Below are 142,087 nucleotides of genomic sequence, written 5' to 3' on the forward strand. Positions count from 1 at the left end.
CACATGGCAGTTGCTTTAATGCATTTAGGGGTGTGGTCCTGGTCAAGACAATCTCCTGAACTCCAAACTGAATGTCAGAATGAAAATGAAAGGTGATTTAAGTGATTTGGTTGTTGGTGCCAGACGGGCCAGTCTGAGTATTTCACAATCTGCTTAGTTACTGGGATTTTCACGCACAACCATTTCTAGGGTTTACAAAGAATGGTGTGAAAAGGGAAAAACATCCAGTATGCGGCAGTCCTGTGGGTGAAAATGCCTTGTTGATGCTAGAGGTCAGAGGAGAATAGGCCGACTGCTTCAAGCTGATAGAAGAGCAACTTTGACTGAAATAACCACTACCGAGGTATGCAGCAAAGCATTTGTGAAGCCACAACACGCACAACCTTGAGGCAGATGGGCTACAACAGCAGAAGACCCCACCGGGTACCACTCATCTCCACCACAAATAGGAAAAAGAGGCTACAATTTGCACGAGCTCACCAAAATTGGACAGTTGAAGACTGGAAAAATGTTCCCTGGTCTGATGAGTCTCGATTTCTGTGGATCCATCATGCCTTGTTACCACTGTGCAGGCTGGTGGTGGTGTAATGGTGTGGGGGATGTTTACTTGGCACACTTTAGGCCACTTAGTGCCAATTGGGCATCGTATAAATGCCACAGCCTACCTGAGCATAGTTTCTGACCATGTCCATTCCTTTATGACCACCATGTACCCATGCTCTGATGGCTTCTTCCAGCAGGATAATGCACCATGTCACAAAGCTCGAATCATTTCAAATTGAATTCTTGAACATGACAATGAGTTCACTGTACTAAAATGGCCCCCACAGTCACCAGATCTCAACCCAATAGAGCATCTTTGGGATGTGGTGGAATGGGAGCTTCGTGCCCTGGATGTGCATCCCACAAATCTCCATCAACTGCAAGATGCTATCCTATCAATATGGGCCAACATTTCTAAAGAATGCTTTCAGCACCTTGTTGAATCAATGCCACGTAGAATTAAAGCAGTTCTGAAGGTGAAAGGGGGTCAAACACAGTATTAGTATGGTGTTCCTAATAATCCTTTAGGTGAGTGTATCCTGTAGTAAATGTATGGGTCCAGGTTAAATATCAGTATATGGGTATAATTGTTATACTGGTGGGTCAAGATGACATGAATGTTATATTTATAAAGGGAATATTTCTTACATTAAACATATAATGTTTAGGAAAATCATCTAATGAGCATACAGTACAAATCATAAAAAACATACCTGTTAGAGGAAGAAAATTATCTTTATTTTCAGTTTTCAGACAATAACAGTGTTAACAGTAAACACATTCATGATATGAGATGGATTGTGAATGACATCCAAAATGTTAATATTGTGCATGAACAGACAAAATATCTAAGATATGTGTAGACTTGCCATGGAAAGCTCAAAAAGCAGTGCCAAAGAAATTATGGCATATAAAACCAATGATTTATTCAGTGCCTCTGAAACTCTGTACAGCACATACTGGTTAAAGTCCACATGGTTGCACTGAACACATCAATAGCACTCTAGTGAATCAGGTGTCTGAAATGCCATACAAATTGAAGATAAAGTGTCTTTATAAAACACATCTATACATCTTTCCAAACACTGTCAGCAGCTGTTTTATCAAAAGTGAAAAGCACCATACGTAACAAAAGCTTTTTATGCCTTGCAATGAATTATGGAATATGTAACTGTTATGGAGTAACAGTGCAAAGTCTTAAAAGTCTCAAGCTCTCCCCTCTTATGTCAACTTTTATCAAAAATTCTGGAATCAACCAGGGGAGTAAAACATTGACATTACGAAAAATGTCATATGAAATTTCACATTAATCACAATAGAAAAACACAAAAGTGATCCTATAAATGAGACAGAATTAAAATAATTTTGTTTTGTACAAAAGTCATTTGAGGGATAAGTATTGCAATATTCAAGGCACATCACTCATTTCACATGAGTGACTCTTTTTAAACTATTTTAGTCTTGCACTTTAATCTGTGACAGATTCTGTAAGAAGTGCTTACTAAAATGAAAAACAAAAAAAACACAAATTCAATTTTTGTTTCTGTTCCAAATCATATTTTAGCTCTCTTCATTGCAAAATAAATATTTTCTCTTTTTAAATTCTAAAACTATCAATGTTTGCCTTCCTGTTATCCAGCAAACCTTGGACAAAATGGAAATGGTTTGGACAAATAAATGAAAAAGTTACAAAAGTAGCTAAAATTGGTTAACTATACCAATTAAGACATAATAAAATTGGAACAACACAGACAACTAACAATTCATATACAAAATTTGATATGGATACACTGCCTCACTTGGCCTCACTTCTCTGGTTTAACCCCCTGAAATTATGTGCCACTGCCCTGAGAAAGAGCAAAAACCTCCACGTTCAATCTGCCTCTTTGGCATGATGGTGAGGGAGAACTGACATGACTGGCAAATTCTTCTTAAGGCAGACCCAGTTCTTTAAAACATGTATTTTGTTATATTCTTTTCCGTTTGTAGATACAAGCATCTGTTTGGGGCAGATCAGAGCCTGTATAAGCAGATGTGTGGAGCGCAAAAACACATTTGGACGGCTTTATTTCTTGAACTGCGACATGTAGCTGTTCTCGATGCAGAGGACGATGTAGGAACTGGAACAGCTGCTGGGTGTCTGATGAAGGAGTTGACCCGTCTGCAGAGATGAGGACAAGCCTGTCACCGCTCGGTCTCCAGTCCTCCATGTCTCGCAGTAGTTATCCGTCTGCCGGTGACCCTTGCCATTAGACCCGTGCCAGATCATCTTCTCTGGCCTATAGGATGGGAAGTACAAAATTTACATCTACTGACACTTATATGTTATTTCATGGTTTTGAGGAACAGCTGATCACTGGATTTGCAAAAGTGTATGAGTTTCATGGCAATGAATTTGCAACTATTTGAAAATCTAGATTCTTAAGGTGCAAAATAAAATCGAAATAATGGGAAAATCACCTTAAAAATTGTCCAAATGAAGTCTTATGATAAATACATTTGGGTGATTCTCGTGAAATTAGACTCATGAGGTGTCATGAAACATTTTGATAAAAAAAGTAAATGCAAAGTAAGAGTATCTAAATAATAAACATACAGCTACAAACATCTCTTCATGTACTATTTTGCACACAATTTTGATGTTTTAAGGGGAAAATTTTGATTACCGCAACGTGTCCATGACTGGATTTGGGTTCTTTGACATGGAAATATTTATAATTTTAAAATTTAAAAAAATAAATAGCTTCGATGCATGTTATACTATAAACATTTACAGTAAAGAAACATGTGGTATTTGGTTATCATTGGTAAATGAAGAGACAATAATAAGGAATATAAATGTGTCCAAGACCAATTTTCTTATCCTCCGCAATAATTTTTAATCATTGTTTAAGCTCTCAAGAAACTAAAATTTAAAAAAATAATGTCGGAAGAGACATAACTGACTGTGACACTCAAGATGGCTACCAGGTAAACAGTTCTTATTTTTTCTCTCCAGATAAAAATTTACATTTTGTGTGTCATAGTACCTAGACAACTTTTTAGTTCTCATTGCCGAAACATGAGTTTGTAAATGCATATATTTAATGCAATATCATGTTGCAGTAATGATAATTTTTTATAATGATAATCAAAAAAATTTAGATCATTTTATAGGAAATATGTTTTAAATCATCTAAAAATAATGGTTATAGAAAGTTTTTTTTATTGTGATTCTGGACACGGATTACATGAGAATGGACACTGGATTTCATGAGAATAAACCATTTTTAATACATTTATTAAATATGAATATATGAATTTTACAAAATATCTTCATGGTACATGAGCTTTACTTAATATCCTAATGATTTTCGGTATTAAAAAAATCGATAATTTTGACACATAAAATGTATTGTTGGCTATTGCTACAAATATATCCGTGCGACTTATGACTGGTTAGTAGACTGTAGTTACGGGGTCACATATACATTAGCAAAAAATGTTTAAATCTGCAATCCATAATTTTTGGCTCTATATCGCCATCTCTGTTTGAAGCATAAAATTGCAGGTAACTTCACATACTTAGCTGTGCTACCCTATCTCACGGCAGGTCGTGTTATAGTCACAAAATATTTGATTAATTTATTTGTCTTATTGATTGGTTTTATGCTTTTTTCATGCCATGAGCACGAATGTCTTTTTCATGTCAAATTTCTATAAATAGTTTTTCGTGTCCGTGGCACGACTTTCTTGATCGTGTCATTTTATTTTTAGTGTTCTATAGTTTTTTCCTATTTTTAAATCATTGTCCCTTGGGGTTGGGGTTATATTTTGGGTTTGGATGTAATTTGATGTATCGGTTTCTATTTTTTTCTTTTGTTTTTAAACTATTTTAGAGTTGGGGTTTGGGTTGGGATCTCTAAAGTGTCACAGAAAGTCATTCTAACCCCAACCCCAATCGACAATGGTAAAAATAGGAAAAAACTATGAGAAAACTAAATATAAAATGACACAATAAAAAAAGTGGTGCCACGGACACGGAAAACTATTAATAGAAATTCATGCTGAGTGACACAAAAAAGATATTTGTGCCCATGGTACAAAAAAAGCAGAAAATCGTGTCAATAACATGAATAGATTAATCAAATATTTCGTGACTATAACACGACTTGCCGTAAAATTGATTGAGATTTACATTTGTTAAAATCAACATTTTTTTGCAAAATCCGACCCGACAGCTCAACTTATTAATCATTATTATAACCTTAATATTGTGAGTTTTGAATGCTGATCGATTATGTAGACTACTTGTTCAATATTGATTTTTGTTTATTTATAACTAAAAAGTTACAGATTGCAGCTTTATGTCCAATTATTATTCATTTGTATTATTATACATAGTTGGGTAGGGGCATAACGTAATGCATTTTGGTTTTGGATCAATTACTCAAACAAAAATATATTCGGGTAGAGCCAGTGGCACTTACCAGGCACTGTCCCTCAGGACATCTCTACCATCAAATGAGTAAATGGAAGCACCGTCCTTCATTCTGCTCTCTGAATCACTGAAGAGAGACTCCCAGCTTCTGAACAGCACTTGATCCTGCAGACAGACACAAGATGAGGACATTTGGCAGTTTTGGGATTAAAGAAATCTCGGATAGCGTAGCTGATTTCTTTAATAAACTTTAACAGAGCACTTTATGAATAAATGATGGAGCGCACACCTTAAGATTAACAATTGGTAGCGTGTCTCGGTCGGATCTGCGGACGATGCTGTAGAGATCTTGGAGTTTGGAGGAAAGGAATGCTCTGAATGTTCCTTTCAGCCCCACGGCCCGAGCCTGCTGGAAGCACATGAAATCCGCCCCACGAATGCCTCTCATGTTGCCCACTTGTGGAGAGTTTAGGGCAATAAGATGCAACTGCACAGTTAAACAAATTAAACATATTGTCATTAAAAAATAAACAAGCACAGAATATATTTAAAGTCGTGAATACGTTGAGTAAACTAACCCCAGGTCCAGATGTGTGCGTGTGGCCTTCCGGTTGATTGACGGGGGGGATGGGACGGCGAGGAGTCACTGGGTATCTTTCAGGGTACCTGATAGGTGATTGGCCGGAATCGTACCTGCTGTCGGTGTTGGGTGGGTATCTAGAGTCGGGCAGAGGGGGATATTGTGGTTCTGGGTAGAAGGTTTCAGGTGGACTCGGGTTTTCCCTCGGCAAATCAACAGGCTGGTGTGGTGGAGAAATCTGCTCTGCTCCGTTGTTCGCTGTGTGGTCCTGGGAGTACGGGACAACGGGGGGTGGCTCGACTGCTGCCACCTCATTATCCTGGAGGAAGAACAAGAAAACCGAAGTCTTGATATGTAGTGTATGTCCATAAATAGCAACTAACTTGATGGGTGGTGGGTGCATATTTGAATGTTAAAGCAAAAACTGAGATCTTACCAGATCTACATAGAAGGGTTTATAATCTCCAAGCTGCAAATCAAAGACAACTGTGTGAACTTGAGGAAATGCATTGTAATAGAAATAGGTTAATATAGCTATATAAGCAGTGGCGGCTCGTGACTGCTCATCCATTAAAAATATGTATTCGGGGTGTCATGTGTGTTGCTTCTGTTTTCAACATATGTGTTTGTTGCGTCATGTGAACCATGCTGCACACGCGTCAAAACCGTTTATGATAAAAGAGACACTCACATTCCCAAAATACACGCAAGACACTCCCTTAACAGTAAACTCTGATTACACATGAGATTATGTGAGTATCTGGCAAACGCGAGCGTCCCTTTTTTTCATAAACCCTTTAGACGCGTCTGCAGCAGGGACTTATTTTGACAAGACACGTGATGCATAGGATCACTCGACGCGCAGAACACATATTATTTAAAACCATATTATTACGAACCACACAAAATGACGGGTTACATACATATTGTGACAAATTTCACATCGAGCGCCCTCGAAAAATAAGTCACCGGCCACCACTGCTATTAAGGATTATAAAAAATCGTTAAAAAAAGGCCACTTTTAAGGTCTTAAAAAACGTAATATAAAATTTGTTTTCAGATATTTAAAAACTTTTTAACCAACAACTGATGAATTATAAAATATATAAACAATTACAATAATATGATATATAATAAAATAAACAAAATATATTTTATAATATAAATAATAACAAGACATTTCTTCGGTAGAATAATATTTGGAAAAAAATGCTTTGCTGGATTACAATTTTTTTTGTCTTCATTATGTGCTCAGTACAGCCACACATTTTTGACCACAGTAAATATAAAATTGCTATTTTTTATTTTTTGAAAATGCCAATTCAAGTTTTTTTTTAAAGAAGACTTTTTAAAAGAGACATTTCAAAAGACTTTTTTAAGATGTCAAATAAATTTTTGGCGTCCCCAGAGTACATATGTGAAGTTTTAGCTCAAAATACCATATAGATAATTTATTATAACATGTTAATATTGCCACTTTGAAGGTGTGTGCAAAAATGTGCTGTTTTGGTTGTGTCCTTTTAAATGCAAATGAGCTGATCTCTGCACTAAAAGGCAATGCTGTGGTTGGATAGTGCAGATTAAGAGGCGGTATTATCCCCTTCTGACATCACAAGGGGAGCCAAATTTCAATAACCTTTTGTTTTACATGCTTGCAGAGAATGGTTTACCAAAACTAAGTTACTGGGTTGTTCTTTTTCACATTTTATATCTTAATAGAAGCACTGGGGACCCAATTATAGCACTTAAACATATAAAAAGTCAGATATTCATAATATGTCCCCTTTAAATGTTTAAATGCGCCTCAAAGCATCATACCATCACTTGTCTGACTCCATTTTGAACTCTGAGGTAAAGGTCACTTCTGTCCATAATATATATGAGGGCTCCTTCTGTTTGTCTGCGTGCTGTCGCGAGCATTATGTCATAAGACCTGAGCACAGTCACCTGTCAACAGCAAAAACAGCATGTTACATTTTACTTTCATTTCACCAAGTATCTTTTTATCTCATCAATGATACAAACAAACTATAAAATGATTTAAGTTTCAAACTTTGTGTTTTATCTGTAAACATTATGGTCTTCTGAAACAAAGGTCCCACTCACCCCAGTTCCATGTCCGGGGATTCCAGGAGGGCCGGGCGGACCTGGGGGTCCGGGAATACTGAGTGCTGAAACATCAAAAATCATATACTGTACATATACAGGATTTATATAAAAAGTTTCCCTAAGGACATTGTAATGAAGAATGTTTCCTTACATGGTCTGTAGGGCCCTGGCAATGATGGCGACCCTGGAGGACCAGGGGGTCCTGGAGGTCCTGGGTTTCCTTGACGCCCATCATAACCAACCCCAGGTGGTCCAGGTGGGCCCTGAGGTCCAGGTGGGCCTGTGATAGAGTCTCCTTTAGGTCCCTAAAAAACAAGACCTTGATAAGAACTAAACATTCAGATTAAAATTAATTTTGCTTCTTACAATGTGAATCCTTACAGGAAGTCCAGGGATTCCTGGTGGCCCTGCTATAGCTCCAAACCGAGGGTCATAAAATCCACCGCCTGGTTCTCCTTTCTCTCCTCTTGGACCAGGCTCACCACGTTCTCCTTTCATCTCATTCTGATGACCCAGAGATCACATTTTACTTAAAGGAACAGTATGTAGGATTGTGGCCAAAACTGGTATTGCAATCACAAAACTTGTGGCTAAAACTGGTACTGCAATCACACAACTGGTGGCCAATACACAAAATGACAACATAAACATCAGTTGAGGGCTGCAACTCCACTTTTTAAATGACAATATCCTGGCCAGACCACTGTTGTCAGTAATATAAGTATTTGAAATGAAAATTATTTATTAATGTCTAGTGACATATCAAGGCCATTTTATGATTAACTGATATAAATTTCTTACATACTGTTCCTTTAAATATTGGAAAAACTGTTTTATCAGATACTTTAATTTATGCATTTGATAGTTTAATTCACATACCTTAAGAGTATAGATGTCAATATCAGGTGCAAAACCTGTGACAAATTATACATTAAATATTATAATGCCTTGTACAATGCAGATTAATACTGATGTCAAGCTGGTAATTCAGTGTGCTTTTGTATTCAAAACAGTCATTTACCTGGGGTCCCAGGTACGCCAGGATGTCCCTGTTCTCCTTTCTCTCCTTTCGTAGCTTAGGAAAACAAAAATTATTAGTGCATATTATAGATGATATGAAACATTACAACCAAGTTCATTTGGTTAAATTTGGATTACTGAGCTCCTACGAATTCTCCACAATAAAACGAAAGCGCAATAATATTATCATGCTGAGTTTAAGGTCTTTAACTATGTACATTTGATAAAATATCTTTTATTTGTTTGTTCAAAATTACTATAAAAACATACCTGAATACTGTCTCACAAAATCTTCATATCCCTGAAATGTAAGAAAAAAATTATAAAGATGAAGATGCTTATAAGGAGCCAAAAAGCAAATGATCAGCATATAGTATATGTAGCCATATTTAATGCCTGAATTACAGCTTATTTGACACAAAAAAGCACTTACGAATCTATCCAAAGGCGCAGCAGGTCCAGGGGGACCGGGAGGACCTGGAGGACCAGGTTGACCCTTAAAAAGTACCAAAAATGACTCATCAGGGCATAACGTCTACAGTATAACAAATACTGACAATTTCAACAGTGTGTGGTGTACTCACCGGATAGCCATATCCAGAACCTGAACCTGGATCTCCTTTTTCACCTTTATAACCATTCACACCTGGACGGCCCTACAGATATAGAATAAAAGGCATTTCCTATATGATGCAATGCACTAGACAACAATACAATACGTACTACGGTCATGTTGTTTTTTTAAAGTGAGACTTACGGGTCTGCCTGGCATTCCAAATTCACCCTTCGGACCTGGAGGTCCAGATGGTCCCTACACATGATGGATAGGTGTTTGTATACTGTACCCTTAAAATATGAATACATAATAAAATGTAAAAAAATAAACAAACTTACAGGAGGTCCAACCGGTCCAGGAATTCCTCTCTCGCCCTGCATCAAGTAATGTAATGGAGAAATTTAAAAAAGGGAACGGAACATCTGTATACAAACAAAATACCAACGATGGATGCTTACAATGCCTCCCAATCCACCAGGGTAAAGTGGGTTTCCATCAGGTCCGAGAACATATCCAGGTTCTCCTTTCTCTCCCTGCAAACAATGTCATTTTGCAAAAGTGAGGTTTATTGCGCTTCAAATTAAGCTTTGTTTATTAGCTGCTTCTCACAAACCTTAATGCCATAACCTGGTGCTCCAGGTTCACCTCTGTCACCTTTCGGTCCCATTGGGCCCTGATGTAATGAAGAGAAAAACTACTGTATAAGATGAACGATTACGACTCTAAATGTTCTTGCAGGTCAATTGGTAGAGCATTGCATTAGCAGTGCAAAGGTCATGGGTTCGATTTCCAGTACACACAAACTGTAATGCCTAAAGCCTGATCAAACTAGACTTTCACCATGCAAAAGGTCACGCTTTGACATACAGATTATCTGTGGGTCACACACTTTCACGTGATATGAATTTGCAGGTCAAATTTCACCAAACTTGAACTTTTCGCACAAGCTAGCATTTCTGGGATGACGCATTTGCATTCGTACACTGTAAAAAAATTCCGTAGAAATTGCAGCTGGGTTGCCGGTAATTTACCATAGATTTAAATTTATGTTTTTTACTGGCAACATTTTGTTCAAAGTTAAATGAAAATTAAACATTTACAAGTCTTTATCTTTACAGAGTAAAACTAAAAAACAGCATCAAGCAAAACATTCTGGGAAACAAAATCTGGACCAAAAAACAGAAAAAGGTTGATGATGATTTCTGGTTCCCAGAATGCTTTGCATGAGGCTGTTATTGTATAGTTTTATTCTGTAAAGATAAAGACTTGTTAATATTTGAAATTTATTTAACTTTGAACAAACTCTTGCCAGTAAATAACATAAATGTAAATCTACGGTAAATTACCGGCAACCCAGCTGCAATAACATTGAAATTTCTACGGAATTTTTTTACAGTGTATTAATGGAAGTCAATGGAACAATAAGTGTAGTCGACAAGTGCACCTTAATGGCATAGTTCGGGCCAAAAATTATATTAAATCCATTATTTACTCATCGTCAAGCCATTCGAGATGCATAGGCCTATGTCCATAATTTTTGAGACGAACACATTTTCAGTTATTTAAGAAAATGTCCTAGATCTTTCCGTTTACATAAAGTTATGGGGTCCACCTCCTTCAAGTCCAAAAAATGTGCATCCATCCTTCACAAAAGTAATCCAAATGGCTCCAGGGGGTTAAACAAAGGCCTTCTGATGGTAATCCCTGTGGGTTTGTTGTAGAGATACTTACTTTTGTGAAGGATGGATGCACATTTTTTGGACTTGAACTAGGTGGACCCCGAGGTGGACATTTTCTAAAACAACTGAAAATGTGTTCGTCTGCTGGAAATATGCATCTCGGACAGCTTGAGGGTGGGTAAATCATGGGTTTAATATCAATTTGGCGTAGCTATCACTTTAAGTCACTTAAATAATGCTAATGTTTCTTTCTTTTCTTCCCCTTACCCACACTTTGCACTTGCATTTTGTTACATGCAAAATTATTTGAAGTATCAATGTAAAAAAAATCAAAGCCAACAATAAACTTACAGGGAAACCTGCTTGACCTGGACGACCAGACCCTCCCTGAAAAGATTCAAAAACAAAGTAAAATATTGTAAAATGTAAAAAAGTAAATTATCTGGTATCTTAATCTAAATATATCCTCTTAAAGGGATAGTTCACCAAATGTAAAACTCTGCCATCATTTATTTTCCTTCAAATCAAACTTATGGATTTCTGCCCATGGACAAAATTTCAAAACCTGACAGACTTGGGCACAGGAATGTAAAGCATAAGAAAATTAATTTTTGAGTAAACTATCCCTTTAACAACATATTGTCTTTAGCAATAAAAGCAGGATGTTCATACCTGAGGCCCTGTTTCTTCAGTTGCATCATACTGTACAGAAAGAACAACAACTTAATAAAATCATGAACAATGATAGACAAAAAAGCAACAAATTTGAAGACTTACATGTTCACTATTCCGATAAACAATCTGGCCAGGTGGTCCTGGAGGACCAGGTGGACCAGGAAGACCATTCCCATCTCGACCAGGTTCACCCTAAAGATGATAACAATGATTATTAACAAAATGAAATGTTTCAGAGTACCAGGTATTACACAGATTGACTTCAGATCTGTAGAGTATACAATATGAACTTACTCTGTGGCCTTGGTCTCCTTTGGGCCCCTGTGGTCCCTGCAGACAGAAGCAAAACATTGTTATCAACCTGTTACTTTTTGGAATCTGGGCACAGAAGCCACATTACTGTATGTTAACATCTATCTTTCCAAAATGATTTAAAGTGGACAGCACTTAATAAAAATGTAAGCATTTTGTAATGGTATCCCCTAAGTTACCTGTCAATTAACCAGAGTGATACAAAATTTGGGAAGTTTTCACAGAACTTTTGAAACGTACCTGTGGTCCAGGAAAGCCATCCAACCCAGGCCGTCCATCAATTCCCTGAGGTCCTTCGCTGCCTTTCTCACCAGGAAGTCCTGGAAGACCAGGCTTACCCTTAGAAAGAAAATATTCATACCATAGATGACAAAATGTATATTAAAAATAATGGGCAATAAATGTGATTTGTATGAAAGTCTTACTGGTAGTCCTGGCACACCAGGAGGTCCCTGAAATGAAATAGGATTTAATTGGACAAAACATTAGAAAAATGTTAAATGCTCTCTCATTTGTAAGTTTTTTTTTTTTGATAAAAGTGTTATGCTTAATGAACAAATAAGAATAAATGTAACGGATAAACTATTAAAGGTGGAACTGGGTAAAAGGAAAACTAACCCGCACTCCTGTAGGTCCTCTTACGCCAGAAATTGAACCAAATTCAAAAGCAGAGCCTTCCATGTCATCCTGGGCACATAAAACAAAAAATGTAACTTGGATAACAACAAAATTAAGAAGAAAAAGTGTTCATTTTTAAAGAGTAATACTCACAAAACCAACACGATAACTTGGGCCAGGGGGACCAGGTGGTCCCGGTGGTCCAACGGGTCCCATTGGTCCTGGAAGCCCAGCAAGTCCACCCTCTCCTGGAAGACCAGGGGTACCAGGAACACCTGGGGCACCCTTTAAAACAGAAAATGTCTATTAGTTATAAGGTCATCATCTTTGTGCTAGTGTACAAATTAATTTTTAGCACAAAAAAATGCACATTTACAATCGATACTTTCTTCTAGAATAACAAATCCAAAAAAATAATAATGACTTGTACTCTACACAATAATATTCCAATTGTATTGTCTTATTGACATTAACATTGTTTATTTTGCTGTGAATACACAAGGCTATTGGCTATTTAATAGTAGCTGCGTTTCCATTCAAAAATTGTTCACAAATTTAACGCTATTTTAAAAAACTATTGCAAAATGACTGTGTTTACATTAAAGGGACACTCCACTTAAAAAAAAAGCTTATTTTCCAGCTCCCCTAGAGTTAAACATTTGATTTTTACCATTTTGGAATCCATTCAGCTGATCTCCGGGTCTGGTGGTACAACTTTTAGCATAGCTTAGCATAATCCATTGAATCTGATTAGACCATTAGCATCACGCTCAAAAATAACCAAAGAGTTTTGATATTTTTCCTATTTAAAACTTCTGTAGTTACATCGTGTACTAAGACCGACAGAAAATTAAAAGTTGCGATTTTAAAAGTGATATTACTTACTGCCCGAAAATTTACTGCCCGAAAATAGTCCCCTTGGTTACTTTCAATAGCAGGGGACTATTTTCCGGCGCTGCGTAATATCATTGCGGCTGCTGTGTTACGGCAGCAAAGTCCTTGATTATTATGCCAGAATGAGAGTATAGTTCCTAGCCATATCGTCCTAGAAAATCGCAACTTTTAATTTTCGAATTTTAAGAGTCAAGTTTTAAATAGGAAAATTATTAAAACTCTTTGGTTATTTTTTTGGAGCGATGCTAATGGTCTAATCAGATTCAATGGGTTATGCTAAGCTATGCTAAAAGTGGTAGAACCAGACAATGAAGACGAAGCACTGATGCTTTCGCTCAGAGTCACTCCGTCCAAGTAGCAGTGCTTCGTCTCCTGAGAATATAGTTCCCTGTATGTATATGGTTAAAAGATGGCTGTGTCTCTTATGACCTTGTTATTTGTTCACGTGTGATAGCAGTATGCTAGCTGGAGCCATTTACTTCCAGTCTTTATGCTAAGCTAAGCTAGCGGTGGATGCGTCAGACAGAGTTACAGCATGCACGGAGAAGAGAAAGGTATGCATGGACTTATCTAACTCTGAGGGATACGGTGAATAAGCTAAATTCCCAAAATGTGGGCGTGTTCCTTTAAAGGAAACTAGTGATTTGGCCGTTACTTTTCAAGCTAGTTAATGGTGATTTTAATTTAAGGGAGAAAGATTGCTACCATGCTTTCATGCAACATTATTAGTTATTAAAGGAAAGCTTAGTATTTTTAATCAACGCAACAAAAATCCACGTTTTATCACAGTTGCATATAGAATTAAACCGAGATCCTTGTGGTGGTGAGTGATGTAAATGCCTATGAAAGTCATTCGGCACGCTCAAGACCTGCAGCTTTAAAGAAGAAGGATGAGGTAACGTAGGAGAGGAGATCATAGAGATAGCTGGGCAAGTAGGAGTTTTGCTACAAAGAGGACAACATAAAAGACCCTGAGTGGGCTTGACTGCTTCACAAAATACTAAAAACTATTTTGCTCCATTTATTTTACTGAACACTTTTCAGTTCAGTTGCATGTAATATTTGTACTTAGAATACAAATAAGTTTAGGTGTGTGAGACAAGTAATGTAATGTACAGATATAGGTCTGTTTCAGAATCAAATGACCTGCCTTGCTGTCTGCAGCCTACATAGGTAACTGCAACCACATTAGTATTCGAGAACACCCTATTTAGATAGCAGTGTCATAGGAACATACTACAAACCCAAGTGAAATAAAAACGACGAGTCACTCATTCAAACTAATAATATTAATATGTTACTTGACTGATTTAATTATTTTGACATTCAATCCATTTTCGTTTTCTCGATTCATCCATCATCTTAGATGAATTTTTTCGGCAAGCTCATTGCTGGGATAACCATCTCCAGACTTCTTTAGATTTACCAAAGCATATTAATATCTTAAAGGAAAACACTACCATTTTTCAATATTTTACTATGTTCTTACCTCAACTTAGACAAATTAATACATGCCTTTTTTTAATGCGTGCACTTTTAATCTTTGTACAGCGCCTCGTGAATGTGTTAGCATTTAGCCTAGCCCAATTCATTCCTATGGCTCCAAACAGGGATGATTTTATAAAATATAGGTATGTATTAATATATCTAAGTTGAGGTAAGAACATAGTAGAATTTTGAAAATCTGTGGTGATTTCCTTTACAATGCAATATAATACAGTATGATGCCAACATTTGAAACAACCTTTGTGTTGGGAGTGTGTCAATGATGCTAGATTTTATAACAAAGCCTATACTTCTACTGTAAGAGTGTCCACATTTTGCAAATGTACCTTCTCTCCCAGAGGTCCAGGTAAGCCCAGATCACCGGCGTCACCCTGTGGAGCACATAATCAGTACAATGTCTAAAGATAGCAACTATTACAGAGATCTCAAAAGTACTGAATTATGCAAGTCCAAATCCATTAAAGGTCAAGCACGGATATGTAGACAGGGTTCTCATTGTTTTTGACAAGCGATGTTCACGATACAAATCTTTTAAATAAATACATTAAATTTTTACCCTTTCTCCTTTTGGTCCAGGTAAACCTGATTTTCCATCCGCACCTGGAGTACCTGGAAGTCCCTATTATAAACATAAGGATTTTTTTATTTATATATGGGAACATCATGGCTTTAGTGAGATGGAGCGACAACATGACCTGAGCCTGATATGTATGTACTCATGCATCATATCCTTACCGGTTGACCTGGAGCACCATTTTGACCGGGTGGACCAGGAGGCCCGAAACCACCAGACGCTGCAGATTCGGGGCCAGGGGGTCCGGGGATGCCGGGAGGACCAGGAGGACCTTGCAAACCTGGCGGTCCCTATGAAGAAACATCAAGAACCTAAATCATAGCCTGCTCACCTTTGTCACAGAAAACTGACAAAAATAAATGTTTACATTACTTGACATGCAAAAACTATAAAACATACAAGTCGCACACATGAGATAAAGAAAGAAATAAAGTTTAAAATATGACAAACAAACAATGTGACACTTCACAATTTAGAGCTAAACTAAGTTCATATATACTTACCCGCATAACCTCCGCATCAAAACCAGAACCCTCCATGTCCACAAATGTCTGTATACAGAGGAAACCATTTTAAACAAGGCTTTTTTTATTGATAAATGATCATTTGAAGAAAAGAAAGACCAATAAAACAGGTCCTTGAATGAACTCACGGGTCTGTCAGAGCGAGTTGGGGGTCCTGGAGGGCCAGGAGGCCCTGGAGGCCCACGGGGTCCTGGATTACCATCACCTCGGTCACCCTAAAGTGACACACGAAAGATATATGAATGATATATGGATGGTAAAACTGTCTGCTACTTATGAGCTCCCATTTCAGTTAGGACGCTGCCTTAATAGTTGACTGTCAACTTAAATACTTACTTTCTCTCCTTTAGGTCCTGTATTCCCCGGAGTTCCTGGAAAACCAGTAGGTCCAGCAGGGCCCTGTTACAAATACATCAACATTATAAATGCAAACAGCATATACACAGCAATACAGTCTCTAGTAATACTGTAATGTACCATGTGCATGTTTTTCTTTAGTAAATATGTTACAGTAAGAGTACTTACCGTCTTCCCATCTTCACCAGGGTCACCCTATAAAAGCAGACAGAACACAATCTAAGTTTTGTTCAGATATGTCTAATGCATTATGCATAGTCTTTAGGGCAGAAGCACAATGCGCCTTTGTGCTTGAAATGATGCATATCTCTAAACTGTATTAAAAACACCACGATAAACACCATGGAAACCAATTACTGTCCTAATACATCAAAAGCAACTGCAATACACAAATTTTCATTTTGTGTAAATGCACCTACTTAGAGATAAGACTCCAAAATGAAAGCGATAAATAATTTTCGTCATTCTGTGCTACTCACTGGTTCCCCATCAGTTCCAGTAGGTCCCGGGGGTCCTGGTGGCCCAGGTGGTCCTCTTGGTCCCGTCACCCTCTCCACTACTGATCCATCACCTCTCACCTCTAACTCTGCACTGGGCCCTGGTGGACCAGGTGGCCCTTGGGGTCCAGGGGGGCCACGGTCTCCCTTTGATCCAGGATAACCAAAACCAGGGTTGCCCTAAAATCAAAAGGCAGAAAACATTTAAGTTTAAGGAAACCTTGCACATAAAAAAAAAATAATCTCAGCAGCAGTAAATAGAAATAAAGTGAGGACATGTAACAGACATTTGCTCTCAAAGAAACTTATTTTTGTCACCATGCACCCTGTTTTGGTGATTCTTTTAATTCACATTTCACAGTTGCCGATATATTCTGTTTTTTATACAAGTATTTTAAATATAAATTAGTAGAGGTATTTAAGAAAGTATTTTTTAATCTTAATTTGTTAATCTTTCAAAGATTATCACAACCAACCTTCATTCCTTTTTCTCCTAATTCGCCCTGTAAATCCAGAGAAAAAAAGCAATGCAGTTTAATAGTAATACTAACAATTCAATTTAAAGAGACATTACATTTCTTTTGAAAATATGCTCATTTTCCAGCTCCCCTAGAGTTAAATATTAGATTTTTAGCCATTTAGCCGATCTCCGGGTCTGGTGGTACCGCTTGTAGCACAGCTTAGCATAATCCATTGAATCTGATTAGGCCATTAGCATCACGCTTAAAAATAACCAAAGAGTTATGATATTTTTCCTATTTAAAACTTGACTCTTCTGTATTTACATTGGGTACTTAGACCAACAGAAAATTAAAAGTTGTGATTCTCTAGGCAGATATGGTTAGGAACTATACTCTCATTCTGGCGTAATAATCAAGGACTATGCGGCCGTAACATGGCTGCAGCAGGCATACTGATATTACGCACTGCCCGAAAATAGTCCCATTGGTTACTTTCAATAGCAGGGGACTATTTTCAGGTGCTGCGTAATATCATTGCGCCTCCTGCAGCCATATTACAGCAGCAAAGTCCTTGATTATTACACCGGAATGAGAGTATAGTTCCTAGCCATATTGGCCTAGAAAATCGCAACTTGTAATTTTCCGTCGGTCTTAGTATACAATGTAACTACAGAAAAATACAGAAACTCTTTGGTGATTTTTTTGCGCAATGCTAATGGTCTAATCAGATTCAATGGATTATGCTAAGCTACGCTAAAAGTGGTAGCACTTGACCTGGAGATCGGCTGAATGGATTCCAAAACTGTAAAAATCAAATGTTTTACTCTAGGAGAGCTGAAAAATGAGCACATTTTCAAAAAAAGTGGAGGGTTCCTTTATTATAAATATGCCTAATGACAGTCAAATATACGAGATTCTATTTTCAAATGATTAAACCAATTTGCATGTTTCGACCCCCACAAAAAAATCATGACATAAATGAATCTAAAACTTTGTAGCCTTAGCTAGTTTAATTTTACATAATTTATGGTAAATTATAAATAAATAAATACAATTATTAAATAATGTATTTAATAAAACATGCAAATTATGCATCTTCACATGGGTGCGGACCCCAGTTTTGGAACCACTGATTCAGTAAGGTTCACACCTTCTCTCCTTTTGATCCTCCACCAGACACAGAGGCAGATCCCGAATCACCCTTTGGTCCCACAAGGCCCCGGTCACCTTTGGCCCCCTTCTCTCCTCTGTCACCTTTATCTCCTTTTGCACCAACAGATCCTGTAGATGTTAATATAAATGATTAAATAAGGATGAATCTTACAAAGCTTATCAAGAACATGTCTGGGCTATATTAAATCACAAAATCAAAAGAAATAAATAAATTATATTTTGTTTAAAGATAATAAATCCGGATTTTTGAACAGTCAAAATATGTACCCCAGTTGTCACTGGGGCAGTACCCTACAGTCCTGATAAAGATCCTAACATTTACAATTAAATATGTATTTATTTGATAAACTACATGCACCTTTGAGATACTGAACTCTCTCGGTATGAAGGTGTGCTTTTCAAAAGGGTACAGATTTAAAAAAGAAAAGATTAAATAATCAAATAAAATTGATTTTGAGGTAAAATATAACCTGGACATATTTCTTCATAAAGGTATACCATTAAATATTTCTTCCAATTGTATTTAAAACACCACACATTTGTATCATAAAATACCTGCAGAAGGCATATACCAGCAAAAGCAAAAGCAGTCTGTTTTGATAGCAATAAAATAATAGGATATAACATTTATGCTTGTCCAGTAAACACTGAACAATAAACATACATATGCATACAACATACATATGTGGCAACGCTAGCATTCGCTCCCATTTCGCTTGCATCCTGTTTGGCCATTCATATACATCGATGCATTTATGCATCTCATGCAAAGCATCACGTAGAAATTCTGCAGAGAATTTCTATCCATGTTGTATTCAAGAGATTTTCATCTCCTCACCGGCGACCCACCTGCTGTACCTGCAGGACCGATTCTGGACTCCACAGAATACCGCAGGCCATCATCAGCTGAGCCTGAAGCTCTCAGAGAGTGGTCAACTGTGCTTGAAGCTTGTCTAGAAACATCATGTGACACTAAAATTTGCTTGCTAATATCAACTAAGGTGTGGGTTTTTCCAGAATCACCAGATGTTTGTCGAGAATCACTGTGTGAGCCAGTTTGTCGGGAATCAGTGTATGAACCAGATGTTTGTCGAGAATCACTGTCTGAGCCAGTTTGTCGAGATCCACCATGTGAAACAGTTTGTCGAGAATCACCGTATGAACCAGACTTTTTTCGAGAACCACTGTGTGAAACAGTTTGTCGAGAATCACCGTATGAACCAGATGTTTGACGAGAATCACCATGTGAACCAGCTTGCCGAGAATCACCGTATGAACCAGATGTTTTTCGAGAACCACCGTGTAAACCAGTTTGTCGAGAATCACCATATGATCCAGACGTTTTTCGAGAATCACCATGTGAACCAGAAATTCGGCGAGATAATTCAACAGAGCCTAATGATCATTAAGACTTATTAACTGCTTGTTACCATATGAAAAATAATCACACAATTTATATTACACATGAGGATGGTTGTATAGATTTAATCCATCTATTACAAACTCTTAGGGGTGGTTTCCCGGACAAGGACTAGGCCTAAGTTTATTTAGGAAATATAACTAGTTTTAGCAAACATACCTTACTAAAAACAAAGGGCACTGAAGTATTTTAAGATATGTCAGTGCAAGTTGCTTTCAGTTTGGACAGCTCACATTTATTTTAGTCTAGGACCAATCTAATCCCTGTCCGGGAAACCGCCCCTAAATGTTACCCTGGGCCACAAAACCAGTCATAAGAGTCATTTTTCTGAAATTGGGATTCATGCATTCATATAAAAGCTGAATAAATAAGCCCTTCATTGATATATGGTTTAGGTTACACTGCAAAAAATTACTTTCTTACTTTTCAGTAAAAATATCAAAAAATTCTTAAATTAAGATGTATTATCTAGATGAACAAAATGACCTAGGAAAATAAGTCTAGTTTTTAGACCAAAAATATGAAATTTAAGTGATTTTGTGCATTAAACAAGCAAAACAAATCTGCCAATGGGGTAAAAAAATTGCTTACCCATTTGGCAGATTTTTTTGCTTGTTTTATGCACAAAATCACTTAAATTTGATATTTTTTATTATTTTCTTTGGGTTGTTTTGCTCAACAAGAAAAAGCAAACTTTTTTTCTTGAAAATCATTTTTTTGCAGTGTACTTGGCCAAATAGTTGGATATCTATTTGAAAATCTGGAATCTGAGGGTGCAAAAAATCAAAATATTGAGAAAATTGCCTTTAAAGTTGTCCAAATGAAGTCCTAAGTTTTGAAATATTTAGGAAATGTACAAAATCTATGGAACATAATAAAATCTGTAATTTTGACCAATACAATGTATTTCTGGGTATTGCTAAATTATGCATGTGCTACTTCAAACTGGTTTTGTGGTCGAGGGTAACAAATGTCTCACTTGAGTAATAATGCCCACATTTTGTTTGCCAGAAGAGGGAGCCAAATATCATAGTGGCTCCTTCAATAAACACAATTGGCTTCCATAACGCCAGTCAATTTCAACAGACAAGAATTTCAGAGAAATGTTTAAGAAACTTGTAGACAATTTCATGATAAGGCAATAGGACTGATGAATGTGAAAACCTTATAGGAGGAAATTTTTTGATGCATTGATTTTCTCCACAAAAGACATAAAATAACAAATAAAAACACAAAATCATGATAAAGATGTTTGCTTCAATCTATCCAAACAAAGAGTCACTTTAGGCCAAATAATTTCTCCATTACAGAGACATACTGCTTAAATATTATTTGGGATAAACGTATTTTAACATCCAAAATGTAATGTCAGACTAGGTGATGGTACCAATTCAGATGACAATGAACAGAGAGACACACTTACCTGTCTGCTGTATTACAGAGGTCACCGGTGGCTGCTGGATTGGTCGAGAGGATGGCGGTGTAACCTGCAAATGATATGATGTGTATAAATCACCTGTACCAAACTGACCGTGACCTTGCACTTAGGACAACATGTACTGCTGATACAGCAGAACCACAAACTTGATGACATACAGGTTCTTAAAACTCTCTGATCCTCATATTTCCTGCAGAAAATGGACACTTTGGCGAGAGAAGACACTGAGTGCTCTGATGGCAAATGGGCGTGTATTTTCGGACAAACGTCCGTGCTGGGGAATGGAGGCCGTGGGTCCCATGGACTAAAGATAGGGGTCGGGTGGGCAGGTGGGAGGCTGTGCGGCTAGACAAGGAGGGGTTGCTAAACATCTGCCAACACTTCTGCGAAGATGGAAGAATCTCTCCAGCCACTTGCTGATAGACGAACGTCTGAGCTTTTTTACTGACCTTGAACGGATTACTCAAGAGTTACGGTGAGGGAGGATCTTAAATCGCAAGAGGATATTTTTTACGTGCTGAAAAGAGGGCCATTCTTTGCCGACACATGCTTTTTGCATTCTGTTCTTCCTGAGAACAATTTGTATATTTAACTTGGATTGTAATGGCTTTATTTGGATATTTTCCAGAGCTGGTGCACATCATGAGTTTGGCATAGAAATATGAGAAGTCTTTAAAAATATAAAAAAATGCAAATGCATTGCAAATGGTAAAGTGTTGGCTAAATATAGAAGTTTAGAAATGTAAAACATCTTTTGTACAACAAATATAATATATTAAATTTATGCATTTGCATAGTTTGCATAAATGATGTCGTCTTTGTAGCTCAATTCATGGAGCATTGCATTAGCAAACCAAAACTCATGAGTTCAATCCCAGGAACAAATACGGATTAATAATTCTATAGATTTACTGCTTTATACAGAGCATTTAAACCAAAAATATCAAATTTTAGTGATTTTGTGCTTAAAACAAAAAACTGCCAATGGGGTAAGCAAATTTTTCTTGAATTTAGTGTTTCAGAAAAATGTTCACAATTTTTTTGCTTGTTTTATGCACAAAATTACAGAGCACCTTAGGTGACATTGGAGTAAAAAAATGTTAAGTTTAGTTTCACGTGCTCACGTGAAACTTTCATGTGCTCACGTGAAACTGTCATGTGTTCACGCGAAACCTTCATGTGCAGAAGTTTAGTTTTGTGTGCGCACGTGAAACTTTCGCGTGCGCACGTGAAACTTTTGCGTGTGCACATAAAACTTTCGCTTTCACGCGCACACGCGATAGTTTCACGTACGCAGGCGATAGTTTCACGTGCGCACGCCAAACTAAACATGCGAAACTTTCGTGTGCGCACATAAAACTTTTGCTTTCACGTGCGCACACTATAGTTTCACGTGCACATGCGATAGTTTCACGCGCGGGAAACTAAACTTTATTAAATTTTTTCTCCATATCCCCTTAGGGGCTCCGTACAAAATCACTTAAATTTTATATTTTTTGTCTAAAAACTAGACTAATTTTCTTGGGTGGTTTTGGTCATCAAGAAAAAGTTTTTTTATATATATTTTTACTGAAAACAAGACAAAAATTCTAATAACATTTTTTCTTGAAAATCCTTTTTTGCAGTATATAGATTCAAAGTCATTTTGGGAAAAAAACATCTGCCAAACTAATACATTTATGCATTCTGTGAAGAAAAAATGTTTTGTTTAAAGAACTTTGTGAAAGTCATGAGGTCGAATGTGTCCAGTCTATATATAGTTTCTCTGTGTAATGATCATAGACGACATGACATACAAACATTCATTTTTCTTTTTCAACATGTTATGATTCAGACTTGTGTTTTCCACTCTATCACAAGACTTTCCATTCCCGTTGATGTAATAATCTTACATAATTCGATTATACAAAGAAGCCTTCACATGAGGCATCATGAGTGAGTTTATGCCCACCAGGTGTCCTTGCCTCGGATGCCTTTAAAATCATCCATGCACAGTCGGACTGACTTTGAATTAAGGATGGAAAATGTCCTGGGGCGAAATTTGCCATCAATCAAAATGGATTGCACGGTAAGACAAAGGAAAGTTCACTTTATAGGACTTTGGAAAATGCCAGTCTACTTTCTCTGTCTGTCACGGCGTGTTAAAACGCATTGCACGTAAAATTTAAAATTACAAGGTAAGAAAACATAAATAGACACCTCTGTAGTGCAGGGGATGTTTAAATGTAAAACAGACAAGAAATTAAATAAATAAATAAATACAACATTAATCAAACTAAAGCATATTATTATTTATAAAGTGGCCAATGACTTTGGCATTAAAAAAATAATAATATTTTTTAAAGAAAAGACCCCTCAGTCCACACTTAAGACGCACCTGGTTTCTTCCCATTGTAATTAACTCTGGCATGCACAAGCCTGCATATCAGGAGCAAGGGTTCATTTCAATCTTCACATGGCCTATTTCTGGATTTGTAACACAAGGCATGGGAAGATGGGCTTTAACATCTGGGTTTAGTCTGGAGATTTGTGTTTATCCGGGACTTTCAACTCAAAGATGAGCGAGTGTACAGAAACAGAGCCACTAAAGCTTACAAACTGCTGCTTTTTTAAATAGCCCAGAACCTCCGGTTGTGGTTTTGAGAGGGAGGATTAAATGAGCTGCAGCAGTGAGAGGTCAAAAAAACAAGGAATATTCAAAACAATGATCTGATCTACATACCTGGACTGATGTTGTTTCGGTCTCCCCATAGCCACTTGGTCCATCACCTGATGCCTGTAGATTAGGAGGAAGATGAAAAAATGCATGAATTCCTTTTGGATTGTTAACAATGTTAACAGCGTTATCTAGACAGCTGGAGGGCATGTGTAGGTCGTGCATCATATTGATGGGCTTTATCCTGTTCAAAACCTACTGTAACTAGAGGCAACGCATTCCTCCTAGAAATGAATGGATGTAAATTCCAAGCGCTTCAGACATGGTGTGATAACAATCAGTCTATCACTCACAAAACACAACAGGTGTTCAGTGGACTATCTGACAAATAATCCCTGTTGGAGATGTAAATCTTAGTTTATCTTATTCTTTTGTTATATGGAATAAGCAAGACCTGAGGGTGAGTTTATGATATATGACAAAATTTCTCTTTAATACTTAAAAAAAATATATATAGAAAATCTAAATTAGCTGTAACCTAAAACACTAATGCAGGTTAATTATTATCAACTACATCTAAAACTATTAAAAACATGTCTGTATATTCAAATGAAATATAATGTAAACCTAAATATTACCGGAAAAACGTAAAGTAAATGAAAACTAAAAATATTTCATCAGAAATAAACTGAAAGATTAGGCTCTCAAATGATTAACAAAAATTTAAAAAGGCTTCTAAGAATAAACTTAAGCAAATTAGTTAAAAAATAAATACATTAATAATACTGTAACACTTTACAATAAGGTTACATTTGGTTACACGTTAGCTAACATAAACTAACAATGAGTGACCTTTCTAAAGTATTTACTTTAAAGGTGTAATGTGTAAATTTTTGTGGCATCTAGTGGTGAGGTTGTGCATTGCAACCAACAGCGTTGTTCACTGCTCACCCCTTGCTTTTGAAAAGCATTGAGAAGCTACGTTAGCCACCACCGGACAAACATGTCATCGTCAGAGACAACTTAGTAAAAAAGTTTGTCCATTAAGGGCTTCTGTAGCAACATAGTGGCACAAAATGGCGACTTTTATGTAAGGGGACCATCTGTGTATGTAGATAAAAACATCTCATTCTAAGGTAATAAAAACATAATGGTTCATTATGAAAGGTCTTTGTACACCCCTGATCATATAGTTTTGTATATTATTTTGCATTTCTGTCAAGGGATCCTTTTAAAAATCACACTGCACCTTTAAGTATTTATTTATATCTTACTTCATGTTAATTTCATTGTTTACGAATGCATTTTTAAAGTCAAAAGGGTTAGCTTTAGTTAACGCACAAACATGAACAATTGCAATGGCATTTAAGGAACATTATGTAGGATTGTGGCCAAAACTGGTATTGCAATCCCAAAACTTGTGGTTAAAACTGGCACTGCAATCACACACAGCTGGTGGCCAATACACAAAATGACAACATAAACATCAGTTGAGGGCTGCAACTCCACTTTTTAAATGATAATATCTTGGCCAGACCACTTTTGTCAGTGAGATAAGGGTTTGAAATGAAAATGATTTCTTAATGTCTAGTGACATATCAAGGCCATTTTATGATTCATTGATATAAATTTCTTACATACTGTTCCTTTAACTAACATTAGAGAAGATTAGCTTTAATATTGCATTTTAAATCATGTTAACAAATGCAACTTTATTGTAAAGTGTTCCAAAAACTTTTAAATGTTACAATTCTAAAACTAAAAATTCAACTAAAATTAACATGCAAACTAAAATATAAAAATAAGAGCTATTTAAAATATTAAAAATATTTTTAATATATATTTTTTAAATATTAAAAAAACACAGCCAAAATAAAAACTAAAATAATCCTGCTATTAACTCATTCCCTGCCAGCCTTTATGTTTTTAAAGTAGCCCCCCAGCATTTTTTTTGTGATTTTCATAAAAGTTTCACAAAGGAAACATTTCTTTTAAAAATATATAAAGTTACAAATATATCAAATGAAAGAACAGACCCTCTCAACAATAAACAAATAATCCTTTCAAACAAACAATAAACAAACAAACAAAACGGAAAAAAAAACATTTCATCCTTTCTATATCTTTTCTCTGCTTATAAACTTTTAAATATGGGTATTTTTCTTCAAAAATATTTTTTTAGCAAAAAGCTGTACTACAGATTACAGATTACAATATAAATTCATCACTTTTTTCATGCAAATGTGTTCTTTTAATTGATGAGATAACTCGTCAATGGCAGGGAAAGAGTTAAGTATAGTGTTTAGTTTCCTTGAAACTTCCTGTTACAGACTTTGTCACCTGGTGAATAAAAACTAAATCCAAACCTTCCACTGATCATCAAATAGCGCACACACTTTCTAATAACCTTTTAAAAACCCACATGCAAAAAAGTGGATTATTAAAAGACATCATTTTTCTCCCTGATCTACCCAAGCACAGTTTCAATACTTCTCGGCCCACTGCATTAGCCATTCTTTGAATTTAATCACCCATTTTACAAACCTCTTAAAACATAACAGCTAATAGCCTCCAGCTTACTTAAAAAAAGCAACTGCAATGTGAAACATTTATGTTGCAATTGCTCATTTCATAATTAACTGAGATCCAAAGCTGCTCTGGATAAAGCTGTTGAGATGCAAATCCGTGCCGTGACGCACAATGAGATGTAATTAAGACTTGAGTGAAAGTGATCATTTAACTGCGACGCTCTCGCTGGAGATTAAAGTCTTACCACATCATAGTCATCCTCATCTTCCTCGCAGTGACGCTGAGCCGCCCCGGGGTCTTTCAACACCCTGAGATCCCCGATTACACCCTGGAACACACACAAACACACACACACACATGGGTTGGTAAGCTTGTTTTGATGGGCATGACAGGTACTGTATGGTGACAGAGTTCATGTTCAAGATGTCTATGGCTCTTTTTCTGCCTTGGCAGATATGCTGGCAGACTGATATTATTGACGTGTGCATGATCTCACGTTTCAAACAAAAAAGTGTCTCCTTGTGGGATTTCCCTTTTATGGTTTCAGCACAATTACAGCTCTGATGGTGATAGCATTCAGTTTGTTATCTGCCAAGCAGCGCTGCCTTGTTACGCTTTCAATGGCTGACACACAAAGACCGACTGTTCTTTAATGTCTCATTAAGGGGGTAATTTAGGATAAATTACCCACCATTTATATTTTACACGCTGCCTGTGTTGTTTTAGCGTGTGATTCACTAAACCAAGGAGGTTAAAGAATGTACAAACTTTACAGTAAGGTTGTATTTGTTAACATTAGTAAATGCATTAGCTAACATTAAAGGGATAGTTTACCCATTTCATTAATGACCTACCCTCATGTCGTTCCAAACTCATAAGAGCTCTGTTCATCTTCAAAACACAGTTTAAGATGTTTTATATTTAGTCTGAGAGCTTGTTGACCCTTCATTGAAAATCTAGTAATGGTATACTGTTCATGTCCAGAAAGGAAATAAAAACATCATCAAGTAGTCCGTGTGACATTAGTGGGTCAGTTAGAATGTGTTGAAACATCGGAAAATAAATTTTTGTCCAAAAATGACGACTTTATTCAGCATTGTCTTCTCTCCCACGTCTGTTGTGAAGCGCATGCGTGAGACTAAAGTCATGTGACTGCAGTGACGCGGATGACGTGTTATCCTCAGACATGTTTGCAAAGTTTTTTTTTCAAACTTACAGCGTGCGTCTCCCTCAGACTGTAAACGAAGCCCAGGCGCACAAAAAAAAAACAGCTGGGGCGCACCAGATAACACGTCATCCATGTCACTGCAGTCACATGACTTTAGCGGAAGAGAAGACAATGCTGAATAAAGTCGTAATTTTTGTTATTTTTGGACCAAAATTTATTTTCGATGCTTCAACACATTCTAACCCACTGATGGACTACTTTGATGATGTTTTTATTGCCTTACTGCACATGGACAGTATACTGTATGTAGATTTTCAATGAAGGGTCAACAAGCTCTTGGACTAAATATAAAACATCTTCAAATGTGATCCGAAGATGAACGGAGGTCTTACGAGTTTGGAACGACATGAGGGTGAGTCATTAATGACATAATTTTCATTTTTGGGTGAACTATCCCTTAAACTAATAATGCACAATATAGTTTTTAGCATTTGATAGCCTTTGTTAATGCTTGTTAATGCCAATACAATTGTTATTGTTCATGTTAGCTTAACCAATGCTATAATTTCTGTATGTTTTAGTAAATGCTGAAATTAACATGAATTAAAATAAATAAATACTGTAGAAGTATTGTTAATTGTTAGTTCATGATAGCTAATGCATTAACTAATGTTACCAAAATATAACTTTACTGTAAAGTGTTACCAGTTTTTCTTTAACGCTTTATACTGTAGTAATTTTGCCAAAGATGTTCGACTGCACCATGGATCTGGATGTGCTGTGTGCCTGGATTTACTTCTCCATTGTTTATAATTATGAATAACTGATGTCATCATCTATAAAAATTTACCATAATAAGTTAAGGATTAGTCTATTTTCTTAAAAAAATAAATAATAACAATAATTTGCTCATCACCATATCATCCAAAATGTTGATGTCTTTCTTTGTTCAGTAGAGAAGAAATTATGTTTTTTGAGGAAAACATTCCAGGATTTTTCTAATTTTATTGGACTTTAATTGACCTCAACACTTAACAGTTTTAATGCAGTTTAAAATTGCAGTTTCAAAGGACTCTAAACGATCCCAAACGAGGCATAAGGGTCTTATCTAGCGAAACGATTGTCATTTTTGGCAATAATAATAAAAATATGCACTTTTAACCCACAACTTATCTTCTTCCTCCGGCTGTGTGACGTGCCAGCGCGACCTCACGTAATTGCAAAGTGACGTAGAAAGGTCACGTGTCACATATATGAAAAGCACATTTGCGGATCATTTTAAACAATAAACTGACACAAAAACATTAATTAGTATCATTCCACATACAACAACGTCGGAACGATCCTCTTTCTTCACACTTGCAAACACTGGGGCGGAGTTTCGCATACATCATCCGTGACGTGATGACGTATTGCGTGAGGTCGCGCTGGCGCAGCACAGGACCGGAGATAGACGAGAAGTTGTGGTTTAAAAGTGCATATTCTTTATTTTTCTTGTCAGACATGACAATCGTTTCGCTAGATAAAACCCTTATGCCTCGTTTGAGATCTTTTAGAGTCCTTTGAAACTGAAATTGTAAACTGCATTAAAACTGTTAAGCGTTGGGGTCCATTAAAGTCCATTAAAATGAGAAAAATCCTGGAATGTTTTCCTCAAAAAACATATTTTCTTCTCTACTGAACAAAGAAAGACATCAACATTTTGAATGACAAGGTGGTAAGTAAATTATCTGGATTTGTTTAAGAAAATTGACTAATCCTCTAACACAGATTCTTGTAAAACCTTTCACCGAAATGTTTGTTGTGGAACCAAAAATGGTTCTTCTATTGCACTGCTACGAAGAACAATTTCAACATCATTATTTTTAGGAGTACGTCATAGTGAATCTCCATACGAGACCTCCTCCTCGCTTAGGGAAACGGGCATTTTTAGCTGGTGGTTACAGACTTTGCATCCTTTGTCTCTGTGAACGGTCAAAGGTTAAGGAACTGAATGCATTAAAGGAAGCTTTATGTCTTAATAGCCCTTTTGGGTCTCAAAGTGACCCATGCGGAGACCTTCTCACAGTCTCAACACAGGGTCAGATGTACAGACCCGATCTCCATACAGTTCTACAGATAAGCATGCTGTCTTCATCAGTTGGAGGGAGTAGGAATTATATCCTGCTTAATCAGGCCTGTAATTATGATGGCCATCTCCTAACTATGGCGTTCCCATAGGAAATGGAAGCCACATGAAACACAGATATATCAGAAGATCCTTTGGGGAAAATTGGGGATTCCTGCTGCTCCGGTATTCTCACTACAGTTATAGGACAATGTGTATTATAGCTTTACTATGATTAATGAAAACAAGGAAGGGCATTTAATCATCTAACTTCACAGATCAGTAATGACACTGTAGTTCCCTTGTAGCTGGTGAAAAATCTGTCTGCTTATATCATCTGACTGTTCTGTTAGCATCCTAATGTGCTGACACAATTTCTCTCTGTCTCTCTCTCTCTCGGAGGGTAAGTTCATGATATTTATTTGGGACCTCCCTGAATCTGCTTTAGATGTCATGTGATTGGTTTTGAAGTGAAGTGTTGCTGTAGGGTCAGTAGCTTGAATTCCCACACAACATTTTCAAGAACTTCTCCCTGTGATTCTTTATAGCGATGAATTACTCTATAATGGATGAGATGGGTGGGCTTTTTATCAACACACAATACATGTTGTGTTTCAAAACCAGACCATTTGGGCAATCATATCATGCAAGAGTCACTCAACCAGAGCGATTTCATTGCACGCACGTGCACTGGCTGTTAAAACTACTTTGTGGCTGGAGCTAGCCTCCACCGGGTTTGTTTTCATAAAAATGTCATGATCTCAGGCATACGTACCAGAAACTTATCAGGATCTGCTCTACTGGCATGACCAACAAACACTCCGGCCCCAGCATCCAGGTCCATGTCGTCTGGGGACCGCTCGAAGTTGACCACTTGTGGGTCCGAGTCACACTTGAAGTACAGCGATGCCTTTTCATTGAGAATGCTGATGGAAAACCTCGTCCAGGTGTTCAGCATGGATGGCACGGGGAACCTGGCCGCCTCGTATGAGCTTTCCGAGTCCGGCTCGGTGTAGTAAAAGATGATGTCCTGCTTGTCGTTCTGAACCTCTGATAACTTTACACCGACATACATGAAGTCCTGGGAGGGGTCGGTGATGGAGAAGATGACCCCAGGCTTTGGGGATGTAGGTTTTATGTTGAAGATCAGCGAGAAGTCGCGGTAGAACGGGTTGGGGAGGTGGGCCGCAGCTGATTGGCCCACGTTGGAGCTCGGCCCGAACATGTAGCGAAGGCTGTTATCGGGGCCATAGTCTTCAGTGATGCCATCTGGTGGAGGATCACCGATTAACTGCAACAGTGATATACCGTTCTGTTCTGTAAAGGAAACAGAAATAATGTGTTGGATTTTGATGAGATGGGTGCAGAAAGTTTAAATAGTCAGGGTTTGGGCAGCAGGCTGGGACCAGGTTAGAAAGCACTTTATTAGTCTGATCACACGGGTCTTGTGCAGAAAGCGTTCAACACTGACAGCAGCTGTGGTGGAAACCAGGCAGTAAGTCTTGGCTTTAGTCTTATAATGTGTTTTATTTGGCAGCTATCCATTCTAAGATACTTGATTGTGGTTTGATTTAATTATAATACACATTTATTGGCCAGTAAACTTTTCTAGTTTGAATAAATAGTGACCTCCGGCTTTATTGTTTTCGGAGGACTTCTTTTAAATCAATAGAGAATTACATTTACTACTGTACATAGGATGTTTTGCATCATGGGAACACTCCGGAAAAATCTCCAGAAATTAGAGCCATGGGACCAAAGTACTTGACTCAATATAAAGCTTGTTTCGACCTGAGACAGCTAGGGGAATTCCATGCCTATTAAAGGGATAGTTCACCAAAAAATGAAAATCCTGTCATACTTTACTCACCCACATGTTGTTTTAAACCGGCATGAGTTTCTTTATTCTGCTGAACACAAAGGAAAATATTTTGAATTTGTGCAAACTATTTTTGGGCACCATTGACTTGCATGGTATTTTTTCCTACTATGGAAGTCAACAGTAGTCCTGTTTCCTGTTTCCAAATAGCTTCCTTTGAGATCAGCAGAACAAAGAAATGTACACATGTTGTAACAACTTAAAGCCAAAATTTATATTAAATCCATGATTTACTCATCCCCAAGCCATCTGAGATGCATATGTCCATCATTTTTCAGACAAACACATTTTCAGTTATTTTAGAAAATGTCTTCTATCTTCCGGTTGTTAACAGTAAACAGGGTTCCCACACCTTAGTTAACTTCAAATTCAAGGACCTTTCAAGGACTTTCCAGGTCCAATACCCTCAAATTCAAGGACTAAATGTGCGGACACATTTCAAGTGAGAGCAAACTACATTGTGTTACCTTTAAAGATACATTGTTACAGTTCCCTTTCGAGGGAACTCACGCTGTGTCAGTGCGGTGACACTTTGGGGACGCCTCCAAGGGTAAGTGCGTCTGAATGTGTATATCAAATTCAACCAATGGTGAGGCTTAACGACAAAGACAGGGTGACGCGGGAGCCAGGAAGTATATCGCTATCTGAAATATTGCCAAAGACAGCATTACAGGGATGCAGGAAGTATGGCAAGGGAGACGCAGCGTCTCGTTCCCTTCTCAGGGAACAACAGTTACCCGAGACGTTTTCATTTGTCAAACACAACTATGCAAAAAGCATTTTGGTATGAATCAACATTCGCATACAGAAGATATACACAGTTTAGCACATGTGCTTAAAAAGGCTAGTATTTTTATGATATTATCCTACACTACACAGGGAATAATATGGATTTTTTTCTTGCATAAAATAGATTCAAGCCCTTTCAATGACCTGTATCTATGTATGTATATTTTCACAAACTTCCCAGGGCCTTGAATTTCCCCCCCAGATTCACAACTTTTCAAGGATTTCAACTACCCGTGGGAACCGTGCTTTAAGGGGGGGGGGGGGGCGGATTTTTTAACACATTTCTAAAGATGATTCAATTTTAACAGTGAATAAATATCAGCTCAAACTTTACATAACATTTAAAGGAATTAAGCAGTGTTTCCGATTGGGACAACTTGATTCAGATTACATAAACATGTCACAAATCACACTTAGACTGCTGGATTGGTTCGTCTTAAAGACCTATAGATGGAAACCTTCAAACTCGTGCCAGCATCACTCAGCACAGACTTATATCAGTTGCAGGCAATATTTAGCTAGTTGGTGGAGATAAGTTTGAGATGGAAACATCACAGACCCCATGTGCTGACATGTCATGAGAAGAAAAAGGTGTAAGATTACAGCCGGGACAAGACACACGCAAACCTCCCTTATAAGAATATTAACCATGGTTTTACTACAGTTACTACCAAAAATACATGGTTACTATACACAGCAACCAACAGCCATCATTTTACCATCTACAGATCCGATATAGTCTGGCTATGAGTAACCTACTTCTGGCCAAAATAGCTTGCGAGATATATGATATACCATCATGTAAGCAAAGTCAACAGTGATTACAAGGTGTTTGCTTTAATTTATTTATTTTATTTCATTTCTTTTTGGGTTTGATGTCTATTACACTCAAATTTTGCCTTGTTTTAGTTAAGACGTCTCGGCTTGGTTTGGATGGCTATTAGACGTGTTTTAAATTCAAAATTGTTTGCTGGTATAGTTAAACTATGGTTACTACAAAACAACTATGGTTTTGCCACAAAAAAACATGAATAAATCATGGTTATTATAGTAAAACTATGGATTTGCCAATGATAATGCTAATCAGTACACCAAAAAACATAGATACTGCAAAAAAATATGGTTGATAGGGCTTTAAAAGTTTTTTTTGGGGGGGGGGGATAAAAGTGCATTCATCTAACAAAAAAATCATCCTATTTGTAGTATATGAATATAAAAAACTTGCTTTCATGATGGATAATAAACACTTTGAACCGTGACTTACTTTTCTACATGACCAGGTTAAGATTCCTCGGTATGGCTCATGAGCACATGGTCTTATTTAGCAAACAAGGATCAAAGTCCTTTAGAAGCTTTACATATTCATCATTAAGTTCTTCAGATGGTGCTTTTGTTATGAGTCGAAACAAAATCCCTACTGACTTTGTTGCACATGAAAGGATCAGCAATGAAAACAAGCACCTTACATACGGCTTTGGTGTGAGGTGCGCTTCTAGTGGATAATGTCTAGTTTGGGAACGTGCTTTATCTAGACACGGGAGAGTTTCACTATTGAAAGAGTAAAGTGTGTCTTTAGATCATGACAGGATAATGACAAGCTTAGAAGAGGATGAGAATTTGCATTCCTGCACATGTTCAGGTGCTGTTGTTTAAACAGCCGGACATGCTAAACCAGAGTTCTGAATGCCACATGAACATAAGACACAAGTTCTCACAGATATGCCGGTCTTGTGAAAATCACTTTAGGGAAGCAAAAATCTTTGACTGTGACTTTTCTGACAGCAAGCAATAAATTCTGATGGCAGAATCCATATGTGCATGGAGACAGATTGAGGACTGATGAGATCCCAGAGGCACTCTGCTCTTTGACATGAACACAAAACCCTGGATATTTGACATTAATGATGTCATGAAGACGTTCAAAAGTTCTCATCTGAAAAGTATTTCCATTTTGACAACATCATCAACCAAACACCAGATCATGTAACATTACAGCTCGCAATCAACGTTGTCGGGGCAGCCTTGGGTTTGGTTAGTGTATAACTTCTACGGTAACTGAGGCTTTGGTTTGAAGGGGCACTACACTGTTTTTGGAAAATATGCTCATTTTCCAGCTTCCCTAGAGTTGAACATTAGATTTTTACAGTTTTGGAATCCATTCAGCTGATCTCCGAGTCTGGCGCTACCACTTTTAGCGTAGCTTAGCATAATTCATTGAATCTGATTAGACCATTAGCATCGCGCTAAGAAATAACCAAAGAGTTTCAATATTTTAAACTTGACTCTTCTGAAGATACATCATAGTTACTAAGACCGACGGAAAATTAATATTCTAGGATTTTCTAGGCCAATATGGCTAGGAACTATACTCTCACTCCGGCGTAATAATCAAGGACTTTGCTGCCGTACCATGGCTGCAGCAGGCGTAGGGATATTACGCACTGCCTGAAAATAGTACTCTTGTTTACTTGTTCAATAGCAGGGGACTATTTTCTGGCGCTGCATAATATCTTTGCACCTCCTGCAGCCATGTAACGGCAACAAAGTCCTTGATTATTACGCCAGAATGAGAGTATAGTCCTAGCCATATCTCCATAGAAAATCATAACTTTTAATTTTCTGTCCGTCTAAGTACAAGATGTGACTAAAGAAGAGTCAAGTTTTAAATAGAAAAAATATCCCAAATCTTTGGGGTTTTTTTGCGCAATGCTAATGGTCTAATCAGATTCAATAAATTATGCTAAGCTATGCTAAAAGTGGTACCGCCAAACCCGGAAATCAGCTGAATGGATTCCAAAACGATAAAAATCAAATGTTTAACTCTATTTTAAAAAAAAAGTGGAATGTCCCTTTAAGCTATTCTGATTCAATATACTATAATAGTTAGATTGTTTAAAGCAACTTTAACCTAAAACCAAGGCAATGCAATGCAATGCAAGGAAATTTTGATATTTGTTGAGGTTTGACTAAACTGCTCACATGCTGCTTATGACCTGTAGCATCTGCATTGACCATACAAGAAAACCTTTGCTTTTATATGTGGTCAATGTTTTACCAACCCACTTTAATGTGTTAAAGACTCAGCATTACTGGGGTTAAAAATTAGCACTTTAATTAAAATGCCTGTTCACCTACTGAAACTTTACTGACACTGCTGACCTCTTGAAAACATGGTTTAAAAGCCAGTGGGTGCGTACAGATACGTTGACTAGAGCATTGGTTTTCAAACTGGGGGCCGGGGCCCACAGGGGGGGCGCGAGATGGTGCCAGGGGGGCCCCAGTTTTATGACATTTTATGAAATACATTAATTTATCATGAATTCTGTGTAATTAAACCTAAAAAAATTTTAAAAAGCACTACTTTTTTGTATAATTTAATGTTTTTTTTTTATTAAAATGTTGAGTTTTAGAACAGTTTTTTGTCACAAATTTTCTTTGGGGGGGCCCGCGAAGGAATGCACCGTACACAAGGGGGCCGCACGCTGAAAAAGTTTGGGAACCTCTGGACTAGAGTACATTTTGGAGGGAAATTCTTATTGTTAAGGTTGTCCATTAAAAGTCACCCATCTTAACACAACCCTAACTTTCTCAATGCTCTTGCTGATCACTGATCAGAGTATACAATACAGTATTTTAAAAAGCTGTGCCATACTGAAAAAAAATATGCAGTAGCATGCTAAATAAGGCTATATTCCATATGCAATACAATATTTATTTTCCCAAAATCAATTTAAATTGTATTAAAATATAATTTTAAAAATATATAACCAACACATGTTTCATATTTCAGGGAAATTAACGCATCACAACTTCTGAAAGCGAACAGCCACTATTACTAACTTCCGCATGCCAAATACTATATTATCCGCATCGACCTAAACCTTTAACCATATAGTTTGTTACTTTTTTTAAGTATTCAAATTAAATCGCTCTTTTATTGCAAATTATTTCTGCATATTGCACAGCCCTAAAAAGCAGCAAAGCTCAGTAAATTACAAAGACAACTTAAAAAACATTTAATTTATTTAAAAAAAATTAAGGTGCTTAAAACGGTCTTCACTGCAATGTCATTCAGTTGCATATTTTTGGTTCTTCAAAAAACCATTTAGTCACTTACTGGCCCACATACTGTATAATGACTTAAAAAATAACTAGATTTACTGAGTTCCATGATCTGTGCGTCCTGGCCTGAACTCGGATTAGTTAGCATAAGAAGTTTGGCATTTTAATCTGTAGCCATCCCAGAATGCAACTTACTGTATAATCAAATACTTTAATTATATGAACGCTTCTGACAGCCACTTACTGGGTGATGCTATTAATCTAGACAGAAAAGTTAAATGTCATTCATCATTTTTGGGTTGTGATACTTGCAAGTCAATGTTACAAACTTAAGGGATAGTTCACCCCAAAATAAAAATGATGTCATTATATACTCACCTGGACACAAAGGACGATATTTTAAGCAATGTTCATTGCCAAACCTTTTTTGAGCACTATTGACTTCAATAGTATTTTTCTTTCCTGTGGAAGTCAATGGTGCTCCTGTTTCCTGCTTGATTACAAATATATCTCTTTTGTGTTCAGCAGAACAAAGACATGTATACTGGCTCGTTTTTGGTAAACTATCCCTGCAATCTTTATACCTAACAGGCCTGCATTAACAATTTGTGCTATTTATGGGACACGAGAGAGCATTCAAAGGTTTGGGCAGAGATATTTCCATGCAACTGGAAACTGGCACAGCGACACTTCCACTCTGGCTCATACAATTCAATGTGATATCAAGCACTGCCAGAAAACATCAAACTTCACATTCAAATCGGACAGAAAACAACATCTCTGCTAAAATTCCTGAACACAACCCTTCCACATTTTGCGGGATAAATCATCTTGATAGTCACATTTCAAGAATCGCCTCTTAGTCGATTCATTACAGAATGAATTGAACACACTGTCTATTGCCAGTCAGAAACCCTATTGTTGTGAAAAGCGCCCCAGATCCAGTGGGAAAATATGAATAATCACATCAATGAGAGCATTTACGCACCAGAGACTACATGAACCCTCTATACTCAGTTTGACACCATTTGCAGGAAAATACAACAATGCATGCGACACAAAGCATGAGAGTGCCTGTGTAAAAGAATTTTAACAAGGATGTTCAATGGTACACTGTAAGAAAAAATTGTAAAAATATGTCCCCCACCCATCACTGGGGTGGGCCAGTACCCAGATCCAAATGTGTACCATTAGGTACAAGTGTGTACCAATATGTAACTTTGAGATACTAAAATGCACTCTTTGGTACCACCTCTGAGGTACTAATATGAACTTTTTAGGTACTTTTTGAAAGGGTACAGCCCCAGTCAGTGGCAACAAGAATACATATTTTGACCATCTTTTTCTGAAAGTGCATTCAAAGATAGGCTTATTAACAACATGAACAATCGATTGTAGTTAATATAAGACCAGACAGTTTGTTACACATTAGCTTTTCTTTATATATAGCAACAGTAAATGTCTTCCTGACAAAAGCTCATTTGGTAGAGCATTGTGTTAGCAGTGCAAAGATCATGGGTTCAGTTCTGTGAAACACACATATGGAAATGTATTTAAAAAAAATTGAATGCACTGTAAGTTGCGTTGGATAAAAGCGTCCACCAAATGCATAAATGTAAAATATAGAGGCCATGAAGGAAGCTTAATAGACGACGAGCGCTCTTTGCCTCAGACATGCTGTTTGCATTAAAATGAAAATCATTATTGTACTTCAATGGTATCTTTGGCACTAAACCAGTATTAAATGTCTGCCTTGGCTGAAACGGCTGAATTTTATTATTTAATTTAGATTTCATTATTTAAAGCTTACGTGTAACTTTTTCTTTACAATACTTTCTCATATCCCATTTGAATACGCAAGGACAACTTTAACAAAGCCATTTGTATCCTAACAAAGCGCCCCTGTATCTGTTGAGCAAAGACAGTGTTTGGAAAACTAATGCTTGGGAACACAAGAGATACACATAGTTCACATTTTAAGGTGTGTTACTGATATTTTTATAAATATGAATATTACCTACACACAAATGTACATGCAAACATGTCTCCAATATCCGCAGCATACATTTCTACACTAAAATAATTGACATACAGTAGCGACTCTCCTTATACAAGTCAGAGGTTTATTTCTACTGTGCCCATTCAGAGCCACTTCTAAAACAAGATGTCTACTCATGGATGTCAATTTAACAAGCTGTTAAACAGATAAAGTCTATATAAGACAATCGCTTAAGTTAAAGGGGGTCTGACAATACAGCATTGGAAATTGAAGTATGTTAAAACTCCTACAACTTTTTAGATCTGCCGAGCATGTTCGTCTCAGTTGTGTTTTCTTACTGAGTATATGTGTATGTTCATTCATACATGACAGATCTATGTGTAACCGTTTGTCTTGATGTTTATCATAAAACCATAGAAAGACCAAACGCATGCTCTCAAGGTTTACTCGGGAGAGGCGTGCCATCATAAATTTAGCCAGAACATATAGACTTGCAATTCTGCTGCCAAAATTGTGTAGCCTGAATACTGCATTTACCATGTCTCTGTAGAGGTACTTATTAAAAGACAGATGGTTTTGTCCTCCAGCCATTGTGACAACCAAAATTTATCACACCAAGAGAGTCAAGAACAAAACTCAGCCAACACTGAGGAAAAAAAATCACATGAGCAGCATTTAAAGATCAAAGTGTGTGCCTCCAACAACAATTTCCAACTTCATTTTTTGTTATCAAATATTGTTAGTTCCAGCAAAGTACTTATTTTGGTTATCTTTATTTCATAAAAACAAAAACAGCATGTGGCTTGCAGTATGCTTACTCACAATACAGCTTTTGTTGTACATTTACTGATATTAATTGTCAAATTGAACACACTGTATGGTTCCATTAAATATTCAATTAAATAAATAGCTAAATATTCCTATTTAATTATTTTCCCATTGCTTTAACATGCACGCATGCATAAAAGGATGCAATATATCTGGTAATAAACAAAGAAAAAAAGCTGTTATGTACCATTTGAGGTCCTAATATGCACCCTTTAGGTACAAAGGTGTCCAATTTGAAAGGGTACAGCCCCAGTGACAGCTTTTGTGCCTTTCTGAGAGTGTGCTGATGTATGAAATGGTAAACACAGACTGCATGCTTGAATGAGAAACAGTAAACACTAGGGAAGGTGTAGAGAAACATCAAATCTCATAGAAGAAAAATCTAGGGTATTTTTATGCCAAATTGACTCACAATTTTGACATTTCAAAGGGATAGTTCACACAAAAATGAAAATTCTGTCATCATTTACTCACCCTCGTGTTGTTACAACCTGTATACATTTCTTTGTTCTGATGAACACAAAGAAAGATATTTTGAGGAATGTTTGTAACCCAAACCAATCAGAAGCCCCATTGACTTTCATAGCATTCTCTTTTCCTACTATGGATGTCAATGGGGATTCTGGTCGGTTTGGTTAAAAAACATTCCTTAACTTGTGTTCATAGGAACAAAGAACTTTATACAGGTTTGCAACATCATGAGGGTGAGTATGATGACAACATTTTCATTTTTGGGTAAGGTATCCCTTTAAGTTTACCATTTCTAAACCGAGGGGCAACCTTTCAATCTCTCTGATGAAGCCAATATGGAAGTAAATTTCCATAAACCTCCGTGTTAAAATGCCCAACTTTAAAGAAAATATGTTTACAGCCTGGTACAAAAAGTGGTTGTGCTCTATAGAAGGTTTCATCGGACGCACATGCGGTGACGCGATACGCGTCTGGTCCGAACTTTACTTCCGGTTTCAGTTTTTTTAATGATCTGACTAGTTGCTAAACTGAACTCTTGAACAAATACCTTGTCGAAAATAACATTTTTTTTGGTTTCGAGGTAATCTATGTGTTGTTAATTTTGCTTGTTATATAAATAAACTACTTTTTAAGTGCTTTGTTGTTATTTATTCCTAGCGGAGTTTACCGGATGTTACGTGTTGACCACGAAAGCCGGTTGTTTATGTTGTTACTGCTGAAACCGTCTATATAGCTAATTTTGCCCTTCATGACAACTGTTAGGGGGTGAATTTTTTTGTAACTCATCCGTTTAATTTATATTAAGCCTTAAAGTTCTGCATAATAAAGGGCGTGGCCACTTGAGTGACGTTAAAAAGCCACTGCTGTCACTAGAGTCGAGCTAGGTGCAACCAGCCACCTCAGCTTCACCCACGCCCGCCTCTTAACCCATTTTTGGATATCCGCAAGTGATGCGTGGCCAAGATGGCGACGGAATGCACCGCCTATTATTGGCTTCAGAAACGATCTTCAGAAACCTATGGGTGACGACACGGACACTACATCCATCTTTTTTACAGTCTATGGTCTAAACACAACCTCATTCATAAAAAATGCATGTTTGTTCTACTAACTACTAAACCACATTAAGCTATCTTGACCAAAAACTATTTTATCAATGAATAAAATAACATGCACTTGCTTAGAAGAAAATGTGAGTCACGGGATGTGTGCTTTTTGAGTTGGTGTAAAGTCCAAACACTTCTGGCCAATGAATTTCAAGTAGTTTTCCAGAAGTTTGTGTATTATACTGGCAAAAAAATCATATAAAAGTGATTTGCCCATACAACAGTTTCTTTTATATCATATAAGTGTGGGCTAACCCTCAAAAATTATATATACAGTATGCTATAAAAAATAAATTTCTGGCCTAAGTAAAAGTAAAAATCATTATTTTATAATGTCTAGATATTATAACGGCTATACAGTTAAGACACACATATGCTGATAAATATGCGAAAAATTGATTTAGTAGCATCATGCATTCATTCTGTGTCTTCATGCAGCGCAGACAAGCATGCACAGTGATAAAGTGTTTAATTGCAGACACCTCTGCTCCCCAGTGATGACCACGCAATGCATGCGGACAAACAAAAGCCCATTGGGACCAGTGAATTGGTGACAAACAGACAAACAGGTGATGCTGGTTGAAAATGCATCTCTTTGTTTCAAAGAAATGGCATTTTAACCGGCTATTACCTTTCTGGTTACTAACTGACAAGCACTGATACCCATCATGGGTCTCTTCAGGCAGAGAATGGCACTCCACGGGGAGGCGGCCCTCATCCAGCAGCGTCCAGCAGCTGTCACGCAAGACCTCGCAAAAACTGCGACAGGGCATTGGGGCCGGCAGTCCAGGTGGGCCGCATCGCGGCATCAACAGCAAGCAGAAAAACCATTCCAAGCTATGGTGGCAGCGTGACCGTAAGAGCAACGCCCATTCGCTTAAAACCACCTTAACTTCCTCCACGCTGCTTTGATTTAGAAAATTAGGCACTGCGAAACTCTTCGCTCCTGTTCTGGTGCAAAATGGCAATTTGGAATGAACTTCCAAGCAGCGTGGGGTTATTACAGATCGGTCACTTTCATTGGTTAGTACATTATCTGAGACAGAGTATTCAAGGGAATACTGTGTTGTGTTATAACTATCATGCTTAGAAGAATTATCCCCAAGTAAATTACTGCTGATATTTTTTAAAGAAACAATGCTTTGGTTAAATTGGCTCCCTACAAAGCTGCTGTTATGTCCATCCATCCGATCCACTTTGCTCTCCATTTGCACATTAGCACTCTCAACTGAAATGCCCGACAAGTCAGTTGGTGTAACATAGCTCTCCTGGCTTTCAAACTGAGAAGATCCGGATCCAGAAGCAAGTTCAGACCTACTTAAAGATTCAGACTTAAATAATCCACTAGCAGACCCCTCAAACCCATCTCCATATCTCACATACATACCTAATATCTCGGCCACTTTAGGGACCTCGGTCACAGAAGCACTTGTACCTGCCGTACTAGGTGGTGCTTCTGTCCTTGATGGTGATGTGGTGTTTATAGTAGTCAGGTTGACTGGCGTCTGTGTGCCCTTCCCTTCAGAACCATACCAGAACCATCCATGCGAGTGCTGAATCCTCATGCACGCCAGTACAATAAGGCACAGCCACATCCTGAACCCAGGCATCATGTTCCAGTCAGGATATCGTATCTGACATCAGTAATCCAAACCTCACACAGAGCCTTTCCTCGGCTCACCGCAGACTCGCCAAAAACAGCCCACAAGCCAGGCAGAAAAGTTTAGAGGAGGAGTAAAATATTTAAAGAGAGTAGGGGGCTGGCTCAATCCTGGCCAAGCTTGGGACCTTTCCTCCCCCGTAGCTTCATCTTCCCTTTGTCTTTGTACTGAAAGAGTGTCTCTGATGAAAGATATTCTTACCAAAAATGGCTGCAAGGCGTCCTTTTGTATACTCTGGTGCTTGTAAATGCCCTCGCTGATGGAATTTAGAGTTGTTTCAACTTTTATAGCCTTAATAGGGGCACAGAAATTCCACAGTCTGAACCCCTGTGACATAGAAACGAATGGAGTACGTACCCGAAGCACACTTTAAATGCAGAAACCTATGCTATATGCCTTCTGTGGTTAGTTTTAATGTAGTCTAGATGCTAGATTTATATTTGCTAAAGTGCTTGTGAGAAAAGAAGGAGTAACCTAAGTGCACTTTGGGGCGGTTTCCCAGACAAGGCTTATCCTAGTCCCAGACTAAAACGCATGTTTGAGCTGCCCTAATTTAAAAACATCTTGCACTGACATATCTTAACATATATCAGTGCCATTGTTTTGTATCAAGATGCACACCAGAATTGTTTTATTCGTAAGGTTTGCTTGCAAAAACGACTTAAATGTCCTAACATAACTTAGGGATAGTCCTGGATTAATCTAAACCCTGTCCGGGAAACCGCCCATTTAAGTTTAATCCTAAAGGGATAGTTCACCCAAATATGAACATTCTGTCATCATTCACTCATCCTCATGTTGTTGTAAACCTAGTTTTTTTATTTTGTTGAACACAAAGGATATTTTGATAAATGATGTTAACACAGACATTGGCTTTTGTAGTATTTCTTTTTTCCAACTATGGAAGTCAATGGGAAACTGTGGTTGCCATCATTTATCAAAATATCTAATGTGTGTTCAACACAATGAGGAAAAACATGAGAGTAGGTAAATGATGACTGCACTGTCATGGCGTGAAAGCAGATCATAATAAAATGAGTAATAAATGAGAACGTAGTCACCTCATAAAATAGTTACAAATTGCAATAGGATTGTGTTGCATATTACTCAAGACAGATACGATAAATCATTTCACAGCTGTATACATGAATGAAGTGCCTAACTCCAAACACTGCAAGCTTTAAGTCATCTAAACTTGCATAAAAAGCACACAGGCTGAAGCCATCCAGTCAAGAGCAATAATTCATTCTAGAAAAAAATTACAAATCTTGTTTCCTAACTCAACCATAAACTACAAGATTAGTTTTTATCAACTTCTTTCTTTGTGCAGGCAACAGTTACATAGTACCCTGTGTTCTTGTTCAGACAGGTACAAACAAGTCCAGATGAGTTTGTGACAGAGACCCCGACATACCATTTGATTCGGCTTTACGAGGACGGTCAGAAACAAATCATGCAAATGCAATGGACATTCTGCTGCTATCTGTGTTTCGTGAAGCAGCCTCATGTTGGGTTCACTGAAAGCGTGAACTGCTTCAGTAGTACAGCAACTTTATCATCAGACACGACAAAAAAGACACGACCCTTGATAGTAAAGCGTCTTTATCATGTTTGATAGTGAAAATGCAAGTGACAAGATGCTTAGATCTCTGAAAACAGACAGACAACATGACACAACTTGAAATAACTAGTTAACAGAGCAATTTGCAATATAGTTTGAGTCGCAGATAATAGGAAATAAAACAAATTAGTTATGGTAGGACCAACAATATCCCCCAAAAATGTTGCTTTAAGTAGCAAAATCCAGCCTTATCTTACAGGAATCGATATGTGTATTTTACAAGTTGGTTAAATTGTATGAATTTGTACGAAGTGAATTGTTCAAATATGCAAGTTGATTATAAAAAACAATACTTAAACTCCATCCCTAACTCCGCCTCTAACCCCAACATAACCAGCCCAGTCTCACGAAATTTCGTTATATAGTCACGTATTTTTTTGATTCTTTTTTCGTGCTATTATCACGAAATTTCGTGTTTTTTCGTGATCGTATAACGAATTCCTGTTTTCGTGTGATTATCACGTATTGGTAACTCAACTGTTTTGTCCTATTTTCTTACCATTGTCGCTTCGGTTTAGGGTTAGATTTACATTAAATGACATCCCTAACCAAACCCAACTCTAACCCTAACGCCAGGCGACATATAAAAAAATAAATCAGAAAATATAGTATAAACCAATATATAAAGTGACATTCTAATGCAAGCACCAAATCTAACCCTAAACCGAAGCGACAACGGTTTAAAAATAGGAAAAAGCAGTTGAGTAACCAATACGTGATAACCACACGAAAACAGGAATTTGTTATACGATCACGAAAAAACACGAAATTTCGTGATAATAGCACGAACAAAGAATCAAAAAAATACGTGACTATATCACGAAACTTTGTGAGACTGGGTAGAACATAACAGGGCGAAAGCAAATCATACAAAAGTGTAAGCGTGTGATTGTACAAATTAATACGAATAGCCATTTTGTAAAATACATACTGTATGAATTTTATTGCAGAAGATTAAATCTTAGCTCAAAGTTTTCCCTAGACCTATATTTACCTCGGTCCTTCTCTGTCTCTTATAGGGCTTGGGTAAAAAATATATTGTTCTCAGATTTTAATCAATCTTCAATTTAACAAAATAATCTAAATTTGGGAAATCCCTGAATCGATTATTAATGTGCATGCTTTACTTTAGGCAGGGCTCGTAAGGAATGCCAGATGGCATTGGGGCAAGCATGAACGATGCTCGGGACGGTTTACAGAACCGTCACTTGTCCGTACGGGTCAGTACTACATCATCATAAAAGTTGATCATTTGCACGTGTTTTAGGCCTTGCTAATTTAATTATTTAAGCAAAGAAGACGCAGAACAGATTTCAATGCACTACTCAAAATTGGTTGCAATACCCAGCCCTAGTCTTTTCCTGTCAAATAATGGTAAAAAAATCATGATAAAAATAACAACAGGTTCAAAACAGGTAAACAGGAAATTCAATGCACATTTGAGAGTTCTCCAGTGACATTGAGTCAAAGGACACATCGAGCCATGTATATATTTCAGAAACTTACGAGCTCTGGCAAACCCCTTGAGGCACAATGGGGAAGTCAACCCCTCAGTACAATTCATCAAGAGACACAGTCAAAATGCCTCGAACAGTGAGTGACTGAGTGTGGGAATGACATTAACAAATGCTGAGCAGCACTGGGCTGGATGTTACTCAAACCTCTGCCAAGAACACAATAATTCACTGGTGTACTGTTAGCAAATGGATTTCAAGTGGACAATGCTGAAGAGCAATTTTGGTTGGTACTCATATAGCACTCCTTGTGTAAAGCTTACAACTAGGGGTGGACACGAGACGAGTAGTCAAGTACTCGAACGTGACATTGACAATCGATCATAAAAATTATAATAATGTAGGTTTGAAAATATAAAAACTACATTTTTGTTTCTGATTGGTTGTGGCTGCATTTTGGGTGGTATCTTGAGTTCTGATGGGTTAGCATTGCATTTGCATTGCATTGGCATTGCAAGTCCAGAATCGAAGAACAAGAGTATGACTTCAAAAGCATGCTGTCTGAATTCACTATGAGGTAGATGATAAATACAGTCAAGTGTGCGATATGTAGAATGCTGTCATACAATTTCACTGCGTTATCATCTTATATTGAAACATTAAAAGTCAAACGATACCAGAAACCAGATAAACATAACATCTTTTATTGTCAGACAGAAATGCAATGCAAGCATAGCTGAGAAGACAACACAGCCAGTTGCTAAACTGATAGCGAAAGACTTACAGTCTATTAATGTTATGAAATCTTTGTGCTGTAGTTTGTCGTGTTTTAAGACAAACTGTTATTGAAAGAACGCACCTACAATGAAAGTTACATTTTCTAATAAAAGAGTAATAAAACGCATTTTTATTCGAATTCGAAAGTATTTTATAAACCCCATTTACAAAGCGCGTTGATCCCAGAAAGTTGCCATAAATTTGCCAGAGTGCTTTCTGTGTAAATGCAAATTACAGACTTGTTCCCGCGATCGATTCTGGGAAAGGGACCTACACTAAAAAGTGAAAGTTGGATTAACTTTAAAAAATGACTTATTGGTAATACCTAAAAATTGCTTTTTTTTCAACTCAAAATTAAAAAATAAAACTAATATAAAAACCTTACATTTTTCACTTAAACTTAAATTGTTGTAAAAAAAGTGTTACCATCAAAGTATTTCTTTAAGTGGATCCAACATTCACAGGATCAGTCCAAGTCGTCAGGAACAATGCAAGGCTACGTCGCAATGACATAGTTACAGTATCCTTCAACTCTTTTATCAGGGACATTTCGCAAGACTTTTTTTTAAGATGTCAAATAAAACGTTGGTGTCCACTGACTACATGAAGTTCTAGCTCAAAATACCATATAGATCATTTATTATAACATGTTTAAATTGCCACTTTGTAGGTGTGAGCAAAAAATGTGCAGGTTTGGGTGTGTCCTTTTAAAAATGCAAATGAGCTGATCTCTGCACTAAATGGAAGTGCCGTGGTTGGATAGTGCAGATTAAGGGGCTGTATTATCCCCTTCTGACATCACATGGGGAGCCAAATTACAAGAGCTATTTTTTCACATGCTTGCAGAGAATGGTTTACCAAAACTAAGTTACTGGGATGATCTTTTTTACATTTTCTAGATTAATAAAAGCACTGGGGACCCAGTTATAGCACTTAAAGATGGAAAAGTCAGATTTTCATGAAATGTCCCCTTTAAATGTAGATCAACCTTCATGACAAAAAATGTCAGCAAACTTGAATGAAGCAGAGATCAGGGAGCTCTTTTCTATTGATGCTGAAGCTGAGATTGTTCGCCAGGTTTATAGAAGAGTATGCAATGCGTTAGTTTATGATTGATAATCCACCAAGTGCACAATTACATTGCACTTTACATCCTGATGTCACATGTGTTTGCGGGAACTTTTGGGGATGTGTGTGAGAAATATATTTATTTTCCAGAATCTATATGTAAAAAAAGATTATACTGAGAGAGGTGGATGCTGTCCCTACAAGACTTAAACCATAGGGAAAGCTTAAAAAGGCATAAAGTTAACAAAAAAAGAGTTAACAATTGCTAATATATAGAGCTGGGCATAGATTAATCTAGATTAATCATATACAAAATAAAAGTCACTTTTTTGCATAACATATGAGTCTGTGCTGTGTGTAATTATTATGTATATATAAACACACACACATTCATATATCTATTTAAGAAACATTTACATGTGTATATATATTTATTTATATTTTTATATATTCTAAATTATATATATATATATATATATATATATATATATATATATATAAAAAAAAAATTATGTGTGTATGTTTAAATATACATAATATTTACACACATCACAAACTTATATATTATGCAAAAAATTACTTTTATTTTGTATGAGATCATTTACAGTCAATATAAAAAATCTAGATAACAGGAAACAAGTACAGTTTAGTTGATGAGACTTCATTATTCAGTGCAGGTTAAAGGAAGTGACTTCTTCATTCTTTTATAGCCTCTTTACACGGATAGCAAAGGTTAATGAACCGCAATGTCTCCTTTACCCACACAGACACTGAAACAGGACACTATGAGAACATAATAACAACACATGCTTTTTGTTAAACTAAGCTAAAACATCACTTACATCACCCAAGCAGCTAATAAATATATATCTGACTGATGGTTTTAACACAAAGTTTAATGTAAGACCATATCAGTCAGGTCATGCATGGGTGGAAAACAAAGTTTGCAATTCTCTATGGCAACTCCCTCAAAGCCATGAACCTTCCTGGCACGCGTTCAGGGCCAACATGTACCTCCACAAGATTTGGGAAATGAAAGCTGACGCTTATCCAGATGTGACTTTACATAAACATAATTGCTTACGTATTTTATTTAAAAAAAAATCCTTGGGCCTTTTTCAGGGAGTCCCCTTTCCGTTCTGACTGAACTGGGATATCCTGTTTTGAAAAGGAGGTGCCAAGGAGCATTATGATTTGGAAAAGCTGTAAGTCGATACTTGGCATACTTTTAGATTTAAGTAACGTCGGTTATTAAAGATGCAATTTGTCAAATGTAGTATGCATAAAGCTAAAGAGCTTGAGGAGTTTGAAGCTCTCCGGATAGTTGAGGTGAGCTGCCAGAAAACACGGGTGGCCGAAAACACCCCCACACCGGCATGCTTTCATTCAAACTCCTGTAAGAAAGATGTTTCCTGTCTAAAACTGTGATTTGTACTGTACAGTTTATGTCTTTGGGTGCGTCTGAATGAAACTATTGTTTTTCAAAACATCAATTCACATTATGCCTCTTTTTATTCTTGTAAATTCTGCATGAAAACCATATGGTTTGTAGAGCTAATGGTGCAATAAGTGTGTTTATGTGTTTCATAACTAAAATAACAGATTAAATAGTTAATTCTGTCATTATTTACTTAATAGCCTGATGTCATCCCAAACATGTATGGTGTCATTTTTTTCCATGAAAAAAAATCCAGTTTGATGCTGTATGGAGAAATTTGAAGGCTATAACCGAGAGAAGGGTTTCCAGAGAAAGCGACTACAGTATGTATTACAGCACTGTATTTAAGTGAGAGGGAATTTGCAGACTGCTTATAATTAACCTGAATAGGTGGATAATAACAGCATCTCATGCTGTTTCCGCGGTCTACAGGTTTATTTAATGCAGACTGAGTTTGAACCTGTAACACATGCTGAAGTTATGAGGACAAACAAGATGTCTTGCATCCATTACAACACAGAAACAGATGTGACACTGGTTTACTGCATCAGTAAACAGGACCAGACAGAATAACAAGACCTGATTAAATGAATTTATTCAGGGATCCCCACTTAAATTTAACAGAAAGTGAACATGGCTATTGTTGTAGTCCTGGACTAAGCATCATTAACACCCAAAGTCACAGTCTCTCTTCATACGAATTTAATGTTTGCATACTTTTAAGCAAACGAACACACAAAGTAAAGGTAAAATGATGCTTCAATGCATCTGACCTGACTTGTCTTAGCATGTGCAAAGGAAAACAAATCACAGATAAGCCATCAATTATCTGCAATCAAAGAGCTGCATTGATGTATGATACCATTAATACAGTGACTCATGAGGTGGAAAAGATCACTGAAAAGAATGAATTCTAAATGGATCACCTCATCTACTTAATAAAGGATTACAATAAAATAGATTAGATTAGACACAGTAGATTTACCTCTTAAAGGAAAACACCAACATTTTTCAATATGTTACTATGTTTTTACCTCAACTTAGATGAATGATGTTACTGTGTGCTGAGGTTGAAGTGCTGCAAACTAAGTGCTCTTCCGCCATATACAATATAGTTAAAATTTTTATTTGCTTAAAAATATCGCCACGTTTTATTTTGTGCCACCATACTTACTCCTGTAACTACTCATGTAACAGTCTTTAAATAGGGAAAACATGGAAGTGTTTGGTGGCTTCTAAATTCATCCCTGTTTGGATCCTAAGGAATGAATGGGGCTAGGCTAAATGCTAACACATTCATGACACGCTGTACAAAGATAAAGTGCATGCATTGAAAAAAGATAGGTATGTATTAATTTGTCTAAGTTGAGGTAAGAACATAGTAAAATATTGAAAAACTGTGTTTTTTCCTTTAAAGGAATATTCCATTTTCTTAAAAAAAATCCAGATAATTTACTCACCACCATGTCATCCAAATGTTGATGTCTTTGAGAAGAAATTATGTTTTTTTTAGGAAAACATTGCAGGATTTTTCTCATTTTAATGGACTTTAATAGAGCCCAACATTTAATACTTAACTCAACACTTAACATTTTTTTTTTCAACGGAGTTTCAAAGGACTATAAACGATCCCAAACGAGGCATAAGGGTCTTATCTAGCAAAATGATTGTCATTTTTTACAAGAAAAATTAAAAATATGCTCTTTTAAACCACAACTTCTCGTCTAGGTCCGGTCCTGCGTGACCTAACGTAAATGCGTAGTGAGTGACGTAGAGAGGTCACGTGTTACATATATGAAACGCACATTTGCGGACCATTTTAAACAATAAACTGACACAAAGACATTAAGTTGTATTATACAACATACAACAACGTCGGAACGGTCTTCTTTCTCAAAACTTGTACACTAGGGCGTAGTTTCGCGTTCGTCCTCTGTGACCTCTTGTCGTCATGACGTATTGCGTGGGGTCACGCTGACGCATCACGACCGGACCTAGACGAGAAGTTGTGGTTTAAAAGTGCATATTTTTTATTTTTCTTGTCAAAAATGACAATCGTTTCGCTAGATAAGACCCTTATGCCTCGTTTGGGATCATTTATAGTCCTTTGAAAAAACTGTTACGTGTTGAGTTAAGTGTTAAATGTTGAGCTCTATTAAAGTCCATTAAAATGAAAAAAATCCTGCAATGTTTTCCTAAAAAAACATAATTTCTTCTCGACTGAACAAAGACATCAACATTTTTGGATGACATGGTGGTGAGTAAATTATCTGGATTTTTCTTTTAAGAAAATGGACTATTCCTTTATCTGCAGCCAAAACCCTGGTGATAACACAATGCAATTTAGAGCAACTTCACTTTCTTGCTAGACTTCACTTTTAGATCTCAGACATATGTATCTGAATCCAAACAATCAGGTGATTTACTTAAACACGTAGTTTCAAACTTGCTAAGTCAATCTTTAAATAGACAGCATATTGGATAGTTAATTAGAAAAATCTAATACGGTCTAACATTATATCATATGGCAGGTCTATTCAAATTTATGCATTTGACACACAATTTTATCCAAAGCGACTTGCAAGATATACATTTTATTATCAGTATGTGTTCCCTGGGTTCGAACCCATGACCTTTTGCAATGCCCTACCACTGAGCTACCCAGGAGCACATATTTATAGATCTAACACCTTGTTCGGACCACCAGCGACTTTCTCGCTGTGTGTCCCGGTCTCTTTCAATGAGGCATTTCTAAATCTGGTCGTCTTAAACAAATGAGTACCGTCCACTCCAGTAACTGATGAGAGAAGGATGACGTAAACTCCACTCACAAATCGCTCATCATTTGCATAAAGTTAAACTTTTTGTAACTTTCTCGCGTCGCATTTTAGCTTGTGTCGCCGGAAGTCACCAAGCAATTTTCCTTATGTGTCATTAAAGCCAAAATGTAAGATTTTTGTAATAAAATATCCAAAAACCATTTGCACAGTGTGATATATTGCATGGAGTTGTGTTCATTACGATGGCATAAAATAATGTGATCACACGTACAGGATTTTTTTTACCTCATTAAATATGATTAGTAAATTCCATACATCTCTGGATGATGAAAACAACAACTTTTCACTCTCCTTTATAACGTCATTACTGTAAGCTTAACCCTTTGTTATTGTGTTTTTGTGAAATAGTCACCTTTAGTGGTAAAAATCCTACATATTGTGGCTTTAAAACTGGCTTATAAAAGAGCTCCACGGGTAAATGTCTTTAACTAATGGTTAAACTATGTGACCAAAGTTTTAGATTCACACTGCGGTCAATGAGGAAATGAATAAGCATGATTCATAAAGAAAAGGCCAGATGATATTCAATAGTCATTCATAGTGTCCAATGTACTGTCTATTAGGGCTGGAACGACGCGTCGACGTAGTCGATTACGTCGATTACGTAATTACGTCGATTTGCCGGAAATGCGTCGATGCGTCGCACTGTTTACATTTTGAAATGAAGGCGGCTTCAGCTCCGACCGGGTGATACAAGTGTTATACCAAACAGACAGAACGCGATCAAAAGTGTGGGAATACTTTAAGCAGAGACCAAATAAAACACATACTGTGTAAAACTGAAATGGCATACCACCGCAGCGCAACACCTGTGTATGATCATCTTAAAAGAAGAAAACCTGGAGCTCTCCGACCTCAAAATGACGAGACGTCAGCGTAAGAATTTGAACTATTACAGTAAGTTTTTATACTTACTCTATAAACAATAGAATCAATACATATTGTGCTTAATACAGCTGCGTTTACATCTTCGTTTAATACGAGCTGCGAGACGCCTGACAGACGTGACATTGCATCGCTTCTGGGCAGTATGTTGAAACAGTAAATAAAGAGCAGGACATGTTTTTATATTAAGAAGTTATGAAATAATAAGTTACTGTCACATTGAGAACTGATAGGCATGTGCCCGCGTGCACTGAAAGCCAGCTGGCAGTGCGGAGTTCCCAATTAACGTCTTTTTTGCGAATATGTGCGCAGATATTACAGAAGCTCGTCTTGTAAGGTATTCCTGACATGCGTTTATTTAAAGTAACAGCGGCGTAAACGCTGTTTATAAAATATTAGAAGATCATACTAACTGAACTTGTTTTTTACCCGGAACTTAAGAAAAGTTAAATGTTAAAGTTAAATGAGAATGCAGTACTACTAATAGTAATAATATTAACAGTAATAATATAACCATTACATCTTATATAAGGGTTCATGAATCACAATTAACTTATTTTTACTTCAGTCTGAACTAATGCTGAGTTAATGCATGTACTAATCATAAACTAATGTTTAAAATATTAATATATGCCTATTTTATTGTTTAAGGTGAATAATGCCTCTTTTAAAGTGGCACTGCCACTTTATTTTTCATGTTGAAAATTTTGGTTTGTGTGTTTGTTTAATTAAGAAAATGCTTAAATAAAATGTTAGCGTTAATGGCAGATGTTACATTTATTATTTGTTGGGGAATTATATGTATAAAAAAATCATTAGACTATTCGATTAATCGAAAAAATAATCGATAGATTAATCGGTTGAAAAAATAGTCGATAGTTGCAGCTCTACTGTCTATGTATTGTACTGTTTACTACAGTATTTATCTCCTTACTTCTCAAGTCTCTTTTCTATACATCCATTGAGTGAACGATACATCCAGTATAACACAATACAATGCAACATAATGAATGAATCTGATATGGACAGACCTCGGCCAACAAAAGATCCTTTGTGAAAATGAAAAAGTTTGACAAACAGAATGTAGATTATGTCCAGATATTACAATTACTCAGCTTTATATTATTACAAACCTGTGTGACTGACTGACTACCGTGAAACACAAAAATGATGTTTGGTAGAATTTTATTGACAGATAACCTCCATCACTATCACTTTCAATGTATGAGAAAAAACATTCATCAAAATGTATACAGAAGGGTTGAGACATGAGGGTGAATAATGGAAAACAATTGCTTTGTTTAAAAAAAAAAAAAGTCAATACACATAGCATAGGAAGTGGAAATAGGTGTAGTAGGTCAAGCTAAACCATAACTTACATCAGTGATTTACAACCGGGGTAACATTTACTGTAGGTTACAGGGGGAGCTTGATAAGATTTCTTTTGATTTGCTAAACCTACTGTATACAAAAATAAGGCAGTAAAAAGATTAACTGAAGGGAACAATTCATCTCGTAATGTTATCGCAAAAGCGGTCCTGTGGTTTTGGATTAGTTTATTGTGAAATCGTGACAAATGGAGCAGCACTAGAAAATGTATGTAGTATTTTAATTTTAATAAAAACCAGGGGGTAGCTCAATGCTTATAGGAGGTCCGGGACCACCCCAGTACCCTCTCAATTCGAACACACATGTTGATACATGTCAATACATACTTGTTAATTTTAATCGGCATTACTATTTAAATTTGCTTATGTAAATAACGATTGTGCATTCAGTATAATTGTGGGCATTTAAAAAAAAAATGTATTATCTTCAATCTAATAATACTGCACATATACATTATCCTATATAACAGAGTTAAACCAAAACAGATCTGATTAGTGTTGGCAAAGCAGTACTCAAATCACACTGATGAGGGTGTGTCGCCATAAGACAAAAAAGGCTGGGAAACGTTGACCTGGTAGCTCTCTAAGGATATATATGTTTTTACAGCACCAAGGGGTCATAACCCCTGAGCTGTTTCTCCATAAGCCCTGAAAAAACAAACCAGCATGGTCAAATGATGATAGGGTGCTTTCCAATGCCCTACAGCGCCCAAAAGCAACAGGACTCATTACAGACAGCTCGTACAATATAAACACAGTCAGTCTGAATCAACTACACCCCACACACATGCACATATGCCAAGGTCATGGGTTTGATTTCCAGATAATACACAAAAACTAGTTAAAGTATACATCGAATAAATCATTCTGAGTAAAAACGTCTGATCTACGTTTTGAGTGTATATAGTGTACATATTATCTTAGTAGCTAAAAAGAAAGAAACATAGCATTAAAGCAGCATGAACTGAGGAATTGGATGGATTCACAGACGGACACCCCATAAACAACTTCAAAGACTCGGTGACAATGATATGGAATGCAGGGCATGCCTTCATGAGACCAGCAGGCTTTTGTCTGGACCTCTCCGCTCTCCGCTGGGCAGAGAAGTCAGCAGGCGAGCCAATGGATGGTATTGACATGCTAAACGTTGCTTCCTAAGGGTGGGTGCACTGGGCTGAGATTACCCAGAGGGGGTAAAGAGTTTAGTTAAGGGGCATCTCCTGAAAGAAGGGTGGTCCTGATTTTATCGCATCTCACACGGTTTCAGCTGCCACTTTTGTTGTCTCACAGTATTGTATGCCATAACGCATCAACTAAGTGCACAAAAGTGGTTTTAATTAAATGCAATTAATCTTGGTTTAGGCTGTCAGTTTCGACTTGTTTTCTAAATGATGACTGAAATAAGTGACAAACACAAAAGCATTAACATGCATCATAAATGTTAAAGACAAACTTCAAAGTTGCCACACTGTCTCTTTCATGATCATCATTTTACACATTTTATATAGAAACAATATGACTGTTCTCTTTGCATAAGCCATAAAGCTTATTAACGTGGATGAAAAGAAGTTTTTTTGGCAGATTTTTGACTTCAATAGCTAAGTTTCAAAACCTGACCTTTATGCAACATACTGTATACTATATAGCCTACACAAAGAGCATCCTGACAGAAAAGAAACCTCAAATTCCAATAAGTCAGATCATGTTATTTAGCCAAAATCACAGTTTTTATCAAAAGGGCACACATCATGTCTTAAAGTGATCCCCAGTAGGAAGCTTGCTTTTAAATTAACCATGGTTTTATTAAAGTAAAAATTTAGTAACCATACACATGCAATCATTTTTGGGGAGTATTGGGGACTTATCAGGAAAATCTGAATTTTTTCATGTTTAAGTGCTATAATTGGGTCCCCATTGCTTCTATCAACCTAGAAAATGTGAAAAAGATCAACCCAGTAACTTAGTTTTGGTAAACCATTCACTGCAAGCATGTGGAAAAATAGCTCATTGAATTTTGGCTCCCCTTGTGATGTCAGAAGAGGATAACACCGCCCCTTATTCTGCACTATCCAAAACAGCACATTTGTGACCAGTCACAGAAAGTAGTGACACAAGTCGGATCTGGGCCATTTTGAGTTATTCACAGATTCTGAAAGTGCAGTTTCTAAGCTTTCCAACAATGTGTAACACATGGACATCTGATAAGATTTGGAGAAGTTGTGGCCATTTGAATATAGGAACTCAGAAATACTCAAACCGAGAAAATCGAGACGAAAGGGACTCTTCTTTCCAACTGGGGGAGACAATAGGGCTCATTTACATCTCATTTAGCTAAGCCATACTCCCTGTAAAGCCGTTTTGAAATAAAGATGTTCTAGCATAATAGTATTTTATGACAGAAGTCCAAATGACAACATGCAAAAATAAACAGGACTCTTTTTACCTTTGTGGGGATCACAAGTCGAATCCAGTCTGTTTCAGATTATCCAATGACCATTTTTGTCCACAAATGCGTATAATCCGTGAAATATAGATGTATAGTCTATTGTTTACATCAGATTTCGCATGAATGTCTGGTAATACAATATAATATACAATCTGAGGACTATTTACATCGTAACATGTAAGGGTATATGAGATTACACTCCGTTAAACACATGAACCCGCCTTCAAAGTTTGTTTTTTAAATAGGGAGGTAGTATAATAGATCATCCAAACAGCGCCTTCGAAAACGTGACGTCCTTTAGAGATGTTACCAATCGCTCGCTCGTTCCTCCATCAGCCAATGACTTCATGGAAAATATTGATAGACAAAACATGTAGCCAATTATATAAAGAATACAACAATCTCTGTGTAACTTCTGTGTGTTTGGACTCATGCTGCGCTGCAAGAACTGACATAGAGATGACGATAAAGTTCCGCAAGAGCGAGTCGAAATTAAACTACTCCGTAAGATTTCTTGAAGAGCTCTCGCTGTACTTTGACGTCATCCGACTGCGGCGCCGCATAAAGTCAGTGACGCGACTGACGTACGATGCGGCTGACTGTTATTTGTTCCGCCCCAGCTTCTTTTATTTTTCTTTTGTTTTGTGTGCCTGAGCTTCATTTACAGTCTGGGGAGACGCACGCTATAAGTTTGAAAGAAAAAAACTTAGCAAACATGTCTGAGGAACAGGGCAGCCGCGTCACTACAAGTCACGTGACTTCACGCTCGAGCCGGAAGAGAAGACAATGTTGAATAAAGTCGTAATTCTGCTATTTTTGGACCAAACTGCATTTTCGATGCTTCAACACAATCTTACTGACCCCCTGATGTCACATGGACTACTTTGATGATGTTTTTTTTACCTTTTTGAAAATGGAAACCATAAATAGATTTTCAATGAAGGGGACAGAAAGCTCTCGGACTAAATCTAAAGTTAAAACATCTTAAACTGTGTTCCGAAGATGAACGGAGGTCGTCCGAGTTTAGAACGACATACGGGTAAGTTATTAATGACATTACTTTCAGTTTTGGGCGAACTATCCTTATTCAGTAGTCACGCTGTTCACTCTGGGGGCGGAGGCGAAAACACAAGCTTATACAGTATGTAAATATACACACAGACAATGACGCACAAACAAGCCTATTTTAACCGCAAAATGTACGCTTTTAAATATACAAAAACTGCTATCTCAAACATGGAGAGGCTTCTTCGTGATCTCAACTAACAGATTCTGCAATAAAACGAAAATCACAAATTTTGGAAAAAAAACTTTGTTTCTCATTTTCTCGAAACTTGTGCTGCCGACTTGTGTCACTGGTTTCCGTGACGGGTCACATTTTTGCACACACCTACAAAGTGGCAATTTTAACATGCTATAATAAATTATCTGTAGGGTATTTTGAGTTAAAATGTCACATATGTACTCTGGGGACACCAAAGATTTATTTGACATCTTACAAAAATCTTGTGAAATGTCCCCTTTAAGCTATGGTTACTGTAGTAAAACCATGGTTAATTTGTGGCAAAACATGATTAATTTACACAAGGGTGATTTATATGGTTCAACGTTAATTTTCAACACCTCCTGGTTCCCATGGATCATTTTACATTCCAAAATCCACAAAACATAAGTGACTGCTGTCTTCAAAACCTGGGGTGCTGTGAACGAAACAATGTCTAATGAATTGAAAAATTCCCTCTGTGCTCTCCACGTCAACCCCGGCGTACCATCAAAGTCCTACGCTTCATTAAATCTGTCCCACAGACCAGAAAACAACTGCTCGGAGGGCCAGACAATTCCCTAATCTGTAATCCAAAGTCTCGCTGAAACCAAATCCATAAAGCTCCACCATGGGAAATGGGAGATGCATTACAACACCGAACCTCAGGCCAGGAATTCGTGCAAAACTAATTGTGTCAAAAATTTCATGAATGAAAACAGACTTCCAATACAGGCATTAGAAAATGTGTACGATGAGGTCAACCCATCAACTTAAAAGGCTTAAAAGCCTGCAGGAAACTCGAGAGAAACGTGTTCGGGCAGAAACAATCGCAACAGAGACGTTTCTCAGCTCCGAGCTGCAGAGGAGTCTCCCCATTGAGAAATAGGACAGGAAGGAACGGGTCAGGGTAGATGTCTATAAAGGGAAGATGGAAAATGTCTCACAGGACTCTGTCAGGGACGTGTCAAGGCTCAGCAGATAAAGAGACCTCCCTCTTGACAAGTATCTTTCAGGCTTCAATCAGGTCCTGTGCTGTGGGTAAACACATGGAGTGAAGACAACCCCATAAAGACTACAGCCCAGAGGGTCTTTATCCTGCTCAGACACGCTTGTATGACTCGCACTCACCCATTATAGTGTAGCATCACACGTTGTTATGTTATCACATAACAACGGACGTCTGAATATATTGCAGTCTGTATCAGAACGTGTAATTATGATTAATAAAAACGTCTAAAGTAGATTTCAAAATCAAACTTTATTGTGCAGTGCCCAGGTAAATGTAAATGCCAAGTTAGCTGTGTGAGCTGTTGTAAAAAACATTTTTATAATACATTTTAAAGATAAGAAGAATGTCTAAGAGTCTAAGGATGTGTTTCTATGAGCCTTAAGCAGAAACTTCAGTGAACAAGGACTATGAGTGGCTCCCCCTGCTGACGGACAAAAGATTAACAGAATGCAATGTTTTTGATATTCATGAAAAGTCTGTCGTTCAAATGATCACACTAAACTGAAAAACACTAAAAAAGTGTATGGTAATTTTTTATTAGTTTAACAAATTTTAAACAACATTAGAGTTTAAAATTATTTGTACTATTTTAAATACAGGAGCATTTTTTGACTAGTCATGAGTTGCTATAACTTTTAAAAACAAATTACAATTGCTTAATATGATCAGTTAAAATGTAGTGAAAATTGAAAATAGTAAGTTGCAGTGGCGGCCGATGACTTCTTTTTTCGAGGGCGCTCGATGCGAAGTTTGTCACAACATGTATGTAGCATGTCATGTGTGTGGTTCCTTTTTCAAAATATGTGTTCTGCACGTCGAGAGATCCTGTGTGCATCACGTGTCTTGTCAAAATAAGTGCCTGCTGCAGATGCATCTAAAGGGTTTATGATAAAAGAGACGCTCGCGTTTGCCAGATACTTGCAAAATCTCATGCGTAATCAGAGTTTAGTGTTAAGGGAGTGTCTTGCGTGTATTTCGTGAACGTGAGCGTCTCTTTTATCATAAACCCTTTAGATGCAGCAGGCACTTATTTTGACAAAACACGTGATGCACATGTTTCACATAACGCAACAAACACATATTTTGAAAACGCAAGCAACACACGTGACACTCCGAACACATATTTTGAATTAGCAAGTCACGAGCCGCCACTTGTAAGCTGAATTGTCTTGCAAAGCAAAGTTGATTATACTTAAAAATTTAATGCAGCAAATTATTTTTACAGTACACTGTAGGGATAAATAAAGGGATAAAACCAAGCAATTAAGCCTAAAGTTACATGATTTATCTTGATCTACATTCCTAGCTACGTGCACCTCAAATGTGAAGTGGAAATCTTGCTGTTTGACAGACGCTGACACATTCACATACTCCATGACAACACACTTTCCAAAGCTTGACTGTATCTGATCATTCAATCTTATAGCGCTTATACCTGAATCCGAGAAGAGAGATCAAGCACGTACATCCAAAGCATAAAAATCATCCCCTTTGGCCAAAACGCACCTGTTCAAACACGCATGCACACACACACACATACACACACTGTTAATAAGATATGTCAGCATCTCATGTTGTGCTCTCTGCACCTCCCTCACACAAAACCTGCGGTTCACACAGTTCATTCAAGAGGGACAGAACAGGGAAAAGCGTAAACACGGAGGGTCGCTCCTCATCTGCTGCTTAAAGTGAAGGAGTGTTGACATTAATGCCTTTTATCTTATGTTATATCAACACACACAGGACCTATACAACATACAGTTACAATAATGTGCTGATTGTACATCACTTTATCGGCTGTATCGGGTGCCGTGGTTTCCCAGACGGTTTACTTTGACAATCTGTCCGCAGGGGTTTGAATATCTGAAAAAAATTATAGATGTAAACTGCAAGTACATTTACAGTAAACTGCATTTACTGTAAATAACCATGGGGAAGTTTTCTCAAATATTTAGAAACATGTTTTATGTGACTACTGTATCTAAATTTCTGTCTGTCCAAAACTAAAAAGCAAAATTATTTTGAGGATTTTATTAGGGTTATTTTGTGTGCAACCTTTATAAGATGGTCTGTAAATAAAGCATGAGCAGTTTGTCTGCCTGGTCCTGGGAAAATCCTGGCCAAGGATAAGTGTTGACCAGGATAAAGGAAAAAAATCTAATAAACATGCATCCAGAAATAATCCTCACTTTTTCACCCATGATCCTTACAAGCACCGCGGTTTGTTTTGCACTTAACATGATCATCCACCTGAGTGATGTTTTGCTTGATCTCCAAAACACCATAAAGAGCTTTATCTCAAGGCAATGCGATAAACAGGCAATGAAAACACACCAAGTGAAGATGTAAATCTCTTGACTCAAATGTTTCACAATGCCGACCTAAAACAAAGCGCCATTAAAACCACAAACATATGTTACCCATTACTCCTTCCTGACTGGTTTGCTTTAAAAAGGTTTGCCATTTTAATTACCATAGCCGTACAATAAACCTGATTTCCCAGAACAGGGTCAGGTCAGACCTGGTTGAAATGCAAGAAAAAATATTTTTGGGTGATAGCACAAAAAGATTATTTCCAAACCTAGACAGGTTATGATTTCGGACCAGACCCGCACCGGAGCTGCTGACTTCGGCTTGGATCCAGTACGGATCCGGCCCAGAATTGTCTGCTTTCTGGGAAGCAGGTTGATAGGTTGTGTTGTGAAAACGCATGATTTGTTCCAGTTTTAGAAAAACAACAAAAAATGTGTAATGTTTGATAGTAAGGCAATTTAAAAGTACAGTAAAGTTATAAGGTAAAAGTGATTATAAGTAAATAATAAAAAAAAAAACAATGAAGAGCAACAGGAGGATTTGTGGAGCACTGTAAAAATGATATGATCAATAAGGCATGACAACATTTTTTAAATGACTTATCGAAATTAGTTAAGCAATTTAGATTTAAAAAGTAAGTACATTGCAACTTTAATGGGACAGGGCTTATCATCCCAGACTAAAATGCATGTTTGAGCTTCCTTAATTTAAAAGCACCTTGCACTGACATATCTTAACATATATCAGTGCCATTGCTTTGTCTCAAGATGCACACCAGTATTGTTTTTTTGTAAGGTTTGTTTTTAAAAATGTCTTAAATGTCTTAATAGGCCTAGTCCTCCATTAATCCAAACCAGGGGTCTCCAATGTGGTGCCCGTGGGCACAAAGTCTGTGATGTGCCTGCCAAAGCACATTCTATTAATAGTCTCAATTGTATTATTTATTTATTTATTACTTATTTTGTATATTAGCTTGGCTTGGTTTATGTATGTTAACATTTTAAACAATACTAAAAGATATCAACAAGTAAAATCAACAAGTAAAACAAAACAGTTTTGAGTAGACTATATAAAAATGTAGCCTTCCAGATTGTTTTATCCATTGTGGTAGCCCTTGCTCACAAAAATCGGAGACCCCTGATCTAAACCCTGTCTGGGAAAATGACAAAAAGGTACTCTAAAGTACCATAAGGGGGCGCTGCTGAGCCTAATGTCACAGAGCCTCTTGAGGTGCTGAGCACAGACATTCCTATGTTGACCTCATTACAGAGACATCTCAATCAAAGTGCCATCATTAACGGGGCTTAACCGAAGTGCTGTGTTACACTGCCTGTGTCCTGAATCACACAAGGAAAACAGACTGCATTGCCTGACATGTTATCCGTCTGGCAAGAATAAGTCAACAGTGGGGCTGGGCACTGCTTTTAAGCTAATCATTTACCTGTGCTGAGATTTCCGATATGGCCGAGTCAAGGCCGGGGTGCGGCCGTCTGTGTCTCTCCTCGGGTCATAAGAACTGAGCAAAGGGTGAGGCTAAGATAAACACGCCCGAAAAAAAAACTTTACAGATGGTTGCTTGTGAACTCATGCCTATGTTTATATGTGACCCTGCATGTAAAAACCCACCTAAAATCATTTTTAGATCATTGAAATCAATGACTGAAATCAAATGTTAAGGCTCCTAATCTCATCATTAGATTATGAGACTTGCCTGGATTTCACATTTGAATGTATATATGACACAAAAACGTCCAGTGATTATGATGCTGGTGACCATTGACTTCCATAGTAGGGAAAGAATATTTTGGAAGTATTGTGATAAATTATGAAGAAAATATTTTGAAGAATGATGGTTAGCACACAGTTGACGGTACCCATTAAATTCCATCATATTTTTTTATTCCTACTATGGAAGTCAATAGACACTATATGCTGTGTTTCCCATCATTTCTCAAAATATCTTCTTTTGTGTTCATCAGAAAAAAGAAATTCAAACAGGTTTAAAACATGTGGATGAGTAAATGATGACAGAATTTTCATTTTAAAAGTGAACTATCCCTTTAAAATTCTGATACAGGTTGAAATCCAACTTCCAAATACTGCTCATACATAAAATTGACAGTATAAAATTGTATTCATACAAAATTTCAGAATTCAATGTAACTATTACATTAACTGCATTTACTTAAAATTTAAAAGGAAAACTAAAAACAGGAACTGACACAAACGTGAAAAACTTTATCTTTTCAGGCAAGCGCTTACTGCCAGTAATCTCAAAAATGCCTGGCCAATAAATCGGTCACATCAATGAAATAAATGTGTGGATCTTAAATAATTCTTGTGACCAAGCAGTGACCTAAATCTTGCCCTCCATTGTTCGCAACAATAACCGTCACTGACCTCTCCACAGAGACCCACACCTGTCAGTCTTTAAAATGCCCATCAATCTGTTTCCTGAAAAGAGCCCTCTGCCATCCTAAAGCTCTATTGAAAGCTCGAGGGGGTTGGGGATGACCGCAGACAACAGCTGTTTGTTGGGTAAGGGCCTTTGTAAACCTGGTTATTTGAGACAAAACTCTGTGCCGCTAGCAGAAATAGACCTGAAAATCTCAAAATAATGCCTACTAACTAAAACAACACTGTTATATAATGCAAAAAAAAAAACACAGGAACGAATAAAAAGGACAATATATAAAGCCACATGTTTCAACATTGGAGGATGACATCATCCCAGAAGGCATTCAAGAATCAATGGGTGCTTCTGAATAAAAACTAATGATATTTTAAGCATATTTTGCCATGTGTATCCATGGAAACATAGCAATAAGCACGGTAAGTTTAAATACTGTGTGTCGGCACGTTCCTATGGCTCCAAACAAAAGTTTTATTGTGTGCTACCATACTTACTCGTGTAACTACTAATGTAATGGTCTTTAAATAGGGAAAACATGGAAGTGTTTGGTGGCTTCTAAATGCATCCGTTTGGAGCCATAGGAATGAATGGGGCTAGGCTAAATGCTAACACATTCAAGAAACGCTGTACAAAGATTAAAATTGCACGCATTGAAAAAAGATAGGCATCTATTAATTCATCTAAGTTGAGGTAAGATCATAGTAAAATATTGAAAAACGGTGGTGTTTTCCTTTAAGAAAGGAAGGCATATACATCTGGGATCGCATGAGGGTAAAATTTTTCATTTTTGGGTGAACTATTGCTTTAACGTTCTCCAGTGTGTCATACTTAAAGCAACACTATGTAGTTTCCATGTAAAAATGACTTACAGCTCCCCCATGTGGTTGAAAAGCGCAACAGTGCCTGGTATCAGACGCTCTTCTGCAGGCAGGGGGAGGGGCGGGGCTGTGTTTCCTACCCTCCACCGCCACTTTCAGAGTGTGCTTGTAGCAGCTAGGAGGCTGCTCAGGTTGCAGCAACAGTACAATTTGTCCAGTTAAAAGTTGTCCTATCACTGAAATAATTGTAGAGACATTATTTAAAGGTAAAAAAACTACATAGTGTTGCTTTAAAACGTTACTGAAATGAAAGTGCCAAATATGGCTTCAGTAAAAAACAAGGAATTAGCCCAATACCACATTTGCTGTACTCTCACATACTGTACACAACAACAGCCTATTTGTACTGTCAACCATCCATCTCTCTCATCTTCCTCGAAGGGGGGAACACAGGAGGAAATGATGGTGGTGATCCCAGACATGAACATCTGGAGTAGAGGCCATAATGGGATCCAAGCTACTTGACAACATCTGTACCCAACCGAACTTCAGCTGTGGAAACCTCTTGTAAATCCAAGCCAAACACTGTTGTGTTCTTTAACAGAAAACACTACATCCGCTTCATCGACCGGATACCTTGTAATACAACATGTGTTTGCGCTGTTGGGGATTTTTTATGCAATGAATATGTTTATTCAGAAATCATCTGTTGCCTCTCCGTGTCCAGATAACCAAAGGCTTTGAGAATAAAGGTGCCGATCTTCAAAAGCCATCTCGGGAGAAGTTTAAGGGCCAGCCGTGCTTTCTCCAGACATCTCTGAGGTCAGAGAACAAAGCACCCTCAAAGAGAAAGGTGGAAAATGCCATCTGCCAGGGGGAGAATAGCAGGGTCCTCTCTGTGTCCTCCCACCCAAACACTAGTGAAGGTCACAGTGTGAGATCATTTCAAACCTCAATGCAAGGTTAAACTGAATATAAAGAAACTATGGGTTCGTGTCTCTTTCATTAAACTTTTTATCATCAAGGGTTAGACTTTTTTGCAAACAGAGACAGTCATACCCAATTCCATGCAACATTGTGACCACCACCATAGATGCAATCTGAAGGTTCACATACACTGTAAGGAAATTTGCTGTATTTAATGCAGCTGTTTGCCAGTAACTTACTGTATATTAAAATGTATGACCATTAAACATTAACAAGTTTAACAAATTTTCCACCTCCCCTAGAGTTAAACATTTGATTTTGACAGTTTTGGAATCCATTCAGCTGATCTCCGGGTCTGGTGGTACCACTTTTAGCATAGCTTAGCACAATCCATTGAATCTGATTAGACCATTAGCATCGCACTAAAAAATAACCAAAGAGTTTCAATATTTTTCCTGTTTAAAATATTATTCTTCTGTAGTTACATCGTGTACTAAGACCGACGGAAAATTAAAAGTTGCGATTTTCTAGGCTGATATGGCTAGGAACTATACTCTCATTCTGGCATAATAATCAAGGACTTTGCTGCCGTACCATGGGTGCAGCAGGCATATAATGCAGCACCCAAAAATAGTCCCCTTGGTAACCTTTAATAACAATATCGGCCTAGAAAATTGCAACTTTTAATTTTCCGTCAGTTTTAGTACACGATGTAACTACAGAGGAGTCAAGTTTTAAATAGGAAAAATATTGAAACTCTTTGGTTATTTTTTAGTGCGATGCTAATGGTCTAATCAGATTCAATGAATTATGCTAAGCTATGCTAAAAGTGGTACAGCCAGACCCGGAGATCAGCTGAATGGATTCCAAAATGGTAAAAATAAAATGTTTCAAAAACTCTAGGGGAGCTGGAAAATTAGCATATTTTCAAAAAAGTGAAGTGTCCCTTTAAATCTACAGTAAATTACTGGCAAACAGCTGCCAGTAATACTGTAATTTCTAAAGAAAATTTAAACAGTATACAGTATAATATAAATTATTAAAAAATCGATTTCTATTAAAATGTGTTTCTTCTAGATCTAAAATGTTATGAATTACATTCATAGTTTTATTTCATGGCCAAATGTGACCCTGTAACAAAATCTAATGATGAGATTAGGAGCATCAAATAATTGGTTTCAAATTGATTTCGATCTCTACATGAGCTTACTCAGTTCAAATTAAAGACGCAAGGTTATATTTTCACAGAATGTTCTTCACATTTTGTAGGACGTTTTATGTATAAAACAGTAAAATAAAATTCATTTAGCTGGGTTTTCACAGACTTGGACAAATAAAAGACAAATAAACTTTCTACAGTTGTTACATTACAACACTTATCAATAAGTTTAAATTTCCACAACCATCAACCCCCCTCCATATTAACACATTAACACAAAGCATTTCGGACCTCCCTGACAGTTCAAGATGTCTTTGAAAATGGGCCAAATGGGAAAGAAGTTACACGCTAATACCAGCATTTCCTTTTAGTCTAAACTAAATACTATCTGTCAGTTCCCCAGCTAGCAGAGTTAATGAGCGCAAGAAGCTTTTAATAAGGTTGAAATGAGGCAGGTCTACAGCAAACGCTGTCAAGATTACTCAGTCACCTGCGCCGGTCCCACAGGACCCACATGTCTGCAGGAGACTGCATCATGTAACCTTTACATATCCTGAGCTTTACTTTGTTAAATCTGAAGAGCATGAAGCCAACACATTACCTCTGCCTGCTCTTTCATGTCAAGTCATTTCCTTTGTGTCACTCAACAAACCCATGTTTTATACTGTCTGACTAAATTTGGTTTTATTGAACTTCTACCCTCATAATTTATTCTCTGAACAAACAAAACTATCTTTTGTCCCCTGATTTTGTTACTACTTAAAGCGGCTCAGCAAAAAAGAAATAAAAGATAAAAAACAGACACACACAGTGCATGGCCTTAAATCTTGAAGACAGGAAGAATGTTTTCTTGCACCTGAGGAATTAAGGGAGCAGCATACAGATGTGTTAAGACATGACCGATGTTTGGCCAATTCTGCTGCTGTCAGCTTATGTGTAGTTCATCCGAATGAATTTTTCCATCGTTCAATGATAGTTGTGAATTTAGTCAGGTTTTATCTTGAGACCTGTAATAAGAGATAAACACAGTTGCTCTTTCATAGCTCATGACTTCAGGTTTCAGTTGCTATAACAATGCTGGGTGATTTTCAACCCAGCTTTGGGTCGAAAAGGGACAAACCCAACCCGTTGGGTCATAATTTAACCTATGCTGGGAAGTTTTAACCCAAACTGGTGGGTTGTTTTAACCCATTGTTGGGTCATTTTCTGGGGAAAATAAACCACTTAGAAAATTCATGAGACATAACTATAGACAAAATGAGACAATTGCAGACATCAATGGTAAATCACAGTTTGAGACATTACCATATATCCTACACTCTGGGTTATTTTCAACCCAGCTTGGGTCAAAAAGGGACAAGCCCAGCAGTTAGGTTCAAATTAACCCAGAAAATTTTTATTTGACCCAACAATAAGTTAAAACAATCCAACATGGGTTAAATTATTGAAAATAACCCAGCATTTACTGTTGGGTTATAATAAACCTATACTGGACTGTTTCAGCTCAAATGCTAGGATTATTTATAACCCAATGGCTGATTTTGTCCATATTTTACAAAAGCATGGATTAAAACAACAAATATTTTTTGTTTTGTGTATATCTAATGCACTGGACACCACATTCTATACATTTTATTTGATATACACTTCTTAAAAAGCACTACAGGAATAAGTTTGAACCCATCATGGACCCATAGTTTTCCTCCTTTAGATTTCTTATGTTTAACTTGCACGTTTGAGGTGAATAGCGAGTGTTTTCGCAGCAATCGCGTCGCGCAATTTGTGTCATTCGCATCGTCCCGCTCGAGTTTGCAACTATTCGCGTCTTTGCATTGACTTTGTATGTAATTTACTCGTACTGTTCGGTGACCATACGTGCCATTCTTCCCGGACGCGTCATGGCCAGGATTTCGGGTGCATACGTCGACCGCATACGTCATAGAGGATTATTAATATTACTACAGAAAAGCAACCGTTACATTTTAAGGTAAGAATGAAAATACGATTGTATGTGTTATGTTTTTAACTGAATGGTGTATGCGGTCAATAAATACGACTTCCGGAAGACACAACGAAATCCTGTCCAGGACGCGTCTATTCGCGTATTTGCATTGACTTTGTATGTTATTTATTGGTCAAATCATTGAAGTCCATTAGGTGTGTACGCTCCATAATGCTGTGTACAGGCCAAACGCAAAGCATTGCGTCCCTCGCTCCCTTTTTGACCCAATGCTAGGTTGAAAATAACCCAGCATTTACTGTTGGGTTATAAATCAACCTATAAATAAACCTATACTGGAATGTTTCAGCTCAAATGCTATTACAACAACCCAGTATAGGATTAATTATAACCCGTCTAATTTTGTCCATATTTTACCCAAGAATGGATTAGAACACAAAACATTTTTTAGGGTGTATATCTTATACACAGTACGTGTCATTCTGTAAATTTCATTTTATATATATTTGCCTGTACTACACTGCAGATAATGTCAAGCTTCTTTGCTACAATGCAAAACTGTGATAAACACTATTGGAATAAGTTTGAATCTTCCATGGCCTTCCTCCATCTAGATTTCTCGTCTTAAACTTTTGCGAAGATGCATTTGAGGTGAATAGCAAGTGTTTTTGCAGCAATCGCGACACCCAATTTGTGTCATTCGCATCATCCTGCACAAGTTTACGTCTATACGTGTCTTTGCATTGACTTTGTATGTAATTTACTAGTGCAAGTTTGGTACACGTTTGGTGTGTATGCCCCATAATGCTGTGTACACACCAATTGTGAAGCATTGCGTTCCTCGCTCCCTTTTTAACAATTGCGTCGCCCAATTCGTGTCATTCCTATCATCCCGCGCGACTATGTCTGCATTTGCGTCTTTGCATTGACTTTGTACGTAATTTACGCATGCAAATTGCTGAATTCGCGTTTGCTGTGTACACATAATGCTGTGTACACCAAATGTAAAGCATCGCATTCCTCGCTATACAATCGCGCCACCCTATTCACGGCATTTACATCACCCCGCACAAGTTTGCAGCTTTTTGGATGGTGTTACGCCCCTTTTTCTTAAAGGACCTCTAAGGGAATTCACGCATTTTAGGCCATAAAACTAAATAAATTTTTATTACATACAGCAAACATCTCCTCACAATCTGCTAGCTGCCTGTCCCCTGAACACACTGTAAAAAAACGCAGTCTCTGTAGACAGCCCAGACCCCACAAACAGCAACAAAAACAAAGTGGCGCAGTCTACAACCACGAAACATAACAAACGTGCTCCAGCCAATAAACGACAAGAAGGATTTGGGGGTGGGGTTTGGGGGGTTAGTGCGCATGATGAAGCACGGAAGGTAGAGGGAGGGGCAAGGGGGAGAGTGAGAGAGAGGGGAGAGGGAGGGGGAGGAGTTAGCTACGCTCCATTTTGTTTGACAACACTTCCAACGTCAACAAGAAATAACGTCACACAGATTCGCTTAGAGCAAACAGAGATGCAAAATACACTTCAAGTCAATAATATTTAGATATTAAAGAGATATTTTTTCTATGCATCTATAAAAAAGCATATAAAGAAGAACACTTGATATCGAGAAAGTCATGCATTCAATTCCTAGGGAAAATACTGATAAAAAATATTTACCTAATTTCAATCTAAGTTTTGAATGAAAGCATCTGCCAAATGCATTGATGTAAATGAATCATACTAAAAATACCCCAAATATTTTTTTTTCTATGAGTGTGTTTAATCCCTGAAACACACGATAAGATTAATGATGTTTCCACAAGTCAGTGATTCAGCATGTAATGATGAGTCACAGCATCTTTGTGTCTGATTCCCTCCTGTTCACTCACGGGAAACTCCTACACCGTCCTGTGTTTATACAACCGCAATCGTTTTGCGTGCAAAGCCCACAACTAAATACTCATTCTTTAGCAGATGCTTATATTCTTGAGTATACACTTTAACAGCAGAACACTTACCCCTCCAGCCATCTACCACCCTAATTCTTGCCTTTCCATTGAATGCCGCCTAACAACAGGCTTATCTAATCCTTTTTCGCAACCTCCTTGGTCACACAAGTATGACCTGACCGGGAATGTGACCGCAAAGCTTCCGCACCAGTGCTTGTGACCAGACTGTGAGATTTTCGTGGTGGGTCATTTCAATTGTACCAGCTGTAGCTGCTCCTTAATCCCAAAACAAGATTTTTTTGACAGTCATTGCGTCCAAACATCAAAAGCCCCCTGCCAGTGCAAAGTACGAGTGCACTTCTCTGCAGTCCTGTCTGTGAAACAGAGCCTTTTTCAATGGCCTTATGCACTTTTTAATTCAACATTCCAAGCGATGAAATAGCTTTTGACTTTCTTGAACACATTTTCCTAAAAAAAAAAAAAATGCCTGACAGGCTTTTGTGTTAAAGGATGAGCGTGCTGTTGATCCGTGACGAAATACGGCAAATCTTTTCTTTGACCTGGTGAATCTAATATGGGTTAAAGCTTTTCTTGGCTCTTTTTATTATACAGGCATTTGAGATCGAACCCATAACCTTTGCACTGCAAATGCAATGCTCCAAGAGCTAAGATACAGAAACACAACTGACCCCATTGCAAAATGCACTGCAATGAGTTGTAAGGAAAGGTGTCAGATGAATCAGTACAGAAAAGTATTATTGAAGTACTTAAGTATTTTATTCTTATAGTATTGCATCATTATCTAGCAAATTTTTACATTAAACTATATTAATCAAGCATCTCAAAGCACTAGTTGCATAAGTTGCTGTCTATGTGTATTCCTTAAAGGTACACTTCACTTTTTTGAAATATGTTTATTTTCTAGATTCTTACCATTTTAAAAATCCAGCTTGATCTCTGGGTCTGGCGCTTGCACTTTTAGCATAGCTTAGCACAATCCATTGATTCTGATTAGTCCATTAGCATTGCGCCTAAAAAAATAACCAAAGAGTTTCAATATTTTTCCTATTTAAAACTTGACTCTTTTGTAGTTACATCGTGTACTAAGAATGACTGAAAATTAAAAGTTGTGATTTTCTAGGCAGATATGATACATCCTTGTGCTTTCTTGCAATGTGCCGCTTCAGATTCCAGGAAGAATATTTGCTAACTCTTTCTCTCCGCAGTCCCTTTAAATTTTTCTTCCTGCTCAATCTTAACTTTGATTTTTACTTTACATTTATGTATAAGGCTTGAATTCCATAACTTATTGCTAGACGTTTTTACAGATTCTCGAACTAGCAAATTATCAAAGGGCGTTCTGGGTTCAACGAGCGGTGCTGAGGGAGCGGAATTCTCGCTCTGAAACATCAGGTAAAGCGCCCAGGCTCTCAACTGAAGGAATACATATGCATACAAATCAAATGCTTTGGTAAAGTCTCACAAATTAAACATTGAACATTGTTGCATAAAAATAAACACTGAAGTTTATAATTACTATGTTTTTTACAGTGGGTCATAATATATCATATATTTTAGTTTGTCAGTACGTTTTGTGGTGTTAGGAAGTGTTTGCGCATTTCTGCACTAACTCAAAATGTGCGTAAACCACCTCCCTAGCTGGCGTAGGATTTGAGCGTGCCGTACGCCAACGTCCATATTGATAAATCTCAAAGTCACCGTGGTTTTGGGTGTACGCAAGGTGTACGCTGGAAATTTGGTGTACGCACTTTTGATAAATGAGGGCCAATCTGCGTAATAATCACTTTGCTGCTGTAACATGGCTGCAGCAGGCGTAGTGATATTACGCAACAGCCGAAAATAGTCCCCTTAGTAACTTTCAATGGCAGTGGACTATTTTCGGGCAGTGCGTAATATCATTGCACCTCCTGCAGCCATGTCACAGCAGCAAAGTCCTTGATTATTAAGCCATTCAATGGATTATGTTAAGCTATGCTAAAAGTGCTAGCACCAGACCCGGAGATCTGCTAAATGTATTCCAAAATGGTAAGAATCAAATGTTTAACTTTAGGAGAGCTGGAAAATGAGCATATTTATAAAAAAAAAAAAAAAGGGAAATGTCCCTTTAAGGGACATTCATGGAACATGATCTTTACTTAATATCCTAATGATTTTTGGCAAAATAAATCGAAAATTTTGACCCATACAATGTATTTTTGGCTACTGCTACAAATATACCCAAGCTACTTGATGGTTTTGTGGTCCAGGGTCACAAATCTGTCACGCATAACAGATCTTTACCGTACAGTTAGGATGCTATAGTAGACTGTGAGGCACATTACTACATTTTGGAACAAAGCCTGTGCATGACATTGCTCGGTTCAGCTATGAATATCCCAAAGAAACAAAACTGACAGGAAGTCCTAAACTGTACATCGTAAATAGATGGGAAAATCCTGTCTTACAGTCACATGACCCTAAACCTCAGTTGCTCGTAATCCCATAAACTGACTCACTTTCCCGGGGGAATCAAAATGCGTAAGCTATCCTTCCCTTCGGACATAAAAAACGCATTCCCTGCTCCATACTTCCTCTTGTCCCAAAAGTGTTGAAGGCCTGGACCTTCCTAAAGATTTTCCCAGATCTTGGGGATTATGTTTGCTGAGAATAAATATATAAATATGTATATATATATGGGAAAAACAGCTGAAATCATCTTAAGTCGGTCTGCTTGTCTTTCTGACTGTAAGATGGTCATCTGACCTGGCCTTGCAGGTCTTTGGGTTTTCTAGTTGATCTTTCAGTTGGTCTTCTTGATGTCCACATGCACTGTTAGACATTTCTGTAATTTTTACAGTTATTTACTGTATATCACCCAGTATAATACTGTAAACTATTTATACAGTACATAACTGTAATTCGCGTTGCATTTTGGGAATTTTCGGTGACATCATACATCATATACAGTAATCTACTTTATTTTTGAAAATTGCTGTATGCTACTGTATATTTTCTAACAGTCTTTTGGCGGTATTTTCCTTATTCACACAAATCCTTATATTATTTTTCTCAAAATCATCATTTTTGACAATTGTATACACACAGGCGTTGACTTATTTTAGCTAAGGAACCATGTAGCAGCACAGGTGTTCAGAGGACCGATTTCAGGTGTGCACATAAACTGAAGAGTTTTCAAACAAGCCTTTCCCTGGGACAGCGGCGCTTTTCAGTTGAAGATACACGAGAGGAGAGACTGAAAAAAGACCAGCAAGGTAAAATAATCTATATAAGTTATTTATTATCAGACCCGCGGTTGTTGTTTACACGAACGGGACATTTTAAAACCGTTAACCGGACGCGTTGCTTAACGTATAACGGTAATATTAGTTTGCAAAGTCAGTATAAACCAAATTAATAAATCATACTATGTGTATGCAAGCCTACGAGCACACGCGATGCGTTAAATTACACGCTAGTGTTTTCCTTTTATAAAACTATTATGAAGAAATGCTTAACGTAGCCTAATGTATACGTCAATGATATGAAAAGATCAGATTTAACGTTACCTGAGAGAATAATTTATTAATATAAAAGCATATTTAACAAAGTACCCTAAATTACATGAAGCTGGGAGGAAAACTCTAAATGTGTAAGTTACCACGTTGTGTTTATATTCTCATCCGCTTGGCTTTACCTGTTACATAAATTATGCGTTATTAATAAGGTGTATAACTAAATTTTATCTTTCAAATTCGTTAAACTACGTTAAGCATTTTAGCGTATGTTATGTGTGTGTGGTGGCCAATCGGAAAAACATTATATTTTAAATGTGAATATGTTTAAACATAAAGGCTGAAACCTAATTTGCATAAAATAAAGTTTTAAAATGTGTTTTTGTTTTGTATTAAATTGCTTTTGAGACCAAGGTAGCTGTACAGTAAATATTCAGCCTCGATCAGAAAACCACGTCCCACTGTCATAACACACAGACATGTGGCCATGTGTAGTGATTTGAGTAGTGTACATCTACTCTGGTTATCATTTCAAAACAGTATTTACTGAAAAATATGAGTGTTTAGCATCATGTATTAAATGTGTTAAATATGTCCTTTTTTCCCTGCCTTTATTCTGCTGTCTAAAATTCTTTGGGAGGATAAATGAAGGAGGATGTAACAAAATACACTGCAAGAACTGGAGTGAGGATGAAGAGGACAACAGAATATCCATCCTTTCTTCACCACCTCACAGAGTTTGAGTGAAACAACTTGTATTAGGTGAGACACTTCTCAATAAGATACAGTATGTGCTGCATATATGGGTTAGTTAGGTCTCCCTAATTAACTATCAGCTGTAACAAACAGTACTGTAATAAACTGTGGTTCAAAATAATTATGACCATCTTTCTTTTGCTTACAGGACTCACAGGATTATTTTATAACAAGACTGATTATTTTATACCAGAAGTATGGTATTTTTTTGAAGCTACTGTATTATTTCTTATGACAATTCATTTTGATGTGCATTCAGAACTGTAAGTTGGTAAGTACATTTACTGTATTTACTGTAAGTAAAGGCTAAAGAGTATATCTCCTCTAGTTCTAAGTTCTAGTTCTAAGTTTTAACAACGTTCCCAAAGGTCCCAATAATGTTAAGCCAACATAAAAGTGTTCAGTTTTTAAATTGTTTAGGAATGTTTCTTGATTGTGCGAATGTTAGAGGAATGTTACATTTTATTTTCAGACAATGTCATGTTTAAATGTACTCACAATGTTTAAAACACATGTTTAGTATATTTTATGAATGTTTATAAATAATAAATAAGAGAATGTAATGTTTTTTATCATTACAAGCAAAAACATTCATAACGTTATTCGGAACTTTGGGAACTTTCAAGGAACGTTCTTAGACCTTTCTCTGTGGTTGAGCATTGTGTTAGCATCATTAAACGCCATGGGTTCAAACAAGGGAATGCACATGCTGATAAAAAATTTATACTTTGCATTGCACTGTATGTTATTTGCCTTTTTCTGTAAATGTGAAGATAAATGTAAAGACAGACAGTCATTGTTTCATTTTAAACCAGTTCTATTTTAAGAGAACTTAACTAGACTAAATAAAATGGTCACAAAAAATTTAATTTTGCTATTATGATGCTGGTTTTCTGGTTACAGTGGTAGTGGATCATGATCACCTCTCTAGCTTCAAAAGTAGGATGCAGAATGTATAACACCAAATCATTATAGCATAACTCCATGTAACTTGACATAATTTAAAGTCATCTAAAGGCAGACATGATTGGGTGTGTGAAGTCATATGCCAAAGACTCTCCAAATACTGCATCTACACATTCTTCCTGATGTGTATATTTTGTTGGTATATCCTGGTTGTTGCAGACCTGACAGTAAACTTGACTGTGAGCATCCTATCCATCAGGTATAGCTGTTTACTTGCATTACTCATTTAGAGAAATGACGGGTCAAAATTGATTATATGGATTATATTTTCATCACCCCTTTTTGTATGTCTTTTGGACACTTGAAATATATAGCATGTATAATGTGGAGCCATTTTATAATGCGGTCACAGACTACTCCCATTGTAACTGGAAAACCAAAGAAAATCATTGTTTAAATTATACAATTATAATTTTTGGATGAACTAAACCTGTAATCAGTGATATATGTATGTATGTTTATAATTTATGTTATTTTAAATGTATTAAATGAATTGTAATTTCACACAACTTCTTAAAGTATTTGTATTGTTTTAAATAAAGGCTTCAATATTTGAAATTGTCTCTTTGAATTAAATGTTAGCAGTATCTGTAGGTTAAAATGTAAAAATTAATTTGATCTAAAAATTATAGCTAATTTAAATATAATAAAAATGAATGTATAAAAAATAAAAAGAATAGTAGTATGTTATACAGTAGTATACTGCAAACCTGGGTTTTTTACGGTAGCACACTGTATTACATATTTACAGTAGCATTTAAATACTGTAAAATGGAAATACAGTTTAGAACTGTAAATCTTATTTACAGTAGCCTACTGGCAACAGTGTTGCCAGTAGGTTACTGTAAAAATCCTTGAAAATGTCTAACAGTGTGTCTACAGAGGGACTTCCCTATCATAACCATTACCACACTATGTTAGCTTCTATATGTCTGGAAGGGATGGAGCTCATGAGAACAGAATTAATAAGCATGATCAGAGAGCCGCTTTGAAACACCGTGGTTATGAGTCAGAGTGCCAAGCGAAAACAGAGACAATGGGAGATGTAGACAGCCTGTGTACAGTCCAATAATCTTATGTGACAGACAGACATCTCTAAATGTTTAAAAAGGCTAGACAGAGGAAAGAAATCCTGAAAGAAATTCTTGCAAAGTAGTTCTCCAAACACCCCCTTCCTTTGCCCTTGCTAAACTTTCTTGTCCTATACAACTCCAAAGGCCCCCTGAAGAGAAGACATTCCAACTAAATTATCCCGCTGGAACAAAAGAGCCATGCCAACAGAAAGAGAAAATGAACAGGAGGTTAAATCATACCAAGGCTATAAGGCATTACCCACGTGTGGATTCACAAAGAGGAGAGCAAAACCAAAACAACACAGGAAAAGGGCCCAGGATACCTAGTTCTTTGGTTTTATTACTGTATGCTCCTTATGCTAAAACAATACCATCTGGTAGATCGCTACCATTAGATTAAAAGAAAATATCAAGCTCTTCCTGTTCGTAGGTTTAGAGAAAGTGAAGTCCCAGACGGTTTCCCTTAGCCTTACTACCAGGCCACTTCTACAGTAAGGCGTGACTGTAAAAACCTAAAATTATATTTAAGGCTAAAGAAGGTCGCGTGTAGGACAACTCGCAGGTATCGCACACCATACGTGCACATTCAATAGTGCAAGGTAAGTCAGACAGAGTCTACTTCCAGATGCAAAATCTGTGTTTGCAGCCTAATCATTAAAGATTTGGGACAAATATGATGTTATTTAATGTTAAACTTTGTGAGTGGCGCTCTGTGGCGAGGCAGGGATTTGAGCAGCGTCCAGAGTCACAGCAGACTGTGTGTACATTCAGTAAGGTATAATTGACGGGGCATTGAATTATTCGAAAATAATGCACACCCAAGGTGGTAATACGGCACAACCCGAAGCAGAGTTACACCGCGAGTGTGCATTATTTTAGAATAATTCAATGCAATTCAATGAACAGACATGGCTCTGGTGGTTATTTTAAGACCTTTGACAGGTCATTGTGCGTTCATTGAAAAAATAATGCATACCCATGAAACATTTCTCAACCAATCAGAATAAAGCATTCAACAGCCCCCTTGGTATAATAGAAAATAATGTGTTTGATTTTAGATAAATGTAATTAAATAAATATGAAAAAAAAATATTCAAAAAACATTACATTTAAAAAGCCATTTAACATTCAACAACTTTTTTTGTCTAGTTAAAATTTTGTTTTGTAAAACTATTTATTTCTTAAATTTTTATACCTTTATCATTACAAAATTATTTTGAAACCTTTTTTGAAACATAAAGGTTATTCGGCTGTTAAAGGTTCTTTATACGGCAAAAATGGTACATTACTTCTATGGCATCGCTTAGCACCTTCAAATTACTTTCTTACCTAGCATTTTTGTTTTGTTTTTTAGTACAAATATCTATTTGTATAAATATTAATTATTATATTAAGATACATATTCTGGATGAGCACAATGAATCTATTGTTTATACACTGCAAAAAATTATTTTCAAGAAAAAAAATTCTTAGTATTTTTGTCTTGTTTTCAGTAAAATTATCTAAAAATTCTTAAATTAAGATGCTTTTTCTTGATGAGTAAAACGACCCAAGAAAATAAGTCTAGTTTTTAGACCAAAATATTACATTTAAGTGATTTTAAGAATTTTTTTATATTTTTATTTTATATAAGATTTTTTTTTCTTGAAAATCATTTTTTTTGCAGTGTAGACAAAAAAACACAAAATGTAAGTGAATCTGTGCTTAAAACAAGCAAGTGTTCTTAAACACTTATAAAAAAAATTAAGAAAAAATGTCTCACCCCATTGACAGATTTTTATTTTTAAATGTACTAAAATTTTATATTTTTGTCTAAAAATTTACTTTTTCTTAGGTAATTTAGGTCATCAAGAAAATACAAATTGATTTAAGAATTTTTAGATATTTGTATTGAAAACAAGATGAAAATACTAAGAAAGTACATTTTGCAGTATACACGCAAAAAAAGATTTTCAAGAAAAAAAATTCTTAGTATTTTTGTCTTGTTTTCAGTAAAAATATCTAAAAATTCTTAAATGAAGATGCTTTTTCTTGATGAGCAAAACAACCCAAAAAATAAGTCTAGTTTTTAGACCAAAAATATCAAATTTAAGTGATTTTGTGCATAAAACAAGCAAAAAAAAAAAATCTGCCAATGGGGTAAGCAAAAAAATATTGAAAATTTTTCTTTAACATTAAATTCAAGAAAAATTCAAGAAAAAATTGCTTATCCCATTGGCAGACTTATTTTCTTTGGTCGTTTTGCTCATCAAGAAAAAGCATCTTAAGAATTTTTAGATATTTTTACTAAGAAGCAAGACAAAAATACTAAGTAAGAAAGTCATTTTTTTGCAGTGTATGTTTGCACGATAATAGTTGTCTTTGCCATGCCAACATTAACAGATACTATAAACACACTTTAATTTTTGAAAGTCACAGAAGTAACTTAATGGTTTTAACCTGATCTCATCCTGGCTGTGAGAAGACTTTTAGAGAATCACTATGGTGGTGCTGAGGTAAGAGAGAGAGCCATTGTCCCGCGGCCACATTCCTAATGTTGTCTATGCTTTACTAAGGAGACCCTGCGGGGTGGGCAGCGGCCCCTCACGCTGACCTCTGCTGGGACTCCAGTCACTGCTCTTACCAACATTTAAAAGCAATGGCGGGGAGCAGAGATGAATCAGCAGGAAGTTAAAGGCGCTTGTTCAACATGAGAATGGACAGAAATCAGGTCCTTCTATGAAAGACCCCCCATAGCACAGGGGATTTATCAGAAGTAATAGGGAGTGACCCAAAAGACAGTGTGAGCCGCTCTCTCTCCCCTTCACTTTAAACAATGCATCATTCATAAACGAATAAAAACACACACACAAAAAAACTGAAGGAACACAAAGACAATTTGTAAGAGCTGTAATTTAATTAAAACACAAAAGGAACTGGAAAATGGTCAGAAGCTCTTCCCATAGTCCAGGGAGTTCCCTCAGTTTCTATCATTTCTAAACACATTTCAGCACAAAATGTGTTTGCATTTTTTTCTAAATTGGTCAAAATGTTGAATTTGCATGATTTAAAGGGACAGTTCACCTAAAATTGAAACTTCTGTCAACATTTACTCACCCTCATGTTTTTACAAACTTGTAAAAAAAGTTGTTCTTTGAACGCAAAGAAAGGTATTTTGAGGAATGTATGTAACCAAACCAATCAGAAGCCCCACTGACTTCCATAGTGGGGAAAAATAATACTATGGAAGTTAATGGGGCTTCTGATCGCATTGTATTTCTCAAAATATCCTTTGTGTTCATCAGATCAAAAAAATGTATACAGGTAAGTATAAACAAGTAAATTATGACAGAATTTCAATTTTTGGGTAAACTATCCCTTTAAAGGGGCAATGAAACTGTCGATTTTATTGTTTTACTGTTGTCTGAGGTCTACTTATGATGTTCGTGTGGTTTTTACAATCAATAACATCAAAAGCAATAAGTAATAGGCTATTTTGTAACATGGTTCTGATGCTGTCTGGAGAAAAGCTTAGATTGAAGGGGCGGGCCGCAATGAAGACCTGGACATAAACGCCCACTGCTATGATTGGACAGCTTCATTCGCCGTCATTACATGTGGGGACATGTTTTAAAAACATTCATTTGTAAAAATAGCAGCCGAACACATATATGTTTGAGCCACAAAAAGATTCTGGGTGCTAAAGATGATACACATAAATGACAATACGTATAGTAAATTAGAAACAAAACTTTAAACTCAACGTGACTAAATTACCGTATACAACACAGTAAGCGTGCATCTGAATCTAAACTGCGTCTGCATAAGTCTTTATCACTAACTTTGTATATTTCTATTGTGCTTGTGAGGTTGCTCTTACATACACGTAACATTACATATCACAATTATATGATAAAAAAAGCTTTGTTGAGTGTTGGACCTTTCAAACGCAACTTGCCTAAATTACCGTATACAACACAGTAAGCGTGCATCAGAATCTAAACTGCGTCTGGTAAGTCCTTATCACTAACTTTGTATATTTCTATTGTGCTTGTGAGGTTGCTCTTACATACACGTAACATTACATATCACAGTTATATGATAAAAAAGCTTTGTTGAGTGTTGGACCTTTCAAACGCAACTTGCCTAAATTACCGTATACAACACAGTAAGCAGGCATCAGAATCTAAATTTGCGGCTGGTAAGTCCTTCCTTATCACTAACTTTGTATATTTCTATCGTTATATTATAGTCGTATTGTTAAGTGTTGCACCTTTATTAATCGTTTAATGTTTTAAGTAAATTAAAACAGTCAAATATATGTGTTTAGACACGGATGTTACAACAGGACATATCAAGCGATCTCTTACTAAGCAATAGTGAAACGCAGTAGCTTAAATAAAGTAAAATGTTTTACTTACTATGTATAATGTTGTGTCATTCCTGACAGATGCAAAATTAGTGATGCTTTTAATCACAGTCTCTCTACAAATCCAGCATCGACTTGTGGCTTCTTTACAAATTAATATGCGGTACACAAAGTAAACAAACACTCCCCACGCCAGCTGGAATTTCTTTAAAAACAAACTTTAACCACGCTTTCCTAATGGTATGTTCCAAGTCTCTGTTATACAGCGCCTTATTCTTCCCATAGACGGTTCTTCCACAACCGAACACTCCGTTTCCATGGATACTCATAACAGATTACCCCGTCAAAAAAGAGAGTCTCTCAGGAAAAATGAAATTAAAAGTCATTTTGGTTACTTTTGGCAATCTTTAAAGACATGTTTACTGATTGTTGAGACACTGCATGGTTTGCTTTACCCCTGGCCCACACGTGTGTCATGCGAAGCTGTGTGGGTGGGGCTACAAAAGTGGTAATTGTATTTGGGGACGTGTTTCAATTCTAATGTTGACGTCATATTTCAGCACATTCCTGAATTGACCATTTTCCTGGCTTGATGCCAAAAACTGTTATATTTCAGTAGCACGGATGTTTACAGTTTTGAAACTAGCAGGATGTTCATTTAAGTATGATGACCTCTTATATAACAAATTATCAAGTTAAAATTGATTGTTTGATTCACCGCTCCTTTAATAAAAGTGTTTTAAATCATTACGATACGTATGCACGTTACCTAATACTGCATTACTGTACAAAGCATCACCACAAAAGTGTTGTGAATATTTAACCTCCTAAGACCCGGGTTTTGGTTTGTCTTCTTTTTCAGATTTCTACCAGCTATTTTGGGGTTAGGAAGAACCAATAAATATAATAACCAAATTGTTTTCTAAGAACATGAAGCAATGTACTGGAACCTGTTTGTGTACAACAGGTTCCAGTTACACAGAATTAAGTGGTGCAAAAAATTCATGTCCACATTTGTGGTTAATATTGTGTACACATCATCACAAGACTCTTAACATTTATTAAGTATGTTAGAAATATATTGAATGATACATTGATCTGATGACAATGATGGAAAACAAGGTCACAGACTGCAAGACCATTGTATATATCCAGAATATACAAATCCTAAAGTTTATATTTTCTCAAGCTTGTTTCCCACACAAAGCAACTTCTCTCCAGATTTTAACAAATTATACTTCAGAAATGTTTTTGCTTTGTATTTACCTCAGGGCAAACTTTTGGTAATCACTCCCGTGAATTGCGGAAAGACAGAAACCCAAGAAGTGCAACTATAATAAAAAGCATCCAAAAGCCCTAAATACTGTAGTTCAAAGAATTTTACCACTTCATATGCAAATCCAATTAGTTACATTTCCTTTGCAAGACCTAATTCTTGGGGACTAGAAAGGCAGTGAAAACTTGGACATCGAGACCGCTTGCTCTGCTGGCCTGTGGCTGAGAAATCAGCTAAATAAGCTCCTCTGTAAATGTTCGATGTCTGTTTAACAAAGATCAGGTGTATTGAATGACACAGTGTAACTGAATAGTGCTGTAAGAGCAGGCAGGCAAAATGCATGGCAGGAATGTGGGTAGGTACCACTGTTGGTTCGATGGGAGCTACACCTGACTGAATCATACTTTAAAAGTTTCAAGTATCCCCCTCTGCCCTCAGGAGAAACACTAACCACATATCTGAAAAAATGACTTTTGACTTTAAGGAATAATTTGACGCCATGATGCGTCTCCACTCAGAGTAAATTGGCAGTGAAATGATTTACTTCTGAATCAGAGCCAGTGCCCATTAAAGCTAACACCCATTGTGATTCTCCTGATGTGGCTCCTGGCAGCCCAACACATCTAACAGAGTTTTGGCTGGCAGCAATGAAGTCCAAGTAGCCTGCAAAAGAAATCCTTAACACTGTCATCACCAACAGCATCGCTTGAAAGGACGAATCAAATCCATGACCAACAAACTGGAAATGTATACATGCATTTGGCACTACCAGTGCATTACAAGATATAGATTTTATCATTAAGTGCTTTTACACTCATGCATTTGGCAGACACTTTTACCCAAAGCGACTTATACATTTTTTACCGGGTGTTCCCTGCGTTCAAACCCATGACTTTTTGCGCTGCTAATGCAATGCTCTACCACTGAGCCATACAGAAAAATCATGCAAATGCTACAATTAAGCACCATAAAAATACAATTTTACCCAAAGTGCCCAGAGTCAAGAATAAAAAACTGTCTGAAGTAGCTTTCTTTGTTCATTCAGGTGATTTGCATAATCATGAATTAAAGTCAAAATGAATCAGTCTGCAGATGGATTAATCCTTTACACAGTGTGCCAGAAGTAGGTACTCGCGCCATGGATTTTCGGTGAGGTTACTGAGTTTATGACGATTTCACAATACTTAGAAAGTCTTAAAGGCTTATGGTTTCATGATGACGAAATCTCATTAATGTCAAGGCATAAGTAGCGTCTCAAGCATGATTACTGAATCAAATAAACAACGCAAAAATAATGAGAAATTCACACGATCCCTCCAACACAAACAAGTCAAGCATCTACTTCCAAATATTTGTTAGGATTGCACCATCAGAAAACGCTCTGAGAAGACTCTACAAATAAACTTTCCACTTTTCATTGGTGCAACATAAATAAGTTTGCTTGAAAATTATCAGCGTTTTTCAATATTTTACTATGTTCTTACCTCAACTTAAATGAATTAATACATACTTATTTTTTTCAATGCGTACACTTTTAATCTTTGTACAGCGCTTTGTGAATGTGTTAGCATTTAACCTAGCCCCATTCATTCCTATGGCTCCAAACAAAAGTTTTATTTTGTGCCACCATACTTACTCATGTAACTACTCATGTAAGAGTCTTTAAATAGGGAAAACATGAAGTGTTTGGTGGCTTCTAAATTCATCCCTGTTTGGGCCATAGGAATGAATGGGACTAGGCTAAATGTTAACACATTCATGAGGCGCTGTACAAAGATTAAAAGTGCATGCATTGAAAAAAGATAGATATGTATTCATTCTTCTAAGATGAGGTAAGAACGTAGTAAAATATTGAAAAATGGTGGTGTTTTCCTTTAAATGATCAAGAAGTAATTTGAATCAAGCAAACTTATTTATGTTGCACCAATGAAAAGTGAAAAGTTTATTTGTAGAGTCTTCCCAGAGCGTTTTCTAATGATGCACTCCTAACAAATAATTCGAAGTAGACGCTTGACTGGTTTGTGTTGGATGGGACGTGTAAATTTCAAATTTTTTGCGTTGTTTATTTGATTCAGTAATCATGCTTGAGACGGTACATATGCCTTCACATTAATTAAATTTTTTAAGTACACTTTTTTTACAGCCATTTGTTCAAAGCCATTATTTGACAGACAGTATTTAACAAGAGGACAGTAGTACAGGGTACGGGATCAGCAAAGGACCTTGAGGTCAGAATTGAACTCGGGTCACCGAAAGTGCACTGCACCATATGTTGGAGCACTGCCCACCACATCATCAGCTTTGATTAATTTTAAGTTAATTTTGTTCAAGAAATAGAGTTGTTGTTATAAACAACTTTGCAAAACTTCAGCTTTTACTGTCGATCAAAGATTTAAGCAACATATTTTAGTTTTTTACTTTAACTCTACAATATGCTACCTTCCTATTAATTCATAAATTAGAAGTAACATTAAATCTTGGATATGGTTACACATCAGAGAGTTTTTAACGTATTGTGTCAAAGCGTTGTTCTGAAACCTAATGAATGTATAAACTTTTCACAGGTTCCTCTTTACATGAAATTGTTTTGTTTCTAATATCGTTCTTCAAAAAAAAACAAGAAAGTAAAAATCCAAGTATGAAAAACGCTTTCTGCTGGACAGATTAGCCCCAAGCTTTTTAAATAAGCGGAGCTCAGCTGATCTCATAAGGAGACTCAAACAAACCTGCCATTGTCACTTTCATGGGGTTGCACTTAATGCACCTAATCCCTGCCACCTGACCAGGTGAGGCCACACAGTTATATCACTACAGAAATCCAATGGCAAGCAGTGCAAAGGATTTAAACTTTGGTTTCAATGATAAACGTCAATTGAACTCGGCTTAAGTCTTCAGCATGGAAGCACTTCAACAAAGCTGCGATAAGTGCCTACATGAGAAAAAAAGAAAAAATATGCCAGTTTGGTTTATCCAATAGTGGCTTTTTAATGGAGTCATTTACAAACCCCATTCCTATTCACCAAGTTATTGAAAAAGCTTGAACAATGAACCGGCATCTATTTAAATCATTCTGACTAGTTGCTAAGGCAATGCTTGCTTATGAATTGCAATATGGTTTGTGCCAAGACCAAACATACATTCAAACCAAAATAAGGCAAAATAATTAGTTATGCAAACCCTGTCAACATGTAAAATATAAAATCTGCGGCTTTGTTTTGCTTTATTGGATGCCATCTATAGGCTTCAATGCTTATATGCATTCCTGTAAGTAGTCATATCTAATGAAATAGGGGCCCACAGCTTCACCTTTACATGGGCATCCACTTACACACCAACCAGACCTCTGACATTCTTGGGATTCCCCTGTCAATCAGGTAGTGAAACTGAATTGACTTTTATCATCACAAAATTGTAATGACAGATCCAAAGATTGACAACCTCTCGGGCATATCACAAAGCAATTAACTTTTATACTTTTTTTAAGAAAGGTCTGTATGTAAATGTTAACCATACCTTGTGATATAAGTTAAGAAACAGATGAGAATAACATCTTTATTTGCAATTGAGGAGCTCAGATGCAAAAGGCTCTAAATTAGGGATGCACCGATACCTATACTGGTATCGGGTATCGGCCTCGATACCACATTTTCTAAAGTACTCGTACTCGTTAGAAGTCCCCCGATACCAGGAATCGATATCACAGTCTGAGAAATGTCTATGTTTGAGCGGCGTGTAAGGGGTTAATGTCTCTTGTGTTGTCCAAAGAGGCAGAGTTTACAACAAACTGGAAAACTAGTCCCTTGTTTTTTTGTTAAATTATATGACTAAAGCTGTTACCTGTAAATTTAAATCATGTTTTTTATTAAGTACTCGGTATCGGCAAGTACTGAAATGCAAGTACTCGTACTTGTACTCGTATTCCAAAAAAGCGGTATTGGTGCATCCCTACTCTAAATGCCACCTAAGTCAAAAATGAGATGATGATAAAAATCGAATGAATACTCTCGGCAAGTACCTTCACGATTAAAATCTCCTTTATCCCAGCCTTAGGTCATTCAGACAACCGCTTTGTTGGTGAAATCCATCAAGAGTCCAATAAAAATGCTCTTTACAAGAAACATGTCAGATGCACTAAAGAGGGTTTTGCATCTGAGCTCTTATGTGGTATCGCTATCTCCATCTACAAGAGATGTAAAGTCTATGGTCTGGAAAATATTTGCAGCAAATGTATTTTATATGTGACATGGCTCTGGAAACAACATTACCACAGTGATGTTTCTTCAATGTCAGTCTCTTTTGATTTATGATACAGTATAAAAGAGAGAGAGAGAAAACAGACTACTGCGCAATATAACACAACGTTCTTTCTAAAAATCTTTACTACAGAAAAAATGAGCAGCTTAACATAAAAGATGTGTTTGCCAGAGAACACACGTCATGATCAAATATATACCTTTTAATGCATTTTATGTCCCTTTGGATAAAAGCGTCTGCCAAATGCATATATGTAAATGTAAAAGACACCAATTTCCCCCAATTTGCTTCTGTAATCATGATTCTGTGTTGTTTAATCTTCACACCTTTGGTGTGTGTATAACCTGACTCTCATTATGTTGCCTGCACTACTTTGAGGGTCCCAAAGTCAAAGTGGGGAAGAGCGAAGTAATGACAACGTACCAATCGTAAAAGCCTCTTAGTTGTTTATTTTAAGCCATCATTTAGAGATTGAAGAAGTTTACAGTCTTGAATGGGATGTTAATGATGACACAACACAACATAAAGCTTTTAAGCCTTCGTTGTCTGTAATTATCAGTTCCACTGATCAAACTGACTGTGAAGAGGCTTTTAAGCTCATATAAGAACCAGTCTATTTCATTTAGAAAAGATCCCGGTGACTACAAAATAATTTCTGCTGAAGACGCCATGGCCCCGTTCACATGCAAAAGGGTGGATTCTTATAAATGTGAAACATATTGGAAACCTAAGCAGTCATTCGTAGCTGACTTATAGCTGGATTATATATGTCAATGCATTCTCATCGTGAATTACTTGCACAGATGTAAATAGATGTTGCATATTTTCCAGAGTTGAAAGATAAATGTTCTGTTAAAACAATATTGGCCCGGTATATATGAACATGCACGATTGAAAATGACAAATGAAACTTTAGGATTACATCTAAATCTTTAAAACATGTTTACTAAAAGGGTGTTTTCACATCTGTAGTTCGGTTCATGTGGTCCGGACCAAAAGCAACAAATAATACATTGTAGCTTTTTTTGCAGTTTTGGTTCCTTTTCACACCCCACTGAATGCTCTCGTCCGCACCAGTTGAAACAAACATGTATTTGAACCAATTTCCTAAACTGCTTCTCGACTGGTCAGAATCAACATGTGTGAAATTCCAACGGAACCCCGGAAGTAAACAAAAAGGAGGAAAATACAGCAGACACCATGGACAGATGACTGCATGCTGTAATTATGTCCGTGGTTGTTATACATAGTTTGTATACAGCGCTCTAGACAATCTGTTCATTTACAGAAAGAATCACTACAACAATGCACTACAAACGACAAAGACACCCAATTTCTGAGGCTCCGCCCACACCTCCTCGCAACTCCAGGTATGTCAATAAAATGAACTGAAAACTATGGAGCGATTTTAGTCTCATTAATTATTTAAGCATAAGACATGATGAACACAAGTTAAATGATAATCTTAAATCTAAGAGTATGATAACTCACAAGAGAGGGGTTAGCAAGGCCAGGATCCACATATCCAAGGCGATCCACACGTGATTAACAATTTGCATATTCCTTGATAAACTTGTAAATCTTAAAATATTGAAATTTTTGTGCATAGTTGTATGTCTATTATTGATGCGTGGGTTGCGGGCATATCCGCGGGCGCTGCGGATAATACGTGGGTCAGGTGGGTCCGCAAATAAAAAATTACATTTTGATTAATTGCAGATGGGTCGCGGGTGGATGTAATAAATTAGTAGTGATGCAAAAATTAATTGAAAATATGAATTAGACAGGCACTGATTTGCTTACAAAAAAATGCTCATTGGTGGTATCCATTTCTTAAAGCAGAGAAATTGAGGCAAAACAGATTCGTGATAAAACTGAAAAGGGATAATTAAAACCAAGAAAAAAGGTAATGTGATAATCCAACGTGATCTCATAAGTATTTTTATGTAAAGTGTGGTTGTACCACACGCACATTTACTTACACTTTCATACACACTGAAACGTATAATATCGATGTGTTAACAGGACTAATATGTTAATTATTTACATATTAACAGCTTTACAGACGTACAAATTCGTAATTATAAAAATATTGGGCATAGGCGTTTAATATTAATAGCATGTTTTCATTAATATTTTCTGACTTATTTATTTAAGACAGTTTAATCATTTACCTCATGAAATGTTTGTGTTTCTCGGAGAATTACACAAAATTAAATAAGACTACACTTTAAAACGAAGAACATTTCTGTAATCATTTAACCATTTTCTAATATTTTATTATGGCGCTTTAGTTTGGGTTGGGTCACGTCAGCTTACTTTTGGGGGCTTTTCCACTGGGTGCAGTACGTAGTACCCAATACTTTTTTTAGTACCACCTCGGTCGGGGTTCAAAGCAACCCGGGCTGACACCAAAACGTGACGCGAAAACACAAAAGATCACTGATTGGTCTGAAACTATCAGCGTCATTGCTATAATGTAAAAGATTAGCTTACCTTTGTGCTAGCTTGCGCTGTCTCGAGTAAACCTGTTGTCATCTGTGCTTTGCTGAAAGTTCGCAAACTCCCTTTTAGCAATGAAAACGTAACAGTTTTTTTCCAGACTTGCAGTTTGTGGCGGCACTTTTGCGTCCGCATTTATGCTTAAATGCAACTTAAATGAGGCTCAGCGGAGCGTGTCGACTGACGCCACCGGTGTTTGTACAGAAATCATGTGATACAGAGGTAGTGATAAACGCGATGTGCAAACACCTATTTGTGGTGGTCAATTTTAATTTTGTGGCGGACTGAAAAAAAAATGGATGGGAATGTACAACGACGCTCTCACATGATGTCACAGCAGTAGGCAGCACAAATATAACGACACGCCTATAATCCTTCCCACTCCGAAGTGTTAATAAACTCAATGGAAAAGCTAACCAAGCCAAAGTGAGATGAGCTGACCCGACCTGAACCGAACCAAACCGTGGGGTACTATGCAATGGAAAAGAGCCAATAGTTTGCCATGACATGCAAAAACTGTTTTCTCCTATACAGTCTTCTACTTTGCAATAATAATTACAGCAAAACACAACATCAATTTACAAAAGATGATAATTTTACTCATTTGCTGAACTCCACAATCGTTAAAATTCATACGATTGCGAGGAACAGATCCAAATTCAACCCTTAATTCAGCAATCTTGATCCCAGTTCTCATTAACGACCAAAAACATTAAATCTCGCGTTCATTATGAATTTGAATTTGAGCTGATCCACGCATCTCTAACGTTTATAAATTGTAAAACTCAATGAACCCTTCCAAGCTTTGAAACAGCAACTCATCTGAAGAAACCCTTCTTATACTAAAGCCTACAGCTACAAAATGTAATCTTGCAAAGTACAGCTCAAAGCTGGCATTAAAACTTCGCAATATGAAGAAACAGTTCCAGCTTCAGAACGAATCCGTTGTTTTGTGACTTTTAATGAAATGTAATACATAAGGATTAGTGGACAGACTGAGACCTTTTTGCTTATTTCTAAGAAAGACTAATGGAAGTTTAAGTCCGACTAATTCTTGCTGATAAAACAGAACTACAGAGTGTATATACAACTCAATACACTTGTATGTAACCATAACCTACACTTCTTTAGTCAACAGAGTAATCCTGTGTAATGAAGTAAGAACTTATCTAGAGGGTGACGTCTCGCCTCCAGCAACATCAGAAGCTTCGGATTCAACAGGAACACTGAGCATGACAAAGAAGCCCTTTATCAGTCGGGCTGTGCCCGTTCCTCAATTAGTGACAGCCAGACTGAAAAGAGACCGCCGGCCACATTGTTTTCCAAAAGAGGGTCTTAGATTTCCAGCCACTCTCGAGATAAAAAGGCCAAAGGAATGATAATCTGAGAAAAATCTCTTAGGGAACTTTGGTGACACTTGCCTCAGGAGAGAACTCATTACCTCAATGTGTTTTGTGGGCCTTGTAAAAGGAGCTCAACAACAGAAGACTGTTGAACACTAGCTAATAGTGTTTAATGTCCAACAAGTAAAATAAAATCATTACATAAAAAAAATCAGTCGGCACCAGGAACCGACAAAAAGCTTGGCAGACTTTACATTTTTATTAGTTCATTACGCTGCCCTTTTCTTACCGAACTAAACTCTCAGTGACCCGGCTGGGTTCCAGGTAACAAAAGTTGCAAATCTTTCACAATTTGTCCACAATGATTGCTTTTATGACCACAATGGACAACCACTATGTAAAACCAAACAAAAATTTTAGGACAAGTAAATAATGACAAAATGTCCGATCTGTTCCCTATTGAAAAATACAGCTAAGACCAGCATGAGCTTGTTCTAGGTCTCCCAGCTTGGTTTTAGCTGGTATTGCTAGTGTAGTAAGCTAGTCTAGCTGTGTTTTGGTCACTAGCTGACCCACCAGCTTGACCAGCTTTGCCAGGCTGGGAGGACCAGCTTCTGCCACCTTAAACCAGCTACAAGCTTATGCTGGTCTTTGCTGGATTTTCAGTAGGGTTGCGTTAATAAAGATCAGAAGGTAGACCACCTGAGCATTTTACTAGACTTTTCTATATTTGTCGATATATGCACCACCTTAAAAGTATTTTTTTACAATGGTCAACATGGTGCATACAGTACATCAATAAAAGAAAAGAAATGATCTTAAGGGTTTATCTACTATCAGGCAACCTAGTAGCCTTACTTGATTGTAATTTTTAAGAGTGAATCAACATAGCAAGAAAACAACTATTCATAACATATTCATGTTTGTTTATTTCTTAATGCCATTTCAGCATCTATGGCTTTATCCATGGCAAGAACTGCTTAATCCAAACACAAGCTGGAAAAGGAGAATTTGGCATCTCCAATAGCCTGCTTGTCCTTGGACTGTGGAAAGAAACCGGAGAACCTGGAGTAAACCTACGCTGATACAGGAAAAACATGCAAACTCCACACAGCCGAAGCAGGGGAGATGCATTCTCCAAAGTGACTTTCAGTGCATTCAATCTAAATATCTATATGTACACTTTTTAAAAATTGCTGGGTTATTTTCAACCTACCGTTGGGTCAAAAAGGGATGATCCCAGCCTGATGGGTTGTAATTTAACCAACTGACCCATTGTTGAGTCAAATATAAACTTTTCTGGGTTAATTTAACCATACGGCTGGGCTTGTCCTTTTTTGACCCAATGCTTGGTTGAAAATAACCCAGCATTTTTAAGAGTGTATGTTCCCTGGGGATCTAACACTTTAATGTTGTGCTGCTGACACCATCCTCTGTTGATTGAGCTAAAGAAAAACTTACAAGAACCATGTTCATGCTTCAAGCCAATTACTGTAGCAGGTAAGGCAGCTTTTGGGAAATGTCAGCAAGAAACAAGAGTCAACCGTTGACTCATTCAAATTGATGTTCCTCTGTAGAGGAATAAACTGGCATGACGTCCAATGATGTCTAAATGGTCTAAGTATCCCACAATTGGCTTAATCTCTTTTTCTTTCTGTCAGTGTATCAAAGCATGGCATTGAGCCATCTGGCATACATCAGAAAGAAGAACAGAAAAGATGTTTCGCTGTTTCAGCTCAAAGACAAGACAGTTGTGGTCTCCAAACATGCCCAGCAAAGTGATGATTTGGCTTTTGTGTTGATACAAGTCTATGAATTAACAAAACAACTCTGTCCCCCAAGGGGAAACTGTTCTAAACTTTTACTTACTGCATCCACAGACTGTTTGTATTTTGCAAATTAGATGCATCTCTATAAATTGACTTAACATGCACGAGAAACCCAACACTGTCTTAATTCCCTTATGTTCTCAAATAAAGGCACTTCCTTCCAAACTAAAACTCCATCCAAGATAAACCCACACGCATTGACTCACCACTCCTGAAATCAGAGAAGGGGTGGAAATGGCCACGGCATAATATTTGCTCTATCCCAGCATGCTTTAACATGCCTCCGGCTAAAACGAAAAGAGCTGCTCCAGCATGGAGAACAGAGAGGAACGCTGAATGCCATTTCGTGACCTTCTAAAGAAAAAGGTGTTGCTAGACAATAGGGTTTGCACCTGCCTATAGAGGGCTTTTAGAGTACCTCTTGGTATTCTTCTCCCGAATGATACAGATCTCACATATCTGACCTTTGCACACATTCCCAGAACTCTCAGAAGAGACAGAATTGGGTGAGGGACCTCTGCAAATCTGTGTTTTGTTCTCATTGCATCTGCTCTTGATAGTAATCTCCCCAGCTCAGGAGACAGACGTCCTACACCCTTGGGCTGGGAGCTTCACATGAGGTGAAATGAGGGAACTGTCTGCAGATGCTGCTGTTGGTGATCCACATCCCACTAAGAAATGGATCATTTGAATAAAGAATGAACAACATGATACAAATCGTATCTTGCGTATGAGGAGCGTTGAATTGTTCTTGAGGGAATATTCTATAGGTATCAGTTCGCTCGCCTTAATTTGTCTTGTGGTGGTCATTCAAATCTCATTTTCATTCATGAGAATAAAAGAAGTAGGTATGGATTTCGTAGGATGTTGTATCTGGTTTCATCCAGCTCTGCGTTCAGCAGACTCTTACTCAGGACATATAAACACTCCTTAAACTGGGTGGAGATAAATGGCCAGGTAAGGAGATCTTACCCCTTACACAGGGGCCCAACAATACTTTGTGCCTGACAAATGTACAGTACCAGGCATGGAAACCGCTTGGTATCCTCTAGAGACCGAACGATAGTCGATTGGAAATAAAACTATATAGGGCGGTTTCCGGACAGGGCTTAAGCCTAGTCCCATACTAAAATGCACATTTGAGGTGTCTTAACTGAAAACATCTTGCATTAACATATCTTAAATATATCAGTGCCATTGTTTTGTCTCAAGATTCACACCACTTATGTTTTTCGTAAGGTATGTTTGTAAAAAATTACTTAAATGTCAAGATATAAGAGGGAATATACACCAAAGCGTTTAAACATAGTTGAAAATAGAAGGTGGACGCCAACTGTGGGAACTTGCCAGCATTTCTTCAGCTAAGTGATTTGGTTTCTATGATACTTTCGTTTTGTCGTTAAATGATGAGCCAGTTGGTTGTTGTAGTATTTGTCCCGCCCCTCCTCCACTGTGATTGGACCGCTAAGTGAAAAGTAACATTGATGAGCTGAGCTTTTCACAAAAGTTAAACATAAAACAGCAAGCGTCGGCGCTCAGCACAGACAAAACCCGCCAGCTGTTGCCGTTTTTGAAAACAACTAAAAACATATGCCGGCCGCAGGCGCAAACGCCTTTGTGTGCATGCCCCCTAACTTAAGTCCTAGTCCTGGTTTAATCTAAACCCTGTCTGAGAAACCACCCTAAGGAGGCGTGTACACTTATGCTGCATTCACAACAGCCGCGACGCGAATGAGGCGTTTAGCGCTTGCGCTGTAGATGCGATTTTGCCTCATTCACGTGTCTAGTTCGCGCAAACAACTTGAATTGAGCGTTGCCACGGGAAACGCGCAAATTGAATAATCTGAACTTCGGTGAAAAAACATGTCGCATTAACCAATCAGGAGCTTCCTCTAGTAGTGACGTGATTACAGGAAGTGAGCGGAATCGCAGAAGCCCCTCCCATGATGCGATTTTCCGTGTGAATGTCTTGAATGACTGAAATTTCACGTGCGAATGAAGCGAGTAAACTCAAAATTTTCAAAAAGTCCAACTACGTGTGAATAGCTTGTTTTTGCCGCCTCTACCGCGTCTGGTGTGAACCCACGGTAAGGCGTTTACACCTGCGGTCTGCGCATGTTTGAAATAGTTGAAAAATCTTGAAATGGCCAACTCGTCAATGTCACTTTTCAATCAGCCGTCCCATCACAATGGCGAATGGGCGGAACACATACCACAACAAACAACCGGCGCATCATTCAACGACTGATAAATAAAACAGAATTATCATAGCAAAAAAGCGCTTAGCTGAAAAACTGCTAGCAAGGGCCCACAGTTGGCACATGCCTGGCATTTTCAGCCGTGTTTAAACCCTTTAAAGTTGTCCAAATCCTTAGCAACACATATAATACCTGATGATACACAAATGGCGGTCAAAAACATCTATTTTATCCACTGAACCACAACGTAACACCAATGGAAACAGAACATAACAATGCAGTTGTCCCTAAGCCCACCCTCATTGCCCACTTTATCAACACAATCTTCCTCCACAGCAGCTGCAAAAGCAATCTGTAAAACCCAAATAGGAAATCCATCATCTGTTTTAAAACAATTACCCAACACACCTTTTACAATAAAAGCATACACAGCCGAATAATGCGGATCCCCAAAAGTCAACTTGTCTTATTTGCTTTGGACGCCTTTAAACCACCTTTGCATTTTTGAGGAATTTAAAATGTGTGCAGAACCCAACGGCCTGTCATTTGTCAAATAACACCGCAGGTAAACTGCAGCCAGAATTACAGATAAAGGAAGAGATGAAGTAAAGGTATCATCTTGGTCAGGAAGGACTGAGAGACCACTCGGTGGGTCATTAGCCGTCATGATAGCAGGGTGCAAGTTGTAAAAAAGCTTTACAAATCGTCCTTTCATGACCCAAAAGCTGTAATTATGGTTTTCCTATAGGTTTTTTAGCACTGAAGTGCCAAAGCTCAGTGTGAGAGCAAAACTTTCAGACACAGAGGACAGACGCTACATGAAAAAATATACAAACAACAGCTGCTAGCGCCTACAGCCTCGCCCTGAAAAGGAAGCGAACATGCTTGAGCAAATGCACATCAAAGCTACATAAAAATGTCTGGAGGTATGAATTCAATGTGGTTTGAAGCTTTGTAGATCACTTTTTCACCACTTAGAATAGACCTAATTGTCTGAGGGAAATATCATTTACTGTAGATATAGCAGGGTTTATGGCACTAGACCACAATGAGAGACCTTTCAGCTCTGACCTCCTATATACCCACCGCACACCTGCTTTTATTGAGAGAACACAAATGCAGTCAAACAGCTGATGGCCCATTGTGGCAAGCAAACAAAGAGCAAATCTAACTTTGTGGCCCAATAAAGAAACCTGTTAAGTTAGTGACCCAAAAAAGAAAACATGATTGGTAGGCCTTTAACTCTCCTCTCTGGTACTTTTCAGTTAAAGGTGGCTTCATCTACTGTATACATTCCTGTGTGTGAATGACTCCTAAACCCTTAAATGTGATGACAAGCATTAATTAGGCACATATGTTCCCATTCCATGCAGCAATACCCTATGTTTTTGCAAGAATACTGTGAATAGTTTACGAAACATGTTGTTAAACGCAGATGTGTTGCAGTCGGCTCATTCTTCAGCGCGTTCCCCACCCTTAAGCTGGCAATGAGTTGTATTCATGCATACATATAGAGTATGGAGCAATTTGGGTAAAAAAATTAGAGGTTCATCAATGTAAATTTACGATTACTAGTATTGGGCGATGACTTTTCCACCTGATGCAATTAATAGAAATGTTAGCGTTGGATTCATACCGGTTGGCCAAGACTTAAATCTTCCTTTTAAGCGGGATGTCAAGAAATGAACTCTTCCATGTTTTTCCAACCAATAAAATCCAAGGTGGTTTGTATCTAGCCTGCAATATGTGGAAACGAGGAAAAGCACACCTACGCCATGAACTTTCAACCTTTGGATGTGGTTTATGTGTTTCATGTTACGCTGTGAACTACGCCCCATCGCATTTATGTAAAGAAGGTTCTGGGTTGGGGGTCAGACTGATTTTTTTTTATCACTCAGTGACGGTTTTCAGTAAAAAAAATAACATTTTGTTATCATTTACTCACCCTCAAAGCAGATCTGGGGCACCATTGACTTCCAAACACTAAAAATGCTGGTTTATATTAAATCCAGCGTTAGGTCAAAAAGGGACAAAACAAGCCATTGGGTTAAATTAATCCAGAACATTTTTATATTTAACCCAACAATGGGTTAAAACAACCAACCACAGGTTAAATTACAACCCAGCAGATTGAAAATAACCCAGAATTTTAGTGTAGTATTATTTTTTCCTACTTTGGAAGCCAACGGTGCCACTGATCTGTTTAGTTATCAACATTTTTTTGTGTTAAAGGAATAGTTCGGCCAAAAATGATTTACTCACCCCCAAGCTGTCCAAGATGAATATGTCCATCGTTTTTAAAACAAACCCCTTTTTCAGTTATTTTAGAAAAATGTTTTAGATCTTTCAGTTAATCAAATGTGAAGTTACGGGGTCCACGTCCTTCAAGTCCAAAAAATTTGCACCCATCCTTCACAAAAGAAATCCGAACGGCTCCAGGATGATAAACAAAGGCCTTCTGAGGGTAATCTGCGCCGTTTTGTTGTAGAAATATCCATATTTAAAAATAAACGAAAATAACTAGCTTCCGGTAACGCCGCCATCTTAGACTCCTCTGTATTCAGCAGAGAGTATTAGCGTAGTGTACGCACTTTTCTTAATGACGTATGACAAATTCGGAGGGCGGGGGCACAGAGCAGCAGCAGAGAAACCTCCGTAAACTGCTTACGCTCTCATCTTGAATGCGGACGCGACTAAGATGGCGGTGCTACAGGAAGGTAGTTATTTTCTTTTATAAAGTTTTAAATGTTGATATTTCTACAACAAAACGCGCAGATTACCCTCAGAAGGCCTTTGTTTATCATCGTGGAGCCGTTTGGATTTCTTTTGTGAAGGATGGATGCACATTTTTTGGATTTGAAGGACGTGGACCCTGTAACTTTACATTTGATTCAAGTGAATTTTCTAAAATAACAGAAACATATGCATGGACATATGCATCTCTCAGACAGCTTGGGGGTGAGTAAATCATGGGTTTAATATCATTTTTGGCCGAACTATCCCTTTAAGCAGAACATAGAAATGTATACAGGTTTGTATCTTGAGGGTAAGTAAATAATGACAGAAATGTCATTTTTGGGTGAACTACCCATTTAAGAATGTTTTTGATTACTTTTACTGATTTGTTTGTTGGGTGGCCACATTCTAAGTACATAGCATGGGATCATAAACAACTCGTATTTGAAGTACCAATCATGGCAAAAAATAAACAGTTTTGGAGTAAATGTTGAGAGTTGGGAAAACATCTCCTTGACAACTTTGTAAATTTCCACTTGAAAATCTCAGCATTCCCATCAACAGGGACCAGATCACAATAGCTTCAGTTTAATGACAAATCCAGATTCTTTGTGCCGCTGAGGTACTTGCGAGGTGCACAAACACACGTTCCCTTTCTCCTGCCATCATTCAACTTAACCATCTCTTGATCCCAGGGGCTCCTATTCTCATAAAGTGAGTTAAATACTGCCCATTTAACTCACAGGATAATGCAGTCTCCACCGCTCCCATTGAAAAGAAGAGGTGGGTTTAAAGAAAAATCCAATTCACATCTCAGCACAAACACTTCACAGACTGAGAAAATGGCCCCTACTAGAGCCTGGAAGGAAAGGGATCTGTTTATTGACTGGAAAATCCATGGATTACTGAAGCGACAGGAATTGTTGAGCCAGGACAAAGCCTTTTTTTAAAAAAAAGTTTACCCTAAAATTTTACCATCACATACTCTCCCTCACCAAAACACAATAAAATTAAAAAAAAAAAAAACAGGTGCACTATATTAGAAATCATCTGAAGCCATAATCACTTCACAAAAAAACTTTCCAATATCCACTGAAAATATTCGCCAGACTTCACAAATCTCACTTTCATAAAAAAATAAAAGGTAACTTTGTTTCTACATTGGTATCTAAAATTGTGATTGAATTAAAAACATGACTACAAACTAAAACGGGGTAGAATAACACGAGCACCGCCACTGAGCCAAAGTAGCAAAGCTTCACAGGTGCATCACACTCATTTCCCAAACTGACCCTAGATCATCCATTTCAAGAGAAAAAAAAACCTAAGGACTGCTCTGAGGGCTGTAATGTTTATATTTAATGCGTTTCAAAATATTATTGCTGAATATGATGGTGCCTGTGGGTAACAGTAACATGTTTAGGCAGTTAACATAAATCTACCCAAGCATCAGCCCTTCAATTTAAAGTCGTCATGTCATGTCATGTTTAATCCACCCATTTCTAACATCATCAAAAACTAGTGGAAATGCAACATCAGATAACCTCCAAAATTGTGTAAAATAACACTGAAGTTGCTATTTTTGGAAGTAAATATTGTGAGATCATCAATGCAAAAGGAAACCATCATGGTAACATTACTCACGCATCACGTATCAAAACCTAAATAAATGCCGGTTGGAAGCATCATAAATGACAAAGCACACATTAGCTGCATAACACAACTTTACTTTCTCAACATGCATCAAACCCAGTTTCAACTGAGAATCTGATAACCGTCTTGTAACTTGGTCTCACTCGGTCTCTTAACAGAGAACAGGTCACGGAGGTTGTTGGTCTCCAGGTATCTCAGAGCATGGAAAAAGTTTTGTTTCGGGCAAAAGCGTATTGTTACGTGCAACCACAGAGCTCACAACAGGACTTTCCTGCCTCCTATGGCGCAGGCATTCATATACAGCAGGTGGGACCCTTGTTTGCTGTGATTTTAATGCAGAAATTCACTCAGCGATTAAATATCCTGGCGGGGTGTCCTCTTACAGCTGTTGCCCTCCTGCCTTAGGCCACGACGAGTCAAAGAGCGACAAACTTAAGGAAAAGCTCATGCAGTCCCAACACAATGTCAAATGATAGTGCCACTCAATCTATTATAAGCCTTAATCATAGAAAGCGTTTAATATTTACTAATTCATTGTATGATGCAGTTTACTTCAAACAATCATGGTCGATGACAGGGACTATGCATGACTACAAAACCATCAAACAGACATTCTTATGGAGGGGAACACTTGACACCTCTAGCCTTCCTCTTAAAATCATCCTCTGTTTTTATTTTGGGACATTAAGAATTTACTGCTTTTTAACATACACTTCTTTGTATAAACCTGCGAGGTAGGGGAGATCAGATATTGCTGTAACATAACCATGAGTTAAATGAATTCAGGAATTAGCTACAGGGCTGGAATCATTATTATATGATGGAAACCTCCTGAGGTAACAGCTTTAAATGTAAAACATTCATACGAAGAAGCTTTCATATCTGGTGAGCATAACAAACACTTTAAGTAGGTAAAATAGATTCTTGTGATAAGTTCGAAGTAAACTGTTGTCTATATTTTCCATAAAAGTTACAACCAAATCCAACAATGACATGTAGCCTACTTCAGACAAATATGTAGAGTTCACTATAAGTAAATTTCACTTATAATTATTACATGTAAGTATAGGAATGTAATCTATAAACTGAAGACAATTCACACAAAGTCACTAACTTTAAAAACAATCCATTACAATAAACATGGGATGTAATATTCATTATGATTCTTGCGTCTTATTTAAAAAGACAATGGTAATGCCACATAAACTAGTGCAGGTTTGTGCATTATGCTCCTTATAATGGGATAACAGCAATGTGATCACTGTCAATCAAATATTTATGAAGAAGTTCTCAGTTTCCCTTCTGACTTTCAGGTCTGCCTACATTACAGCTGTACAGACCTTTCTTTAGTTTAATGCAGGTGTGCAATGAAGTCAAGGCTAACTCATATACTGTACAGGGCAAATCCCAAACCACAACCTATACACACTGAATTTAAAAATCAAGTTTGGTTTGACCAAAGTGTGACCAAGAAGAAAAAGTTCTGAATGCAAATTTGGGTACTTTCTGAACTGCATTAACTTTCACAGTATGTTTGATCAAGGACGTGAGTTTTGTTGCGATACATACAATACATTTGAACTGTTTTACTAAATATCTTTCTGCTGGTCCAGCTCGCATCCCTGTACGGGTCTCGTGTACTCACCTCTCCTCTGCGATGCAGCCGGCGACAGCGCAATGAACATACAGCAGATTAACGCCTCCAAAAACGCGACACACCTGCAACGACGACCGATATCAGTTTCTCATTTTCATAATTTGCAGCAAATTAAAACTCGTCTTAAAGTGCACAAGTTTAACTTATACCTTTTCGCCATTTCTGTAGGAAATACTGATTCGTTCCGATAGCTACATGGGTTCCCTATTGAAATTTTGATAAAAGTTTGTCCCACTTCAGATTCAGAAGGGACCTGGTGCCGGTGCAACAGCTGATGAGAGCGATCCGAGAGACGCACTGATGAATAGAGAGGGGGAGAGAGAGAGAGAAAGAGAGAGGGGAAAGAGACGGGATCCAGGGTCCTAAAGCCTTCCCACGTTTCCTTACTTCCACCCACCTGCATTAAAAGGCCTGCATTGATAACGTTTACAGACAAGTCATTTGTAAAAAAGAAAAAGAAAAATACCACAATATTCCAAAAGAAACTACAGTTATTTTTATTTCAATTTCATTGCGACATTAAAATGTAACTTTACAAAAAAATCCTTTCATATCAAATGGGTTATTTTACAAAATGACAGATTGGTCTGAATACCTCTGACATCAGCCGGAAATGTGACGCTCCTTAACTCTTTCACCGCCAGCGTTTTAAAAAAAAGTTGCCAGCCAGCGCCAGCGTTTTTCATGATTTACACCATCAAAGTTTAATGCCTTCCAGAAAATGTTCTTCTTTAAATATATAAACATACAATATACCAAATGAAAGAACAGACCCTCTGCTTTCAAACAAAAAAACTTTCATCCTACCTTCAGTGGTTCTTTTGTAATCAGCTTTTGAATATGGGTAGGTTTCTGCAAAAACACCACATTTTGAGATAATTCCATTTTTGTGACCGACTTTTCATACAGATCCCATTCAGAGCGATCTTTAAAAAAGACACGGACATGCAGCTGCTTGCCATAGGGCAATACTTCTGCGTTTAAAAAGTTGCGGAAGGGCGCCACCTGATGGATAATAGCGGTATTGCGGAAAGACGGAAAATCTCGTCATTGGCAGGGAAGCGTTTTCTCTTGATTGACGAGATATCTCATCAGTGGCGGCGAAAGAGTTAAATGAACACGCCCAGATTTTGGGAATTTAGCTTATTCACTGTATCCCCTAGAGTTAGATAAGTCCATACCTTTCTCATCTCCGTGCATGCTGTAACTCTGTCTGACGTAGCCCCCGCTAGCTTAGCTTAGCACAAAGACTGGAAGTGAATGGCTTTAGCTAGCAAACTGCTCCCAATAAGAGACAAAAAAAAACAAACATTTTCATTTTTATGTGTTGTGATTTGTATAGTCTCACAGTCTTTGTGCTAAACTAAGCTAGCGGGGGGCTGCGTCAGACAGAGTTACAGCACGCACGGAGATGAGAAAGGTATGTATGGACTTATCTAACTCTGGGGGATATGGTGAACAAGCTAAATTCCCAAAATCTGGCCGTGTTCCTTTAACATGTTTGAAAGATTCACTCACAATCCAATGCTAACAGGAGTTAACTTACAGGTTGTGAGTCCAATTATGGAGAGGAATTCTGATAATGTCGGTCTTTACTACATCACCAATCCCAGGATGTAAACTATTGCCTACAATCTGTGTGTTTGTTGTAGTCCAAGAAAAGAGATTTACGTTGGAGACGATAACTCGCGTCATCGTTTAATTTGGGGTTTGTACTTTTTGCATATCGTTAACATGTACTAATACACACTTACTGTACCAAAGGAAATGTAAAATCGTGAATCGGACAATAGGTGCCCTTTAAATTGAGGTTATTTGACATGGTGTGCTTGTGCAAGACAAGGGATAAGCTGAAGTTCATCCAACCACACGTCATCTACACTTGTCCCCAAAGTTGATGTGCTAGAAGCAGGAAAAATGGACAAGCGTAAGGATCTAAGCAACTTTGACAAGGGCCAAATTGTGATGGCTAGACGACTGGGTCAGAGCATCTCCAAAACTGCAGCTCTTGTGGGGTGTTCCCGGTCTGCAGTGGTCAGTACTTATCAAAAGTGGTCCAAAAAAGAAAAAGCGGTGAACCGGCAACAAGGTCATGGGGGTCAATGCTCATTGATGCACGGTGGGAGCAAAGCCTGGCCCACATGGTCCGATCCAACAGACGAGCTACTGTAGCTGAAATTGCGAATGCTGGTTCTGATAGAAAGGTCTAGTGGAGTCCATCCCTCGACAGGTCAGGGCTGTTTTGATGGCAAAAGGAGGACAATATTAGGCAAGTGGTCATAATGTTATGGCTGATCGGTGTATATCATTGTATGACATCTAGGCTATTAGGAGAAAGTGTAAGTTCTACACCACTTTCAAAATCTATCACTCTCAAAACTTCCACCACATGCTTAGCCAATGTTATTATGTCACAGTAGAGCCATTCAAAAAACTCTGAATAAAGTAATATGCAATAGTACAAAAACAAATAAATCACCTATAATTTGACTTTATGTTATTTGTATTGCGAAAAAAAAAACAAATCAAAAGAGAAACAAATCTGATCCTGTCACAGATTGGGATATGTACACAGGATTTTTGCTTTGTTTATTGACCACTTCCACACCTCTCCACCCCCAATTTGTCTTCTAGATGAACTTGTCACCAGTGCTTTGGAGAGAAACATGACCCGGAGTGCTGTTTTAACTTGAGGTTATTTGACATGGTGTGCTTGTGCAAGACAAGGGATAAGCTGAAGTTCATTGAAAGCAGCGCTCCTTACACATAAAAGTTGATTGCTTTACAAATATGTGTCAGATTGTCTGTCACTCTCTGGTATGCGCAGTAAGTTGGAATGGACTCAAAGTCTAAAACCAGATAAGACACGACCAATGTGTGCACTTAGAAATGCTCTTTCACGACACTTTGTGCAAACATGTAGGCATTGTTAGAGATCAAACAAATGACGTTTAGTTATCATGAAATATTTCCGGTTTCAAAGACAGATGGCACATTTTTTTACAACAAGAGCAAGGTATAAAAAAGTAAAAAAAATACTGCTGCCCAATTAAATTTATGCACTCATTTGCACAGCATTTATTTACTCAGTGAGGTCAGCTTTCTAGCAAACAACAGGTCACCAGTAAAGAAAAAAGACACACACACACACACACCTTTTATTTAATATATTTAATATTACCCACACACATGCAAGCATAGAACAGTAGAGTCATTTCATCAAACCATCTCCAGCCAGCTCTCTTATACAGTAGGAACTCATTTTCATGTGAGAAGGAGAAGGTAAAGATGGTGAGGTCTGCTAAAATGTTTGATGCTAGTGGGTTCAGTCACTGCCTCTGGAGTTTTTGGTCTGCTGTTGAAACACGCTTTCAGCCCTGATCAGACCTGCACCAACTTTGCATTCCTATAAAAGCAAACCATCCATTCAGAGAACATGGCACATAATTATGTATAGCCTACTGTACACAAAAATCTTTTGTTAAGTGTAGTTATTATATATATATTATATTCAAAGTTTATTTGAAGAGTTGCAATTAATCCATTTGTGTAAAAATGTGTTTCCTCTACCAAGAAAGTGACAAGATGAAAACCACTATTTTCTGTTAAAATTTTCACATAGCACCTTTAGGTAATAACATTAAAAATTCAAATCCATAATTTTATTTTTAAAGATATATTATAAAATATTTTTTCCGCAAAATGCAGTAAAACCAATTTTTTTCCAAAATACTATAAATCTATTGAATCAATATATAAATGTGCATTCATCTTTGCCATATTATATTCATTTAGTTGACTAGTGGTATACACTGATTAAAAAAATAAACATTAAAGACATTATTCAAAACACTTACTTTGTCCTATTAAGAGAACACTGTCATTGCTGCTGTCATCCTTGGAAAGTCATCGCTGAACTTTTTTGACAGCAATCAGCTGTAAAATGTTTTGGTCCTGCAAAATTTTCATTGATTTAACGTAAAATAATGTAAAGTTTTTCATAAGATCCCCTGAGGTCAATGTGTTAGGATGACAGAAGCTTGATGCTGTCGGGAGAACAAGCAACAGCCGACATTTTCCTTCGCCCGATCACCTCTCACGTAAATAATTCGATTTTGATGGCTTACGTTTCTTCTCCACCACAGAAAACCACCACAGGTTTATCAATGCCATCAAAAGTATTATTTTGTTTTTGTTTGTTTGTTGATCACGAAGTACAAAGTAGATGAGGAAAACTAGGATTCAGTGTGTATTTAAAGAGTCACCATTATTGTTTAGAATGCGTGGGATGGTGCGCTGTGATTGGTTAAGGGGATTTATTTCATTCAGCAGAGAAGGAGGAGTGCCGTTTATCACGTTTTGGGAAAAAAAGAGAAAAGATGACAGAATAACATGCCGGATATCAGATTTTGCGTAAAATTATGAAGAATTTACTTTTTAATAGTGACCTGATACAATACTGATTTTGGCGGTAACTCATTAAAAAAAAGACGTTTATCGCGTTTTGAAACCAAACTTTTAATTTATTTTCTTACTTTTGCCTTAATAGCCTCGTTTTGCACTACTATGCTTGCCTTTTGTTGCAGCTCTCAAATGAAACTTGTTACTCATAGATGTGTCGTATCTGGCATGTTGACAAAAATGATAAAACATTTTTATTTTTAAGTGAACTATTCCTTTAAAAATAAAAAAATGAAGGCCATCTGGATCACACAGCATGCTTTTTTGTAAATCTGTATAGATCTTAGTCAGGAACATATTAGTGGTTTTACTTTAGTCCTAGAAAAAAAAGTACATGAACCCCAGATTTTTGGCTAGGAAGCTGATCTGCTTCACAGATGGGGGCAAATAAGGTAAACAATATTCATAGAGCAAAGCCCTGTAAATTTTGTCTATAAACTGGTATAATTCAACTAGCAGGGGTAACTCCACTTAACTAATAAAATCATAAAGGAAAAGGAAGATATTTTGTGGAATGTTTGTAACTAAACCAATCAGAGGCCCTATTGACTTCCATAGTAGAAAAAAAGAATACTATGGAAGTGAACGGGACTTCTGATCATTGGTTACAAACATTCCTCAAAATATCTTTCTTTGTTGTTATCAGAACAAAAAAAGTTTTTAACAACATGAAAGTAAGTAAATGATGACAGAATTTTCATTTTTGGGTGAACTTTCTCTTTAATGGCAAATTTCATTGGAAAGAGATAAAAGGCTGTGTGCACTTACTATCGGTTTAATGTTTAAAGTTAACTCACCACACTACCATAAAATATGAGCAAGCCCTAACATGAAGTTAATAAAAGTGTGTCTCACAAAAGCAAACATTAAACATTATAATTTCCCACTTCTTAATTTAATTATAATTGCACTAATTACAACTCCAAACCATTTTTAGAAACATTTAGCTGTCAAAATGTGCAAGTGCCAAAACCTTTCAATTTATTTTTAAATAAGCCACAAGAAACCTACAAGGTGACAGAAGTCATCATCTCAAATCATGAACCTTAACAAAAAAACATATTTTTACAGTATAGTCTATTATCCATCAAAGAGCAAGCAAGGGATCGTCTCAGATCATTTTACGGTTTCATCTGTTAAATGAGCCCTTAGATCTCAGCTGCAATCGGTTTCCGCCTGATGATTGAACTTCTCTATCTGGTCTGTCTATTTTTGCCTGAAATCCTCTTATAATACTCTTTTATATAAGAATAATGGGGTCATCCAGGAAGTGTTTCATGCTCCTCAATCATATCTTCCAGCTAAGCTCTGCTGTGATCATTTCTCCCTTGATAATCTGGATTTGTGTTTCATACATACACCCTCTGAATCTATTCTTCTTAACATCAGTAATCAAAGGCTCTTCTATATGGAGAGGAATGTGTCTGGTCATGTTGTAAAGTTTTTTTTGTCAAGAGTGGATTTCATATTTAAACTTTTAGAATAAAGACACAAATTCCATTAAACTGACATCTTGAATGGTGACTAATGCATGTATAATATTGTATTCTTGTGGAATTTGATGCGTTGGCGCAATGGCACAGTTAAGACTTGATGCATGACAATGGGCCATGTTGTTTGAAAGCTGCAAATTAATGTAGTGCAGAAAATTGTATCCTGGGGGTGTTGGATTTATGATGACAACTATTAAAAGGATAATGAACACTTTTCATGAAATATATCCCGACAGGGAGATTATGGTTGGAAATTGGTTGTCAGGGAAAATGCTCAATTATACAATTTTTACTGCCATTACAGAAAAAATTTGATCACATAATACTGCAATTGACAAGATTCTAGTAATCCAGAGATCCATGTTATAAATTTTCAGATATGGTTTCATGCATTTCTATATTCCTAGAAACTCACAAGTCTTCACATTGTTTCCTAAACTATAGATCAAGGCTGGTTATGTGGGTGAGGCAATGGCCAGCAATGACATGCATGAAAGAATCTGTTATCTGATCGTGATAGGACCGGGTTGAGGGACCTCTTGCTCCAAGTTGTAAAAGGTGCATACATTTGTTAGCTGTCTAGCAAGTGGTGAGCTCAGACAAGATAAGCACAAAATATAGCTGGTTATTGTGTGATCAAAATCTATGTAACCTATACTACAAATCGATATTATATAGTCCAAAGTGTATATGAAATAAAACCTTGATAGCTGAGGACAACAGACATCTCAGTTATGAGTCAGTCGAAAATAACTTAGATTTTTCTCTTAAAATTGAAGCAAACCCCTTTAAAGGGATAGGTCACTTTAAAATGAAAATTTACTCATCTTCATGTTGTTTTAAGTATTTTTTTTTCCTGATAAACACAAAAAAAGATATTTGAGAAATGATGGTAAACACACAGCAGTAAGTGACCATTGACTTCCATAGTAGGAAAAATATTTTGGAAGTATTGAGATAAATGACTAAGAAAATATTTTTATAAATGATGGTAAGCACACAGTTGACGGTACCCATTAAATTCCATCATATTTTTTTATTCCTACTATGGAAGTCCATGGTCACTTACTGCTGTGTGTTTACCATCATTTCTCAAAATATCTTCTTTTGTGTTCATCAGAAAAAAGAAATTCATACATGTTTAGAACAACATGAGGATGAGTAAATTATGACAGAATTTTAATTTTAAAGTGAACTATCCCTTTAAGTGTGTTTGAAATGGTTTCTTCAAAATAGCTTTTTTATTAAACTTTTATTAAAGGAAAACACCACTGTTTTTCAATATTTTACTATGTTCTTACCTGAACTTAGACAAATTTATTAGGGATGCACCGAATCCAGGATTCGGATTCGGATTCGGCCGAATACTGGGCTTTTTGACGGGGTTCGGGTTCGGCCGAATCCAAGAATTTTTTTCCACCGAACCGAATCCTAGGCTTGCGCTACGCTGCTCGACGTCACGCGGCCGTTGATTACACACATCGGGTGCTGACGTGGAGATGAGCTTTTTCTTTCGGTGAGCTTTAGGGGCTGGACACACCAAAACTTTTAAACACGGCTGAAAACGCCTTGAGGACACCAAATGCCAGCTGTTTTTCAGCCGAGCGCTTGGTAGCTGTGATGCTTCAGCTGTGAGCCGGTTGGTTGCTGTGGTAATGTCCCGCCCCTCCTCCATTGTAATTGGACGGCCGTGTGAAAACTGACATTGACGAGCGGAGCTTCTCAATCAAAGTTAAATATTGTTTTCAGCGCGGAGCTGCTTGCTTATTGGAAAAACGAGCGTGTCGCAACGCATCGCTTTCATTATGCATAGGCTTATGGTAATTGTCAAAATAGTTTTCCAACTTGTCATCCTGGCATAATGTACAGTTAAAATTAAATAAAATTAAAAATACATGCTGTGGACGTTGTATAATTCATTAATGTGTTTTACTGTGTTAATGGAATAAGGATGCGAGTAGGATTCGGTATTCGGTTTCGGATTCGGCCGAATCTTAAACGATGGATTCGGGATTCGGCCGAACCTAAAAAATCTGGATTCGGTGCATCCCTAAAATTTATACATCCCTATCTTTTGTCAATGCCTGCACTTATTCTTTGTACAGCGCCTCGTGAATGTGTTAGCATTAAGCCTAGCCCCATTCATTCCTTAGGATCCAAACAGGGATGAATTTAGAAGCCACCAAACACTTCCATGTTTTTCCTATATAAAGACTGTTACATGAGTAGTTACACAAGTAAATACGGTGGCACAAAATAAAACTTTTGTTTGGAGCCAGGAATTAATGGGGCTACGCTAAATGCTAACACATTCACGAGGCGCTGTACAAAGATTAAAAGTGCACGCATTGAAAAAAGATAGGTATGTATTAATTCAAGCTGAGGTAAGAACATAGTGAAATATTGAAAAACGGTGGTGTTTTCCTTTACTAGATTCTGACAAACCTGTATTTCTGTATGGCCTCAGGCCGAGATCAAGCTAATATGTAGTGAAACTATGTTCTGAACATATATTCTAAAAAAATCGAAAACATTGTTTTCTATGAGTATACGCACAGCGGCGCCAACAGGTGGCACCTGTCAGCGGCGCTCAGCTACAACTCAGGAAGTTCCTCAAATCCCTGTCGCGCCACAGAGCGCCACTCACATAGTTTAACATTAACTCTTTCCCCGCCATTGACTAGATATCTCGTCAATCAAGAGAAAACACTTCCCCGCCAATGACGAGTTTTTCCGTCTTTCCGCAATACCGCTATTATCCACTAGGTGGCGCCCTTCCGCAACTTTTTAAACCCGGAAGTATTACCCTATGGCAAGCGGCTGCATGTCCGTGTCTGTTTTAAAGATCGCTCTGAATGGGATCTCTATGAAAAGTTCGTCACAAAAATGGAATTATCTCTGCTTTTTGCTCAAAATGTGGTGTTTTTGCAGAAACCTACCCATATTCAAAAGCTGATTGCAAAAGAACCACTAAAGGTAGGATGAAACGTTTTTTTTTTTTTTTTTTGAAAGCAGAGGGTCTGTTCTTTCATTTGGTATATTGTATGTTTATATATTTGAAGAAGAACATTTTCTGGAAGACATTAAACTTTTGTGAAAATTAAGAAAAACGCTGGCGCTGGCTGGCAACTTTTTTTAAAAACGCTGGCAGTGAAAGAGTTAAATATCATCATATTTGTCCCAAATCATTAACGATTAACATTGGCTGCTAACGTATATTTTGCATTTTAAATGCTATCTGACTAAACTCACGCTATTAAATGTGCACTTCCGGTGTACGATACCTCCAAGTTGTCCTAGACGTGACTTGATGTGGCGCTGAGCTGCGAGTCCGGTGTGCGACCCCCTTTACTGGCTTAAAATGAAGTGAGGTGGTGGAGGACCCCTGCTCAGCAACAAACTTTACAAGTGACATATTTTACTGTTTTAATAATAAAATAATTAAAGATGAGAACAATTATGAACTTTTTAATTTATAAAACCTTACATTTTAAAAATACAACAGCAGCTAATGTATTCATTTTCAATTACAACAGCAAAGTTGTTTAAAATCAAATTTAACACAAGCTTTTCATTTATAGTTCATTGTGCTCTTGGGTTGCCTTAGCCCACCCTGCAATGTTCTCACAAAATCTATGTGGATCGCATAGTGTTGTTTGATTAGGTAGCAGACCTGGGGTCATTTTCTTCAAATTTCTCCAATTGCTTTTCATGTAATCGTATTATTGTTAGAGAAAAAAATCTTAAATTGCGAGTAAACAATGTACCAACCAGAAAACGAGGTCAGGCAAACAAAGCTTAGACAAAGGTCATGATTCTCTATAGATGCCTCTTATTGGAATCTGCATAATTTGCGTCCAGGAGCTCTTGCTTATTGCCTTGTTCACACTTGTAGGCCAACATACCTTTAGCTACCACCCTACAACTATTTTTCTTTGACCAGGGGCAAGTAATTATTGCTGTCCAGGTCTCACAACATAGCTATCAAAATTCCTTACACCCTTCCTTCAGGTTTAACATAATCTTATCAATTTTAGGGCTTTGGCATGTAGACGGTGAAAACAAGTGAATGAAACAAATTTGTCAAATACAAACTGAAACAATTTCTGGAAGAAAGTTATTTCATTATAAGGAAAATTAAATATCTAAGGATCTTCTAAGTGCTCAATTTCCTTTGTAAAAATCAAAGCACAAAAGCTTTTTATTTAGTTATACAGTACTGTGCAAAAGTCTTAGGCCACCACCACCAGACTTGTTGTTTTAGAAGTTTTAATGTCCATCCATATTTATTATTCAATCTATTTTATTAAGATACAAACAGAAAATACAGGAAATATAAAAAATTTAATTTTCAGGACTAGATGTCTTCTTTAGGCATAGTCGGTGTTTAGTGTGACCTCTATGGCACTAAACACATCTTAAACGTTTTTGAGCAGAAAGCAGTAAAACGACTTATTTCTTTAAAATTTGTAATTAAGATTTAATTTTATTTAGTTTTAAGAGATCCTGTAGTTTCCTGCTATTGCTCAAGTGGAAGGTGAGTTTACCCTAAAAACTTTACACATCAGTTTAAATTTTCATACAGTTTTTAATACTATATACACATTTCCTGTATTTTCTGGATGTATTCTATTAAAGAGACTGAGAAACAATGATATATGATCACTATAACATTGCAAAAACAACAAATATAATTCTGGCATGGTGGCCTAAAACTTTTGCACAGTACTGTATATTTTAAGTAAGGTCGAAGATTTTATTTAAGATTTAAGATTCACAAATTGCAAAAAAATATAGTTCCATTAATATAATACAAAAGCATCAAGCAGTCTGGAAACTGAAGTGTAGCTTTTGAATCTTTGTCTCCACATTGTGGTCACCAAAAGAACTGCAAAAATATCTATTTTTTGATTTTCTGGTTATCCTTCTTAACATACGGTTAATCAGTGGTGGGCCGTCAGGACCAGCAGGGCCTTCTCTGCTGGCCCTAAAATAAAATCAAAATAATTTTTTCCCCAACAACAAAGTGTTAAATGTTTTTCTTTAGTATGCTATTTTTTTTCATTGGTGTAATGTCCGCAAAATTCGTTAGTTTTGTTGATGTTGAACCGGAGTACCCTCACAAATTCACATAAAAAGCAGCTTATTCAGCTGGGGCCAGCTCTACAGATACTGCTAGGCTTGTGTTGAAGGACAACACATCTGATTTGTTACAATCATTAGTGACAGAAACATCAACCAATCAAATTTTGACGTTTATTGACAGCACGTCCTCCCGGACTAGCGACGTGCCCAGCGCTACCCCTGACGTCTGTCGTCAATTTCCAACGTGAGCGCGAAATTCAGTTATTAAAGAAAATGACATCCGCTGTTGCAGATACACGCGATCTTTTTGCCCCAGCACAAGAAGTTATTTTGTTGGCCGTGTTTACTTTTTAATACGAGTAATGGGACATGGAATGATTCTGGCTTTGACAGTCTGAACAGCTTCACGAAGGCAGCTCTTAAACACCAAGCTCCGAGCGCCATAATAATGTCAGTCATGCATTTAAAAACTTTTGGTGAAAGTCTTGTGGATTTGGAACTTAACGGGTAGAGAAAACGGGAGATCAGCGTCCACAATGAGAGGGTCAGAAAGAACCGGGACATTCTGAAGCGTCTTAGTGAGTGACTGTGTTCTCTTTTTGGGAGACGATGAAGATTCGCTGAACAGGGGTAATTACTTGGAATTGTTAACGCTATAGCGGAGCTTGCCACGGCCACAGTTTTTACAGGACCGTCAGGAAAAAATCAAAACCATATAATAAATGCAGTGTCAGAAGTGTTAAATGATCACATCAAAGAAGAAATTATAAAAAAAAATATTCTGTGGCAGTTATGGTGGATGAGACGACTGACTTCAGTAACACAGCGCAGCTCTTATGTCCTCGGGTATGTGACTGAAAAGTGACGGGTGAGTGCTTTACTACTTGTCGAGTATTGTATCATGCAGATTGTGGTTTGTATCTGATAATAAGCATTATTAAGGGCTTATGCACGTTGTTATTGAGTGGTTCGTGTTGCACTGATAGTAGCCTGTAGCATGTGGATGTGACATATGCACACAGTGTGCATAGGGGGATTACATGATACATGCAGTGAAATGTAGTCTGAGTTCAACCCACCCTTACCTAGCATACTGTTTTAGGCTTATTGTTGATCAGCTGTCATGTTGCTGAGTGCCTGTATGTGCGGCCGAATATATGCATTATTTGCATATGGGTGTGTTAGCTGTAACAGATGAGTATATATGTGGTTTACATGCTTACTGAAGGCCCTGACTGAAACCCCACGGCACGCCACTGCAGTGGTGGGCCGTCAGGACCAGCAGGGCCTTCTCTGCTGGCCCTAAAATAAAATCAAAATAATTTTTTCCCCAACAACAAAGTGTTAAATGTTTTTCTTTAGTATGCTATTTTTTTTCATTGGTGTAATGTCCGCAAAATTCGTTAGTTTTGTTGATGTTGAACCGGAGTACCCTCACAAATTCACATAAAAAGCAGCTTATTCAGCTGGGGCCAGCTCTACAGATACTGCTAGGCTTGTGTTGAAGGACAACACATCTGATTTGTTACAATCATTAGTGACAGAAACATCAACCAATCAAATTTTGACGTTTATTGACAGCACGTCCTCCCGGACTAGCGACGTGCCCAGCGCTACCCCTGACGTCTGTCGTCAATTTCCAACGTGAGCGCGAAATTCAGTTATTAAAGAAAATGACATCCGCTGTTGCAGATACACGCGATCTTTTTGCCCCAGCACAAGAAGTTATTTTGTTGGCCGTGTTTACTTTTTAATACGAGTAATGGGACATGGAATGATTCTGGCTTTGACAGTCTGAACAGCTTCACGAAGGCAGCTCTTAAACACCAAGCTCCGAGCGCCATAATAATGTCAGTCATGCATTTAAAAACTTTTGGTGAAAGTCTTGTGGATTTGGAACTTAACGGGTAGAGAAAACGGGAGATCAGCGTCCACAATGAGAGGGTCAGAAAGAACCGGGACATTCTGAAGCGTCTTAGTGAGTGACTGTGTTCTCTTTTTGGGAGACGATGAAGATTCGCTGAACAGGGGTAATTACTTGGAATTGTTAACGCTATAGCGGAGCTTGCCACGGCCACAGTTTTTACAGGACCGTCAGGAAAAAATCAAAACCATATAATAAATGCAGTGTCAGAAGTGTTAAATGATCACATCAAAGAAGAAATTATAAAAAAAAATATTCTGTGGCAGTTATGGTGGATGAGACGACTGACTTCAGTAACACAGCGCAGCTCTTATGTCCTCGGGTATGTGACTGAAAAGTGACGGGTGAGTGCTTTACTACTTGTCGAGTATTGTATCATGCAGATTGTGGTTTGTATCTGATAATAAGCATTATTAAGGGCTTATGCACGTTGTTATTGAGTGGTTCGTGTTGCACTGATAGTAGCCTGTAGCATGTGGATGTGACATATGCACACAGTGTGCATAGGGGGATTACATGATACATGCAGTGAAATGTAGTCTGAGTTCAACCCACCCTTACCTAGCATACTGTTTTAGGCTTATTGTTGATCAGCTGTCATGTTGCTGAGTGCCTGTATGTGCGGCCGAATATATGCATTATTTGCATATGGGTGTGTTAGCTGTAACAGATGAGTATATATGTGGTTTACATGCTTACTGAAGGCCCTGACTGAAACCCCACGGCACGCCACTGCGGTTAATACATACATTTTTGTTTATATAAAATCCGCTGTGCTTATGCCTTACATATCAGCATTTCATATTTAATGAGTACAGCTTGTAAGGCCTCAGCTTAGTCAGACAACTTGAAATGTTTTAGACAAAGCTGAAATTTTCCAAGCTTATACAGTAAATGCAAGTAGAGACAGGGCACCACAGGCCTTTATCATCTTTGCTCCATTCTAAACCTTGAGACAGTTCATTCAGATCCAATGCCAGGATTGCCATGCAATTGTCTGATATAAATGCATTGCTTGCTCTTGCGTTTTACTGAGGTTGTGATATTAAATGACAGCCTGGCACTGCCGAGTTGGATAGGAATAGACTTGCCAAACAGCAGTTTAAGTCATGAGGAAACAATGTTTTTCCAATGTTGATTTAGGAAAAAGAAATAGTAGATAATAGTCTTCACACTTATGGAAACTGAGAGGTCATGCCAGGTTTATGTTACTTTGACTTAAAACAATACAACCAAATACTATTGGTCGTGTCTGAAACATTCTAAAAGACTAATGTTCATAGATTTTTACAAATAATCAATACATTTTGAAATACTAGAACTGCATTATATAGCATCCTCATATATTTCTCAAACCCGTCCACCTGCAAATTAGAAATGAAAGTATACAAATAATTAATAGAGACACACAACGTTTCGCAAACAAACACTTTCTTGGTATTCTGGCATCCTTAGAGAATTCCCTAATGCTAAAAATGTGTTGCTTTACATGCATCATTCATGTCCAGTCATGTTTCTGAAGGCGATCTTGGAAACCTGGGGGAACTGGCTGTGCTTCTAGACCATAAAATGACTACTTATCGCAACCCAGTCTCATGAAAAAACGTACCCTGACTACGTTGGTCCAATTTGCAAAACGTAGAGGGATTACAATAATGGCCCTAGAATTGTATGACTGTTACATTTTTTTTCGCCTATTCTTTTAATGGCCCTTGAATTGTATGACTGTTACGTTTTTCTTTCGTCCAAGTCACGTGACTTGCAAGCTACCGGCCGTGAGAACAAAAAACATGGCGGACATTTCTCTCATTTTTAGGGGAAAAATCTATATTGTGAGTTAGTTTCTGCATAAAAATAAGTTTTGATTACATTTCTAGCGAGAAATATATATTTTATTTTCATAATATGCACTCAGTGAATTTACATAATCATTCGCTTGCTCGATGTTACGCAGATTTTTCAGATCTCGCCAGAATAATGTAAAACTGATACGTTTAGGTTGCTCTGGTCGCTGCCAGGGCTCGTCACATGACGTCTTCTACAGACTATAATAAATAAGAATAAATAGGAAGAGGCAACAATAAATGATCTATGCCAGCGCAAGTCAATATTTATCTGGCCAGTCAACTGGTTTTTAATTTAAAAAATCCCTCGCAGTCTGAACTGCAACAGCACGGTCTGCGGTGAGTTAAACAACGTTCAACTGCAGGATCAATAGCATTCAGCGGTGAGTTTAACAACCCTCAAATGCGGTTAAAACAACATTCAGAGGGAAGCTTTATTTAAACAACCCAGTCTCACCCCATTTCATCAATATTTGACGACACTTGACCATTCGTCAATATGTGACGCGGAGGGTATACCTTTCGCGTCATTTTTTGACGAACTGGGGACTTCTCTTCTCCTATTTTCTTACCAATTTCGCGTCGGTTTAGGGTTAGATTTACATAATGACATCCCTACCCAAACCTAACTCTAACCCCAACGCCAGGTGACAACTGTTTCTAACCCCAACGCCAGGTGACAACTGTTTAATTTCGCGTACACTGTTTAATTTCGCGTACACGGTTTAATTTTGCGTAATCTAACCCTAAACCTACGCGAAATTGGTAAGAAAATAGGAAAAGAGAATGCAACGGACGTAATAGTATTGAAGTCCCCAGTTCGTCAAAAAATGACGCGAAAGGTATACCCTCCGCGTCACATATTGACGAATGGTCAAGTGTCGTCAAATATTGACGAAATGGGGTGAGACTGTGTTAATTTAAACCGCGTTCGACTGCAGATAAAACAACATTCAGAGGTGACTTTAACAACGCTCCACGGCGCGTGGGAGTAGCATTTTAAGCGTTTTCTGATCATGTAGGTAAGTGCTTTGATTAACTTTAGACGTGATGCATGCTGGGTGGCAAATATTTTTTATCAAAGGCTCGTTGATGGTAATAAATATACATATAAATATACATTTTACTATAATACGATTGTGTTCGATTAATTAATGGGTTGTTTAATTATTAATTTGTTTATTTTAAATCCTGTAATTTAACAACTCTGACGTCATCGAATGCGACGATGCCAAGGTCCATTGCGATTTCCACTCGGTAAGTTGATGGAGATAATTCTTACATTTACACAGCAAAGAAATGTTTAATCGTGACAATAAGTTGTGTTTGGAACATTCTAATGTAACGTTATAAGGTAGCAATCTTAGGATGGTAAATTATATAAGTCATTAAACAAATAACTTTGTTGCACCACATATGCATAGGCTAATACCAAAAGTAGCTAATTAAACTATTTTTTGTCGCAAATAAGTTGATAATACAAGATACAGGGAAATGCAAGATTTTCAGTAGCGATATGTTACCTATATTACACTAGCTCGCAACAATTAAGCCTCTTTTAGCCAACATGATCAGATGAAGAACAGTGTTGCCAGATTGGTTTGTTTTCCAGCCCAGTAATTACTTAATAATCCACACAAAATTATACAATAAACTCCCAGAATGATCTATAATAAACAATACAACTTAATTCATACCAGCACTACTTTTGTGGCTTGTCATGTTTTAATATGAAATAATAAATAATTTAAGTGCTCTTTCAGATATTATATAGGAGCCTACGATAGACACTGCGAATGTAAAATTATTTTCCATTTCTGTACTTTCCCTTAAAATAGCAAAATTTCACCTGCCCAAGCCCATTTTAATACACATAGTAGCTACAACCCAGAACCAACTAAATGGGTGGAAAACATTCTGCCTGACAAGACTGATGGAGAATACTGGTGAAAATGTAATGCTCTTTATCTCCTACAGCACACACACACACACACACACACACACACACACACACACACTGGGGGAAATCTGTCCTTAAAAGCAAATGCTGGTCGTATGATCTGTATCCACACATCCATCCAGTAAAACCTTTCATAGAAACTGCCAGTAAACAATAAATACGATAATTGTTTATAAACAAATAATATTATGCTCATAAAAATATGCCGATTTAGCTGTTTTATTTATTCTGCTATATATTATTACAAAAATGTGATTACAGTACAGAATATATATGACATAAACTGCTTCACGTTCACAAGGTCACGTTTTTTCTGATCCCATTTTTAAACCCTAGTTAGTGTGTAATGTTGCTTTCATAGCATAAATAATACCTGTAAAATGATAAAGCTGAAAGTTCACTGCCAGTCGATTTATTTTCTTTAACAGAATTTGCCTTTCAAAGCCTACAGCGAACGGCCGGTTTGGACTTCAGCCCTCTACTTTCTGCTTTAATGATGTCACTAGAACAGTTTTTTGACTAAACTCCGCCCACAGGAATACATCAGTGGCCAGCTAAGCTAACGGCAAGCTAATCTGCTATTGAATCACAACACACTAAACAAACTACACAATCAGAACTCGTTACTTATTTCTGAAGGAGGTACTTCACATAACAAGGAAGACTTCAGCCCATTTTTAGGACAGTGAAAACAGCGCTATAGAGATAAGTAAATTATGTGAAAAATACAGCGTTTTTTTGAACGTGAAACATGAACACGTTATATTGCGCACTATAAACACAATCAAAGCTTTAAAAACACAGAAAGAACGGGAGCTTTAATGTTCATAACAGTTCTAATTGTGTTTGTCCGTTCTTTTGTTATGTTTTAAATTAAAAAGCAAATAATTTTAAAATAAGCAAATAATTCCAACTCATATCTCTCATCTTACCTCCTTGGTACCATCTAGTGCGTAAGAAACAATGTAATCATATTTTCATAAAACGAAAACAATATAAAAAATAGTTTAATATGTTTATTATGGTTTGATAAAATAACTTACAATGTGTTGTATGAGAAAGATACTGCTGACTGTCAGACCACATGAAGCATGATGTATCGCCATAAAAACTAAAATTGAATTTTTTATTAAAAATTGTTGTTTAAAAAAACACCAGAGGGACAATTTAGACCATTGCCTGAAAAAGTTAAAAACACAAAGTCTTCTTGATATATTCCATGTACAAACTCTCGACTGACTTTCCCATTGTAAAGATACTGGTATGTCCCTGTGCTTTTATAGTTGCACACTGAAGACACGTCACCCCCGATTAACAACACAAAATCACTGAATATATCTTCATATGATATATCAAAACACTTTAATCCTCACACTGGTTCATACATGGCAGGTGTAGTAAATATTTACAATTACTGTTAAAATCATGTTTTATGTGTGCTTCCACGATACTGTTTTCTACCGGCAGGTTATTGAAACGGAGGTCTTGCACAAAGAAGGGAAATACGTCAAATCACTTACGTCCACATTCAGAAATAAGGTGGATACAGTTCAAGACTAATATTTCTTTTAATCTTTTATGGTAACACCTCATTTACTTGTTCATTTCAGGTGCGAGCCAAGCCAATTTTATTTATTGGGAAACAGGATAAAAAGGCTTCGAATAAGTGGGTTGCATATATTATTACCCATTGGCACCCCACTCCTGTCACTACAATTTTTTGGAGGAGATGCGGAGGGCTTTATCTTGACAAAAGGTCAGAGTAATGTTTATGTTTATAAATTTAGGATTTAAAATACATGTATATTCCTTTGTTGATATGTACAGATTTTATGATGAAAGTAAACTTGTATTATAGCAACCTCCACAGGACAGCAGCCTGAGAGCCTTGCCATGGAGCGGCCTGAGAGCCCTGCTGTGAAATGGCCGGAGAACCTCACCAAGAAGTCTGAGGCTATATTTGTACTAAATCTTGTTCTTCTGTCTTCTAGACTCTCTCCAACCTCTCTTGCTCCTACTACCTCTACTGCTTTTACAACAATTTTCTCTCCACTTTTTTCCCCACCTCCACTGCCATGCTCTAAGTTTTTACCACAGAGGAAGAGGAAGATAAAGAAATCTACCTCTTCCCACTATAGCACACTTGTCTCTCTTCGATTTGCATCTGTCTCTTCCAGTTCTAAATCTCAGAAGTGGCCACTGGTGAAGAACAGAATAAAGGATAACTTTTCCTGTTACATCTTACTCCACAATTTGCTCCTAGTCAAATATGTCTTCATGTTAATTAAATTCATTTAGCTAACCAGGTATTTGTTAGCCAGTTCACAGTGTTTTAGAGCCCAATGTCCAAGGACTGTGGTCAATGTAAATTCCTGACTTAAATGGACACTTCACTTTTTTTTTGCTAATTTTCCAGCAGTAAGTTTTACCGTTTTGGAATCCATTCAGCTGATCTCCGCGTCTGGCACTACCTTTTTTAGCATAGCTTAGCATAATACATTGAATCTGATTAGGCCATTAGCATCGCGCCAAAAAATAACCAAAGAGTTTCGATATTTTTCCTATTTAAAACTTGACTCTTCTGTAGTTACATCGTGTACTAAGACAGACGGAAAATTAAAAGTTGTGATTTTCTCAGCTGATATTTCTAGGAACTATACTCTTATTCTGTCATAATAATCAAGGACTTTGCTGTCGTAACATGGCTGCAGAAGGCATAATGATATAACGCAGTGCCCGAAAATAGTCCCCTTAGTATCTTTCAATAGCAGGGGACTTTTTTCGGGCACTGCGTAATATCATTTTGGTTGATTGACAAAAACAAGCACAAATTTGTTTGACACTAATGGAAAGGACTGCATATCACTTCACATAAATATGGACTCATGTGATTCACCTACAAAGCATGGCATTCATGGCTTAATAAACTTTTTGTCTTTTCATCATTTCAGGTTGCTGAAAATGTAGTTGGCAGAAGGTTTCCTTTTCGATAAAATAACTGAGGAACAGATAAATGAGGTAAAATGTTATTTACTAAGATGAGTGCTTGTCTTAGTGACTGATTCTGACCTTTCAAAGATAATATCCAGTAATTGCTTCAACAGGTAAATAATTATTAATTGTGTTTTGTCTGTGTGTGTCTGTGTGTGTGTGTGCGTGCGTGTGTCTGTGTGTGTGTTTGTGTAGAGGAAAGCCAAATTTTGAAAGTTCACTGGTTACGTGCTCTGTGTGGTAAGTCATGTTTTATTACCTTATTATGTTTATTCTATTGAAATGCAAATAGTCCATTCCATAACCAATACAGTGTAGGCAGTGATGTCTGTTAGATAAAGTTCCCTGGACATGTTGATCCTGACAGCAAAAATAAATAGTATTTAAAGAGTTAGTCTGGATTTAAACAGAGGGTGATCCTGAATCTGGAATGGGAGATGATCTATCTTATCTGTATGTAGAATAATCTATTAACATCCTGGAATTTTGTGAAGTGGATACAGTCAGGGTTCCCACAGAGCATGGAATTTCTGGAATATCATGGAATTTTAAAGGTCTTTTACAGACATTAATAGTCAATCATGGAATATCAGGGATTTTTGTTTGTTGCTTTAAGGTTTAGTTTCCATTTATGAACAGTTATTCAGCTTGTTAACTTGTATTACAATAGTAGGAGTGATTTATGCACAAACAAATAAAAATGTTAGCATCTGAAACACTAAGCATGTGATAATTTAGTACTATTTCTGATAGGAGATCTGGTTTTACTTATGCTGGAAATGTGATTTAATAAAACCGTTGTATATTACATATTGTAACAATACATCCATTAAGAGTCAAATTAATAACATTTCATCTTATTTTGGGATTTTGTTTTACCAATAATTAATACCTCTGTTTTGTCAGAATGCATCATGTTAGGATGATGCTGGAATTGGTCTAGTAGTGTCTTGCAGTATTACTGTAATAATAAATGTGAGGAAGAGGAGAGCAATGATGAGTGGAAGTGATGCAGACACTATCCTTATCTAACGTGCCAGATCTGGAACACATGAAAACATGCAGAAATTGTTTAACTTATTCCGCTTATATAAAATAGCTTAGTTACCTTAACAAATAGGAGAATATCCTTAACTCACTAATGACAACTTAATAATTCATTTTAATAAATACATTTTGAAATCACTACATTTGAAGGTACATCCCTTCTGGAAAAACCAGCACACAAGCCAGATGGGAAAGTTGTGTTTTGGTGCTGGTTTGCTGGTGACCATGGGAATTATGCTGGTGTATGCATGGGAATTATGCTGGTGTATGCTGTTTTTTTTCAGCAGGGATGGCTTTCAATATACAGGAACTGTATGGATATTTATTTTAAAGTACTATTTTAACTACAGTCACCAGAAAATGTTGAGAAAAATATGCCAGCTAAGTACAAGTACCTCACATTTGTACTATGTGTTCTAATGACATTATCTGCACTTATATTACAGTGGAAAAACCTGGGATGACACATAGGAGCCTGCCAGCGAATTCCAACACAAGTCCCCACATCCCAACCAGTTTTCAGCATGACAGCCTACACCTTTACATTATCAAGCACCCTTCAACTGTTTAATTTTGAGTGTCTTTGCTTGCTGTTCTTTATTAAAGTTTTTGCACAGTACCCAGTCTCTTTTAGTTTTTTTTTCTTGAATTTTGTCTTTTTAAAAACTCCGTATTTGTCATGAACTAAACAGCAGACAAGAAGTGTCCCATGCAAGATCATAAGGTAAAGATTTGTTTGTCATAATTAAATTCCCAAAGGCATTTTAATTAAAGATTTTTGAAGCACAGCATGGGTAGTACAGTTTAGGTAAGTCTACTTTAACTATTTGCGTGGTATGCCAGCCATGAATAAGTACCAAAAATTCTCCCAAAGCTACTTAAATCTCACTTAAATTTTGTAGTCCTGATTGAAATGTTCAATTACAATATTAAATAAGAGTTACTTTGACATTTATAATTGTTATTAACCAATTGTAATTTACTTACATTTATTCAGAGTAAAACAAAAAAAATTTAGTCATTCTAAATTTAAAACAGTAATTCAAATATATTTTATTTTTGTATATTTCTTTAAAGGACCTAAAATATATTTTTTGGTAGCAGCCTGCATGCTGCAATAACTTTATTTTATTTTGCAAGCAAAAATGAAACATTTTGAAATATTGTAGCCTATTATTTATTTCACATACAGTAGGCTATACATTTGGAACAAGTATATAATATTAGTAACCTTCAGGTTTATACTATTGAAACCAATAGGTATTTGCTTAGATAACTGAGAAAACCTTTTTTCCTGTTTCATTTAAGTGTGTGTTTCTGCGTGTGTAATAAACATTATAATCGTGCCTACAGCGATTTACAGCGTTGCTGATAATTTACATTCAGGAAGAACGTGCACGTGATTACCATTTATAGACGTGTGACGTTTCCTTGGCGTTAAGCTTTGGTTGGACTATCTTTAATTCAAAAATAATAAGTGATCCGTTTTGCAAACTATGTTTTGCTGTTGTTATGACGTTAGTAATACTGTCAGTTCTTGTAAGGTATTGCTATGTTAAAAGAAATTACCCGATTATCGAGATGCTAACCCTATGGTATAACTACACTCTTCAATGAACTACAATTTACAACGCCATGTTTTCCCGTCCCATCGATAGAATGACAATGGCTTATGGGCAATGTAGTTTAAAAACGTTTAGTAATGGAATTAAATAAATACAATCTTTAATGAACAAAATGGCATGTAAATATGTTCATTGTACAAACCTCTATAACATATTTAAGAGTTAGAATGAAATGTTGTATTTTATTGTGATTACTTTTTATAATGTTTTTTAACAGCTTTCCATGCAAGTCACAAATCTCTGTCCAACATTATTTAGTAAACATATCATATCATAAATAGTTGTCCTAACAATTTTCTCTTTAATAAACTAATCAGACTTTGGTTTAAAGCCATTTGAAATGTGCATTATTTTTGCATTTCCATGGGCTGTTACTGGGCCCCTGGGAGAGGGAGGACAGTAAAACCTACACAGATGTACCCTCTTCATCATGGATAACAATCTGTGCTGAGTGACATTTTTATCTGAACAATATTCTTATTTCCCACCTTTTCCAAATTCATTAGGTTTTGTTGATATTATGAGAAAATCAGAATACAGAAATACAGTAACAAATTCAACAGATAAGTCAGGCGAGTCATAAAAATCATGCAATGCAAACAATCCCAATATAAAAGACAATAATAGAGCATTATTGTCACAAATGTCATAACATAATGTGACTAAGATACTTTTAATAAATTACACAAAAAAATTATATTTTTGAAAATAATGACTCTGTATCATAATGATTTTCAGGATTAAATTTTTATACAGCACACTACAGTTCAACTAAAGAATATTTTATTCTCAGCCACCAGCTGATGTTCAAACATCCCATTTCTCCCTGTCAATCATTCTTTGATTATTATTACTCATCCAAGATTATTTGTTGGTGTAGTTGAGGTGATTAGCTGAGGTTGTGTAAATATTAGTTGCCAATCAAATAGTTTATTCTGAGACGTTTTGCCTATAACAATATTAGTTCATTTTTTTCTATCTAAATGGCAATGGAATAAAAATAGAAGGTCGGATGAGAAGAAATACCTCAAATCTCTACTACAATACAGTGGATGTTTGTTGGAGTTGTGCACTTTGACTTTGGCTCTATCATTCAAAAGATATTTAAGATAGAGTAATACTTTTTTTACACAATCAACACACACCTCTCTGCTACAAATGAACACTTATAGTTTCTTTGTGTGACCCACTGTTATTGTACAATTACACCGAAAGTTACTGGAGTGCAAACATTACAACTTACCTCATAGGTGGGGTTCATTGTAACAAAAAGAGGGTTTGAAAATTTGGTTAAAAGACAAATAATTCAGTTCAATTCAGTCTATATAATAAAGGTGGATGTTCATATATCTGCCTATAATAGATGAATGTGTGAATGTCTATCCCAGTGGTTCTCAAACTGGGGGTCGGGAGATGGTGCCAGGGGGGGCCCAGTTTTATGACATTTTATAAAATACATTCATTTATCATTAATTCTGTGTAATTAAACCTAAAAAATAATAAGCCAACTAACCAACAGCACTACTAGGTATTATTTAATATGTTTTGTTTAATTAAAATATTACATTTTAGAACTGTTTTTGTCATAAAAAAATTCCGGGGGGCCGCAAAAGAATGCACTGTACACAAAGGGGGCCGCACACTGAAAAAGTTTGAGAACCACTGGTCTATCCATCCTTCATCTAACATCCTTGCATTATGCATCAATGCATATAGATTTTTATAGGGCCGCACAATTAAGACAAAAAAATCATAATTGTGATTTATTTTCCCTGATATTGTATTAACAGTTATCATTTTAGTATTTACAGTGTTTTCATTTTACTATCATTGTCTACCCGACTGTGTTACAACTAACCCCGCTGTGTAAAAATGATTTCAATCCCAGCTATCAGCTATATGCTGACATGTTTCAAAAACCTGTTATGTTTAAGGTAACAAGACAGTGATCAAAATAATGCAAGGTTGGATTTGGTGACTTACACACCCAACTCAAAAATAGAAAAAAACATTAGACAAAGAAATTTACTTCCATGCCTCTAAAACACTCTCTGTTCAATATCTTAACCAAAACACATTACACAAATTCATCTTCTGACAGTCAGAAAAAAGACCAAAAGCACAGATTGCTTGGCCCTGTATAAAAAATATGTAACCGTCTTACAATCAACCCCATGTTTATTTGTGCCCCGCTCACCCCTACTTTAATTATTCACTTTATTTCCACCACTGAGTAGTTGTAGAAGCATATTGTACATGTATACAGTATGTGTATTATGTGAATAAAGAGGCTACATAAGGTTATGAAAAGTAGATTTTATTAAATGCTTTATATTGACAGTTAGAAGTCTTTGTCCAGAATGATGGAAGGTGACAGTCTTGTGGATTACAGACCATCATCAGAAATGTCAAAGTCACTGTCGTACTCATCAGGTGAAGCACTGTACAAGAAGTTGATGTTCTCTGCTCCAGACAAAACTTGTAGGTAACAGTCTCTTGCTTGCAATTTTTTCTGATTTTATGTTGCTCTCTGAGAATGGTGCTCAGCAGACCTTTTAGACCCTCTTCACTTAGGCCACACGGTGAATCTTAAAAGAGGAACACAATAACTTTAATTAGAAACTTAATAAACAGACAGTATATTTATTAGAGCAGCCCCTATAAGTCAACAAAATGTTTGCTGGTCAGAAGAGTCATAGTCTGGCAAATTTTGATTGGTGGCTGCACAAAAAGTCTATAGGATGTGGTGACAATCCGACGGACCACACGGCTGGTCCCTATGGTTATTAGAAAGTAGTTATATATTTCAGGAAGAAAAAAGTGCAATGACTTGTGACCTACAGCCACTTATGGTTTAATAAAATGTGTTTTCATTACTACTTGTTACTTCAATGATTAGAGAGGATATGTCCTATATGTAGTTATGTGAATGTGCACTTTAGCAGATTTAAGTTAATAGGTTATACTCTTACTAAAAACAAAATAAAAATATACATTGCCATTATGCCATATATTACAAATACATACTTTTCATTGTCTCATTAGAAAACAAGCAGGACAGCTCTCTGATGGCATCAGCACAAGCTTAGAGATTTCCAATGATGGTCCATCTCTGCAACAAGCATCTTCTGCTCCTCCTGAAGTCTCCAAACTGACTTAGATGTACAGAGTCTGGAATGCAATAATGAAAAATGTCTTAAGTCATATGTATTAAAAGTCAACCTTCAAATAATCTCTGAACTTGTATGGGGATACAGACTAATATTTGAAGCATTTTGGAAATTGTGTCCTTTTTCATAAAATTTGTCAAATGCATTCATAATATAACAAATTATTATTTCATCACAATCTGCCCATTACTTTATATCACTGACCTAGCCTTCCAATTAGCTTTTTGTCACTGCCAATTGGGCTTTCATGGACTCTAGGTTTTCTAACTGGCTTTCCAGAGCTTTTTGGTCTACAATGACAAACAATCACAGATAGCAAGAAACAAAAAACAAATGTTGTTTAATGCACTGCTTCAAACATTGCTCAGACACATTTCAAAACATCTAAAACAAATTCTACTGATTTCATTACCTTCTGATATCGACGAGTAATTAAGATGGCTAAATTGTTAAACTTTTGCTGATTCCAGCGCATGGCCATGAGAGGCAGATTGTCTGCGCGTCCTGTGAACACAGAAAATGTGTCAGATATCAACATATTTATTATATGATTATATAACTAGTGCAGTTGTCTTACCTGCTTTTCACAATTGTTTTGTAGTCACTGCAATCCTAGAGAGGAAGGTACTGCACTGTCCCACCTCCTCTCCTAGTGTTAATACAGCAACATCCTGCATTTGCCTCACTCCATTTCACCTAGTTAAAGAAAAAAATATATAGATGTTCACTTTATTTTCTATCACATAGCAACTTTTCCATACCTCACATTTAAAATTATGGGCATTGGCATGAAAAACTGAAAGGAATGGGTTCATGTTAAAGGAACACGACAACTTTTTGTGACTTTAGCTTATTCACTGTATCCCCAGAGTTAGATAAATCCATATAAACCTTTTTCATCTCTGTGCGTGCCGTAACTTTGTCTGACGCACCCACCGCTAGCCTAGCTTAGCACAAAGACTGGAAGTAAATGGCTCCAGCTAGCATAGTGCTCTCAATTTGTATAGTTTATGTATATGTGTATGTGTGTGTGTGTGTGTGTGTGTGTGTGTGTGTGTGTATGTGTATGTGTGTGTGTGTGTGTGTGTGTGTGTGTATGTGTGTATGTGTGTATGTGTGTATGTATACATATATATATATATATATATATATATATGCACTGCTACTTGGGCGGAATAATTTGCTCGCAGCACCTGAGAATGGTGAGGAGCAGAGAGTTAGCTAATCACTCTGCCCAAGTAGCAGTGCTTTGCCTTCTGAGAATATAGTTCACAGTATATATACGATTAAAAGATGATTATTTCTCATATGCCCTTGTTATTTGTACACGAGGTGACGATACAAATCACAACATATAAATAAGAAATTGGTGGCGTTATTTTGTCACTTATTGGGAGCAGTATGCTAGCTGGAGCTATTTACTTCCAGTCTTTGTGCTAAGCTAGGCTAGCAGTGGGTGTGTCAGACAGAGTTATGGCATGCACAGAGATGAAAAAGGTATGTATGGACTTATCTAACTCTGGGGGTTATCTAACTCTCTAAAGTCCCAAGAAGTCGGCGTGTTCCTTTAAGAAGGTGCTGGAGCTCTGGACAGCTTTTCACAACTATTGAAGGCCAATATTTACAGGTTACATCCTGTTTTCTGGCAAGCTTTTCGTTGTGGTTGTGTTGTGAATGTAGTCCACAAATCTGGTAACATCTTTATCCTTGGCTATAAAGACACCTTCAAAGATGGCCGGTTCCTCAGATCTAAAAGTGGGGCAAAACAATTTATGATAACTTATTGTGTAGGTTTACTTGATGCACAAGATTTAAGTTTCAAGATAACACTTTACAGTAAGGTTGTATTTGTTAACAATTAGTTAATGCATTAGCTAACATGAACTAACAATAAACAATATTTCTACAGCATTAATTAATTTTAGTTCATGTTAATTTCTGCATTTACAAATACATTTATAAAATCAAATGTTGTAAATTTTAAGTCATACACCATGAGCTAACATTAATTACTGTAATGACATAAAATAACATTAACAAGAATTAAAACATGTTGGAAAACGATATTGTTAATTGTTTGTTCAAGTTAGTTAATGCGTTTACTAATACATTATTGTAAAGCGTTTAGTGCTGCTTTGCAGAATAAAAGTGTGTGTACTGTGTATAATAATTATGTATATATAAATACACACACATACATGTATAATTTTAAGAAAAAATATAAGAATTATATATATATATATATATATATATATATATATATATATATATATATATATATATATATATATATATATAAAAATAATATAAATTATATATAAATATAAACATAAATATAAACATATACACATGCAAATGTTTCTAAATTATATACGTGTTTGTTTATTATTATTATTATACACAGTACACCCACATAATATCATGTAAACAAACTTTTATTCTGCAAATGATTAGTCACGACTAATTGTGAGTCAGCAATAAAAGTGTTACCATTTTCTTTTTAATACAAACACTGTGAAACAAAGTTTGGAGTACCTTGCAGTATTCTTGAAATGATAATGCTTGCGGTTTCCATCTACTGAAACTGCAAGCATCTCTGGGGTGCATGCAGGGCAGATGAAAGGCTCTTTCTTGCATATATTGTCCACCTTGAATCGCACAGCCTCCCACTCAAAAAACTTTTCTGAATCTCTGCTGAGATCTTGCCAGTCTATTAAAAATAAGGAAATCAACAGCTAATAATGTGCAACAAATACATTAGCACCAAGCAGCTTTCAACCCACAATTCAAATATATTATCAATACTGTAGGATAAATACTCACACGACCAAAGCAGACAGTTCGCTGATCCAGCATTCTTAAAAAATGCTTGACAGGACAGTCCTGGTGCCGCCATCTTCATTTCTTGAAATGAAAACAAGATATCTATGGCATAAATTGTGGTGAATTGAAGGGTTGCAGGCCAGTACCCACTTCTGTTTAAGTCTCCCACTGCACATTCCCTGTAATATAAACCTTAATTAGATTCATTAGTGTTTGATTTCTTTGTACAATTTATACATTTCTTTCTACTTTTCATACTTAAATGTTGTATCAATGCTAAATTATTGGAAATCAAGTATGTAAAGATTTTTAAGATTCTACTATAACAGAACAAAACAAAGTTCTTCACTCTGGTGAACAACCACAGATTTTGTCAGACATTTCCACGGGTACAAGCCGCACTGAAAAACATCATACAGTGCAGGACAATTAAGATTGTTTGATTTGACTGAATAATATAAGATTGTAATTGAATAATGGTGGCTGACAAGGAGTATCCATCATCAAACAGAAATAAGAGACAAAAAGGTATAATTGAAATAGTAAAGCTTATTACTGTAGCTTAACTACTTACTTAGGCAGATGTGTGCTACCACATGCCCTCCACCTCTCTGAAGAGACTTTGACGTGTTCTCCAGTTTGAGGAAGCCAGAAGAAGATCTCTTGGGGTTCCAGGAGGTGATGCCTCGTCACCTGAGAAATCGTTCAGTGAATGCACTCTGTAAAAAATAGTATGGAGTATACAAAAACAATACTTTTATATTTCCCTTTATGAATATACATTTACAGCATTTATTGTACTTCATGGAATGGCTTTGAGTGTAAAAGGTCCGGTATTCTATAAAATTTAAGAAAATAAACGATGTATTTACATTATAACCTACTGTTATATACTGTAATTTAAACACACTGATGTAGCACACCAACATTCTCTGGAGCAAAGGCCACCTCACAATGAGTGTCAGGAGCATTGGGAGGATCAGTGTTCTGAATGTGATCAGCTTTAGAGGATAAAAACAACACAAAGCAACATTTATATATAATATACATATATACAAAATTCCAACTTGTCCCAAGGCTAGTGGCACAGTCTGGTTACCAGTTTGAAATGGTGCAAGCTCTCTGTTTAAAGGTCCCATTTTTCCTGTTTTGAAAGGGGAATCCTGGTAAAGGAAACATATCGCTTGGCATTGAACTTTAAGCTTTATAATTCTGCAGGTATTGTTTATGCACTAACAGCAACCTTACACAAAAAACATTATAGCTAAAGAGAAAAACTATGACACTTTAATTTCCCAAACCCTAATGTTAACAGTCCAGTTACTGGATGGTTATCTATGTCATGCAGATGATGACAGCAAATAAGAATGCTTTAATAAAACAGATTATAAAGAAACAAACTGATTGGCCATTGACATTAGCCTTAGAAGTAGTATCCATTAATTTTATACACCTGTAAGTCCTAAACAGTGTAGATCCTAAAAATATATTTTAAAATATAAACAATACTGACCTTTCTTTGGTTGATTCCTGCATGACCTTGGCCTTGCATAGACAATATTTACATCAGTGTCTCTTTGTCTCCAATGCACCCTCGGCTCAGGTGTCTTCTCTGGTGCTGCTGCCTCCTCTTCTTACAGATTACCAAGAAAGTGTGTGTGTGTGTGTGTGTGTGTGTGTGTGTGTGTGTGTTTGTGATGGGGGTATAAAGAGTTGAAGGACCTAAACAGAAAAGAAATAAATAACACACCTATATATAAACACACACATATATGTATGCACACACACACAAATTTAAGCTCAAATCTATGTGATATTGATTTTGTACAGTTAAATGTTTATAATTTATACTGATCGTGTTGGCTGAAATTGGCTTTAATTACTTCATATTAAAACATGATGAGCCACAATAATGGTGGTATAATTTTGTGTGGATTATTAAGTAATTACTGGGCTGGAAAACAAACCAATCTGGCAACACTGTTCTTCATCTGATCATGTTGGCTAAAAGAGGCTTAATTGTTGCGAGCTAGTGTAATATAGGTAACATATCGCTACTGAAAATCTTGCATTTCCATGTATCTTGCATTATCAACTTATTTGCGACAAAAAATAGTTTAATTAGCTACTTTTGCTATTAGCCTATGCATATGTGGTGCAACAAAGTTATTTGTTTAATGACTTATATAATTTACCATCCTAAGATTGCTACCTTATAACGTTACATTAGAATGTTCCAAACACAACTTATTGTCACGATTAAACATTTCTTTGCTGTGTAAATGTAAGAATTATCTCCATCAACTTACCGAGTGGAAATCGCAATGGACCTTGGCATCGTCGCATTCGATGACGTCAGAGTTGTTAAATTACAGGATTTAAAATAAACAAATTAATAATTAAACAACCCATTAATTAATCGAACACAATCGTATTATAGTAAAATGTATATTTATATGTATATTTATTACCATCAACGAGCCTTTGATAAAAAATATTTGCCACCCAGCATGCATCACGTCTAAAGTTAATCAAAGCACTTACCTACATGATCAGAAAACGCTTAAAATGCTACTCCCACGCGCCGTGGAGCGTTGTTAAAGTCACCTCTGAATGTTGTTTTATCTGCAGTCGAACGCGGTTTAAATAAAGCTTCCCTCTGAATGTTGTTTTAACCGCATTTGAGGGTTGTTAAACTCACCGCTGAATGCTATTGATCCTGCAGTTGAACGTTGTTTAACTCACCGCAGACCGTGCTGTTGCAGTTCAGACTGCGAGGGATTTTTTAAATTAAAAACCAGTTGACTGGCCAGATAAATATTGACTTGCGCTGGCATAGATCATTTATTGTTGCCTCTTCCTATTTATTCTTATTTATTATAGTCTGTAGAAGACGTCATGTGACGAGCCCTGGCAGCGACCAGAGCAACCTAAACGTATCAGTTTTACATTATTCTGGCGAGATCTGAAAAATCTGCGTAACATCGAGCAAGCGAGTGATTATGTAAATTCACTGAGTGCATATTATGAAAATAAAATATATATTTCTCGCTAGAAATGTAATCAAAACTTATTTTTATGCAGAAACTAACTCACAATATAGATTTTTCCACTAAAAATGAGAGAAATGTCCGCCATGTTTTTTGTTCTCACGACACCTGTAGCTTGACAGTCACGTGACTTGGACGAAAGAAAAACGTAACAGTCATACAATTCAAGGGCCATTAAAAGAATAGGCGAAAAAAAATGTAACAGTCATACAATTCTAGGGCCATTATTGTAACCCCTCTACGTTTTGCAAATTGGACCAACGTAGTCATGGTACGTTTTTTCATGAGACTGGGTTGCTTATCATTATCTATAAACCTATAAAACATTCCCACTGAAAGCCAAAAACTATATAGGGCTGATATCGATCACTTGCAAAAGTTGTGTGGTTAACAAGAATAATCACAGTAATCGCAAACACTAAAGCACATGAATAATGGAAAAACTAATTTAGAATGAGAAAAATATACAATTCTGCAAGGCACAAAACATCTTTAAATAAGAAACATTGCAAAATATCAGCGTAGGACAAAATGCTCACTCATCATTAGCTATTTGTTTGCATAGCTTTCTATCAGGGTTGCCAAGTAATTTGGCTACTTTAATACTGTTGCCGCGGGCTGTTTTTCATGTCCGCGGGTTGAAGCAAACCCAATAATGTGATATTTAGTCCCCGGAATGCAAATTTTCGCAGATGAACCCCCTTGAAACATGATTAGGCTAGTTTTAAGTAGCAATTGTGCAAGTTTTGCTCTGAAAACCTGGCAACCCTGCCTTGCTAAAAAAATATTTAGTACAGATGGTACACAAGGTCATATCACTTTGCAAACCACAGGGCATCTTTTGTAAGCAAATGGCTAGTGAGTATTTCTGGATATTTCTTCAGCAGGCGTGCAGCCAAGGTCTGGATGTTTACAACATGCCGAGGCTGGACAGACAGAACATCTCTTATAAAGCAGTGAATTTCACAAATTGAGGCACTTTTGAGACTGTAGAGTACTGATTAATATAAGAGAAAGTGTATAGTTAAATGTGTTGTGTTATTATTTATAATAGTGGGTTCGTGATGAACATTTTTGATGTTAATGATAAATTTGCTGCTAAAATTGCAAAAGTCAGTGCCTCTCCTTTTCAGCACAGGGAAGAAGAGAGCTGTTTGGTACTTTATATAGCACGAGTGTTAAACAATTTGCTGTGTATCAATTTACATGAAATTGCTGTCATCAAGAATCTATAAATATCAAAATCAAAAACGAGTCCATCAAGTTACAATTCTGAACAAAGTTTAAAATTACCTGCCATCCAAACAAAAAATAATACATTTATTTCATTACTAATTTCTACACAGAATGGTTAAAATAAGCATTAAGGGATAGTTCACCCCTAAATTTGACTCTTTTATCATTTTCTCACTCTCATGTTGTTACAAACCTGTATACATTTCTTTGTTCTGAAGGAATGTTTGTAACCAAACCGTTCATGAGCCAAATCCCATTCACTTCCATAGTATTATTTTTCCTACAAAAAAAACAAATGTATCCAAATTAAAAAGAAATCTGTCCCCAAACAAGACAACTGAACAGCGCTGCTCAATTTACATACTGTACACATACAAGCAGAACTTGCCGTGTGTGTGACATCAGAGAAGCGCGAGAGCAATTTGAAATCAGACCCCTCCGTGTGATTTCTCGAATAGTTCTCGCGGTACTTTGATGTCATGTTTGATGTGTGTCTCGGTTCTTGCAGCGCTGTAAAAGTTGAGCACATCTAAAAACTCGAGACAGTTATGAACTCCCGATAGAGTACTTCCTGCAATGCCTGTGCCTCATCCAATATTTGTAGGATGAAAAGTTATTTCTTAAGCTGCATTCAGACTAGCAGCGACTGGCCGTAGCAGTGGATGCAATCTCATTGATTTCAATGGAAGCTTGACGACTTCCGGCAACACGATGAGGCACAGGCATTGCAGTGTTCATTGCTGCAAAAGTATTGCGCATTTTGGGCTTAACCAGCTGCCGTAGTTAGCTGCGCAGTGCATTATGGGATGAGGAAGTGTGTTTGTTGACAGTTTCTTTCAGCAACATTAGCACTGTTATGATGGTGGTAGGGTGTGAAGGGATGAACCCAAATGCAGACAACAAGGGGTTAACTAAGGATATTTATTAATGAATAAAACAGAAAACAAAACCCACGAGGGGGCAAAACAATATAAACAAGATACTAAACAGAGGATGTGAACACTAAACAAGACTAGACTACAACTACACTTAACACTAAACAGGGTGACACTACACAATGAACTTGACAATAAACACTATTTGACTAGACTAACTGAGACAGCGTACTCACAGGTATCTGGAAACAATGCACAAGCACAGGACAATGAATACAAGAGGATTAAATAGGGTAACAAATATGGGGTCAGATTTGTTTCGTATTTCTGAATAAATATACTATGATCCACAAATAAATATAGAGAGTTTCATAAATATTTTTTAAATCCACAAATGCACAATAAGCGAACCATAAATATATGTTAGACATTTCATAAAAAGGAAGGAAATTCACAAAAAAATAAAATGGGATTTGCAAATGAAAAAATATTTATAAATATATATTTTTATTTTATTCATATGTGAATGGCTTCCTGCGCATTTGTGGATCGCTTTCTGTGTATTTGTGAATCGCTGCACTCATTTGTGGATCGCGTTCTGTGCATTTGTGGATTTGAAACATTTCTAACGTCAAGAGGTGCACAAGAATCCACAAATAGGTGGACTCCGCCCACCGTCTACTCCAGCCAATCAGACAACAAGCACACTGTGCTGACCAATCGTGGCAAGATTTCCCTCCAACCAATCTCATTTTGTTTTACTGTTAGGTCGGGAACAGTTGAATTTCATCACGCAATCTTTTCTAGGCTTCATACATCATCAAGACTGTCTTATTTTAGAAAATTAACTATTATAAAGTTGACTATTATTCTTAGTTAGTCTTTAATTGTTGTAAAATGCTTATGATTTGCGGATATAATGCTCAGTTAACTTAAATTAACCAGACGTGATGACTTATGCAGCCTGCATATGCGACCTCCGGAGGCTGCAGCCTTCCGATTGAGGAACGGGCACTGTTGACAGTTGTCAATAATTCTTTACTAAGGATTCTCTTAATACACTTTGTGGTAAGAAATGTCAAGGTTAATATTTGTCAAATTAAATTGATTAAAACCGGTTTTTAGCAGTAGTTTACTCCACACGTGGCTTTTTGGTTCCCTCTGTTGCCGTGTTGGTTTGTTTCCTGGCTGACAGTAACTAAGTTTAGCATTTTGTAAATTCTGTTAATATAGCATATAGCCTTTCTTGAAATAATCCGGCTACAATCTTAAAGACGTCTTGGTTTCAATTTTGCTAATCCCTTATGTAATATCAAACTCCTGTTCTCGGGTAATTTTAATCCTTTTAAGGTTCCATTTTAATGTGAGGTGGAAATTGGAAAGGCTTGTATAGTTTGGTCTGTTCCTGATTATTTATATTATTTGACTAAATTATCAATAGTTGAAGAACAAAATACTGTTTTATTAGATTATAATCTATAGTTTGGAATAATACTATATATATTAATTAAGTAATTTCCCTGGTTTTTATTCTTTCTTGTAAAGCTGCTTTGAAGCAATGCAACTTTGTAAAAAAAAACTATATAAATAAATCTGGCTTTGCTTAACTTAAAATTAAATTTACACCCCATTTAGAAATTACAGATGTGTGTGTGTGTGTGTTTGTTTACATTTAATATTTAATTTACTTAAGATATTGTGTTCTATATAAATCTGTAATACTTATTCAGCACACTCTAACAAATGTCTGCATCTAAGCTTACACAAAGGATTAGCTTATTTATTTATTCCTTCAAATTATTGATTCATAAATAAATGAGTTCATTACACATTTCATTCATTCACTCCTGTCTACTGCAATTGCTGATTGAGAAACATGGCATTGACCTTCAGGCCTTGTTCATTAACACAGTATGACAAAAAAATTCAATATCCTCTTGAACTTGAAATATGAACACAAATTCATCCTTTACTTCAGAGAATTCCCCGCTCAGGACCTTCCAGATGGCATTTTGTTGATCATCTGTAACACCTGGTCAAGTAAAGATGCAAGTCGTAAAACATATAAAAATCACATGAAATGATATGTAGCGTCTGTCATATCCCTTTTAGGCAAACATCTACATCAGCTGAATGCACCCCATTCCTAAAAAACACACACAATAAAAAACAAATAACATACCAGTTGTTTGATTGCATACTTGTGTAAAAATCCATCTTACTTCTATGAATTTTACTGTTAATGACAGTAAGAGCATAAGCTTGTTCAGAGCATGAAGGGAAAATAAAAACAACACTGTAAGACTATCTAACAGCTTTGACATATTAAACCTTCTTGACATTAAGATGTAGACACCACAGGAATTTCTTGTTCATTTAAAAGATACCATAATGCATAATGTGTAATTAAATGATTAGTTCTGTAGTAGGAGACGAGGTAAAACACATTTGTTTTGTCATGTCATAATAAAATGTACCACGTTAGATACAAACTATCTGTAAGCAAATGTCACTACATAACTATAATGGTAGCGAAGACTACTCTGAAGTGTAGGGGGCTAGTTACGAATGAATATAGCAGTGTACCAGGGTGTCTGTCAGAACACAATAGAGAGCATTGAAGCAACTTGAGCTGTTTATTAGGCACACAAGAGAACATACATTAGATAGGAGAGAGCCAGCATTCAGTATTTATAAGGGTAGCACACACCGCACAGAACTCTGAATGAGAGGCACAACTTGGATAGCAGAGCAGTCGTTGATGAAGGTAATGGTGAATATTGGTAGTAGTCCTTTAATGAAGCTCTGCACAGGATGAGGGTATGCTCCTTTAAGAGAGATAGGCCAGAGCTGTATTTATGAGCTTGGTTGCATGGCATGTGAATGGAGATGCATGAGTGCCTGGCTATATTTGAGAGCTTAGCCAGATCATAGGCAGGTGGAGATGTGGTTTCCTGCAACAGATTACAACAGGATTCCCAAAGTAACACTAATGCTAATAAACATACATAACATTGACAAATTAGCTACAGCTTCTCCCCTCATACGTTATCAAAATAAAATAAACAGACGTGTCTCAAATGACACATTTTACACCATTAGCAGTGTTTACACAACGTATGTAATATATTACAGGATAAACACATTGATGAACAGCAAAAGAAAGTGATTTATATAACGTTACAGCGTAAGTTAGTAGATTCACAGTTTAGCTGATAACATGTTAGCGCTATTAATAACGGACATTTTAACCAAAAAAAAAAACATGCAAATCTAACTGTACTCACTTTAATGACGCACATGAACACACCGCGTAACTCTCCATGTATGTATCGCCAACAACACGATTCATGCCTCAAACAGCGAGACACTTGTACAAAACTAGCGCTCTTCCGCCATTGCTTTGAGTGAGCGATACTCGCTGTCATAATAAAAGTCCTCCTCCGTCTGGGTCTTTTGCACAATGTTTCTAGAAAAGACTCTGTGATTGGTTGAAGGGAGATCGTGCCACGATTGGTCAGCACAGTGTGCTTGTTGTCTGATTGGCTGGAGTAGACGTGGGCGGAGTCCACCTATTTGTGGATTCTTGTGCACATCTTGATGTTAGAAATGTTTCAAATCCACAAATGCACAGAACGCGATCCACAAATGAGTGCAGCAATTCACAAATGCACAGAAAGCGATCCACAATTGTGTGCAGCGATTCACAAATGCACAGAAAGCGATCCACAAATGCGCAGGAAGCCATTCACATATAAATAAAATAAAAATATATATTTATAAATATTTTTTCATTTGCAAATCCCATTTTATTTATTTGTGAATTTCCTTCCTTTTTATGAAATGTCTAACATATATTTATGGTTCGCTTATTGTGCATTTGTGGATTTAAAAAATATTTATGAAACTCTCTATATTTATTTGTGGATCATAGTATATTTATTCAGAAATACGAAACAAATCTGACCCCATAAACAAATCAAGAGGGGAACAGGTGATATAAATCAAACAATAATGAGGAGGATGACAAGGGAGCGGGGTAAAAGAGACAAGACACAGGGAACACGTGGTCCAGTAACCCAATACTAAGACCACGTGAACCCACACAAAACATGGGTCTGTCATGATTCTGCCACAAGACTAGATTAAACAAAGGACAAGATGGCAGAACCATGACAAGCACAATGACAGATCGTGGACATACCTGGAGTTGCGATGAGGTGCGGGCTGAGCCTCAGAAATTTGGTGGTTTCGCCATTTGTAGTGCATTAAAATGTTGTTTTTGAGCCGCATCCGTGATTTATTCTGGAAATTACAGTTTGTCTAGAATGCTGTATACAAACAATGTATAACAGCCACGGACATAATTACTAGTGTTGTAGTCAAGACCACCTAAACCGAGACCAAGTCATGACCAAGACCAAGACAGGCCGAGACCGAGACAAGACCAAGACTTTAAAGGGTCGAGACCAAGTCAAGACCAAGACAGGCCGAGACCTGGTCAAGACCAAGACCAGTGCAAGGCATTAAAACACTTATGATAAAATGTGAAATATGCATATAATTAGGCACTTCTTGTCTTTGTGTGTGTGTGTGTGTGTGTGTGTGTGTGTGTGTGTGTGTGTGTGTGTGTGTGTGTGTGTGTGTGTGTGTGTGTGTGTTTGTGTGTATGCCATCAGAGAAGTTGATTCAATAATCAAAGGCATTGCAGATGTGTGGGAATTTATCTTTGTCTATAAGCAAATGAAAGTGAACACTAAAGAGCTGAAATCAACTTAACCATTTATTCTGAACTGTCTTTCCATGGCTTGCCTTCCACTTAACACAATGCAGGTGTTTTTAGTAATAAATTTAGAAAAATTGTCATTGGGAGAAACTTAAACAATGCTTAAACAATGCCAACATCATATGCCAAACCTGAACAAACTGCATAAAATTAATGATAAAAAAATAAATTTTTTACACTACCCAAGAAAATAAGTCTAGTTTTTAGACCAAAAATATCAAATTTAAGTGATTTTGTGCATAAAACGAGCAAAAAAATCTGCCAATGGGGTAAGCAAAAAAATCTTGTACCCTTTTCTTAAACACTAAATTCAAGAAAAATTCAAGAAAATGTGCTTACCCCATTGGCAGATTTTATTTGCTTGTTTTATGCACAAAATCACTTAAATTTGATATTTTTGCTCTAAAAACTAGACTTATTTTCTTGGGTCGTTTTGTTTATGAAGAAAAAGCATCTTAATTTAAGAATTTTTTGATATTTTTACTGAAAACAAGACAAACATACTAAGAATTTTTTTCTTGAAAATAAATTTTTGCAGTGTGCCATCAGTTGTGGTCTTGACCGGTCTTGAAATAAAATTCTGAGTCCTCTTTGTTTGAGACCGAGACGAGACCAAGACCTTTAAAAAGTGGTCTTGAGACCGAGACCGATCTCGAGAACTACAACACTAATAATTACAGCGCAAAGTCGGTTGTCCACGGTGTCTGCTGTATTTTTCTCCTTTTTGTTTACTTCTGGGGTTCCGTTGGAATTTCGCGCACGTTGATTCTGACCATCCGAAAAGCAGTTTAGGAAATACGTTCAAAGACATGTGGCCAATGAGTGATGTGGATGTTATCAGATGACTGAATTTTGGTTTGTATCAACTGGTTTAATATCGAAATGTCCATGTTAAATTGATTACCCAGTTGTTGTTGTCTTTATTTTTATCGTTTCTCGATACCCAACTCTATTAGTACCGAGTATGCGAATTGGGGTGCAGGGTATGAGTCACTTTAACACCTAATTAAGCACCCTAAAAAGTCTTTAGTAAATTATGCCTGCGTCTCAAACCGCTTACCTTCATACTATATAGAAGTAGTGCTCTTGAACTACTATTGAAGAAGTAGGTTTCGGCAGTGGATGTGTTTCCCAATTACAGTGATCAAATACATTTTTAAGTAATATCACTAGAAAATTGTGCCAGCTTCCATAACTCGACACCTCATGCATTGTTAACAATGTGTCTTGCAAGATGATGAGGTATCATGGTGGCCACCGTAATTTTACAGTGAAAAATGAAAATATATCTTGTGAAGAGGTAAACACAGGCAAATGTATTCTATTGGAAAATAAAACAAAATCTGGGGTACAGTAATGTACAGAAAAAATAATATTTTGAAGGTATAGCATCTAGTGGTGTCTTTACAGCTTTTCATTTTGCAGAGTTCTTATTTGCAACAGGTTGCAACACATAAAGCCAGGATACACTTGTTTATATCTTCTTTAGCAGCTGGGGGAATTTAGAAGTTTCAAAAAGAGGACCGCTAATCCCTGCAGGTTTTCACAAAGTGGCTTGTACAAACCGTTTCATTGCCAGGACGCTGGTTTCAGGGTTCATGGTAAGATCGGATTACTTCCAATGGCTGAAATCAGAGGAGACAACGTTGAGCCTGAGAGACGTGAGCCTCTAAACAGCTGAGGGGTCACTGCTCTGTGTGTTCACCATCACACATTCATAAGCCACATCACACGTGCACGCACCACCCCTCTAGATCTGTTCTTTGAATGCTTTGTTTTTAGATATTTCCTCACGGATGCAGCTTTCCCCACTAGCATTTTTTTTTTAAGTTGCCAGTCAGTGCCAGCATCTTTATGATTTTCACAAAAGTTTAATGTTCTTCTTTAAATATACTGTATAAACATACAATATATCAAATGAAAGAACAGACCCTCTGCTTTACAAAAAAACTTTCATCCTACCTTTATATGTTTTCTTGTTATCACCTCTCAAATATTGATATACTTTTCCAAAATTAACCCAATTTTGAGCAAAAAACTACATTTTTGTGAAGAACTTTTGATAGAGATCAGATTCAGAGCGATCATCAAAACATACACAGAGTTTGAACTGTATGCCCTAAGGGAATACTTCCAAGTTAGGTAAGAGCGCCACCTGGTGGATAATAATGGAAATACATATTGCTGAAAAGGTTGTCATTGGCAGGGAAGCACTTTGTCTTAATTGACAAGGTAAATCGTCAACGGCAGGGAAAGACTTAAAGGTATAGCGGAAGATTTTCTTTTTCCGGATGGATCATCTAGACTATTGGTCATCCCAGTTGTCAATCATTCTGATGATATGTTGACGTAAGGCCGTCATACGTGCTCGTCCTTAGGTTCGCTTTCGGCACATGCGCACCTTCATGTGTATATGTGTGGTGGGCTACGGTTTCAACCATTCATTGAAGCTCACGTTCTCACCGTGTTTTTTCAAAATGTCTGAGGGTCGCAAGAGAAAAAGTGTCTACGCAATGTTTCTACTCGACAGGTAAAGTTTGGCATGCTATTTGGAGAAATCCATTTAAAATCACTGTTAGTAAAAGTTGATGTAAGCTATGATTAGCGATGCTAGCCTTGACACAAGTCACAAACCATGCCAACACGGTAAACATGCCAACAGCAACTTGTAAACAGAGCGAAGAGAAGAGGCACCTGCATACTCTCTCTCTCTCGTTCACGCGTTTAATTCAGGAAAATCTTCCGCTATACCTTTAATGTAAGTTCCCAAGGATTTGTAAATCCAAAGAATTTCTTATTTTAAGTAAATGCTCATCCCTTGTCTCCCTTGTAATTGTCACCATTATAGTGACTTAATATCCACGCTATTTTCAACTTCTGGTTGTAGAAACTATGGCAACGCAATTGGACAAATGCAGAAGTGGCATCAAACATGCAGGTAAAAACTTTTACTTTTAATTGATTTCTTCATCAATGAACAAGATTAACAAAATCAATGTCTTGGTGAAAACAACTTCTCCAATCGGTCCACTCTTCTTCAAACGATTTGCCTTTGTTATTGTGAAACAGTGACCTCTAGTGGTGAAAATCCTACATATTGTGCCTTTAAATATCAATTAGGCTTAAATAATGTTACAGCCATGAATCAAGATTTTCTTTTGAAAGCATATTTTAAAAATTAGCTATGCTAGAAGACAGATAACTTCAAAGTTAACTGATACAGATCAAACCTACAAACTTGTAAGGGTTTTCAATTATTTTTAAGGCATA

At 36.9% G+C, this 142,087-nt stretch overlaps 1 protein-coding gene across 4 annotated transcripts; it reads right to left on the minus strand.

Annotated features, from left to right (window-relative positions):
* Positions 1 to 1,259: 1,259 nt before the first annotated feature.
* On the minus strand, positions 1,260 to 100,747 carry col18a1a (collagen type XVIII alpha 1 chain a). 4 transcript variants are annotated; one of them, XM_065252170.1, is made up of 43 exons: positions 100,597 to 100,747; positions 100,436 to 100,509; positions 30,592 to 31,133; positions 26,786 to 26,869; positions 24,079 to 24,132; positions 21,342 to 21,405; positions 19,348 to 19,893; positions 18,476 to 18,606; positions 17,341 to 17,367; positions 16,847 to 17,044; positions 16,536 to 16,562; positions 16,347 to 16,409; positions 16,139 to 16,225; positions 15,990 to 16,037; positions 15,648 to 15,776; positions 15,469 to 15,531; positions 15,239 to 15,283; positions 12,666 to 12,797; positions 12,513 to 12,581; positions 12,320 to 12,346; positions 12,135 to 12,233; positions 11,877 to 11,912; positions 11,685 to 11,774; positions 11,580 to 11,609; positions 11,259 to 11,294; positions 9,842 to 9,901; positions 9,687 to 9,761; positions 9,567 to 9,602; positions 9,430 to 9,483; positions 9,257 to 9,328; positions 9,106 to 9,168; positions 8,943 to 8,973; positions 8,674 to 8,727; positions 8,532 to 8,566; positions 8,034 to 8,156; positions 7,804 to 7,957; positions 7,650 to 7,714; positions 7,362 to 7,490; positions 5,980 to 6,012; positions 5,542 to 5,862; positions 5,253 to 5,450; positions 5,013 to 5,128; positions 1,260 to 2,822 (listed from the first exon to the last, which is right to left on the minus strand). In XM_065252170.1, the coding sequence occupies exons 1-43, from the start codon at positions 100,605 to 100,607 to the stop codon at positions 2,609 to 2,611; spliced, it is 4,545 nt and encodes a 1,514-aa protein (XP_065108242.1). In that variant the 5' UTR covers positions 100,608 to 100,747; the 3' UTR covers positions 1,260 to 2,608. The 4 variants fall into 4 exon arrangements, with proteins under 4 accessions (XP_065108242.1, XP_065108237.1, XP_065108241.1 ...); XM_065252165.2 differs by lacking the exons at positions 100,436 to 100,509; positions 100,597 to 100,747 and adding an exon at positions 41,582 to 42,647; XM_065252169.2 differs by lacking the exons at positions 100,436 to 100,509; positions 100,597 to 100,747 and adding an exon at positions 42,338 to 42,645.
* Positions 100,748 to 142,087: the final 41,340 nt, after the last annotated feature.

Source organism: Paramisgurnus dabryanus, chromosome 15, assembly GCF_030506205.2.
Source record: "Paramisgurnus dabryanus chromosome 15, PD_genome_1.1, whole genome shotgun sequence".
NCBI lineage: Eukaryota > Metazoa > Chordata > Actinopteri > Cypriniformes > Cobitidae > Paramisgurnus > Paramisgurnus dabryanus.

Bases quoted from the DNA above. Each gene is read 5' to 3' on its own strand.
- col18a1a (XM_065252165.2), bottom strand. From the start codon at position 42,563: ATGATGCCTGGGTTCAGGATGTGGCTGTGCCTTATTGTACTGGCGTGC. The intron at 18,607-19,347 runs GTGGGTCGCCGG...TAACATCTACAG, and splicing joins CGGTCCTGCAGGTACAGCAG to GATCTGTTGGTGCAAAAGGA. The intron at 15,777-15,989 runs GTAAGTATATAT...GTTTCTTCATAG, and splicing joins TTGATGCGGAGGTTATGCGG to GGACCGCCAGGTTTGCAAGG.